Genomic DNA, 144,179 nt, shown 5'->3' with positions numbered 1-144,179 from the left:
GTCATTTATATTAGTAATTAAATGCACACAATAATGCTTGAACAGACTTCAAATAAAAATATAGGCTAATAAGGGTTTTCATGGTGCATGTTATTAAATGTGACTGTTTTCTAAAGCCCTGGGACAGACGTTTCATGTTTGACGTAATTCACAGCACAGAAACAGACACAGCTCTTGCATAATGCAGTCCAATAATCTCAAGCATTTGCCTTGTTGTTGTTTGCAGTGAACGCTCCCCTGCGTGACACCTCAACATCGCTCTGTACAAAGAGAATTTACAAACATCCATCTTTTCAAAGATTAACACTGAAACCGTACCACCACAACTGAAGTATCTACCCTCGCAAAGTCAGGCATGTCTCGGAGCATCCACACCATTGCCCCCAAAAAACTTTAGGCCAGTCTGGAGAGCAGAGCACATAAAACATGCAGTGCAGAGCTTGTGTAGAATTGTCAGATTGTCAGGCGGTGGAGCGAACCAGAGAACGCTCGGCTGTCTCTGTCGTTTTCGCTAATGCAGCTTCACCCTGACAGTGGCAGGAATGTTCCCCGGCTCACGGCCAACTCAAAGCGCAGGTATAGCACAGAGCGAAACATACATTTTTCATTGGGATGTTTTCCCAGGGAGCCAGAAGATGCTCTTTAAAAAAAAATCTTCCCCTTCCGGGAAATTGTGCAGTTTGCGAGTGGCCTGGGTGGACATAATAAAATTTGAATACAAATTGATTTTCATTTCGGACAGACAGCAGTTCTGAGGGTAGATAAAAGTGTGATAAAAGATTGGTCTCAGAGCAATTTTCAGCCAGTATAAATGCACTCGGACTAGCTTTCCGACATGCCTCATATTTAAAACATAGGTTAAAGTTGCTACAAGCTGTTAGTCTGGGTCCTCGACACCGAGACGCACTTATGGTGAATGTAAGAAGTCGCTTTCGCCGCTTTAAGCTCGTCGCTCTTGAACAACCGCTCCTGGGAGCGCCCCACGGTTTGATACATTGCTGCTTTCCAACGGCTGCCTTTGAGATACTGTTTTAGGTAAAGCTTTGGCTCTGTTAGAGCAATGCGATAAGAGATGGCTATCATGCCGTTCTCCGTGAATGATGAATACTCAGCATCAGAACCTCACATGTACTCGGTTCTCCAAGCTCTGTGCACACAAGCCAAAGCCCTAACCACACACATCAAGCCCTCCGCCAAATATTGTACATCTCAGTCCAGTATAAAGCAGATTATCAGCTTTGGAGAACTGTAAAAAAAAAAAAGGCATCTGTTGCCAGAACTACCGTAAAAACATTTTAGGTTTTACGAATTAAACTTTTTAAAAATGTATATACCGTTATTTCAATGACTGAAATAATGTTAAAATATCTTCTGAAGTACAATACTAAAATCTGTTTTGTACCTTTATAATACACTGACAAGCACCAAAAACACAGCTGGTAATGAGAACATGTTCACTTGGGTTAATCCCAAGAAAAGTCTAAAAACTCTGGTTGAACATCACAGCGTCTGGGATGGGACTATGTGCTTGTCTAACCAACAGCGGACAGGGTGAGTGATCAAGAAACCTATTTGAAAGAAAAGTTTTAATATTTAATATGTTAATATTTGTGTATTTCCATTTGGTGCTACTATACTGTAATATCAAATACTGTAATATAATATGCTATAATATAATTTGCTATAATATAATATGCTATAATATAATATAATATGCTATAATATAATATAATATAATATAATATAATATAATATAATATAATATAATATAATATAAAAATTATAATTTTGGGGCCTTACAAATTCCTCAAATAGGTCTAATAAATGGAATCTACTGTTGGGATTTTTATTTATTTTATTTTATTTTTTTACATTTTTGTATAAATGTAATATAATGTAATATAAATTATTACAATTACATTCATATTTTGGTGGCCTAACATTCTTCAAATAGGTAAAACAAATTATTTAACGTATCATTGTTGTTGTTTTTTTGCATTAGGATAATGTGATAATGTGCAGTGGAAATATTGTCACAAAGCAAATTTTTTTTTTTTTTTTTACATTTTTGTATAAAATATGTAATATAATATAAATTATTATTATTATCATTCTTCAAATAGGTAAAATAAATCTACTGTTGGGAAAAATATAATATTATATGAAGTGTCACACAGAATTCTGGGAATGGCAAATTGCATTTTTTCCACTGTAAAGTATAAGATGACATGTTCTTTTTCACTTCCAAAAACTTTACATTTAACATATCCAGTAAGATTTATTAGTTTTTCACCATATATATTAAGGGAACTTACTGTTAACAAATTAACAAGTTTTGTACCACAGCATTTTTACAGTCTTTTACCATTTAAAATTACTATAATTTTTTACAGTGTACAGAACAACCTCTCTTCTTGCAATCTGCAGGTTTCTCCTCTCTCATTTAACTTGCATTCTCCTCATTAGCTGCTCTCTGGGGAACGCGGCATCATCGGGAAGAGAAAGAAACTGTGTTTTCCACTTTTGAGAAGTGCTACCTGTACAGACTTTGGTTTCGCAATAGTGTTCGAGACACCCTTCCCCTTTGTCTGCTCACTGGGCTTGTGCTTCTTTTGTTCTGGAAAGTTCTTCCCATTCACGTCAGGCTTGTGAGTGATAGCACCTCGAGACGCCCTTGGTTGCAACAGACCTGAACATGTCCCTGGAACGACAGCAAGGAGTGATTAGCAACTACCGTGTGATGTTTCTTCTTGCGTGAGACTTTTATTCTACTGTTTTATTTTTCCTTTCCATTATTCCAAACATAACAGTCTTGAAAAAAATAAATAAATCCAAGTGCATAAGTTGCAGAGAAATGAAAAAGGAGTCTATGATCAAATCTCACCATTATCCTCCACTGACAGGGCGAATACCAGCTCACAAAATGAATAGTGTGGGGTTGCTTAGCAACGTGCAGATTTTGACGATAACCACATACTGTAACATGAAGAGAGAACCTGAAGTCTGATCACATGACTGTGACCGAGCACAAAATCATAAAGTGGTGCTATCGACTACTAAATTATGTTGACAGGAGCCTTACAACGGATTTTAAGCAGTCGTGTTTGTCAGCAAGGATTTGCTAGCTGGATGCCGCATACTGATTGGCCACTTAAAGCAGCTGGAAATTACATGGAGCAGAAACCACAAAAGGAACATTGTGTGTGGGAGAATTCAGTTCATGGTCTGTTAGGTCAGAATCAGATTATTTAAATCCTTCCTATTAATTATTTTTGGCCTATTTTGCTACTTTCATAGATAGTACAGTGAAAGATATGACAGAATTTATTTATTTTAGATTTGACTGAAAAATATAGGGAGATGAGGAGGCAAAGTTACGAGCTGGATTCAAACTCAGTGTGTTAGAGGGTGAGTATGATTTTGGTAATTGGTCCTGGTACACTGCTCCTGTCATACTGCAAAAATTGCTTTCCCACCAACCGTGAATATTTTGTGTGTATGTTTTGAGTTATATTTTTGGCAAAATGGCCCTTTTACACAAAAAGTGAAATGAATAAGCCTCAGGCTGAAGGAAATGCAAATTAATGTCTGTACAGTAGAGGGCGCAGCTCAAACAAACCTTACATTCTTACTCCCGACTTCTCTCAGGTGTCAGCCAATAAATGGGAAAAAGTAACTTGCGTTACTTATTTGAAAAAGTAACTCAGATATTTTGTGAATTTAAAAGTAATGTTACTTTACTCACTATTTGAAAAAAGTAATCCGATTACGTAACTCACCGAGTTATGTAATCGGATTACTTTTTTCAAATACTTGTAATGCGTTACCCCCAACAACCCCATTACATTCTTCAAAATACTGAGTAAATGATGACAGAATTTTCATTTTTGAGTGAATTATACCTTTAACGCATTAACACCATGAAGAACTGTAACAATATTTGGTAACACTGTGTCCCCGTTAAATGCTACATGTAGTTACTGTAGTAATAACTATAAATTATGCATAATTACATGCAACTAACTATAATTCAAACCCCAATCCTAACTCTATAGTAAGTACTTACACTGTAAAACGTAACCCACTTATTTTTGGGTAACGTAGTTACACGTTACTACAAGTACTTATTAAAAACTGTAAATTATGCAAGTAACTAACACTAAACCAAACCCTAACCATAACTCTTTAAGTACACGTAGTTAACTAATTTTACTCAGTACTTATTTGAGTAAGTAAATTATAACTACGTCACCTTAAAATAAAGGGTTACACTTTATTTTAAGGTGTTTTTGTTACACTGTAATTATACATTTAAGTAATGTAACTACATGTACTTACTATAGGGTTAGGATTAGGGTTTGGTTGATTTAGGGTTAGTTGCATGTAATTATGCATAATTTATAGTTAGTACTATAGTAACTACACGTAACATATGTAACAATGACACTGTAAAATAAAGTGTTACCGTAACCCAAAATTTTTACAGCATTTATTCATCTAGATAAAGTTAATTTCCACATGTACTAATACATTTTGACATTTAAAGTAGGACAAGTTAACATCAGTTATTGTATTCTGAGCAAACATGGAAGGTAATGTGTTAATCAGTTATCATTTCCGCCAAATGCAAAAAATTGTAGCCACTACAGATACACATATCAGTGCATTTTATGGCACTAATGCACTGAAAACTATAACCAACTGGCATGAAACACTAGAGTATCTGCAACTGTCATTAAAGATGGAAAAGGAGCACAAGCCTGAAAATAACTCTAAATAAAATGCAAGCTTTGAACTGAAAGCCTAACCTATGATTAGCGAATCTGCATCGATTTGTTGATCCAGGAACATGTACTACTTAGTGAAATCACAGTAAGTGTGTTGAGCATATCCGCTAACCACAAGGCGTAACTGAGTAAACATCAACAAAAAAATTGCACTAAGAGCCTGTTGCCTGTTCGTGCACATCTCAGGGTTTAACTCGTCGTGCATGCATGAATCATTTTGCAACTCTAGTCTCTGATTCATGTTTTTTTTTTATTCATGCGTCTAGGGTTTTGGCTACTATAAAATAGATTTATCATACAGTATTCATCCACTACCAGCTTTAGCACAGCTCACTGAAATTTGAAAGTGCAAAACTGTGCCATTAGTAAGTTGCTTTCAGAGCCTAGTATCTTCCTAGTAGGGAATCATGACTGTAAGTATCAATAAGCATCACAAAACCCACAAGCCCAAGTCAATGAGCTGGTACGACTCTCACAGTACCCAGTGACCCATTGCACAGTAAATATAATGAAGCAATAAGCTGCGAGTGGATATGCTATTATGAATATAGTCACAACTGAAAGGTGTTGCTACATATATATATATATATATATATATTTAAATGTAAGCTACTAATATAAGATCACTAAATATTAAAGATTATATATATATATATATATATATATATATATATATATATATATATATATATATATATATATATATATATATATACACACACACACTACCATTCAGAAACTCGGGGTTAATAAGATGTTTTTTGTGTCATGGTTTTCACTTTTTACAAAAAAATTAAGTAAAATAATAAACTGTTTTTAACATTGATGATAATAAGAGGTTTCTTGAGCACCAAATCATCATATTAGAATGATTTCTGAAGGATCATGTGACACTGAAGACTGGAGTAAAGATGCTGAAAATTCAGCTTTGCATCACAGGAATAAATTACATTTTAAAATATATTAAAATAGAAAAAAAATTGTTTTAAATTGTACAAATATTTCACAATAATACTATTTTTACTGCGTTTTTGATCAACTACATGCAGTCTTGGTGAGCATAAGAGACTTTTAAAACTTTTAAAATCTTACAGATCCCAAACCTTTCAACAGTATACATATATACTAATCATCAAAATGGATCTTTGTTCAGATTATAATCAACAAAATTGGATCTATATACATGCATTTTATGTACAAGTTTAGTTTTTTAGTAATCCGAATAGCAAAATTCCTTTGTCATGCAGATCCCATTCAACTGCCCAACAAAGCATTTCCATTGGCTGAGACAACTTTATGGGTACTCTCTTCAGTGATTTGAAAAAGTAATAAAAATCACTTTAGAGTGCATTTTTTGTCTTAATCATGAACACATATTAATATAATTTATATTACACATTATTTCACCTAAGCTAAAAATGGTCAGTTTCACAATCTTAAATCACAGAAGGCAGTTGTGGCCTAATGGTTAGAGTCAGATTGTAATCCCAAGGTCGCAGGTTCGAGTCTCAGTACCAGCAGGAAATGTAGGTGGGGGAGTGAATGAACAACGCTCTCTTCCACTTTAATTACCAACAACTGAGGTGCCCTTGAGCAAGATACCTAACCCCCAATCACTCCCTGGGTGCCGCAACAAAAAATAGCTGCCCTCTGCTTCTCTGTGTGTGTTCAATACTCACTGCTGTGTGTGTGCACTTGGACAGGTGAAATGCAGAGCACAAATTGGGGCACCATACTTGACTACACTTCACATCACATCAAGCAACATCTCCTTTTTCTTTGTTTGTAGTTAGACTACATTTAGCACAATTCTAACTGGTTAAAAATAGTTATTTTGATTAACTAGAACACAAACACTGCAAACTGTGGTGACACACAACCAGAGCAGAGGACAGCCATTCAATGCAGCACCTGGGGAGTGATTGCGGGTTAGGTTGAGAATTGAGAATCAAACCCGCAACCTTCGGGTTACCAGTTTGACTCTCTAGCCATGAGGCCACGACTGCCCCAACATTCAAAGTGAATTACATTAAAGGGGACCTATAATGCTCCTTTAACAAGATGTAATATAAGTCTCTGGTGTTACCTGAATGTGTCTGTGAAGTTTCAGCTCAAAATACCCCACAATACCCCAAAATAGATCATTTATTATAGCTTGCCAAATTTGCCCCTATTTGGGTGTGAGCAAAAACACGCTGTTTTTGTGTGTCCCTTTAAATGCAAATGAGCTGCTGCTCCCAGCCCCTTTCCAAAAGAGGGCGGAGCTTTAACAGCTCAACAACAACAAAGCTGGAGAATCTCACACAGCCAAAATGAGGATTGTCAGTAACGGTGTTCAGCCTTACATTGTTCAAACCGGAGTCGACACTGATGGAGAGACTCAGGAAGAAGTTACAGCTTTTAGAATGAAACTGGACGTTTCTGAATGGTTAGTGGATAAATTTTGTGTAGTTGCTGTGGAGTTGATTCAACTCGCATGTGCTGTCATGTTAATCTTTTGTGCAAATCCAGCAGAATTGACCCTCGTTTGTGAAGCAGTCCAGCGTAAAAAGGCGTCATGGCAACAACACTCTTCTACAACAACTCTTCCTCTTCTCTAAAGAAGAAGAGGAAGAGTTCCTGGGGGCGGGGTTTATGTAAATTTTATGGTTTGTGATGTCACTAACCTGGGAAGAAGCTTGTTGCAGTCCCTACCAGCCATTTGTTGTAGTCCTTAAACAGCAAATTCTTCAAAAGAAAATATCTCCCTTTGCATTGAACTTTGAGCATCGTAACTTTGCAGATGATGTTTATGCTCAAACAGAAATATTACACACTAACTAAAGTGAAATCATAATTAACCATCTCTTTAATCATTTTACTTCATGCATTATGGGGGTTTTGTGTTATATCTTGCATAGGAAACCAGAATCAGCACCTCCAAATTCCCAATTTAACTTCGTAGAGCCCAGTACCTACAAGCAAGGAGGCCAGAACACTGTGTCCCATAAGCACCTACTAATCTCTAGTACCGGCAACTGCTGTGAAACACATAATCAAGCATTTATTAGATCCCTGCTGTTATCAGTCCTGAGAGTTTGATCACAGAAAGGTCTCTGCTGTAACATTTCCAAGAAATCCTTCAAACGCAATTACTGTCTATTTTGCGCACTTCAAATAGTCAATGTTTTGATCATTAGATGCCTTCCAAAATTCAGAGCAGGAAAAAGACAGAAAAAGAAGTGAAAAAGTAGAGCAAGAGTTATGGAGAGGAAGTAAATAAGTCATATTGTTTTCTCCCTCTGACTATTTATGAATGCATCTAATGCTCTAGGTGACAGTTTTTGGTTTAACATTTAAATAATTTCCCCATCAGAATTCCATTTGTGACAGAGAAGGATGAGATGTAAATGTGCAATGAAATTTCACCGCAGAGAACGTCCCACGATCCTCCCCGGCGCACACGCGTGCTATACGTTGAGCCACGGCCGACCGACCTGAGTACGTCTCGCTGTTTTCCACGCCATAATGGAACCTTTGCTTTCTTTTCATTTACATTTGTTTGAACAGGGCACCTGGCACAGCACAGAAATCATTGCACAGCGGGGGAACTATTTGCATTGTAGCTCCATTTGCTCCGATGAATTTTTCAGAAAGATGTGACAACCTCATGCATACTGATATGATGCCTCTGTTTTGCATACGGGCTCCTGCAAAACAGGTCTTAATCTTACGTTAAGGCTAATGCACCTAAATGGACACTTTGAGAAACTGAAGAGAGGAGAGTCAATCGTTCTGAGGAAGACGTAAGACGAGGGCCGACTGAAATAAGTGTCCCCCGTCTCTCGAGGTTACAGCGCTAGCTCCTCAGCTCCAGCACTCACTAAATAATGAGACAAGACAAGAACAGTAGAACTAATCTAACTGCTTTAAAGAGTGCGAGGAACTAGATGAGTGAGAAGAGAGGGAGAGGTGAGACGATGCAGGGAGAGAAAGAGAAAGAGCAGATAAGACATAATCAGGCGTGAATACAATCTACAAAACGTACAGATATAATTTGGTATTCCTGCAAGGGCTTCTGCCTCAGCGGTGAGGCAAAGCAATCATCATTTGCAGGAGAATGTGCCGAGAGTTCCTTTAGATCACTGCTGCTCAAACGCATCAGTCATGATCTCAGACAACCTCCAGATCAGTGGCTTTGTTCAGACACACAGCAGAAATAGTTTTTTTTTTTTTTTTTTTGACCATATCTGTGTGAAAAAAAATTGGTTTCTACTATGACACTACTATGTGGAATTGTACTAATCAGACTACAAACAAGTCAACAGATGAGAGTTGGATTCGTATGTGGTTTAGATCAGGATTGCAACCGTATTTCATGTTTTTTTGTTTGTTTTTTTGTTGCTCAGGCCACAAGCAACAAAACAATAGGATGCAAAAGAATCACTCAAATCCATTTAATTGTTTGTTGTATGAACAGAATAAACCTCATATTACAAACCTGATCCAAATTACACACAAAATCAGAATCCTACAAACCACATGGATTAATTTAAACAGATCCAGATTTTTGTTGTTGTTGCTGTTCACACTAAAAACAATTCGACATATGGATCTAAATAAATGGATCTAACTCAAAATCTGTTTAGATGTTCATAGTCTATACAACACAAACAAACAAACAAACAAATATGCATAAACACGAATGAATAAATAATTAAACATGAATAAATAAATAAATCCTAACCCTAAAGAAATTAAAACAGAAATAAATAAAAAGTAAAACACAAATAAACAAATAAATGTGAATACATATGCATAAAACACAAATGAATAAACAAATAAATAAACATGAATACATATGCATAAGCACAAATGAATAAATAAACAAATAAAAACAAACACACAAATGCATAAACAAAAACAAATAAAAAACACAGATTAATAAATAAATATGAATAAATAAATAAACATGAATATATATGTATAAACAAACAAAATTGAATAAATGAACGAGTAAATTAATAAATCTAATTATAAACAGAAATTAATTAATAAATAAAATATAAAGAAATAAACACAAATGCATACAAACATGGATGAATAAACACAAATAAAATAAACATGAATAAATAAACAAATAAATAAGTAGACAAACAAACAAAAACAAACCAGGTTGGATGAATCTAGTCATATTAATGGTTTGGATCAAGTTTGTAGAAGTCAGATTCACATGTTCTTCTGCTGTTTAGATATTAAACAACTCGATGGATTTGAAATCTGACACATATTGATTAATTTGTGATTTGGATCTACATGTTAGCTAGTCTCGCGTAGCCAGACCTTCAGACTGATGGCAGAAGGTCTGGACTCTATTGCAGCTTTCATTGGCAAGTTGCAAGTTTACTGCAACAATGGAGCCGCGAACTTCACATACTTGATCCTGATAAACGCTCATTTTCACAGTTGTAAACATGACAGCGTTCTTCTTCCGCAAGGGGGTTTGGCATCACAGCATTTGTTTCCAGGAGGACCATTAAAGAACGCAACACACACGTCTCCCAGACATCCTGTAGAATTCAACCAACCAGATGATGACTTTGAAAATCCTGAAATGTTTCCAGTTCAGTGTGCCATATGCATCAGATGTTCAGCCAACGGTCCGACTGAGGCTGAGACTAGCTAGCAGTGTTAGCTAACAGTGTTAGCTAGCAGTGCTTGTGTTCCAATACTTGCGTTTTGAGCCTTAACCAAAGGTCTTTTCAAAAGATGTAATATAAGTCTAAGGTGTCCCCTGAATGTGTCTGTGAAATTTCAGCTCAAAATACCCCATAGATTTTTTTAAATAAATTTTTTTAACTGCCTATTTTGAGGCATAATTAACTATGCACCGATTCAGGCTGCGGCCCCTTTAAATCGCACGCTCTCTGCCCTCCCGAGCTCTCGACTATAAGTGCAGTTATAAACAAAGTTCACACAGCTAATATAACCCTCAAATGGATCTTTACAAGATGTTTGTCATTCATGCTGCATGCATGCATCGATTCCTGTGAGTATAGTATTTATTTGGATGTTTACATTTGATTCTGAATGAGTTTGAGGCTATATGCTCTGTGGCTAGAGCGGCACTTAATATATAGAGCCGTAGTTCGCGGACAAGCTACGCAATATCGCGTTCATAAACGCAGATGAATCGCCTTCGATTATGAACACGATATTGCGTAGCTTGTCCGCGAACTACGGCTCTGTATATTAAGTGCCGCTCCATTTGAAAGCAGGTGATGGACATTTATCGCTAATCACAGAACCGGTTTTACTGATGAGACACGCATGACAATCTCATGCGATTAATCGTGCAGCCCTAGTAATAAACGATGGTAACTTTAACCACATTTAACAGTACATTAACAACATGCTAACAAAACATTTAGACAGACAATTTACAAATATCACTAAAAATATCATGTAATCATGGATCATGTCAGTTATTATTGCTCCATCTGACATTTTTCGCTATTGTTCTTGCTTGCTTACCTTGTCTGATGATTCAGCTGTGCACAGATCCAGATGTTAATACTGGCTGCCCTTGTGTAATGCCTTGAACATGGACTGGAATATGCAAATATTGGGGCATACATATTAATGATCCCGACTGTTGCGTAACAGTCTGTGTTATGTTGAGATTCGCCTGTTCTTCAGAGGTCTTTTAAACAAATGAGATTTATATAAGGAGGAGGAAACAATGGAGTTTGAAACTCAATGCATGTCATTTCCATGTACTGAACTCTTGTTATTCAACTATGCTGAGGTAAATTCAATTTTTGATTCTAGGGCACCTTTAACCAATACACCACACCAGCTCAAAGTACTAAACAAGGCCGAGGCCATCAAAAATTCAATAGGCTGATTGTATTATTTACATATAGAGAATAAACAAAATTATGAAACTACAAAGGTGTTATAACTTTTGCTTTAACTTCCGTCATACACCCTCTCTCCAAATCCCCGCCTCTAAAGACATGTCGGCCAATCTGACGTCAGCAAACGAAAGAAAATAAATGACAGGCAGAGATGCAAGGTGTACTAAAAAACACTTAAAGCACATTTACTACACACTATCATGGCAACAGAGACATTTAATAATAATAATAATAATAATAATAATAATGCGTTGGCAGAGAGAAGGAAGTATTGATGTTTAACAAGTTCAGGTGTTCAATATAATTGACAACAACAGCTGCAATGAACCAGCCAAGCATTTCTCTGTCTATTACAAGTCCAATTGTCTTTTAAGAGCTCACTGCCTCACGGACTCACAAAAACACCCTGTCTCGACACTCCCATTAAACCGGAAAATAATGACTGAGCGCAAATGGACCGAGTTCCATTCGCAACATGAATTGCATCATACCGGTAAATAGAGTGACCCGTCCTAATTAGAGGACAGAATAACAGGATTGTTACAGTAATCTCGGCCTGTTGCTCTGTGGCGCCGCTGTCATTGACTGAGAGCTGAAAAACAGGAGCGGGAACTCGAGCTAAATCTATTCATTAGCCATAGTCTCCAATGCAATCAATAACACGCCTTTCCAATTACACCGGCCGAGATCCGCAGGAAATTCGTGCTGTATTTAAACCGGTTAGCAGCACGGACTGCTGCGAGAGTTCTCCACTAGACTTCCCTCGAGCCTAACAAACTAGAAACATGGAAACGGCTCTCACCCCTTCCTGGGTTCTTCTTATTTTAATATGTGCTCAGAAAATGTGTTTTCATCTTCCTAATTGACCGCAGATTCAATACGGCCTCAGCTGTGATTCAAACACCACTTCTTTTCCTCCCCGGAGCTATAAAAATTCTTTATACGCATTTTAATCAGTGTTTTCATAGATACATCTGTGGGAAATGATCAGGATAATGAAATATAACACAGTCTGTTTACTTCCACTTCAACAGCCCAATCTCGCCACATAGATTGCCACATTCGGCTTAAGGAGCAACAGACATAAACACCATATTCTGTTTACAAATCCGTCAATAAGTGACTATTCAAAAGTCAGCCAGCATGCTGAAAAAGAAGTGCACACTTTAGAGTGTATTTGTCACATTGCACGACTCCACAACCATTTTGCGAGAACACGAGCAATCAGAATTTGCAGATACCACTTGGATTGATAGCTAATCTTCAGTGCTGTTGTTTGTAAATAAAACTATTACAAATCTTTTCTGTAATTGAAATAAAGCAAACATAAAATATAAATATTAGATGAAAAACTTAAATGCAAATTAGAAATGTTGCCTGGGCAACAACTGAAATAAATAAGATTAAAGGATTAGTTCACTTTCAAATTAAAATTTCTTGATAATTTACTCACCCCCATGTCATCCAAGATGTTCATAATTTTTTTTCGACTGAAGAGAGAAAGACAAGGTTTTTGATGAAAACATTCCAGGATTTTTCTCCTTATAGTGGACTTCAATGGAGCCCAAACGGCTGAAGGTCAAAATTACAGTTTCAGTGCAGCTTCAAAACGTTCTACACGATCCCAGGCGAGGAAACCATCACTCATTTTCTAAAATTTTTTCAAAAATGTTATACGTTTTAACCATAAATGCTCAACTTGAACTAGCTCTCTTCTTCTTCTCTATTTGAATTCCAGCAGTGTAGACACTGCTAAGTGTATTACTGCCCTCCACAGGTCAAAGTTTGAACTAACTGTTATATACTTGCACTAGCATATTGTATATGACAATTTAGTTCAAACTTTGACCTGTGGAGGGCAGTAATACACTTCAAATAGAGAAGAAGAAGAGAGCTAGTTCAAGATGAGCATTTATGGTTAAAACGTATAAAATTTTAAATTTTAATTTGAAAGTGAACTAATCCTTTAAGTACTAAAATGACTAAGTAAAACTAGGTGAATTAGAAATAAATTAAAGCTTTGTTTGCAGATGTCACTTGGAATAATAGCCAATTATATGTTATTGTTAACTAAAACTATATATAAAAAAATTGTGTTCAGTTATTGAAATTACAGCGCACTGCACATGACATGCGGACAAAAATATATAGTACAGCCACAAATTAAAAAATTGTTCCCTCATTTTAAGTAAATTGTGCACACAAAATGATAATTCATTCCCTCAATCCAGTAAATTTTTGCCATGTCGTACTAATTCATTCCCTCGTTTTGATTTAGTAAAACAAAGGGAAAAAATTATTATATTGTGCGCATCATTTAGTAAAACGAGGGAACTAATTATTATATCGTGCGCACGATTTAGTAAAACAAGGGAACTAATTATATTGTGTGCACCAGAGTCGGCCCAGGCTCTTTTGGTGCCCCAGGTGAGATTTTAGATCCCCCCCATCCCCCCCAGTAATGTAACTGAAATTAAAACAACATTGCAGAAGCTTACATTTATTTTAAAGAAAATAAAGTAAAATTAAATAAGCAGTTAACTCAAGCAAAGAGTCGCAAGACTGCCACAAGAGGACGCTCTTCAGAGAAAAAAAAAAAAAAAACATTTGTGTGGTGCCCCCCAATCATTTTGTGCCCTAGGCAACTGCCAATGTCGCCTATGCTACGGGCCGGCCCTGGTGCAGAAGATTTAGTAAAACTAGGGAACTAATTGACCCTTCGCAAAGCCCCGCCCCCCCCCCCCCCCCCCCTTTAGTTACTGTTGCTTTGTCCGACAAGCCATGTCACTGTCAAGCCACACAGAGTGAAAAATACATCGCGGAGCAAAGAGTACACTGACAACACGTCAACAGACAAGACAGAGCAGGACACTTATGATATTCAACAAAGTCCCAGCTTTCAAATTGTGTAATTTTTAAAGAATTTTGAACAATAAAAACTATTTTGTCGCTCTTTAATGTGTCGTGACAGATTGCTGTAGCGCCTCAGCTCAAGCAGCTTGTAAACCAATCATCTCTTCCTACTAGTTCATTTATAGCATTAAACATGAATGAACATGAGAAGGAATGTTGTTTCAAATGCAAAAAGACGACAGTAGCCTACACACCACTTTTCAAGTTCAAGTCCACCGAGGTTAATCTTCTAACTCCTGACTGCTTTGTCAGACAAAATGGTGGAATCGGCGTTATGATTGGTTAGATCGCTTGTCAATCAAACTCCCGGCGAAGGGTCAATTATATTGTGCGCACGATTTAGTAAAACAAGGGAACTAATAATTATATTGTGTGCACGATTTAGTAAAATGAAGGAACTAATTATATTGTGCGCACAATTTAGCAAAATGAGGGAATTAATTATTATATTGTGTGTACTGTGCACGATTTAGTATAACGAGGGAACTAATTATATTGTGCGCCTGATTTAGTAAAACAAGGGAACTAAATATTAAAAACTTAAATCTAAATTAAAAATGTTGCCTTGGCAACTAAAGCCGTGTCCCAAATGAAGCACTACACCATGTACTTATGCACTATGTACTCAAACATGTATTGTGTGAATTTTATAAGGTTATTTTGTCAGTCAGCGTTGGAGTCTGGTAGCCCCTCCCCCTCCACTACGTAATAGACCCTTTTCACATTCTCAGAAGCGGAAGTCGTCATAGTTAAATATATTTTTTGTGTTTCCATTTGCTCAAATAGCAAAAGAAAAACTCCACAATAGCGTTTTCACAACTTTCAAAAAGAAGAAAAAAATAGAGTGATTGATAACGGTAGTCAGAAGAGAGAAGGATGTCATTTTTACTGTCACTTGTGAAAATCGTGAAATAAATCACAGCAGCGTTAACTAGATTTTTGAAATTTGATGCGAAGGTAATATAATACTAAGTATAGTGTTATAAATGTACCTACGTTAAAAAAAAAAAGAATATTAAAAACTTCGCATGATTTACAATATTGTGTGTAAAGTGCATGAAGTGTCCAACATTCCACACTTTGTTTTTTCAGTTAATTAAGTGCATCATTTAAAGTGCACTTTTTCTTTTTGAAATTTTCAGTGTGAACACACTACTCACACTAATTATACAACAAAACATCATAAAATAGTGCATACGCACATTGGGAGGCACCTCAACTGAAATAAATCGGTTTAATAAGTTCTAAAATTACTAAAACTAAAAAGAAAACCAAAATAAATTAAACTAAATAGAAATATAAAAAAACAAAAACTGATAAAAATGACATAAAAATGACTACAACTAAAAATTCAAAAAATAAAAGCGAATTCAAAATATTAATAAATACATCAATCATATTTTATCAATATAAAAATAACACTGCTAATGATAAAATACAAAACAACCGGGAAAGAAATGGAGGCACACAAAAATTTCACTTTTCACAGAACCCTCATCAGACTACGAACAGCACTCAGAATATTATTTATGTCAGCGCAATCAGTGAGATGGCCGGTCACCAGGGAAACGGACAAAAATTCTCAGAGGCATAAACTGCGAGAAGTGCCGTTTTGCATCACTCCATGACAGAGTGCCGTTTTTCTTACATGCACACACACACATTTCCTTTCCAAAACAGTGGCGATAATGCTGTTTACATCATCTCTCACCGAACGGACAGAGACAATCACAATTATCTAGATATATCTGATGCGCTCGAGAGTGCGTGCGGTGACAGCCCTATGTGTTTGTGTGTTATAAATAGCCACGTTGTAGCTGGGAGGAAAGGAGTGTGAGGGACTGAACGTGTGCCATAACAATGCTATGATGTCTTCCTGTGGAGACCTGCACCCCTGGCCCCGCCCCCCACCTGCTTTAGCTGGGTAATGAAATATGTCTGCTGTGATGTATGGCTGCTGGATAGCTCCAAATCGAAAACTGAATCACACTAACTTAATTTGCGGTCGGGGCAATCAAATTACTTGTTTTGGCCAGAGTATTTCAACCCGTGCTGGCGATGAATTCATCTTGGTGAGAGGCCTGTCAGAGAGAGGCATGTTTGCGGGTACCACCTCCAGCTGTAGAGAGGGCCGTGTGGTCCGAAGGGCAGGAGGATGCTGGTGGCCACCGTACCGAGGTTATTATCCGACAAACGGCAGCGAGGAACATCCTGAAGAACGCTATCCAAGATCTCCTAGGAATAATATAGAAAAAACACTGTTATAGATACTGCACTTCCATTTGTTGGACTGTAATTTTTCAGTGGCAACCAAAAAGTTTTTGGACACTTAAAAACATCTGAATGTCACAGCACAGCCCCAAAAAACACCATTAAAATTAAAAATAAAATAAAATAACTTTAAAAAAAAATGTAAAGCTGCAGTCCGCAACTTATTTTGTGTTAAAGATTTACAAAAATTATATATATGAGAATATACAACATGAATCCATTTTCCAAACAGTGTTTTTGTCTTACCCTGAATCATTATGGTACACCTATAATAAGTGTTTATATTCTGACTATTTCAGACCGGACTGGTAGGACTCGCCGCAGAGTATCACAGTAACTGCGTGACTCGCCATAGACATACATGGGGAAAAGTAGCTCCGGCTAGAATGTTCCTCCGCAAGACACGTGCAGTTCTGTTTATTAACCGCTAGAGGGCCAAAAATCGCGGACAGCAGCTTTAATAAAATACATTTTAAAATAATATATACCAAAACTGGTTGATTGCTAGTCAGAATTTCCAACTTCCTAATTGGAAAAGTGCAATAGTACAGCACTTGAAGACTTCCAATCCACCCAGTTTCATCAAGTTTCAGGTATATTAAGGCACAGGAACATGGCAGCAAATTTTAGTTAAAGTTAAAAGCCTTCCTGGATCAACCTATTTTGTTGATCCTGGAACAACATCATCAAAGATGTTGATCCAGGAACATGTTGTACTTTAAATAAAATGAAATGGAACAATGAGCCCAAACGTCACATGGCATTTAAAAAAAAAAAAAAAAAAAACTGATTGCAGAGGCAAGTGTGCAAAATCTAGTAAATGAGCATTTCTGATAATTATTATAATGATTTCTTGATTATTTTACACCTGCAAAACAATTGCTAGCATTGCATCATGTCAATTATCCTCTACAATTTAGTTGCTAGGAGACTTCTTAGTCAGCAGTCGAACACTGCAAAGCACTGCCACTTGTTGAACACCTGTATGGTTGTAAGTCAGAGATATCCAGTAGGAATATCCCACAATATGACATAGTAAAGAACGCTGTATTATTTCTGAGAAAAACTGTAGCACCAATTTGTTTGCAGATGCCACTTGAAACTAGTACTGTTTTCGGTAATTAAAATAAAACAAACAATTAAATGAAAAACTTAAAATCATTTTAGTTAGTTGGCAAGCATTTTAAGTTTAAGTTGAAGTAATAAATGAAAAAAAAAAACAACAACAAAAAAACTAACTAATAAAAATGACAAAAGCACAAAAAAAACCCCACTAAAAACAAACTAAAATGAAAATATAAAGTATAAAGTATAAAGTAAATATTTTATATTTTCATTATAAAAATGTTTATTATAATATATGTAAATTATATATTTTTTATATAAAATATAAAGCTAAAATAAAAAAAATTGATTAATACTATAATTTTATATAGACAATGCTAAAATAACAATGCTAATTATAAAATATTTTTAAGTGTGACTTAACGGTGCATTCACACTGGGCATTAGCATTAAAGGATTAGTCCACTTTTAAATAAACTTTTCCTGATAATTTACTCACCCCCATGTCATCCAAGATATCCATATCTTTCCTTCTTCAGTCGAAAAGAAATTAAAGTTTTTGATGAAAACATTCCAGGATTTTTCTCCCTATAGTAGACTTCAATGGGCACCAAACAGTTGAAGGTCATAATTAGTTTCAGTGCAGCTTCAAACTGTTCAACATGATCCCAGATGAGAAATAAGGGACTTATCTAGTGAAACCTTCTCTCATTTTCTGAAAAATTCTAATCTCACTTTCTAATTTTTTTTAAAAAATGTTATACGTTTTAACCCTTAAATGCTCACTTCTTCTTCTCCTCTATTAGAATTCCAGCAGTGTAGACACTGCTAAGCGTAATACTGCCCTCCACAGGCCAAAGTTTGAACTAATTGTTATATACTATTGAACTAGCATATTACATATAAAAATTAGTTCAAACTTTGACCTGTAGAGGGCAGTAATACGCTTAGCAGTGTCTACACTGCTGGAATTCTAATAGAGGAGAAGAAGAGAGCTAGTTCAAGACTTTTTTTCAGAAAATTAGAGGTTTCACTAGATAAGTCCCTTATTTCTCATCTGGGATCATGTTGAACAATTTGAAGCTGCAGTGAAACTAATTTTGACCTTCAACTGTTTGGTGCCCATTGAAGTCTACTATAGGGAGAATGTTTTCATCAAAAACTTTAATTTCTTTTCGACTGAAGAAAGAAAGACATGGACATTTTGGATGACATGGGGGTGAGTAAATTATCAGGAAAAGTTTATTTAAAAGTGAACTAATCCTTTAATGCTTCTCATTTACTTTGAATGGGTGACCTCATGCATTGCCGAACTGAATTGTGGGTTCTGTTGCGTTGCCTCACTGGCATTGCTCTTGGCAGAAGTTGAACTTTTCAAGCGCTGATGCAGGAGTCAACCAATCAGAGCATCTTATCCAAATAGACGTTAGCCAATTGTGTTCACGCAACACCGGAAAGTAATGTGATTGGCTGTTGTCACTAAGACGGTAGCATCAGCACCAAGCTTCAGAAATGCCCACCATCAAGCGTCGACACCCAAGGTGAATGCAAAGTGTGACTTAAATATTTTTGTGGGACTAGTCATGTTCACATAAAACTGAAATATATGTTATGCAAGTACATGAATATAAACAAAGTCCCTTTAAGACAAGTAAGCACACTCAGCGCCAGCAGCCATCTTGGAAACGCCTCTCAGGCAGCTATTTCGGTCATGCGGGTACAGTTCCTATCTCTTTTAATGGGGAAACATCAAATTCTACAAAGCTGTTCACCAAGCTTACTATTAAACTTCATATTTGAAATCAACAATGAAATCTGACAATATATGAAAAGTGTCTGTGCATACATAATGCAATGACTTTACCAATTGACTTTATTTAGAAGGCGGGGCTTATTCCGCCATATTGCACTTTGCACTTTCTCCCACTCATAGTAATATGACTGCACTTTCTTTGTTTATCTAAAAAGTCTCTGACGTAATAACTCATCTAGTTTAATGGCAAAGACTTTTGAAAGTAACTCTAGCACCCCCTTGAGTACTGGAGTAACATCACAACTACAGTAAAGTCAAGTATGAGCACTTGCAATGCACTGGGCCAAGAACTGGCATCTATGTTTGCATACTTGTGTAGAATGTGGCCTTAGTTCACAAAAGCGCAAGAGATCAAACTTCTAAAAACCTTTGAAAAAAGTTGTGACTTTAAAGTTTAGTCTTTAGAATTTAAAACAGAGAGATATCAGCAGCACAAACTTTCCAAACCGGTCTCCAAAGAGCGTTTGAAGAATGCTTGTGGCCGCTGAAAAGCTGTCTTCAGAGCGCAGATGGTGGAGAGTGAGATGGCCACTTGTTTGCATTCCCCATCGACGCCTGCGCTGCTCGAAGAAAGAAAATCAATCAGTGTGACAGACTCATCCACCTCTCAAACACTCCAGCACACTCTCACCCGTCACATCATTTATCCAACATAACTGACAGGGCTGGCCACACACACACACACACACACACACATACTTGTTTTTGTGAAATGTGGGGACATTCCATAGGCGTAATGGTTTTTATACTGTACAAACCGTATTTTCTATCCCCCTACACTACCCCTATCCCTAAACCTAACCCTCACAGGAAACTGTGCACACTTTTACTTTGTCACAAAAACTCATTCTGTGTGATTTATAAGCCTTTTGAAAAGTGGGGACATGCTGAATGTCCTCATATTTCACCTCTTTTTGTAATACCTATGTCATACCCATGTCATTATACACATTTGTGTCCTGATATTTCACAAAAACAAGTACACACACACACACACACACACACACACACACATATATATTTACACACCTGATACCGCACTCACTCCGTTCTGTCTCTTCTCTGGAGTTTCATGGTTTTAGTGCCTCTCTCTTCAAACCATTTATCAGCACTTTATGGGTTTGTGAAGAAGAAAAAGAGAATATTTGAATCAGGCCGCGTTTGAAACTCGAGCAAGCCTCGAAAGAACACAGGAAACAGAAATCACAGGAAGTGCCTCGACAATGAGGCTGCTAAATGAACACACACGTATGCGCAGTTGTTAAAACACATATTTAAACACAAAGACGCATTCTCTCTATATTCAATAACCTATTTAAATATGTATCCAGGCTCCTCTGCTGCCTCTCTCATGTTTTATTGAGAGATTTGGGCCATGTGGGGGTTTGGAAGGAAACCCTCCAATTTAGGATTAAGTTTAAAGCTGTAAACCCATCTAAATCCCTTCATCATGACTTCAGGCTGCATTCATAACCTCACTACACATTCATAAAGCCTGTTTGGCACCTGTCATAGACCGTCAGAGAGATAAGTATATAGCATGGGAGAATCAGATAACAGTTCTGCAGTAATATTTACTTTTATCAGTACATGAATGCAAATAAATGGGACTATGTTCAAAGAAAAATGAAAATTATGTAATTTACTCACCCACGTTGCTGCAATCCAGTGATTGTTCCCTTCATGAAATTTTAGCTTGTCAAACTACAAGCTACTCATGAATGAAAACATTTAGTGAAACCAAATACATTGAAAGCAAAGCACAAAACAAAACAAAAAATAAAACAAAGACAAATAAAAAAACAGTCATAACATAACGTAACAAAATAAAATAAAACAAAAACATTTAAACAGAACTTAGAAATTTTGCTTTGGAAACTAATTGAAATAAAAAAAAAAACAAGTTGAAGTACTAAAACTGAAATGTAAGTTAAATAGAAATACTTAAATACATAATTTTACTAAGACAAACTTAAAAAAAAAAAAACTTTAAATATAAAAAGCTATGAAAGAATCATTTATAAAATAAATACTACAATGGGATATAAATAGTACTAAAAACATTTATTCATTTTGCAGACACATTTACTCAAAGCAGCTTTAAGGATAAGGATGTTTTATAACATTTTTAGATTTTTGATATACTGTATAGCTGAGATATTCTTTTGAAAGCAATAATAAACGTTACTACTTTATGAACTGGCTCATTTAAAGGGGTGGTTGATTATGATTTCTCTGGCTCTGTAGGCATCCTACAAGTTCCCACATGAGCAATTTATAGATGCAGAATATGCTAATTAATGACTTTAGTTAACTCTACATCAGCTACATAAATTCATCAAATAACCGTTCAGAAACGTCCTGTTGCATTCTACGTGTCACTTCTTCTGGAGTCTCTCCATAGTGTCCAACTCCGATTTGAACATCAAAGGCTGGAAAGTTTCTATCATTTTCAGTGAGTCTGCGTGAGGTAACGCCGTTAATCGGAGCTGCAGTGCTGCTAACAGGAGCTCCTGTAGTGTACTTTGAACTAAAACTTTACCTACACACTCTGGGGACATCAGAGACTCATATTGTAAAACTGGCATTTTATGACCCCTTTAAATCAAAGAATGAATTCACTAAAATTATTCATATAAAAATGTGCTGTAAAGCTGCCGTACAATATTACTAAAAATAGTAATGAACAAAAAGCTATATTTATAGCTTTCATTTCTACAGTTGAGCTAAAAAAAAAAAACCCTTTTCTTACACCACAGCTCTCAAATCTCATCGATGTACACCAAAATATGGAGCATGAAAACTCAATGCCCCAAGTTTAACTTCAGTGACAATGGAAACCCAATAATATTTTACTGGTGTTAAACCTGGTGCAACACGTCTTCAGTCACCATCCATGCTAATGCAATTGAAACAATTTCATTCCATCTTTGTCTGCTATAATGTTTGGCACACTTTCACCAGTTTTTGTGTTTCTCAGAAGTTGTTTGACTCTTATGTGCAAACTAGCACGTCTTTGAAGGTGTGCACAACATATGTTGATTACAAACTCTGAGAATTGTGTAGGAGGTATAAGTGTGAAATATCTCAATCCATCTGTGGGAACAAAGAAAAGAAAAACCTGCAGAAACACATAATGCTTCAAGGATGATCCTAGATCCATAAGAACCAGCAGAAAGTAGTCAGTTTCACTGTATATTTATATAATACACAAACACCCAACTATGACCTTTCATGTGTCCTGACCCGTGAGCTTGTGAATATGAAGTTGTGTTGGTGATATTTATTCAAGCCTAATGTGTGTCTGATGTTTGTTGGTTGACTTGTGCATTATATAACACCCTCCAAATGGCACAGCCTCAGAGACTTCTGGAGATATGAGATCTGCAGAGTTAAAGGGGCAAACATTTTTTTATTTTTGATTCATAACACTTCTAATCAACACAGGACTTGCATGAGTCTCAAAGGTGACTCAAAAAGTCATTAAACGGGTGTGGGTGGAGGCATTCAGATCAATATGGAAGGTCGTTTCCACCTACATGATATGTGCAAGCAGACTTTTGACCGTATATATATACACAATACTGTACAAATGTTTGGAGTCGGTAAGATGTTTTAATATTTTTGAAAATATGATTACCAAGGCTGCATTTATTTGATCAAGAATACAGCAAAAACTAAATATTATTACCATTTAAAATAACTGTTTTCTATTTAAATATCTTTTAAAATATAATTTATTCCTGTGATGGCAAAGCTGAAGTTTCAGCATCATTACTCCCGTCTTCAGTGTCACATGATCCTTGGTGCTCAAGAAACATTTATTATTATTATCAATGTTGAAAACAGTATTTTGGTGGAAACTGTAATAGTTTTTTCTGGATTCTTTTATGACTAGAAAGTTCAAAAGAACAGCATTTATTTGAAATATAATTTTTTGCAGCAAAATTTGGCCATGGACCCGTTTACTGACTGTCTGATGCAAAGTGAACGCAACAATGGCAAGAGCTGGTGGAAATTGTCAATTTCAATAAGACTGCCTGGCTTTATGCAACGGTCAGGTTTTTAAGGGACACATTTAAGAGACACAATGAGTTGCATTTACAATTTATCAGGTTGATACTTCAAGCACTGTATTATGTAAGATCTATAAGATCTATAGAAAAGTACATACTCATTTCTAAACACACACAATTTCTGTACACTTTTTGTAAGACAATCTATGAATCAAAGGATCTCATTTCACTTCGAAATCAACTGGCAAACTGTAAAAACCCATAGGAAATTTCAGAGACATTCCATTGAGTGGAACTGCTAATTTCCTTTCACTCTTTAAGATTAAAAAGTGGACTGTGCTATTATTATATTGGGATATCATGTGCACTACAAATATTGTTGGCTCTCATAATAAATTGCTTGCTATTAGATCCCACTTTGTATTATGTGGCCTTAACTACTATACACTTACATGAAAAAATCAAGTTCATATTGTATTGCAAAACACTATTGAGGTGGGATATGGGTAAAGTTAGGGACAGGTTTGGTGCTATGGGTAGATTTAAGAGTGGGTTAAGGTGTAAGGGATGGGTCAACAGTGTAATTATAAATATAATTACAGATGTAATTTCATGTTGGTATTTTTTAAAATATAATGTAATACATACACAATAAGTGCATTGTATCAAATTATTAATTTCAATGTAAGTACATAATAGTTAAGGCCACCTAATATAAAGTGGGACCTGTTAAGCGTCACTCTTCCCAATTTGAAAGTATAATATTTTCTATTAAATCACTTATGTGCAATTACTGCATATAATTTATTCACTTAATAGTAATATTTGATATATTTGATAATATTTGATATATATATATATATGATATATATATATATATATATATATATATATATATATATATATATATATATATATGATATATATATGATATATATATATATATATATATATATATATATATATATATATATGATATATATATATATATATATATGATATATATATGATATATATATATGATATATATATATATATATATATATATATATATATATATATATATATATATATATATATATATATATATATATATATATATATATATATATATATATATATATATATATATATATATATCATATATATATCATATATATATATATATATATATATATATATATATATATATATATATATGATATATATATATATATATATATATATATATATATATATATATATATATATATATATATATATATATATATATATATATATATATATATATATATATATATATATATATATATATATATGATATATATATATATATATATGATATATATATATATATGATATATATATATATATGATATATATATATATATGATATATATATATATTATATATATATGATATATATATTATATATATATATATGATATATATGATATATATATATATGATATAGATATATATATATATGATATAGATATATATATGATATATATATATATATATATATATATATATATATATATATTATGATTATGATATAGATATATATATGATATAGATATATATATATGATATAGATATATATATATATATATATATATATATATATATATATATATATATATATATATATATATATATATATATATATATATATATATATATATATATATATATATATATATATATATGATATAGATATATATATATGATATATATATATATATAGATAGATATATATATATATATGATATATATATATATATATATATAGATATATATATATATATATATATTATGATTATGATATATATATATATGATATAGATATATATATGATATAGATATATATATATGATATATATATATATATATATATATATATATATATGATATAGATATATATATATATGATATAGATATATATATATATATATATATTATGATTATGATATATATATATGATATAGATATATATATATGATATAGATATAGATATATATATATGATATAGATATAGATATATATATATATGATATAGATATATATATATATATATATATATATATGATATAGATATAGATATATGATATAGATATATATGATATATATATCTAGATATGATATAGATATATATGATATATATATATATATATATATATATCTAGATATGATATATATATATATATATATATATATATATATATATATATATATATATATATATATATATATATATATATATATATATATATATATATATATATATATATATATATATATATATATATATATATATATATATATATATATATATGATATATATATATATATATATGATATATATATATATATATATGATATATATATATATGATATATATATATATATTATATAGATATATATATAGATATATATATATATGATATAGATATAGATATAGATATATATATATATATATTTATACACTTACAAAATCAATCATAGCACACAGCTGTTGAACTATGTATATATTACCAACTTTAACTGTCAATTCTGTTTTCACTCTGTGCACCTTTTGGTGCTATAGTCTGTATTTACTGTTACCTTTTAGACCATGTGACTGTCTACTACATGTGTCACTTAACTATGTTTCCATTCATTTTATGCAAATTCTGGAATATTGCTAAATAAATCCCTCAATGTGCAACAAAAAACTCACATGACTTTGCCTCAACAGTGGATGTGATTGGATAACTGGACTAACCAACGGACCAATTGCACAGCATCTCAAATGTCGGTTTGATCATTCTATTTATGAACAAATCCAGCAACACTTGTGGCATTGAGGGATCAGAAATAAAAAAAATAAATAAAAAGATCTATACTTTTTGCCAATGCGTTTCGGCACACAGGCCTTCGTCAGGGCTAAATCTAATCTAATTCTGAAATGCCTGAGCCAAAGTCATGAAAATTACATCACTGAAGCGTCTACATGATTGTGTTCCTATACACCAGGAATCCGCCTCCGAATGCAAGATAACATAAAAGAGTTTATGCGTTATTTATGATGTAAAAAAAAAAAAAAAAGAAAAAGCCACAGATTGCAGAAACTTCGATTTTTTATTTTGCACCAGTTTCCAAAGAAGTGACGATTTAGTTTTTTTTGAACACATGGAATGGAAATGGTGCTTTATTTGCAAATATTTTATGCAACATTCAAATTTTCAGTGTTGGGGAAGGTTACACGAAATGACACATTGATGTCCTAAGACACGAAACGATGGGTTTGTGTGAGAAACCGAACAGTATTTATATAATTTTCTACCTCTAAAACACCACTATGTCTGACTGCCCTGCACATCTGGTTAGTGAGGTCTGAACGCGCTCTGACAATGGAAGTGATGTCTCGCACTCATTGAAGCAAAGCACGAGACATCACTTCCTTCATCAGAACGCGTTTTCTGACCTCACCAACCAGATGTGCAGGGCAGCTGGACATAGTGGTGTATTAGAGGTAAAAAATGATATAAATACTGTTCGGTTTCTCGCACAAACCGATTGTTTTGTGTCTTAGGACATCAATGTGTCGTCATGAGCCGCAGGGTTTAATTTGGATTTGTCTGTGCATGTTTTTTTTACTCTTATAGACGAAGTTCCCATTGACATGCATTATACGACTGGCAGATTGCAATGGTTGGAGTTAAAAACCATCATTTGTGTTCTACTGAAGAAACAAAGTCACCTACATCATGGATGCGCTGGGAGTAAGCAGATAAACATCAAATTTTCATTTTTGGGTGAACTATCCCTTTAAGGCCTTTCACACCAAAAGTGAAAGAAATAAGCCTCAGGCTGAAGGAAATGCATATTGTACAGTAGAGGGCGCAGCTCAAACAAACCTTTCAGCTGTGCTGCCATTCTGAAGAATAGGATACAGGAGAAGGAAGTTCAACACTCTTATTTATAAATCTAACGTCATTTTTGCTCATTAGTATGGTTGATTTAGATCATTGAAGGTCAGCAGCAAAGAAATTGGTTAATAAAGTGATAATAAATTAGGGCTGCAACAACGAATCGATAAAATCGATACAATTCGATAAAATTCGATTATTAAAAGAGTTTGCAATGAATTTCATTATCGATTCGTTGTGTCGCATGACTATTACGCCTCTCAATAAGACGCGGAGATGTTGGAGTATAAAAATGTCACAGCAGTTAAATCTGTGTCTGTATTGCATGTTCAAATTTTAATATTATTCATATTAATAGGTTAATACAGTATACGTTTTCTCCAGGAGTATATAATGGGTTTGGAAAGTTTAGAGAAATTATTAATGCAATTTAACTAAACCCGTTAGATTTAGTCAACTAAAATCTTGTAATATTTAGTCAACTACTAAAACAATTCAAATGACTAAAACATGATTAAAACTGAATGGCATTTTAGTAAAAAGACTGACTAAAACTAAAAAAAAATAGAAATAAAAAACTAAAAAATTTGCTGTCAAAATTAACACTGATCTGTTGTCATGTATTTATTCTGTGCTTTGTCCCATATCGGTTATTGTTGACAAATATATTTGGGAGTGAGTGAATGTAGTGTAGAGAAGAAGTTCTACCGTTCAAACAAATCCTGTTAAGTTTTCTGATTTGTATTTTTCTTTATTAAAAAAAAAAAAAAAAAAAAAAAGATGTATTGTTCTGACAGCTCAGGTCCCTTTAAACAAAAATATACATCTTTGTGTATGTTTTTTGTGTTAGTTCAATTGTTTTTTGTTTTTTATTGCTTTAACAGCTCAGGGATGTTAAAAGAGCAACCTGTTTTTGCATGTTCTGAGGATTTTTTGCACTGTGAATTTGCACTGTCAGTTCTGTTTTTGAATAAAAGGTTGGAAATTAATGGGGTTTTTTTCCGATTCATCGATTAATCGTAAAAATAATCGACAGATTAATAGATTATTAAAATAATCGTTAGTTGCAGCCCTATATTAAATACAAAGTATATTTGTGCAATTTAATATATTTAATTATTGCAGGTTTGAGCAATATTCTGAGATTGCATTTCACTGTTTTTATTCATTTTGAGAAATGTTTTTTGTGCAAGTGAGATGAGTAAATGCATGTTCACATTTAGTCTAGAACATCATGTTCACACAGCTCAAACAACACCTCTGCGCTTACCCTATTTCTCTCAACATGGGGACAGGAGAATTGTCAGTCAATAAACAGGAAAACAAAGTAACTTGCATTACTTATTTGAAAAAGTATCTTAGATATTTTGTTGTAAATTGAAAAAGTAATGTGTTGCTTTACTAGTTACTTGAAAAAAGTAATCCGATTACGTAACTCAAGTTAGGGTTAGGTAATTAGGCCAACTCTGGTAATTTTGCAAACAAGTTAAATTCGCAACTTTGGATAGAAACATAGCTGCTGTTGTTTCCTGAAGGAACTGCATTTAGTTTTTTTATCCATTGTCATGCGATGTGCTAAAAATGTTTCTAAAGTTAACTTTGACTCATTTGTAATTTGCTTCGAATAAAAGCATCTGCAAAACAAATAAATGTAAATAAGATGCTATGAATCATTGCAATGCAACTGCTGATTTCAGCCAGCCCTTGCCATTTGAATGCGAAACCAGATCTCCACCTGTAAACCTCCCGAATGTTCCCGAGCACTAGCAAGAGAACACGGTCACGTGGAACATGACGACTCTGACTTCTTGACCTTCTGTTCAGACTGTGTAAAGAACAGGGGACATTATTCCGTTAATGGCACAGCGTCTTAATGTTCTGTTCCTTCAGACATGTTCAGTGACTACTCAAAGGCAACAATCACACCATTATCCCTCCATCTGCAGATAAGAAGCAAACACAGGTGTGTAGAGAGAGAGAGAGAGAGAGAGAGAGAGAGAGAGAGAGAGAGAGAGAGAGAGAGAGAGAGAGAGAGAGAGAGAGAGAGAGAGAGAGAGAGAGAGAGAGAGAGAGAGAGAGAGAGAGAGAGAGAGAGAGACAGAGAGAGAGAGAACGTGGGTTGAGCTGTCAGTCACATATTAGCTACTGGATGGGAACCGGGAGGAAATGAGGATAGAGAGAGAGACTAGAAGAGAAGCATCAATGACCTTTCAGCTGCAGCTTTTACTCTTCCACAGAGAAAGAGAGAGCTCACTCCATCCATTATTGAATTCCTGAATCAGCTTCCCTGAATAATGGCACTCTGGTTGAAAGGACCTAGAAGTAGATTCACTTCCTCTGTCTCTCGCTCTCTTTCTTCTCTCCGCCCCCCCCCTGGCGCTCTTCGTTTCCATCCTTTTCAGCACACTTGAGACTGGAAATGCCACAAGTGCCTATGGCTATACCTAATCACACAAAATCACTCACCTCTGTCTTTGTCACAGTGACCCGAGTGCTGTCATGGGCTTTGGGTGGCAGCTCTTCCATGAGTTGCTGTGATCAATATTTCAGCCGTGGACTGAGGCCTTCTGCATGGGAGAGCCGTTCCTGCCTCCCGCACCTCCATCAGCCCTGACGGATGGGAGCTCCGGGGGCCGTGGAGCACCGGGGACGCAGGAGAAGTAATATTTAGACAGATCACAATGGTCCACCTGCAAATAGGGTTGTGGATGAGAGCAAACCAAGCGGAAAGACAGAGAGATGGAGAGTGACAGGAAGTAGAAAGTATGCTTGAGGGGGGGAGGAAGTGTAGCTGGAATCTAAAATGAAGTCAGAGGCTGTGCTATATTGGTAATATAGTCACGAATAAAGTAAGCACAACAAAGTGCATTATTGATTTTATAAAAGATAAACTACTACATAATAAAAACATGAAAAGGACATTTTAAAACTTTATTTTTGTATGTTAATTATTGTATTAATGTAATTTTAAAGGTAACTTTAAGTTAATTTTAAGGATTTTTTTTTTACATTGATAATACTTTCTACCATCCCAGCATATAGTACAATACAGAGAAAGAGAAAATTAATATTTTATGTCAATTTTTTATTTTGCTTAGTAAGTAGTTGTGTCATAATGTAAAGTCAGCTGGTCATTATCACAAAATAAACAGGATGATCATAACAGTGTATCAGCCTAAATGGGTTTATTGGCAAAAAATACCTGGCTGACTGTACATTATCATATCCTGTGAAATAGATGGATAAATAAATAAAAGCATGAAAAACAATTGGACTAGCAACAATAAAATTACAATATTAAAGGGTTAGTTCACCAAAAAATGAAAATAATGTCATTTATTACTCACCCTCATGTCGTTACTTCCACACCCGTAATGCCTTCATTTATCTTCAGAACACAAATTAAGATATTTTTGATGAAATCCGATGGCTCAGTCAAGCCTGCATACCCAGCAATGACATTTCCTCTCTCAAGATCCATTAAGGTACTAAAAACAAATTTAAAACATTCATGCGAGTTCTACCTTAATATTATAAAGCGACAAGGATATATATTTTTTTGCGCCAAAAAAACAAAATAACGACTTTAAAGCTGCAATCCGTGATTTTTCCTCTTTGTCGCCATCTCTTGTTTAAAACCTGCAATTGCAGTCATGTGCGGAACAGTTATCTGTACGTGCGTTGTGCCTCGGCACAGCCCGTCAGCGCGGATGAATCTAATGCTTGCTGTCAGTCACCGCACCGGTGTGGATACTGAACTTCAGAATCACAGATTCAACGTCTTGATAGTATGACCAATATAAGAATTTTAACTGGAAAATATCATCTGAACAAGTAAGTAACATTTCTGCCACTTTTGTTCTGACCAACTGAGGGGAAATGCATTAGGCCTACAATAAATCACACTGCCAATGATGATTAAATCTAACGATCGCTTAGCTCGGTTCACGCCAAACCGTGCAAATTATTAGTACTGTTATATTGTTCTCAAATTGTTAATGTTAACAACATCAGCATTGCGTGACTGTGTATATTAGCATTACCTGTAGATTTCAATTTCTGTAGCCACTCCACAGTCCAAAGTCTTTTGCTTTTTGAAAACGGGTGAATCTCCAGTTGTCACTGATTGTCATTTGGATCTTTCAGGATTACAATCCGCCATCAAAATAAGTTTAATTATTTAAGCTGCTGTTTGAAAAGGCTATAAATGATCCGCTACAAGCAGCATCCTCACGTGATAAAACTGACTAGCCTGTACAGGACTCCTTCCTTTCTGCTTACGGACATGACGTAATGACGCTCAGAGGAACTGCTGCATGCTCAAATTTCCCACGGAAATCCTCCATGTCGCTCTTATTATAAAACATTATTACCGTTGTGAATCGAGACAAGAAAATTAGATAGTTTTGAACACTGGCTGGTTATGTACTTGCTCAAAATTGATTTTGGATCATTTTTTAACCAAAAAAAACAAAAAAAGTTGCGGACTGCAGCTTTAACAATATAATGATGGGCCGATTTCAAAACACTGCATCATGAAGCTTCGCGAATCGAATCAGTGACTCATGTGATTTCAGCAGTTTAGCCGTTTGATAGGAGATCCGAGTCACTGATACGATTCGTAGAGCTCTGAAGCAGTTTTGAAATCGGCCCATCACTATATTGTTGAAAAGTCGTTATTTTGGTGCACAAAAAGTAGCCTAACGTACCTGAGTTTGTGCATCTATCAGTGTTCAGAAGCAGTCTAATCGCGAAACTGTTTATCTACCTCACGAACCGCACCGTTATTAACTCGCTGGTGAGAAATGTCATGTAGCTTTTAAGTTGCTAGACTATTTTACTGATTAATTCGTCAGAGCAGCGCTGACAACATGTTTCTGTGCGCGTGTGCATCTAAATGAGAGAGAGAGAAAGTGCAAGAAAGAGTATGTATGACCTTTCAGGATATAATAAATCGTATTTTGTGGCAAAAAACATGACACTAATTTGTCGTTTTTATCCTATTGTTTGCTATACGTATTTGCTTTTGCTGTCGTAGGCTGTTTGAAAGAACTGAAATAATTTGGTGAAGTGATATGGAACTGTAATGCGGTCAAGACCTGCCTGGAACTACTTTAGCTGTGCGTCTTTAAAGGTACAATATGTAAAATTTTTGCAGTAAAATATCCAAAAACCACAAGGCTATTGTCATATATTTTGTCCAGCTTATTACAAACAATATCTCTAATGTTTTCAACTACTTGTAAATCATTAAATTCCCATTCTAAACAGTGACATGGGGCAGTGCAGTCGCCTGTCAATGACGTCAGTTACCTTTGTTACCGCCTTTACTGACGTAGAAACCACATGACAACAGTGCCGTGGACAAATGCGGAAGTAGTGTCTAGCGTCCAGCAAACCACTAGCTTGCTTCAAGCAGTTCCTTATTTACTTCTTGCACGTTTTATGGTGGATTGTGTTACTTATTTATGGAACATAATTACTGTTTACCATCTGCCGCTGGTTCTGTCCACAAGGACAGCTCCCGTAAACTCATGACCGGAAAAGTGGAAGCGGCGCCGGCGACTGTGTCATAATAAAAGTCCCGCTGCTCGTGAGGCGTGTGTTGATCAATCGCTCCAGCTCCTCGTTCAGCTCCCACAAAACTCGGTCCTGCTCTGCTTCATACTACAGTAAAGTTAATAATCTAGCGACCTCTAGCGGAAAAAAATATCACACATTGTACCTTTAACCGGCTGACCTATAATGGTACTAAATAAATTACAGCTTAATATACATCTCTCTCTTTAAAAGAATAGTTCATTACTGCATGGAGAAATTTGGCCTAGGAACAACAAAACAGTATTAATTTAGATATTATTATTAATAATCTGAAAAAAGTTACTTAAAAAACGTTACTCTCTTTTTAAAGTTCTTTCACATCCAAGTCTTTGTATCTCTTACCAGTTTCTTGTTCCTTGAGATACGAGAGAAACATAAAAAGATGGGTATGTAGGACATTGGTAGCTGGATAAGCAGTCAGAAATACATATTTCTTAATGAGAGAATGCTGCAACTGATCAACCAGAATCAGTTATTGCAGAGAGCCATTCAATTATTATTAGTAAGCCATTCATACACTGTAGGTTGACTCCCCCTAAAACCCTTAAAACCAATCTTTATGTTGCTGTAATTAGCCAGCAGTGAGGATAATGACACACATTACAAAATCATAATGTGGTTATTAATAATAAATGCAATTATTTATTGCACATTTGCATTTTTTCTTTTATTCTACCCTTTTATAAAAGCAATACGCCATTCAAGGCTGTGCATCCCAGTGCTTTTACCACAGTTAAAAGGGTTACTGCCTAAACAAAAAAAACCCTACCCCTTTAACCAAAGCTTGCGTTGCTCTGTCACTGTGCCCCGTTGGTTGCGTGCCGTTACCTTCGGTACGCTCCAACATAGATCCCCCTAAAGCAGAAAGCTGCTGACATGTAAAGGCCAAACATTTCACATAATTCAAAATGACTCATTTAAAAATCTCCCCTCGTCATTTCTCATGAGGACAGTGCACCGCAGAGGCCCCAAAACACTTTCCCTGCCAGTCCGTCAGTGTACTCTCTCTCAGTACACTCCCTCTATGGACTTACTTGTCACCCAATATCGGCGTGGCTGTGAAATCACCTTTTGTCCTTTGGTTTCTTTCCCCCGTAAGTGTCCTGATGTCTGACAAGATGGCTAAAAATAAACGCCAAACGGCTCAATTAGCTGTTATAATGTCCCATAATTCCCCCCGAAATTCGCAGCATCCTGGAATGGCCATCAACACCTTGGACGGAACGGTCAAATTGAATAATAAATGTTTAATGCCGGTTCGGTCGCAGTCAGTCAACAGTCAACAGACTGTGGCTGTGGGCAGGGAGACGACGAGGTCATTAACCCTGCCATTTGCTTAACAAGCGCTAATTACAGCTGACATTTCCACAGGGCGCTTCCGAGCGTCAGCTGCCTGGACTCATCAAGAGGACGCGGTCATTCTTCACATGCGCGCGCACACACACACAATAATGGAATTAAAACAGAGTAGCAACAGTTTAATAGAATCCAAAAATCAAACATACAGCAGAATACTCCCACGTTTCCTCTTTTCTTTAAGGCTAAAAGCAGCGTGGACTACAAAAGCACTGATTAAGCAAGAAGAACCCAGTGACTCAAGGATTTTGGCATTTTACGCAGAGGGGAAAACAACACAAATAAAAGAACAACAGAGATCTGGCATCAGGACTCACCATGAAGCTGCTACAGAGACTCATTTGCATTGCAAACTGTGAACACAATCATGATGCTATGAGCCGCATAAACCACAGTACTGTTCTTCCACATCTACATTATCATAAAACTGAGGAAAAAAGAAAAGAAAGAAAAAAAAAACTCTCTCCACAAGTAGAATAACTAATACAAGGAGAAGCACCATTTCTATTTGCAGACCGAAGGCAAATATTTGATCCTAAAATTATAGAGTACATTTTGAATAAATCAAAAAAAGAACCAAAGCATATCTTTCAAACACAGCCCCGATGGATAGAATGGATAAATGAAAGGAGGAATGATGTCAAGCAGAGTGCCCAAAATGGAGAGAAGGAAAGAGCAGGAAATCCCAGGACAAGTCACTGGAAGGAGACAAATAACTTAAGACAGAGGACATGTCTATAAATAGACATGGTGGCCGTACTGGCAGGGCGCACACCTTTTCTTTTTTTAAAAAAAGGGAACGAAATAAAACAAAGGAAAAAAACATCAAGTCTACCAACCACAGTCGACTCGCTCAAAATAAAAAGGCCAGAACAAAGTAAAAACAACAACAACAACAATAAAAAAAAACATGAAATCATGAACAACATGAGTAAGGACCTGTTTCCACCTGGTATTAAGATGCGTTTTGGTTGATCGGATCACAAGTAGACTTCTGACCTGATTTCTTTAAAGGGAGGGGCTATGGGTGGGTAAATGTATGGGCTTTTTCAGATCTTTCGATGTAATGGACAAATAAAAGATGATAACAGAAAAACAGAAAAGCATCAGCTTGGTGAGTGTGTGAATGGTGAGAGAACATTGTGCTTGGTACCTTTTTCATCTTTAAACCAAACTTGGATCTTCAGCTGACAAAGTTTAAATCCCATCTGGCTAGCTTCCCATAGCGTTTACACAGGCTAGAGAGTCTTTTGTGTCTGTTTGAACGCATTCGACCACATGAGCATCTACACTACGAAAGCAATCGAATCGAGTTTTCGACTACCTCTGGAATTGGTCGAAAAATGCTTCTTAATACCAGTGTAAACGGGGCCTAAGATTCACAATAAGAAAATACTCATCGTTTGTACCATAGGCAGATGAAATAATCAAAAACCTGTGGTTTAATGTGTATTTCCGAAAACAAAGTATGAATGCACATACAGGAAAAGGCAATAGATGTAATACAATCAAGATGTGTCTGAGAAATTCAAACTGTTTAAAACATTCACGATGAAAGATGCCCAGAAGTGTAAAAGTCAACATGAAATGGCATTTGCAACCAATTTAAGTGGAACAGAATATTCCAGAACAAAATGCAGGGTGGGACGTTAATATTTTATCTATCAGGAATTGATTATATGATGGAAAGTAATCATTACATACTGCACCAGAATGAAGCTGAATGCGAGTTTTCAGTGGATTGTGAAGGACTACTCTGCCCCTGAAACATTGTCTGCATCATCATGCGAGATGCTGAACTACTGCAGAATCATATCCTCCTTCCTCAATAAAGCCATTGTATTGGCTGGGAGCTTTATACAGTAGGTTCTCCAATTGAAATGAAAGAAAATTGCTTTTAAAGTATACACACTAGTGTTCAGAAGTGAAGGACATTAATACTTTTATGCAGCAAGGATGCATTAAATTGATCAAAAATGAAGAGATTTTTAATGTTACAACAGTTATATTTCAAATAAATGCTGTTCTTTTGAACTTTTTCTATTCATCAACGAATCCTGGAAAAAAAAGTATCATGGCTTTCACAAAAATCTTACGCAGCAAAACATTTTCAACAAAGATAATAATAAACAGGGCTTGACATTAACAACCACCAACCCGCCAAATGAGTGTGGATTTCAGCATTGGTCACTCCTACTAGCCACTTTGGCAGGTTAAATTTTATATATAATATATACATTTTTTTAATTGTAGTCTTTTAAAAAGGCATCTAAAGTACAAAACTAAGTGCAATGTAGTGTTGCTGTACTGTGCATAATTTTATTTATTCCTGTAGATTTTTTCTCACTCCCAAAGTACGCGCACATAAAGCCGCCTCTCGGTACTAAATTGAGTTCTTTTTCGCTGCTTATTGTGCTTAAACAGTCAAATACACACAAAATAATGTCAAAATGCCGGTCTTGGTGAGTATTCACGCAAACACAGTCAGTCATGTTTTAAGTGAACGTAAACAGTTGAGAAAGAAAGCGCGTGTGTAACAGTATAATGGATCCATGCGTCAGGTCTTAAAGTGACAGCAGCCTAATATACCCGATGCCAAATTTTTAAATACTATTAAAAATATCTATATGGCAGGTTTTCCTTGTGGTATCAATGTCAAAATTGTGTCCAGTGAAAATGCTGAGTGGCTAGTAATTTTCGTGAGCTAAAATGTTAATGTCAAGCCCTGAAAATAAATGTTTATTGATCACCAGATCAACATATTAGAATAATTTCTGAAGGATCATGTGACACTGAAGACTTTGCCATTACAGGAATTAATTGCATTTGAAAAATAGAAACATGTTTGTAAATTATAATAATATTTCACAATATTACTAATTTTACTATGTTTCTGATCAAATAAATGCAGCCTTTGTGAGCATAAGAGACTTCTTTCAAAAACATTAAAAACAAATCTTTCCAACCCCACACTTTTGAATTGTAGTGTACAGTACTTGGCTCAGCAATAACTGGTTAAGAAATACTTTTTTGATTAACTAGAGCAAGATAAAACATTTTGATTAGACATTGAAAAAGGGTGATAAGTCTCTGTAAAAGACCAGCACCCACATTTTAAGAGCCGGACATGGAGCCTGATGGTCAAATTCACCCTCAAGGGCATCTTTATGGTTATTGGTTAACTTGATCCATTGTCTTAAGGTGACATCAGCAGAAAAGAAAAAGTGTTTCAGAGGCAGTGATGAAGATTATGAAGGCCAAATCTCAATGTACACTAATGAACAATAAGACCAGCAATATGTATTAAGAAAGTGGTGTCCATTTTGATTTCATGTTGACTTAAACAAGTTTTAACAGAACAACAGATTCATTATTACAGTCAATTCAAACTTTCATGTCATTCAAAAGACTAAAACTGGGAACTGTAGGTTCACTCAATGCATCTCATGAATAATTACTGCCTCATCTCCTCACCAGGGTCAGCGATGTCAACCCTCGACAATAAGTCACCCTTTCATTAGCGCACTTTAAAGGGGTGACGAGCAAACTAATTATCTCTGGAGTGAATATCAGCTCATTAAACTATGCAAAGACATAAACCTAAAGAAAAAGAAATACATTCCAGTTTACTTCAAAATAAGAGTGCAGCACTGCAAATGCTTCATCAAAAATAGATTGTAACAGCAAGACCGTACGGCGCAGGTGGTTTCAAATGTCACTGACAGATGAATAAGGACAGTGAGCCGACAAAATGTACATTATTCAAGCGTTAAACATCAGCAAACTCCAAATCCTCCACAGCGCTGAGCTAGAAGTTCAACAGCATAACTTTTAACTGATTCTGACACCTTCCTCTAATCAATATCCTCCATTTGCTTCAATAATTAAAGCAGAAAGACACTTATTTAATTTATTATTCAGATTATCCATGCAGGGTTTTGGTCCAAGTTATACGAAATGATTAATGAAAATATTTGCTTCCGTTAAGTCAGAGAAAATCATTTCGCATTACACACCAATTTATAAAGATCACACATCTACTTTGGAAAGATCCAGAACTTGAACAATTAATCACCAATCAAAACGAATCAGCCGGAGGTAATAAATATACCGAGAGGTGAAACAAGGGTTCAAAGGGACAAGGGAGATAATCAGATCATCTACATCTGATTAGCATAAACATCTGCATAATTTGGTTGCCCTGGGAGATTAAATGGACGTGCGAATGGTAGATGCCTTTTCACAGTGGTTTGAGACTTCATCTACTGTTCTTCAGCAGTATTTAAGATTATGATTTGTGCTGCTTGAAGCGTGTCCGCTAGGTATTACCCATCCACGCTTCAGTACCACACAGTGAAAACCAAAACCCTTCAGTCCGTCTCTTTAAAGGGTTAGTTCACACAAAAATGAAATGAATTACTCACTCCCATGTTGTTCCAAACTTGTTAGACCTTTGTTCATCTTCAGAACACAAATTAAGATATTTTTGATCAAATCCAAGGGGTTTTTTTTTTTATTCCCAAAAGAAAGCAACATAATTGCCATCATTCAAGGTCCAGAAAAGTAGTTAAGACATTGTTAAAATAGTCAAAGTGACTACAGTGGTTCAACCTTAATGTTATGAAGTGACGAGAATACTTTAGCTAAACAAAAATAACTTTATTCAACAATTTCAGGGTAGTAGAAATGGTAATTACATTGCTTTCTATTGGGGATAAAAGATTTTTTTTTTTTTTTAAACTCTTGGATTTCGTAAAAAAAACAATATCTGAATGTGTGTTTTGAAGATGAACCAAGGTCTTACAGGTTTGGAATGACATGAGGGTGCGTAATTCATTTTCATTTTTGGGTGAACTAACCCTTTAAGTCAGTAGGTTTCTTTCAATATGACTCCAGTCCTGTGTCCTCATATCACACTGATTCATTCTTTATAAAGCAACATTAATATTTCACTGCCGTCTTGGCTGAAACGTTACCTCAGTAGTAATCGAACGCTTATACCAAAGCTCTAAAAGTACCCATTTTCTAAGAAATAATTGTGCAAGAGCTTCATATGCATACAAAGCCACTTTAAAAGATTAGATTCTCATGTTTTGATTGTTAAAATTCACAGTCTTATGATTCTAATAAACATAACCTGAAAACAAACCCAAACACATCTTCTGGAGGTTGCATATTGATTCTTCGAATCCGTAATGGTTGGCTGCGTCTCTTGAGAAATGACCCTTTACGGCTGCCATAGTTTCATGTATTGCAGGGCTTTAATAACACCGTCTCTGAGTGATTACGGACGGGAATCGACCCGTGTACCTGCGTGTGGTACAATCAATGTCGCAATGAGCAAAAGGTCCGAGGAGATCACATTATGGTCTAATAACACAAAACAAGAGAACATCGGCTGGGGGGGGGGAAAAAAGATCTGCCACAAAATAAAAACGAGAGATGGTTTCTCCACATCTGAGGTAACAAATGAAATAAGATGCAGGGAAGCCTTCAGAAAAAACAAACCGCTAGTATGTCATGTCGTTCCGTTTTATTCTGATACGCTCACATAAGCGTTTTTCTTTCCTTAGCTCTTGGCATCTCATTGTCAGTTATCTTCTGAAGTCATCTGCAGGCAAATTGAACTGTCAACCAACAAGATTGCAGGGTTTTTTTTCCAAAATATCTGTTTTTTCGTGGTTGTTTACTCCATCTCATTCTTGATTGTGAATTGTAACAGACGATGACACAAATTTGACGTCACTGGCGAATATTGGTGAGCTCCAACTTCACGGCGTCAGATTAAACTGAGTGAAGAAGTGTCGTTGTTAGGTCAGATCATCGTCTGAGTTTGCGGAGTCTCGTTGTGGTCCGGTTATGGGTTCTCATCTCTTGTAGTGGCTCGGAGCATCAGCGAACATGTATTTGAGTCTGTAGGCCTCTGCCAGTAGTAAACCCACTTCTTCATTACCCCAGTGTATTGTGGGAAGGTTCTGCAGGAGCATTAGCAGGCTCTGAAAAGACAAAAACACATTTTATAAAATGGATCATTTAGTGGCTTTTAAAGAGCTCTGCTGGTATATCAGCCTTCCACCTTTAAAAAATGACTGTTTCCTGGCTATTACCTATTCTTTGGAATGCGTTTTTACGGTTCTCAACTGGAAATGCTTGTAATCACGGCATGATTACAATGTTAGGATAATGTGATTCATGATTGGCGCTGCTCTTAGGTCACTGCTTGTGTGTTTAGCGTGTGTGTGTGTGTGTGTATGTGAGCTTTCCACCATCTACAGCTGCTGTAAGTGCACAAGAACAGATCTATCGTAATCAGCTTCACTCTGTGTAAGATCAGATCTCGGGTTCTTCGGTCAGGGAATTTTGGTGCAGTACATATATGCTGAAAAACATTGATTTTCAAGTTGCTAACTGCCTTTGAGCTTTGGGATAAAAAATAAATAAATAAAAAAAATTGAGCTCATCACAGCAGCCTATATATATTGACCGAATAGTCTGGCATTACATCACATGTGTGAGCATGAATATAAACTAAGGCTGTGTTGGAAATCGCTCCCCATACCCTCATTCGCTATTCCCTACATTATTCCACTAATGGCTCGTTTCCACTGAGCGGTACGGTTCAGTACAGTTCTGTACGGTACGCAATTTTTGCTGTTTCCATTGTCAAAAGTTGTGAATGGTTCCCTAATTCCGAACGTACTTCACCACCTTTTTGGGACCCTTCCATTGGGGTACCAAGCACAATAGTACCAACAGTACTGGTCTCAAAAGAGTGGAGCTACACTCACTGCAGAACGTTGATTGGTTGACAGAGAATCGTCATTTGTGCGTGCTACAAGGGGAATGACAACACAAGAGGCACCAGACAAATGCGGTTCAGGCAATGCATGCATTGGTCATCTTCACTTCATGTAGGCTATATAACAAAACAAAATATACAACAACCCTGCCTATTTTCATTTTCTTTAAAAAAAAAAAAGAAAAAAGAATGAAACCTATTAATGTGTGGTTCAGGCTATATGTGAATATGTACTCTGATTATCTTCACTGTATGTAGCCTACAATAAAATGAAATAAGACAAAACAACCGTCTTTTTTTTTGAAAATTCAGTTTTAATTATCAATAATAGCCATCATAAAAGTATAAAAAGCTATACAATAAGAAATAAAGACAAGCAAACAATTCAGTCAAATGTACAAAGTCAGCGCTCTAGTAACACCAGTAAAGTTAAATAAATATATAAAGTTATGAAACTTCACGTTGCCCTCAGCTAAAACAACTTGCCCGGGAACAAATTATAAATTCATGAGACCAAAGATTGCCTGATATACACAAGACAAATGGTATCTCATGTTTAACCACTACAGAGACATCTAAGTCAGAAGGACTAGCCGAGGTACAGCTGCTCTCGGCTGGGTACATTAGCACTGAGCACCCTGAAAACCCGCAACTCTGACAACATAAAATTAAATTTTCAAATAGCCCCTAACTTTATAAATAAACCACAGATTTGAGCTTTAAACAACTACATTCTCTCCTGAAAAACTTTTAAAACTACATTTCATGACACAATAAAGTAGTTTTTAAATTACGCAGGTTTTCTCCTCCGCTATGGAGGCTTGGTGATCGGTGTGAACTACCAAGGACGCAAGTATGAACTTTGCATACTTGGTATTGTGAAACACCTAATGTCTTGTGACAGACAGCCACATGCTGAGAAGCTGCTGTATCCATTGTTATTTGCTGTGTTGCTTTTCTTCTTCGTGCGAGAATGGCATCGATCATTACTTTCCGGCATACACCATGCCTATCAAGTAAAGGTACTGTTGCCGGTGGAAACGCAAGCCTTTTCAGGGTTTACCGTTCCAAATCGTACCGTACTGTACCGTACCGCTCAGTGGAAACGAGCCATAATACAGTCCACTTGAGGGAGTGAATGAAAACCAGTGAGTGAATTCTGGCAGCTCCAGCAGTAAGATGAAAAGATTTATCTTGTACTCATGGAAACTATGTATAAACCTTAATTAAACAAAGTAATAATCAATTAAAAGGGAATTTATACCAGTATGATATTACACTGTAGCCACATTGAACCAGCGGTTTGGAAAACAGATGGAAGGATGATTCAGCTGCAGACGGCATCTTCCGGTCAGACGCGGGAATTCATTCGGCATGTGACTCTCGTAGTGCATTGTGAAAGTGTAAACTGCCGTTACATCAGTTAAGTTATTTCCATAAGTTGAATAGGGAAGGAGTAGGACATAGCGTAAGCATTTTGAACTGTGAGAGTTTTACACTTTCTTCTTAAGTAGAATATGGAAGGCGGTCTGGCGGAAGCTAGATATTTTAATTTTTTTTTTTTTTACACAAAATGCATCGCTTTGCTTCAGAAGGCCTTTATTAACACCCAGGAGCCGTGTGGAGTACGTTTATGATGGATGGATGTGGATGGAGGCACTTTCTTCAGCTCATACTCATTGATCTGCCATTATAAAGCTTGGATGCGTCAGGATATTTATTAATATTTCTCTGTGTTCAATAGAAAGAAGAAAAGTCATATATACCTAGGATGACTTGAGGGTGAGTAAATCTTGGGGTAATTTTCATTTGAGTGAACTAATCCAGTGGTTCTCAAACTTTTTAGTGTGCAGTACCCCTAAAGGGATTCCCATCCTTCTGCGTACCCCCTCTCTTCCAGTTCAACTGCAGTCACACCTTTTCAATTAAGGGACAATATTTACCCCCTAAATTGACTTTCCAATGCATATTTTTACGTTTATAAAATTTTTTTTACGTTTTAAATAACTTTATAAAATAAATAATGTTTTAAATAAAAAAGTGTTTAATAAAGAAATATGCAATGATGGTAAAACGAAGTGATACTTTTAAATATTAAACTAAAACTGCCAGTAGGTGGCAGCAAGTCACTGTTTTTATGAGTGAGTCATCGAGTCATTCATTCAGTAACGAAGCAAGTGGCTGTGAATGAATCATTGACTCTCACGATTCGTTCAAAGCCGCATTCGAGTGTTGTAGTTCTGCTCTGGTTTTTGTTAGAAATATTTTTCGTTGCAAAATAAAGTAAATACTGACAGTACTGTGTTTAAAATGTACGTTTTGTTTTTTGACCTGTTGTATAATAATGCACGTTTTGTGAATATGTGGGTACAATTGCATTCTTCCTCGTTATCATCATTAAATAAAAGAACTCACACAAGGTATGTTTTTGTATCGAAGAAAGTTTGAGTCTTAAATTGATATAAATCCACTATGTGTGTCTATATTTGTTCTTCATGCAAGTGCTAAATCCCCACTTTTACAAAAGGTGCATTGTCGAGAACGATTTAAGGCAGCAGACTGCACACAATCTATCATATGCATGCTGCTTGTGTGGATACAGTCATTTTTGACTGCAAACGATAAGTTAAATTTAATTAAATGTACTGGATTTACGACATTTTGCCAGTTAGAAATGCAAGCTCGGTTTTAATATTATTTTAAGGTATGGTAGAGTTAAATTAACTACTCCGCATTTTGTTCGTGTACCTCTTTTTATCACCTCACGTACCCCAGTTTGAGAAACACTGAAATAATCCATTAAGAGACTGATTAAAGAGGTTTAACATGGTTAAATTGACTTAAAATGACACCAACAATAGATTAGTTTAGTTTTGTGTGATTTATAAACACTTTGCAAAAGCACAGGTGTCTTTGTTCAATTCTCAGGCACAACTATCCTGTAAACAGAAGTTAATTTATCTGTAAATAATGAAGAAACACCTCAGCAATTTATTAATAAATCAAATCCAGATGGGATATTTGCAGTCTTTGTATGGAGTAAATTAATAACTATCAAAGCTCAACAAGTCTGAAATATCACCTACAAGTGAAACTCACCCTCAATGTGCTCTTATGTACGGTTAAAGCACCAGAAGACTGTAGCAACATCAACATCTTTGATGTTTGGTGAGAAAAAAATATATATATTTATTGAGTGTGGTGCAAAAATCTAAGACTAATTCTAAATCTAATTCTTAAAATATTTTAGACTAAACTATTTATCTTAATAAAATATATTAACACAAATTATGATTACTATATTTAATTTTAATTAATATTAATAATTTTAGTCTTAAATATTTTTAAGAAATTTCACATGAACACTACGACAGATTTCCTCAACAACAAAAAAAATAAATAAAAGTTTTAAACAATCAAATGATTCAGTCCATAGATGATTAAATGTGATTATTTTAATCCACTGACAGCCTGAGTATGAACTCGTGCTCAAATAGCTGTTCATCAAACCCTTCACTACCCGACCTGACAATGAGGCAAATAATAAACGAGAGAATCAGAGACGGAGCTGATGCGTGGAGATACTTTGAAAAAGAGCGAGAATGGGGGCGAATAACAGAACGTTCTCGTTTTGTGGTCGCTGAGGTGTGGTGAATCCTCTGGCCTGTGAAATTCAGTTACAGCAGAGGCTGCTCCACTGGAGGGCCAATTATTCCGATAGTCTTGGGATAAGTGACGGCCGGGACGCTTTCAAGTGATGCGTGCATGTGTGGGAAGTGCTCGGCACACATGCAGACGGTCACGTTATTCAAGAAGCGGCCGTGACATGCATGAAACGTGGAAACATGACGGTACCTGAAAGTCCACCATGGAGAGGATCTCTTTACGCCATTTGATGAGGAAGGCGGCACACACGTAGAGGTGGAAATGGGAGAATCCCTCTGACTCCGCCTGAGGATTAAGAGCAGATACAGAGCAGAATGCACATGCTTCAATAAGTAAGCAGTCATTAAGCAGATGATTATCCAAAGTGACATACCGCACACTTATTAGAGAGACAACCCCTGGGGTTAAGTGGATTTCTCAAAGGGCAAAATAATGATTGCTTGAGGTTTGCTCCTTGCAGGGATTGAACCAGCAACCCTCCAGTTACCAGTCTTGAGATTTCAAGCAATCGTTCATCCAAAATTACAAATTCTGTCATCATTTATTGACCCTTGTTTTGTTCCAAACCCATACAAGTATATAAGTGTGGTTCCCTTTAAGAAGTTTTGTCTTCATGAGTTTTTTTTCGCCCTCACCACAGTCGTCTTTGGCTTGCTGGCTGTGGGCTTTATAACTTCAAAAAGCTGCTTTAAAAAACTAAATGGACTTCATTAAATCTTCACACTTTTTTTTATAAAACAACATGAAAGTGTCACAAAAGTATGTGCCATATGTGCTAAATTTAGTCTTTTGAAGTCATACAATAGCTTAGACTGAAATGACGCGCGAGAACCAATGAGTTACGCAGCACGTTTGAGCTTTTGTTCATGTTCGCAACTGAGCTTCTGTTCATGTTCGCTGATCAATGTTTATATGTGAAAAAGCCTCTCAAGTCTCTAAACTGCTCAAATCATATTGACTAGTTTTACGATCTCTTTATGAACTTTTTGAAGTTGGTAGTCGCATAGCTGTCTATAGAGGGAGAGAAAGCTCTGATTTCATCAAAAAGATCTTCATTAGTGTTTCCGAAGATGAACGAAAGTCTTTTGGGTTTGGTGTATAATTAATGACAGAATTTTGATTTTTGGGTGAACTAACCCTTTAAGTCATTGTTTACCATATTTTGAGAACCAATGATATCAAACCTGGTCATTTTTGAAGAGGAACATAAATGAGATTTTAGTGCTAATGAAGAAGAAGATTTTCAACAAATAATGATTCAAATTTCAGTCTAACTAAAACTATTATTACTATTATTAATATAAATATTAGACGTAAAACTTGAACTTAAAAAACTGAAAGAAATTAGAATATATTTAAGTTAAAAAAATATATATTAAAAGAGTTCATTCAATATAATACATTATAAATAATACTAGAGAATAGTAATATGAACCACTTTTATGATTTTATGGTGCTTTTTTGCATTTTTTGGACACCGACAGACAGGGTCAATATAAATGGTTGCTGTATAGACAAGATCTGCATGATGATTTTTCTGTCTTTATTGGTTAGAAAAGCAGAGAAAACACAAAGACATTATGCGGGAGGGTAAAAGTTACGAGGTCATGATGCAGGCCGGATTAGCTACTGCTCAGATGACTGCACATTCCTTTAGCCAAAAATAAAAAGAACTGTTTACTTCCATGATAAGTTTAAAACACCACACATTATTCGTTAAATTATTCAGCTACAGTCGAGCGCCTACACACAGAGCTCCTAATGTAGTTTTACCATCCACCTAATTTATTGTTTTGGGAATTAGGTCGTGTTAGTTATTCCCAACATATCTAAAGAAGACACCACCCATTCCCGCTCTCCGTTCCTCATTTGTCCTCTTCTCTCTCCAGCATCCCCCTCTATCTGTGTTGTGTACAGTGTGGTACATTCAGCCACTTGAGAGGCAGCGAGCGGTTATAAATAGCTTTGTTTACTTTGTTTCTGTTAGTCCCTCTTGAAGTGAGAAGAGAGGGGGGAAAGTGGAGGAGAATGAGGAAGGAGGTAAAAGTTGAATTTTATTAAGACAAAGAAATTGCAAGAACTAGAAGCGATTCTAGGAGTTGAATGTATCAGTTATCACATTCTGAGAAAAAAAGTGTTTCTTGCTTTAGGTGTGAGAAATCAATGGGTTCAAATCTTACTTGACTTATTTTTCTAAAATTTAACTCAAGTAAAACAGATGTACTCTAGATCAACAACTAAAGAGGCCTTTTGTACTGTGAAAAATACCAAGAAAACAGTAACTTTGTTTATAATAATATTTATAATAATTTAATTTGTGAACTTTCAAATTAGTCTTGTCTCTCATGATCGGTCAGAAATCATTCTAATATGATGATTTGCTGCTCAAAGAACATTTATTATTATTATCAATGTTGAAAACAGTTGTGCTGCTTAATATTTTTGTTTCTTTGATGAATAGAAAGTTGAAAAGAACAGCATTTACTTGAAATAGAATATTTAACACACAAAATGACTTTTGATCAATTTATTGTGCCCTCGCTGAATAAAACTATTTATTTATTTAAAAAAAAAACAACAACAGCAACAAAAACACTTTAGTTTAGGGTCCAATTCTCAATTTTAACTAACTATTAACTACAACTTTTGTCTCAAACTCTTAATTACTGCTTATTAATAGCTAGTAAGGTAGTTGTTAAAGGGTTAGTTCACCCAAAAATGAAAATTCTGTCATTTATTACTCACCCTCATGCCGTCCCACACCCGTAAGACCTTCATTCATCTTTGGAACGCAAATTAAGATATTTTTGTTGAATTCCGATGGCTCTGTGAGGCCTTCATAGGGAGCAATGACATTTTCTCTCTCAAGATCCATAAAGGTACTAAAAACATATTTAAATCAGTTCATGTGAGTACAGTGGTTCAATATTAATATTATAAAATTATGAGAATATTTTTGGTGCACCAAAAAAACAAAATAACGACTTATTTAGTGATGGCCGATTTCAAAACACTGCTTGAGGAAGCTTCAGAGCATAATGAATCAGCGTGTCGAATCAGCAGTGCGGATCGCCAAAGTCACGTGATTTCAGCAGTTTGACACGCGATCCGAATCAAGATTCGACACACTGATTCATCTGTGCTCCGAATCTTCCTGAAACAGTGTTTTGAAATCGGCCATCAATAAATACGTTTTTTTTTTTTTTTTTGCGCACCAAAAATATTCTTGTCGCTTTATAATATTAATATTGAACCACTGTACTCACATGAACTGATTTAAATATGTTTTTAGTACATTAATGGATCTTGAGAGAGGAAATGTCATTGCTGGTGATGGAGGCCTCATGGAGTCATCAGATTTCAACAAAAATATCTTAATTTATGTTCAGAAGATGAACGAAGGTCTTACGGGTGTGGAACGGCATGAGGCTGAGTAATAAATGACATTATTTTCATTTTTGGGTGAACTAACCCTTTGAGTTTAGGTATTGGGTAGGATTAAGGGATGTAGAATATGTTCATGTAGAATAAGGCATTAATATGTGCTTTATAAGTATTAATAAACAGACAATATCCTAGTAATATGTATGCTAATAAGCAACTAGTTAATAGGGGTGGTTAATCTGTCTGATTTCCCGATTCGATTCGATTACGATTATTGAAGTCCCGATTCGATTACAGTCGATTTTCGATTATTAACGATTCTCGATTAGCGATTATTGATTTTCCATTTCACAACAGTAAACGAAAATACACTACAAAGTGATTGCAGTATTAAAAAAAAAGTCAGCTACTGAATTACTTAACTCTTTCATTGAGTAACTACAACTCAAAGCACTTTCTGTGTCTTGTAGTTATAACTTCAGAATTATTTGTATGTACCTTATGTTCTGTAGAACACAGAAATGAATACATCACATTGTGTTGTGACTCATCAAGTTGAACTAAACAATAACAAATAAATGAAAGGCTTATTTCCTTTAGGAAGTAGATCAGAACCAACATACTGTAGAAATTGGACAATTTTCTTCTAGAAAGACAATGTGTTCAGGTGGAGGAAGACTGCAGGTTGCAGTCGAAACATGTCAAGGTAAAGAAAAAGTTTCGGTGGTTTAAATCGGCGCTTGTGACTTAAAGTCGAGTGCTTTTACTGTAATTTAGGCAGGCGCGCTCAAAATAGAAGCGATTGAGAGCGCGGCTCATGGTTGCATAGCAACGACAGACGCCACTGGAGCGAAAGCGCATTGGAAAGGAGAATGCGGCGCGGACGCGATATGTGAATGCCCCTTAGAACGGCGACTTTTTCTTTGCATATCAGACAGGTAGCAACTAGAGAATAAGAATAGGAATAATTTAGCGGGCCGGATTATGTTTTATTTTTGAGATCAGTTGCGGGCCGGCAGTTTGAGACCACTGATCTAACGTCTTTGCTGCTTACTTGGCGGCCACGGCCAGTGCAGCTGGCATCCAACTTAAAGGTGCATTGCTGCCCCCTACAGTACTGGAGTGTGAAACAGATTAGTGGGGGAAAAAAAACAGATGATGACTGCGTGCGTGGCGGTGGGTGGTGGGCCGGCCAGCCGGCCGTCCTGTGATCCTCAAGATCACACAGATGGCCAGTCCGCCCCTGGCTGGGTGGATCGGTTGGTTGCTCGTTCCTGGTTCTTCCATTTTACACACCTGCTCTGGCTGCCGTTACACGCGCTTGCTAACTGGAACTGGGCGCGTTCGTGACGTTCAACTCCCGGTATAACATTTTTTACAAAATAAAATAATGCAAAAAAAATAAAATAAATAAATAAAAAAATCGATTTTTGAAAATTTAATAATCGATTCATACTCGTCCATAACATACTCGCGATTAATCAATAATCGATTTTTTTCACCACCCCTACTAGTTAAAGAGATCATTCACCCAAAAATGAAAAATTGTCATTTACTCACCCTCAAGTTGTTCCAAACCTGTATGAATTTCCTTGTTCAGCTGAACACAAAAATAGATATTTTGAAGAATGTCCGTAACCAGACACTTGATGGTTGCCACTGACTTCCATGGTATTTATTTATTTTTTCCTATTATGGAACTCATTGGCTACCATCAACTGTGTTTCTTTAAATTCTTTAAAATATCCTTTCTGTTCAACAGAAGAAAAACTCCTTAAGGTTTGGAACAACTTCAGTGTAAGTAAATGATGAAAAAAAAATCATTTTTTAGTGAAATATCCCTTTACTAGTGAGAATTGGACCCTAAACTAAAGTGTTACCAAAAAAAAAAAAAATCTTACTGACCCCAATCTTTATAACAGTAATTTGCCAATTAAAATATATTGTTTCTCTATTTTCACTCTGATTAGTGGACCAAAACTAGGTGTACTAAAAGTATTACCAGCTGACACAATCACTTCACTATAGCACTGACAGTACTTGTTTGTTACAAAAGCAAAAGAAAGAAGTATTCATGATTAAGTCTCTTTTCTAGGAACACATCCGACATGGGTTCTGTTGAGAGGTGGAGGGAGGAACACTTGGCTTTGAATAACCCCATCTCACTAATGGAGGGGATGTGAGATGCAGATGCTTCAGAACATCAGTCAGACATTAGCACGACTTTCCTTTTTGTCTTCACAGCTCTTTTTCTCTCCTTCATTTCGTTCACCCACATCTCTTTCTTTCTGGCCTGAGCTCTTTGTGCACCTCTAATTGATCTTGAGGAGTGAGTCTTTGTGCCAAACGTGCAATTACAGGAAGGGCCTGATAAAGGAGCACAGGAGAAGTTGAGACTCTTTTCTCAGCCTTTAGCCTCGTATGAGTGGACAAACCCCCTCATCTAATCAACTTGCTTTGGTCCGCCGAACATGCAACACGTGTCTGTTCACTGGATAATGTCAATGAATGTATTCATTAACAATTAATCAGGAACATATTATTCAGTCTTATCGGAAAAGCCCAAAGTGTCATTTTAACAATGGAAGTTTAATGCAAAATGACAATGTAATTAACGCTAGATGGCAACAAGAAATCAAAATGTACCCAATCTGCTTCCCTTAGTGTGCACGCTTCATCAATCCATGTTATCCAAAAAAAAAAAAAAAAAATAGCAGGACGTTGCATTGTGATGTCACGATAAATGATGGCTGAGCTCATGAATATTAATTGAATCTTGCAGATGCTGCTACATAACCTGGAATACCCTTTTATGTAATCTCATTAATATTCATGAGCCGGTTCTGTAAAGTTGCGCTTAAGTTTGCTTTATAGGCACCCCCTGTCGATGTGGCATCGAGCTACTTTATATTTTACATGACCTTTTATCATTTTGTTCAACATTTTAAAACAGATCTATTCTAACACACATTTCCAGGATATATTGATATGGAGATCATTTCTGTAGTATTTGTTCTTCTTAGGAGATGTCAAAACTTTAGAGTCAAAAATTTAACATCAAAAATAAAAATTAAACAGGGTTAACAGTAATCAGGTCTGGTCATGTCCAGTCCAGCTGAATCCCATTATAAAAGCAGTTTTATAGATTTGAGAACTAAGCCACATTTCCACCGCATGAACTGTCCCCAGGATCTAGGGACTTTGGGGTGGTACTCGGTGTGTTTTGACCACAGGACCAGGGTCTAAATGAAATTCTGGGTAAAAATTTCCCCCTCAGAAAGTCCCTGCTCACGAGGTAGTTATTTTTCAAAATTCAGGAGCTTTTGGGGGTGGGACTTGGGTGCCGAACATGCTGGTTTGTTGAGTTCATGCAGTATTTTGATTGGTTGACTCCACGCAGCATTTATTTCATCCACCATTTTTAAAAGTCTGTTGTGAGAGTGCAGTAAGAGTTGTTTGCTATTCGGATCAACAATGAAGTTTAAAAAATATGACCGATAGACTGACAAGAAGGTTCAGGCTTTATTAAAGCTTATATGTGGAGGACAAAATCCAGCCGTCGCGCGCAGTCCTACGTCCCTGGATTTAATCTTCACAGTACTTTAGACTGCAATAAAAAAAGCAGGCAGTACAGGTCAAAAGTTCCTGGGACAAATTTTTCCGGGTAATTTCGGAGAAAAATGGCTTTAGTAACTACAGGGACAAATACATTTTCACACAGGCCCAGTTGTTATTGGCTTTTTTACTTCAATAAATAACATTATCATTTAAAAAATGTATTTTGTGTTTACTCTGGTTGCCTTTGTTTTATGTTAGATTTTGTTTTCACATTACAAAAGTTAGATGCATTGTAAATGTGGTTTCATGTCCAGCATGTTTCTAAGGATTTGTTCTGAGAATAAACAAATGATCTGCATGTCTGTGTTTGATTTATCATTAAATTTGAAGGAGGCAGGGCAGCTTACATGTGATGGTTTAAGCATATTTAACCTTGAAAACACATGCAACATGCCTCGGTTTCTCTCTGCGATTCAAGCTGGCCTCATTGATATACTTCCCTCCTCTACCTCAGCGAGGTGGTTCAATGCCACCTTTACTGCTCGCCTCAACCCTGACCCCACTGTATAAACGCCTGAGGAAATAAAGGAGAAAAAAAAAAGCAGGAATTGAGAGTGAACAGATGGAGAATAACTGGAGGAAACCGTGCTTGTCAAGCAGAGCTTAAAGGCAAACTCAGTAATTTTTCCCTTAAGATTTTACACATGCAGTTAAGAAAAATGTGTCAAAATATTTTAAAGCGAACCAATTATGCTTTTTTACATTTTCAACTTTCAACAGTTTGAACATGAAAAATGTCTGCAAAGTTACAAAGCACAATGTCCCTGCAAACAGAATTATTCTCTATATCAGTGCGCACCGTTTCTGAACTCCCTGAAATGCCTCAATTGTAGTCTTGAGTTTTCTTCCGGGAATGAACACGTCACAATATTCCTCTTTTAAATAATTCCCAATCAAGGCATATGCACAAAAAAGTGGGACAAGGGCTGGTTGAGTTGTGTTAGTAGTGTGTTGACACACTAATCACAACACACTGGTCCAGCCGACCAATCAGAGCACATTGCCCTTTTCAGAAGGAGGGGCTTCATATCTTTTTCGTCAACACTTGACCTAGTAATATTAGCACTTACTTTTTCTTTTTTCTATTTCTATTCTCTCTCTCCATCTATTTAATAATAAAAAAGCCTTGCTATGAGCACTTTGCTGGAATAACTGGGACTTGACATACTGTTGCACTCATGTTGATTTGATTGCTTCTACTGTTCTCATTTGTAAGTCGCTTTGGAGAAAAGCATTTGCTAAATGACTAATTGTAATAGAGACCGGAACTAAACAGTGCATTACTGACAGACTGGGAAAAGAGGTCCTGCAACAATGGAAAATATATGAAAAATATGTTTTTTGAACATTCAAGCATGAAAACCTATTCTAGCAGACCCCAAAAACAAAACCAAGACTTTGTAAAAGGGCATAATAGGTCCTCTTTAAAAGCATATGTTGTCTTTAAGGTTTCTTAAACGGGCTGATGATCCAACATGGCCTTCAACAACGTTTGCCAACAACGCTGATTCAAAACGTACGGAAGCAAATGACATGCAAGTGTGCATAATGGTTCACCACTCACCATTTCCTCTCATGGACTGTACTTGTCACCTTACAACTATTCCCCCTTTATCCAATAAAACCCACCTTGTGGGAATGGATCTACGTCAAAACGCCATGCATGAGAGATGGAGCGGCAGATAGACGAGGCAGATGTAAAGGACAAAGAAATTAGCAAGGAGATATATCAAAAGGAAGTCTCAGAGAGGACATGCAGACAGGACACGAAAGGAAATCACTGGAAGGAAACTCTTCAAAGGAATATTAATGAATGACAGGAATATGAGCAGTTCACACCTTTCTTTGTGCCATTATAACAAGAAAAAAAAAAAGTAAGAGCAGCATATGGTCTTCAAGGACGTGTCACCCATAACCTCTGAAGCGTTTAAAAAAAAATTATTTGAAGATCCGCTATCATTCATGGGAGTCTGCATTCTTCCTGTAAACCCCATACGGGAGGTGACATAGAGGTGACTAGGAATGTAAAAGGACAATGAATGCATAAATTATGGAATATAATAATAAAAAATAAATTAAACAAATAAATACAAATGGACATTAACTTACTGAAAATCATCTTCTGAAATGGCCAGTTTTTAGTGTTTGTTAAATGGTTGATAAATAAATTAAAATTTTAAAAATAAAATTGTGCTCATTTTAAACCCATAACTACAACTCATATTTGACAATAGTACTGTACAAAAATAATGCAGTTTCTGTCAATATTCTACTTCTGTCCCTGCAGTTTAAGGAAGTAGGAACTTGAATAATAATATTAATCATTAATATTTAACAAATATAAATCATAATAGTAATAATACACATTTCTATGCCCTATATTTGCATGAAGTATGTTGTAACTTGAATATTAATTTTATTTAATATTATTTAATAAATAGGAATTAAAATTAAATAATAATAATAATAATAATTCACATTTCTATGCCTACACTGGAGTACGTATTGTAATTAGGGTTGCAAAATTCCGGGAATTTTCAAAGCTGGAAACTTTCCATGGGAATTAACGGGAATATATGGGAATTAACGGAAATTAATGAGAATAAACAGGGAATTTGCAAAATTGCAGGTTAGCCTATAAAAGAAGTACTTAAATGTAGATGAAAAAAAAAAAAAAAACATTTTGCAACATAATTTTGGTTAAAACAACCATATTTAATGCAATTTTAGTTAAATTTTTACCCTGCACATTCCTCACACAGCACACTACTTACTGCAGGGCTATTCAGGCCACACCCCCTGCATGCACTGTGCATTCCCCCAGTCCATAACATGCACGTTTGATCAAAAAAAAAACAAACAAAAAAAACAAAAACCAACTGTATTATTGTGAAACATAACTACAATTTAAAATAATGGTATAATAATTGATATTTTATAAAAATATAAATTTACTCCTGTGATCAAAGCTGAATTTTCAGCATCATTTCTCGAGTCTTCAGTCACATGATCCTTCAGATAACATTCTAACACGCTAACACAACTGTTTCCAACAATGATAAATGATTAGACTGATTTCTGAAGGATCATGTGACACTGAAATAAATAACACATAACAATTGCTGCAATAAAAATATATTTAATTTACATATTTACTAAATTAGAATTAATTGAATGTGAAAAATAAATAACTGTTATTTCATGTTATGACCAAACAAAATGTTTATATTTGTTTTATATGATACATTTTATATAAATATTATAAATCTGTATAAATTTCGCAAAATTTCCAATTAATTCCCATAAATTCCCGTAAATTCCCATAAATTCCTGTTAAGTTTCCAAATTTGAAGATTTCCAAAATTACCCAGGTTAAGTTCCCGTGGAAACTTTCCGCCCCTTTGCATCCCTAATTGTAATATTAATAAATATTAATTAAGTGATATGATTCTTTTCCTAAAAGTTGGGGCAAATTATACATTTCTACAAGAAGCAAAAACGGTACTATACACCTGCTCCACCTGTTAGGTGTGTTGTCAGCATATATTTGAAAGTTATTATGAAATGCACTAAAGGAACCGAACTGAAAAACTAATTCTCACCACAAATTTGTACACCCCTAGGAGTTCAAGTGCTGGTCTGTTAACAAAAAGGTAGGTTTAAACATATCCATAAACGATAACCATTGTTCTTAATCACAGACACTTAACCCCAGGCCACTCCAAGTCACTTTGGATAAAATTATCAGATGAAAGGCAAAATTGACACAGAAGCACATGTAAAGGATTTTCTGACATGTTCTCATTCTAATTCATGGGCGTCGGAACCATTGTACATGGTACTTTTCAGAGCGCCGTCAATCAAATCCATTCCACTTGAGGAATGTCCTAGTAAATTAAACTGCCTTGACTTCCACACTGCTGCTTCCTCAAATCCATTCTACTTGGCTCATTCAGAGCCAGGTTTTGCACCTCAGTGTTGTTATACATTAAACGGAAAGTAATAATAACAGTTTAAATGATTATATTTATTAAAATTATTAAATGGATGCTGCATTATTGGGATAATAAAGGCCTCCCTGCACCTACACCTACCCCGAACCATAACCGATATACACTTTATTATTTATCATGCTTTAGACACTTTATTTCCACTTTTTGAGAAAATGTTCTTAATTTTTATTGAAAATAAGTGCCTTTCCGATCTGATATGTGATGGGAAAAGGGAGTAGAGAGAATTTGGCAAAAGGCAGACTCGAACCTCAGGACGATTTGCTTTCTGCTATGTGCCTTACACCCTACACTATTGCTGCTGTAATCAATCCAGTGTCTTCCGTAATTTTGTCTGCTCCAACCAGACCACAGTTAGAGTAAATAACATATGCCAACAAGGCGGGCAAATAGGCACTCTGTTCATTAAAAGGCACCCCAATAAAAGAAATGGCATCTATTTCAGTAAAATTTTTCTGGTGGAGGACCCATCCATATTTTTTTGCTTCCGACACCCATGTTCTAATTCACTGGCTGGTTTCGGTGCAGCAGTACCTGGTATGTGTCCCACAGGCGAATGGTACAGCGCAGCGGCAGCTCCCTCATCAGCAGATTATTCATCCAGCGAAAAGCAAACTGCAGATACTCCACCTCACACCTCTGAAAGTGCACGTGAACATCCTCTGTGGGCATAGAAAATACAGCACAGGGGGTTTATATCCATTTGCTGGTAGTTTCTGCAAAGTGCTGCACTGGGAGTAGCTTTTGTAACCCATGTATGGAGCCCCAATTGTTTAAAGAAGCACTCTGGCCCTGAACTAAGATCACTGGCTATTGTTCAATTCTCCACACACCTGTTTCACTGAATTAACATTATAGACCCCTAGCGTGTGTGTAATTATATTTGATTGAATTGCGAGAGAATGAAAGAGAGAGAGAATGTTGGGGTGAAAAGGAAAAGAAGGCCTTGTGCTTAGCTCATTGAGAGAGGTTTTTTCTGATAAGCCTTTGAACAGAATAAGAATGGCTTTCTAAAGCGGACATATTGACTCAAGTCCTGATAGATATTGATGAAGAAAATGTGACAGCTCTCTGAAAGTGCAGAGAACTGAAGTCGGACCTCTCAGAACGAAAATGAAAACCCTTTCTGCCATGAATAAAAGCAAAAATATTATTAAAAAAAAGGTTTTAATAATGAATGATCGTCGCAATGTTACATAACGGTTGCATCATAATGGATTCAGCTAATGGAGTGAGTCATTGGTGTGAGGTTTGAACATTATCTTGCATTCTCTTCTCTTGCAATCCCAACAAAAGGTTTGTTCATAATGATTTCCATTCCAGTAAACAAAATGAAAGTATAAAGTATTTGCAACCGATTTCTTGCATCAGAAACATTGAAACCATTTGATTTTATCATTTTTTGAAAAACACTTTCATACGTCATACTTTTCCAGAAACCCATTATAAAACCCTGTAACAGACTGAAGCTGCATTGAAACTGAAATTTGGACCTTCCACCCAGTGAAGTCCACTATATGGAGAAAAATCCTGGAATGTTTTCCTCAAAAACCTTAATTTCTTTTTGACTGAAGAAAGAAAGACATGAACATCTTGGATGACATGGGGGTAAGTAAATTATCAGGAAATTTTAATTCAGAAGTGAACTAATCCTTTAATGACAGAATTAAAGGATTATTTTTGGGTGAACTAACACTTTAAAGCAACAGTTTTTCAGTAACGGAAGAATATGTAAAAGTATGGTATTTGGGGTAAAAGGCACCCAAATTATACTAATTCCTGCATTATTAAAATAACTAATAGCTGTCAAGGATGCTCAATACCAGCCTTAGGGACTGCTAAATGTACTCAATAACGTGATAAATCATATGTTGCATAACATGTTAGAATGAAGGCGAATGGTTACCATCGATTCAGAACTTGCGTGTTATTATTCACACGACTAGTTATGAGCAGCATCTATGCTTATTTTTCATTTTCCTCATTCCAATGTAACAAAACAACAACTTGGGAACATCTACAAGATGCTTGCTAGTGTATTTTCATCACTCTCTAGCCCTGTGAAAGTGCTATTTGTTTTCCCTTCGCTCAGTCCACTCCATTCGTCTCTCCTCTCAGCTCACTTCCATTTGCCTTCACACCCTAATCGCAGGGGCTTATGGGGAATTGATTTTTCTTCTGTGCTCCCCGGCGAGACTGTGGGGTCTGCTATTGCTCACGGTGCTCGTGGATGCTGATGGATGGGAAAGAGGCGCGCGGCGGCTCTCACCATGAGTTTCAGTGTGGGCTGTTCAGCTTATCACACCAAACACTCTGAACAGGGGAGGCGGCGTCCAGATGGTATAAACACTCTGACAGAAAAAAAACAGAGGCGGACTGGTGGCAAAACGGAAACGTGCGATTCCAAGAAACAGAAACGACCAACACCTTGGGAAAACAAGTCTTTTTCAAGGCGATGAACAAGATCGCACCCTGGCAGAAAAACAACTCCTTGTTGTTTTGAACATTTCGCACTGCTATTTATGGCTCGAAACATGTAGTTCACCTCGTTCTGGAGGGCAAAGGGCAAAATAGATAGGATCATTTAAGGGACTCTAGACACTGCCATTTTGTTCAGGCAGTCATGACATGTTATTTGTGCTGTAGCTTCTGGGGGCGGATTTGTCTCAAAAACCACAAAAAGTGGCACACGATTGGGCCCGAAGTAGCTTTGACGACTGCAAATTTAATGCTCCAACAGAACAGCCACTACAACAACACTGACATAAAATAAATCTTTGAGTACAGCTTTCTTAAAATGTCAAAGACAAAGCACAAAAAGTGTAATTTCTATCTTTCAAGGAGCTTCAAAAGGTAACCCTGCTTGTAACCTTTTGTAGTTCTGAGCTTTTGTTTAAAAAAAAAAAACATGAGGTTGAGTGTCACAATTTTCATGTTTTCATGAACTATACCTTTAATTCTATGCAGAGTGAAAGGATATGTTTGTGAACATGATCTTACCATCTATTCTACTGACAAGCTCTTCCAGCGCCTTCACTTTAATCTGAATGCCAGGCTGGGCGAACGTGTAGTTGTCCTGATCGAGAAAAACAAAGATAGTGTTTAGAACATGATGGATTATGGATTATGGATAGTGTTATGGAAAGGCGATTTTTATTCAGTGTGGTATTTTTTAAATAAAAACTTGTAAAAATAAAGTACATTTTATGCTTTTAAAAGCCCTTCAATTTAAATAAATTAAAATGAATCATAATAGAAATAAATAAAATAAAAACAAAATAATCACAATTAAAAAATAAATCTACTATAATGAAATATTTAGGATTTATAAACAGCTTTTCAGAAAACATTTGATAATGTCATCATCAGATTATGAAAATATAATATAAAATTATAATATAATATAATAGATAATAATAGATAAATAAAAAAATAATTAGATTTTTCTGTAATTTATCACAATTAATCGCAAATAACCATTTTAAATATTAAATGTTAAATCATTACAATATAAATATATATTAAAAACTTGGAAACACTTTACAATAAGGTTCATTAGTTAACATTAGTCAACTACTTTAAGTAACATTAAGAATGTGCAATACTTCTAGAGTGTTTATTAATCTAAATTAATGCTAATTTCAACATTTACTAATACATAATTAAAATCAAAACTTGTATTTGTTATCATTAGTTAATGCACTGTGAACTGACATGAACAATGAGCAACTGTATTTTAATTAACATTAGCAAAGATTAATAAGTAACATATTGTAACAAATGCTTTGTTCAATGTTAGTTCATGTTAGGTAATACATAAACTAATGTTAATTAAAGAAACCTTATTGTAAAGTGTTACCAAAAACTTTAATGTAGAAACATTAAGACAGTATATTTTACATATTTGATCTAACCGGTAGGAAAATACAGAAATTGAATACATTTATCAAACACTTCATAGCCTTCACTGCATAAATTATAAATGAAATATAGATTAATCCTTTTTAAAGGATATATATATTATATATAATGCAATATATATATATTTTGAGTGATTCAGTGAGCGATTTTCTCTGACTTTTGTGCTTTGATTAACATTAATGAAAGACCGCAGCAGGTTTATTAGGCTGCTGTCACTTTAACGTTTGCCGCACATGACATGGATCAAATCCAATGTTGTCACATCTGTTAATGGTCATTTAATATTGTGCTTACCAGGATACTTGACAAAGAGAGCATTTTGGCATACTTTTGTGTTTTTGAACTCAGTGCGGCCGGTGCACTGCCTGAAGCGGCTTACTGTGTGCATGAGTTGTGTGTGTCTGTCACACAGTCAGGAGATTCACAGACAGCACACAGGTACAGATTTGAGTTCTTTTATGTTGCCTCTTATTGAGTGATAAATGAACGATAGCATGAGGATGTATATATTATATTATACAAAGGGTCTGAAATCTGTGGCTTGGTACCAGCTGATTAACTGAGGTAAAGGGGGGGCACTACAGCATCATAGTTGTTGTTATTTTGTAACTAATGTTAGTTTCCAGCTCTCTTTCTTTGTTCCTCTTCCCTTGTGGGTCATTAAGGGCCAGTGGCCGTCTGCTGTGCTGCGGCTCGTGTTTTAGCCCAGGGGGGATGACTGCATAGGAAGACACATTCTGTGTTCTGATCCGTGCGCGTGTTCTGCCCTTCAGCTCGGCTCCACTCAGCCAATGAGCACAACACAAAGCGGCCCACGGGACAACCTGACTGTGGCCTGCATCTGACCCTTGCTCCCGCCTGCAGATGAGTGCCCTGACACGCTCGTCTCAAACTAACAGAGGGCCTTTCTCAAGGGAACGCCAGCCAAGGATCTGAATCCCCCTAGCTTAAACGTCCTAGCTTCAACTTCCTCTCCAAGTTTTTTATGTCTCTCTCCCCTTGGCGGGCAAGTATCTTATCCTCTTGGGCTTAAGCACAACAAAGTCTTTGCCTTTTTTTCGGGCTGTCAGAGTGTCTTTTTTTATTGCATTATATTCAACTTGTATCTGGCTTTTGGAAAAAAAGAGCAAAAGGACAGGATGACCAGTACAGGGTTTAGTTTTAATAAAAATACAGGCTTGATACTGTCCTAAGGGAACTGCAGATGGACCAAGAAAGCCCAGAGAAAGAAATTCTCACGGGACTCTTAATTGCTCGGCTGGCGCATGATGGAAGTATGTGGTTTGATTTTTGCTTTTTAAAATAAAATAAAAAAACCCCAAAAATAATAATAAAAAAACAGTATAAAATAAAATAGCTAATATAATAATTGTAATACTAACAACAATTATTATTATTATTATAAGAAATGTTATTTAGACATATAAAGGAATAACAATTAGAATAAGAAAATGAATAAGACAGACAATAGCAATACAAATTATTTGAAATGTATATATAAAATTTATTTAAAAAAAAAAAAAATTATATATATATATATATATATAAAATATTAATTGTAACAACAACAAAAAATATTCAATTTATGAAGAAGATTGTTGCCTCCTTTTAATAAAATGATATAATAAAAAGCCTCTTATTATAAAGTAATATGACTTATTAGAAATTTTATTAAGAAATAAAGAGGAATAAGAACATAGAATAAGAAAGATGACAGCATGGATGAAAAAGACATTGATATATAAATTTATTATACAAGTTTATATAAAAACTAGAAAATATTCACAGTAACAATGCTAAAAATGTTATTAGATTATTATTATTATTAAGAAGAAGAAGAGGAGGAGGAAGAAGGAAGAAGAGGAGGAGGAAGAAGGAAGAAGAGGAGGGAGGAAGAAGAGGAGGAAGTGGAAAAGGAGGAAGGGGAAGAAGAGGAAGAAGAAGAGGAGGAAGAAGAAAGAAGAGGTAGAAAAAGAGGAAGTGGAAGAATAAGGAGAGGCAGAAGAGGAAGAGAAAGAAGGTAGAGACAGGAAGGGAAGAGAAAGAAGAAGAGGAGGAGCAGGAAGAGGAGGAAGGAAAAAAGAAGAAGAAGAAGAGGAAGAAGAAGAAGAAGAAGACGAAGACGAAGAGGAGGAAGTGGAAAAGGAGGAAGGGGAAGAAGAAGAGGAGGAAGAAAGGCAAAAAAGGAAGTGGAAGAATAAGGAGAGGCAGAAGAGGAAGAGAAAGAAGGGAGAGACAGGAAGGGAAGAGAAAGAAGAAGAGGAGGAGCAGGAAGAGGAGGAAGGAAAAAAAAGAAGAAGAAGAAGAAGAGGAAGAAGAAGAAGAAGAAGACGAAGACGAAGAGGAGGAAGTGGAAAAGGAGGAAGGGGAAGAAGAAGAGGAGGAAGAAAGGCAAAAAAGGAAGTGGAAGAGGAACAAGAAAAAGAAGAGGAGGAGAAAGAAGAAAGAAGAGGTAGAAAAAGAGGAAGTGGAAGAATAAGGAGAGGCAGAAGAGGAAGAGAAAGAAGGGAGAGACAGGAAGAGAAAGAAGAAGAGGAGGAGCAAGAAGAGGAGGAGCAGGAAGAGGAGGAAGGAAACAAGAAGAAGAAGAGGAGGAAGAGGAAAAAGAAGAAGAAGAAGAAATAGAAGAAGAAGAAGAAGAGGAAGAGGAAGAGGAAGAGGATGAAGAGGAAGAGGAAGAGGAAGAAAAAGAAGAAGAAGAGGAAGAGGAAGAAGAGGAAGAGGAAGAAGAGGAAGAGGAAGAAGAGGAAGAAGAAGAAGAAGAAGAAGAGGAAGAGGAAGAAGAGGAGGAAGAAGAGGAAGAAGAAGAAGAAGAACTACCATGAACCTTGAGTGATTGAAATACCTGTATCCCATCCAGCAATTTGCTCATGCACCAAAAGCTGTCGGCTTCGATGTTTCGTTGTGTATCCAGTGGTAAGCTTGCCATTTCAAAATTTTCCACATCTTCCTCTATGGAAAAGAATACACACAAAACACACACACATTCATGTTGGGTCACCAGCAGATCAAACCAGCACACATGCTGCAAGTGTTCTCAGCAGTCTTTGTTTTCTTGCGGGCGACAGCAGTTTTGATGTGTCGTGCATCGTATGCACAGACACCACGAAGCCATTAGATCATTAGCCGGCAAACTGCATTCTTTATTCAACACATTCATCAACTCGGCCCTCTCCCTCCCCCCTCCGCAGGCTTCCCCTCGCAGCCATGACCTTTCCCCAACTCTTTAAACAGTATGTGCTAAATGATGCTGATACACACATTATGCCCCAGAGAGCCAGACCTGGCTGGAAAAGACTTCTGTGTGCCACTCCACTCAGCCACCGCACAACTAATGTAGTCCTCCATCTCTTGATCTCTCTCTCTCTCTCTCTCTTCCTCTTTTCTTAATAAGGATGGAGGGATTGGGGAGGGGAAGTAAAGACAAGGAGCTATTTTGATGAAGCACTGAGTAAAGAGAAAGAGAGAGAGCGAGCTCTTAAGGCATGTTTGCATGCAGCTTGCGCATCACCAAAGCAATTCAGTCAATCACGCGACTTTTATTGTGGTACATGAGAGCTGAAATATAGATAAGAAGGTGGTCAGATCCAAGGTCGAAGACGCAATGAAGAATACATGCTCTCCAACGACCGAAGATACTCAACTGAAGCTGCAAATCAGCACGTGCTGAAGACCATGTGGACAACCGCTGCTGAGGTCTGTTGTTAGAGACAAAAACTGACTGTAAACAGCATCAGGATAAACCCCTATTTGCATACTTCTACTATACAATAAAACAGTACACTACTGTTCAAAAGTTTGGGGTCAGTAAGATTTTTTTAAAGAAATGAATACTCTTATTCAGCAAGGATGCATTAAACTGACCTGGAGGGACAGTGAAGATATTTACAATGTTACAAAAGATTTCTATTTCAAACAAATGAAATTTCTATTCATCAAAGCATCCTGAAAAAAAACATCAAGGTTTTCACAAAAATATTAAACAGCACAATGGTTTTCAACATTGATAATAATAAGCAAAAAAATCCAAATCAAAGTCGCCAATGGGTCCATTTTTTATTATGCTCATACATATACATATATATATATATATATATACATACATATATACACATATATATATATATATATATACATATATATATATATATATATATATATACATATATATATATGAGTCAAATTTGGTGAAAATATCTGATTCCCTTTCGAGAACGGTCTCTCGACATGGCGTCAGAAGCTGACGCTTTGGGGACTCCCTTTTCTCCTAATTCTCCTGAAATCCTATTGCACAACGCCAGTGAAGTTGCAACTCTCACTGGCCAATGCCAGCCAAGACGGCGAAAGGGGCGGTACCCGCCTCTATATAATGCGCCGACCTGGCGGCATAAGCTCAGAATCTTCCTTTTCACTTCAACAATTTATAACTTCGACATTACTACGAGACAGCTGTGGAGAAGACGCGAAGTAGACGGATTACCCTCTCGGCGTTCCAGCATGTCTACCTTCTGCACGCTGTGTTCGGGGCCTATCGAGGCTCCGGACACCCACGAGTACTGCATTCTGTGCCTGGGACTCGCCCATGCAGAAGCAGCACTCACCGGGTCGGGCTGCCCGCACTGCGAGGATCTCCCAGTGCGGGTGCTGAGGGCTCGGAGGAGCATCGCCCTTGGTGACTGTCCTAGGCAACGTCCCACTGCCGCTGACGAGCCGCTGGTGGGACAGCCGCATAGGGGCGATGATGCGGGAATGAGGTGTGACTCACCACCCCGCCCTCCTGTTTACTTCACCGAGGAGGGTCTTCGACCCGCCCCCGGCGCGTCGGAGATGGTTTCGTTCGGCGCGGCGAGGGATGACGAACCCGAAGAGGCCATGTCCCTAACGGCGTCCGAGAAGGACTGGGCGGACAACCTCTTGGAGGAGCGCTCTGAGCCGGAGGGGCAGGTGGCGTTTCAAGACGAGCTTGTTAGGGTTCTTACTAGGGCCGTGAATGATCTCGGTCTTGAATGGGATTCTCCCGACGAGCCAGCGAAGAGCAAACTGGATTCGTGGTTCCTTCACTTGGGCCGCCGAGCCGCCGCTCCAAGGAAGCGAGCCCCTTTCTTTCCAGACCTGCACGAGGAGGTCGCTAGCACCTGGGCCGCGCCCCACTCGGCTCGCGCCCACGCCAGCGGCTCGGAAATATTCACAAAAGTTGATGGCGCTGAAGCCCGTGGTTATACGCGCATTCCGCCAGTCGAGGAATCTATCGCGGCGCACCTCTGCCCCTCGTCAGCTTCCCTGAAGGCAGGCGCTATGTTGCCGTCAAGACCCTGCCGTGTGACCGCGCATATCGCTGATAAGGCATACGCCGCCTCAGGTGAAGCAGTTTCAGCACTTCACACGATGGCGGTACTTCAGGTTTTCCAGGCTCAGCTCCTGAAATCCCTGGACGAGGGGGAGGCGGACCCCGAGGCCTTTAAAGATCTGCGCGCTGCGACTGATTTTGCCCTGAAGGCAACGAAGAAAACGGCCCAGGCGATCGGACGAAGCATGGGCTTTATGGTTGTGCTCCACCGTCATTTGTGGCTGACTCTTACAGAGTTAAAAGATGCAGATAGGAAGGCGCTGCTCAACGCTCCTTTATCTCCCTCCGGCCTTTTTGGGGATGCCGTGGAAGCGATTGCAGAGCGCTTCTCTGAAGCACAGAAGCGTTCCAGGGCGATGAGTCATTTCCTTCCGCGCCGGGCGCCCGCGCCGCCTCCAGCGCGCAGTAGATCTTCTTCGGCTTCAAACAGGCCGCCGAAGCGAGCTCCCTCTGCTCCCGCCCCTTCGGCGCCAGACCCGGAGCCTTCTGCACGTACCAGAGCACCCTGGCAGAGACCGCCGAAGTCGCGTCACGGCTTTAAGAAAGGCGGCCGCCCCGGCACTGCTCCTAGTTCTTCGGAACAGAAGCCTCGTTCCTGACGGGAGAGTGCAGAGGAGGAGGACGCTGAGCGAAGGACCCGCTGCGAAGCGTCCGAGGTGTTCTCGAGAAGTCCCCTTGGCGGTTGCAGGCGACTACGAGAATGTTTCTGTTGTAAATGTAATAAAGAATGTTACAACCTCACAAAAAGAGCTTTTTTCTCCTCCTCTAGCAGCGGCAGCTTCTCGCACTCTATACGCAGGCGAATTGCTGCAGATACAATCGGGCTCGCAGCTCTCCCGTGTAATCGGCGGCGCTCGCGCTCCGAATGTAGGTCCTCCGCCGCAGCGGAACACCCGTGTCAGTTCTTACATACACGACTCGCCGCCTCTCAACGCGCCCGTTCGTCAAGAGAGCTGTCAGCGCGCTACCCCAGTATACAGCGACGTTGTCCTGAATACAGAAGGCGGGGTGCCCCGTCCTCTGTGCCAATTTGCGAGCGCTTGGCGGGCTGTTCCGGGTATTTCGGATTGGGTGCGGAACGTAATAGAGAACGGCTACACTTTGCAGTTTCGGCGCAGACCGCCCCGTTTCAATGGCGTGGTTATGTCGACAGTGCCGGCTCACAACGAGTCGGTGCTGAGGCAAGAAGTTCTCAATCTACTCGCAAAGCGCGCGATAGAAGTGGTCCCGCCAAGCGAGAGGGAGAGCGGGTTCTACAGCCGCTATTTTGTCGTTCCAAAGAAAGGCGGTGGCCTCCGTCCGATATTAGACCTGAGACCCATCAACCGGGCTTTATTCAAGCGCCCTTTCAAAATGACGACATTGAAACAGATCCTCGCGCAAATTCGGCCCGAAGATTGGTTTATTTCAGTAGACCTGAAAGACGCATATTTTCATATTCGGATCGCCCCTCGTCACAGGCGCTTTCTGAGATTTGCGTTCGACGGCACAGCATATCAGTTCACAGTTCTGCCGTTCGGATTAGCCCTGGCTCCTCGCACGTTTTCAAAATGTGTGGATGCAGCGCTTTCCCCCCTGAGAGCGAACGGAATACGCATACTCAATTATTTGGACGATTGGCTAGTTTTAGCCCATTCGAAGGATGTGCTCAACGGCCACAAACGCACTCTATTGCTTCATTTGGAGAACCTGGGTCTATGCGTGAATACACAAAAGAGTATGTTATGCCCCAGCCAGTCAATCTCGTATCTGGGGGTGGAGTTGGACTCGGTCGCGATGAGAGCGCGTCTAGGTCAGGAGCGCGTTCGCGATTTGATGTCCGCCCTGAGTGCTTTCAGTCTGGGCCGTCCTGTAGCGCTGAAGGAATATCAGAGGCTCTTGGGACGGATGGCGGCGGCCGCGGCGGTATGCCACCACGGGTTGCTTTATATGCGCCCCCTCCAGTTATGGCTGAAAACTCAGGTACCAAGGAGGGCTTGGAGAATGGGCTATGCCCGCGTTGTGGTCACTCGCAGGTGCCTGAGCACGCTCGCGCCGTGGCGGAATCCCGACCTGTACCGACGCGGCGCCCAGCTGGGTGTGGTTACGCGGCGGAAAGTGGTCACGACGGACGCGTCGACGACGGGCTGGGGAGCTCATTGCGATGGCGTTCCAGCGTCGGGCTACTGGACGGAATCGGAGAAGACGTGGCATATAAATCGCCTCGAATTGAGGGCGGTCTTTCTGGCTCTTCGAAGCTTCCTCACACAAGTCCGGGGCCATCATGTATTGGTTCGTACGGACAATGTTTCGGTGGTATCGTACATAAATCGCCAGGGCGGAGTGCACTCGCGAGCCCTTTACGAGCAGGCTGCGCAGCTTCTACTGTGGGCCGACCACCATCTGCTCTCCATCCGAGCGGCGCATGTTCCGGGCCACCTGAACAGCGGCGCGGACATGCTGTCGAGGGACGGGATCCCTCAAGGAGAATGGAGATTGAACCCCGGGACAGTGAGAATGATCTGGGAACAGTTCGGGAAGGCGGAAGTGGACCTATTCGCGACGGAGGAGAACACGCATTGTCCTCTGTTCTTTTCTCTGTCGCGCTCTCCCCTGGGAGGGGACGCACTGACGATGCCATGGCCGAATGTTCGCCTTTATGCATTTCCTCCGCTGAAGATATTGTCACAAGTGCTGCACAAGATCAGGGAGGAGAGAGCGTCGGTGCTTCTAATCGCCCCGTACTGGCCGAACAGGCCGTGGTTTCCCGATCTGCTGGAACTGTTAACGGCTCCCCCGTGGATGATTCCACTGAGACGAGACCTTCTGTCCCAAGCGGGCGGGTCGATTTGGCACCCCAACCCCGAATGGTGGAAACTTCATGTGTGGGTAGTGCAAGGGAGCCGGTAGATCCGAGCGTTCTGTCTTGCCGTGTTATGGACACGATTACGGAGGCGCGAGCCCCTTCTACAAGGCGCCTGTACGCTTCTAAATGGGCAGTATTTGTGAAATGGTGCGAACTGAATGGTCTCGAACCGGGAAGCTGCCCCGTCTCAGGCATTCTAGATTTCTTGCAGCAGCGATTGGACGGCGGCAGTATGCCTTCCACTCTTAAAGTCTATGTGGCAGCTATTTCAGTTTTTCATGTCCTTATCGATGGGCGCTCGGTGGGCAGACACGACCTAGTGGTAAAATTTTTGAGGGGTGCAAGGCGACTAAGACCCTCTCGCCCCCACGGTGCCGTCATGGGATTTAGCTCTTGTGCTCGAAGCGTTGACTCGGCCGCCTTTTGAGCCGCTCATGTCAGTCGGCTTAAAGGAGCTCTCACTTAAAACCGCGCTGCTACTCGCCCTCGCTTCAGTGAAACGCGTGGGGGATTTGCAAGCGCTTTCTATTAACGCTGATTGCTTGCAGTTTGGGCCAGATGATTGTAACGTCACACTCAGGCCGAGGCTGGGTTACGTGCCTAAATCACTGTCAACGCCGTTCAGAGCTCAAGTGATAACTCTTTCGGCTTTCACCCAGGAGTCAGTGGATAACGCGCCTCATCAGGAGTTATGCCCAGTGCGAGCTTTGCGAATTTACATTGACCGCACGGCTCAGTTCAGGCTCTCTGAGCAGCTGTTTGTGTGTTTCAGCAGCAGTACCAAAGGACGTTCCGTCTCTAAGCAGCGGCTATCGCATTGGGTGGTTGATGCGATCACTTTGGCCTATTCTAACCAAGGAATGGAATGCCCTATCGGCGTCAGAGCGCATTCAACGAGGGCGATTGCATCCTCGTGGGCATGGACTAAAGGCGTCACCATCAAAGACATTTGTATGGCGGCGGGCTGGTCGTCGCAGAACACCTTCGCCAGGTTTTACAATTTGGACGTGTGTTCTCTAGCCTCACAAGTCCTGGCGTTGAATACAACTCATATTCTACCTGCAGTTCCCGCCCATTAGCTGAGGCTGGTGGTTTCAACTAGGTCGTATAAGTGAATCTGGGGGCGGAGCCAGCGCCACACCCAGTCTGTGGCGCTCTCCCCTTCATGTTGGCAGAGCGAGCTGTATGAGGCGCGTTGTTGTCGCGTACGTTATGCCACCATAAGCGACCTGGAATATGGGACACAGTTCCAGTAGTTCGTCTATGTCCTCGCAATGAGCAAGGGCTCACTATGAATTCTCTCATGTTACACCTACGCCAGCAACAGCTGCTCGTTAAGTGTATGTTCTTTTTGCTGTGCCCGGCCTGGCCGCCCACATGCTTCAATACCCCGTATGTAGCCTGTATATTATTCTTGAATGCATACAGTGTTAGATGAGTAACCACGTTATAAGCATTTCGTAGGCGTGTACTCATTGGGGATTATGTTTTATTACTGTTCATAGTAGCTCCGCAGTGGCTGAGCTTTCCTTCTTCGCTGTTCCCACGGCGTTGTTCTATACAGTCCCCAAAGCGTCAGCTTCTGACGCCATGTCGAGAGACCGTTCTCGAAAGGGAACGTCTCCGGTTACTATGGTAACCTCGGTTCCCTGAGAGACGGGAACGAGACATGGCGTAGACTGCCGTGTTCACCGCTCAGGTCTGCTGTACTCTCGTTCAGTCGGAAGATTCTGAGCTTATGCCGCCAGGTCGGCGCATTATATAGAGGCGGGTACCGCCCCTTTCGCCGTCTTGGCTGGCATTGGCCAGTGAGAGTTGCAACTTCACTGGCGTTGTGCAATAGGATTTCAGGAGAATTAGGAGAAAAGGGAGTCCCCAAAGCGTCAGCTTCTGACGCCATGTCTCGTTCCCGTCTCTCAGGGAACCGAGGTTACCATAGTAACCGGAGACGTTTCGTTTTGAAGTTAAAGACATACACATATACATATACATATACATATACGTATACACATATACATATACGTAATATATATATATATATATATATATATAATCTCTTTAACTTCAAAACGAAATCAGATATTTTCACCAAATTTGACTCTGAGGACACCTAAAGTGGTGGAGATCAAGCAATAGGTGGCGCTATAACTGTCAAAAAAAAAAAAAAAAAACTTTAAAAACCATATTTTTCCTTGGTAAATTGCATGTATTGACAGTAAATGGTCTTTTCCATCTATAAGTACTTACATGCTTGCTAAATAATTTATAATACCTTTTTATGTGCTTAAAGCCTTAAAGTGCTTGAACCCTGATAATTGCTGCTCGCAGGTATATTTAGAAATGTTTCTTGCGCAGCAAAGCAGCATATTAGAATGATCTCCGAAGGATCATGTGACGATGAAGAGTGGAGTAATGATCCTGAAAATTCAGCTTTTTACAGTATTTTTTTTAAATCAAATAAATTAAGCAAATAAATGAATAAAAACATTTTACCCCCAATAATTGAATGGCCGTGTATTTCTGTGCTTTTTCAGTATAAACAAAAGGTCATACAGGTTTAGAACGACATGAGGGTGAGTAAATGATGACAGAATTTTCATTTTTGGGTGAACTATTCCTTTAAATATTCATTATTTAAGTTGAAGTGTGTAATTCTGTAAAAGTGCAAAAATAACAGACTTATTAAACTTATAAAACCTTATGTTTGTTGATCAAATACATGTTTTATGCCTTGCAAACTTCAAAATATCTTCTTTTGTGTTCAGCAGAAGAATGAAATTCATACAGGTTTGGAACAACTTGAGGGTGAGAAAATGACATTTGGGTGAACTATCCCTTTGAGCATGTTGATTTCTGTGAAAAACTTTGCTGTTGAAAATGTGTCTGATTTAATTGTCAACAAGACAACATCATCTAGCTGGATAACAAAGATGAGGTTGCAAATGAAAAATAAACTGTTGCAACTTTTTTAGTATCCAAAGAAAACTTTTATTATTAAAATTATTATTATACAAATTAAATATATTATTTGACATTAAATATATTATTTACATATATTAATAATAATAATAATAATAATAATAATAATTATTATTATTATTATTACCCATTTTTTTTACATTGACAATTAGAATCAGTTAATCATGGAGTCTGTTAATAATTAAAAAGATTAAATTCACATAGGAACAGTTTTACAATTTACACAGAAATTTGTGTTTCATGAATGTGGCCCATAGATGTGAAGCAGAAGGGTAGCAGGTAGAAAAATGGCAAAAACCTTTCTGCTCAAACTCTCCGAGAGGAAACTGTCAGTAAACCTCTGCATTGCAGCAGGAAGAACAGCTGATGGGGGCCGAGTGAGAGCCCGGATGGGATTCAAGTAAAAAAAGACGGATGGAGAACGACAGGAAAGAGCTGGCAGGGGGGAAAAAAGCTGGAAAAGCAAAGTAAATAGCCCTCTTTGACCACAAATGAAGCATGGAGTGCCCTGCCGGTCATGGGCCGAGCCATATGTCACTGGCCACAACACTGGAGAGATTCCTGATCCATTTAGCTCTCCACATTTCCACATCACTCCAAAGCTTCGGACACACACACACACACATAGCGCTGCTGCATAAAGCGGCTTTACAGAATGCAGGAGAAATCCTGTTTGTGGCACAAAGAGAGGCTTTGCCACCCTGTTCTCTGACCCTGTGGGGAAAAACAGGGTTATTGTGCCATGTATGTGTATGTGTATGAATGACCTAAGAGATCATTCAATAATCATGAGTGAAGTCTGCAACTCATGAAACAAATCACAGCTCATTCAGGTCATTGCTCCATGTCTCAGGTTGAGCATTAAATGATCCATGCTATATAGCTCAGACTCTAAAAGCGGATTGGCTGAGCCACGTTCAAAGCCGTTTATAAAATATGCCGAAAGATGCACACCTGGTGACCGCACATCAATTGAATTCTTTATGAAAGGAATATTTCACCCAAAACACATCATTTTCACATTCCAAACCCGTATGACTGTCTTTCTTCAGTGGAAAACGACAGGAGAAATTTTGAAGAGATTTATTGGTTGCTTTTTTTTTCTCAACACAATTAAAATTAAAGGACTGGAGCTCTAAGCTTAAAAAAAAAGATGCAAAAATCAATATAAAAGTCTAATAAATGTGGTTAATATGACTCATGCACCATATTTAAAGCTTTTGAACCCATATTAATTTTTTTTTTGTTGTTTAACAAAGAGAGCAAAATACTAGGGATGTAACGATACCCTAATGTCACTATACGATACATATCATGATACTGAACTCACAATACAATATTAAGGCGATACTGTACTTCAAGACATATGGTAAAAGGTTAACAAAAAAATGTACTGTTGATTAAAATTCTAAATTTGGGATTACATTGAAGGTGTAAATGAATAGGCTTGGACTTGATGCTGGTAACCCAATGCACAGGACAATGGTGACACCAGAATAAAAACATTCATGATTCTTGTCACTGACCAGGATATATTAAAAATAACATAGGCCACTTTTTTCTGGTAAAATAAGACATTTGGCATTATCAGGACCCACAAATATTCCCCCCATTACAATATTATGCATTAATCACCATTATATATAGTAGTTTAATGCAGTACTGACACTACAACTCGAAATTTGAACTGAATTTTTTAATTGAATTTGTGTGAACAATATAAAGTACAGATTGTCACTATCTACGATACATATTGTTGCATTTTTATATTGCGATATTGTGACACTATATATTGTTACAGCCCTAATATATACTGAACTGAATCTTAACATCCACCCTAGTTCTACTTGCCATGTTCATGAGAGAAGTAGCCATGTCTAATTCATAACCAATCAGATCAATGACTCTTTAAAAAAAAAAAAAATTATATATTATATATTATATATATATATATATATATATATATATATATATATATATATATTATATTATATTATATTATATTATATATATATATATATATATATATATATATATATATATATATATATATATATATATATATATATAAAATGGTCTGAATGATCCATATCAAAATTTCATATCTCAATTCACTGATTTAATGATCCGGTCGCAACCGGATGGAGGAGAATATAATGGAATATTTACTTGGAATATAATGTCCAAGTCATGAAATACTTTTATAGTGGTATTTCCCAAGCTTAAAAAGCTCCAGGTGCAAATTGCATGGAAAGAAGCGACCGATTCATTATTCACTGACTCACTCAGTGACTGGTTCATTCATCTTCCACAGAAGAAAGCAAGTCATACCGATTTGGAAAAACAGAATTTTCATTTTTGTGCAAACAATTCCTTTAAGAGTAATTTTGCTTGACATCTATAAACAGCCTACAGTTTATAAATTATACTACTATAATACTTTTATTAATAAATTCCATTTTTGATGTACATTCTCAAACCACAAAAGCTGTGCATTAGTAATTTTTACCCTCTTGTGGCTTCTTGCTGAGATTCAGCAACACCACCACCAAAACAAAAACTTCTCTCACCCAGACCATACATCTAATCTGAAATATGCAAAGCGACGGCACAAATAACAGTCCATAAAACCAGGAAGGCAATAAATAATAAAAGGTGAGAATATCACACACCCTCTTCAGTAATAAAAAACGCATGTGTGTGTGTGAGGGAGAGTGAGAGAGAGAGACGGAGACAGGGCATTGATGCTTTACAGAGGAGATTTCCCCGCTGTCCTCTTTGTCTGTCAGGGTAAATGTGATGATTTACCCTTTGAGAATATTCCCTCTCTCTCTGCCTCGTCTCTCTCCACTTCAAATTCTTCGGTGCATCAATACCAACACTTTAAACCGAAGGGCGCCGTGACTCTCCTTCCTGCCGGCTACTCTTTAAAACGCTACTCGCTGATATTGAGCTAAATGTGAAGCGCCAATATTCTCCTATGCAGTCTCTCTCTCTTGCTTTCTCAGAGGACGGCCTCAGCAGAAAGCTAAAAAGCTCGCAAAGGAGCCCTAGAAAGCCACTGAGGCGTGCCGGCCAAGAGAAACAGTGCAGCGAAAGTTGGCAAAACGCGGCGTTTGAGAGCAGGCGAAGCAGTTAGCGCCTACGAACCCAGACGCCACGTTTACCCCGCGGTCTCGACGGCGGGGGTGAAACCCACGGCTGAGGGAGGGTGCTAACCTCACTCTTTTATCTCCCGCTGGCAGCATGTTGGGATCATGAAGTTCGTTCAGAGGCATCGATCGGCGGGTCAAGCCCCCCACCGTGTGCACGGCACCCTTGCAAGCCTCTGTAAACACTTAAATCCAGCCGATCAATGCGGCTCATTCAACCTGCGGCACTGAGACGCTCGCTCACACACGTGATGAATCCCAAACGCACACACATATTCACATGGCCCGCAAACAAATTAGAGATAGAAAGGCCCTGCAGAATGACACGAAAGCGCCGGTATGAAAAATCTGCTTTTCGTTAAATGAGCTTTGTGGAGAAACAGAGGGATGAGAAAAAGACAGAGAGAGCGGTGGGCGAGGTAGACGGCCAAAGAGAGAGAGACAGACAGGGGAGAAAAAGAGAAATCGATTGGTGATCCAGGTAATCTGTGGGTATGTCCCGGTGTTTGCACTGGTGACATTGCAGCAGCGGCACACCGGAGAGATCAATGAGCCTCCTATTGTTCTTCTGTAATCCTTAACTATCCATAAGTAATTAACCTTCACATGAGAGGACAGGAAATAAATAAGGAAGGGAGGGGAAGGCTGCCGGGTGGAGGGAGAATAGCAATGAGGACAAGAGCTGGAGTGTCTATTTCCCTCCCTGTCTCTCTGACTTTATCTGTCTTTCTTTTCTGTCCCTTTGTCTGTCTGTCTGTCTGTCTATATATCTAATGAATATCTCTGAATATCTCTACAAATCGACTGCTCTAAGACAACAGATTGAGCAATAGATAGAGCGATAGATAGAGTGATAGAGCAATAGAGAGACAGAGCGATAGATGGACAGAGTGATCAATAGATAGAGCGACAGACAGACACATACAGAGACAGACAGATGGATAGAGCGATAGATAGATAGATGATAGACAGACAGATAGATAGAGAAGCGACAGACATACAAACAGACCAATCGACCGTCAGACAGACAGACAGATAGATAGAGAGAGTGCGACAGAGATAGAGCGACAGAGAGACAGACAGACGGATAAAGCGATAGACAGATAGAGCGATAGATGGACAGAGTGATCAATAGATGGAGCGATAGACATACAGACAGACAGATGGATAGAGCAATAGATAGAGCGACAGATAGATAGATAGATAGAAAGAGGGATAGATAGAGCGACAGAGCGACAGACAGACACATACAGAGACAGACAGATGGATAGAGTGATAGATGATAGACAGACAGACAGACAGACAGACACATGGATAGAGCGATAGACAGAGAGATGATAGACAGACAGACACAGACAGACAGAGCGACAGACAGACAGATGGATAGACAGAGAGATGATAGACAGACAGACAGACAGACAGATGGATAGAGCGATAGACAGATAGAGAGATGATAGACAGACAGACAGAGCGACAGACAGACAGAGCGATAGACAGATAGAGAGATGATAGACAGACAGACACAGACAGACAGAAAGACAGAGCGACAGACAGACAGAGAGATAGATAGAGCGACAGACAGACACATACAGAGACAGACAGATGGATAGAGCGATAGACAGATAGATAGATGATATAGAGCGGCAGACACAAACACAGACTGACAGACAGATAGAGCGATAGATAGAGCGACAGACAGACAGATAGATGATAGAGCGATAGATGGACAGAGTGACAGACAGACAGAACAGCCGAACAATATATAGATAGATGGAATCCAGATAGATAGAATGATAGATCAATGTAATGATTGTTCTGTTTATCCATCTCTCCTGTGTCTCTCTCCCCCATCTGCCTCTTCCTGTGTTTTTTCTGTCAATCTTTCCTTCTGTCCATCAGACTGTCTCTCTCTGTCTTCCCATCTCCCTTTCTTTCTGTCTGTCACTCTTTCCATCTGTCTCCTCCTTTCAGCATTTGTATCTCTCTCTCTCTCATATATCCACTGTCTATCTTTCATAGTTTCTTTCAAAGATAATTGATATTCTGTATTTTTGCGTCTGACATTTTCACCGGATATTGTCAGTTTGTTTACATTTATACCACCATTTTCCACCATCATCTGTCAGATAGCATCCTGTCTGCCTCTCTCTGACTCTGGCATATCATACACGTCAACGCGACATTAGTGGAGCAAACAAAACTGATGTGCTCAACCAAAAGGACACATTTACAAAGGTGAAGAATCAGTCAAGCGGACTGACTGATCCATGTGGAAGGTTATTAGATGCTTACCTACGAATTCAGAGAGGAATACCACAAAAAAAGGTGTGACCAGGTCATTAATGCCCTGCACGTATCCACTAGCGGGGTGACGGATGGCCCAGATGAACAGAATCCGCTCAAACACCTGAAAAACAAGACAATCGCTTTTAATGATTCACAAAAATCATTTCTCATAAAGAAGTGTGATTGTTGTGTAGGCTTTTGGCAATTACTGTTGCTTAATTCCCTCTTGACAGACCAACAGGTAAACTCATTTGGATGCATGTATTTCCAAAAGCAGCTGCATTCAAGTGCTCTGCACCTTCTTTATGGGTTACAAGTGTTGTTCATTCACATCTAACAAGTTAAAAACACCACAGCACCCCCTGCTGGTAAGCATTCAAAGGAACAGATTTAATATCATCAGCGGATTTACTGAAGTGTTTTTTTAAATTCTCTTTTTGATCAACTATTATGCATCAGGATAATATCAGGATCAGGATAATATTTTGGATTGCCAAAATAAATAAATAAATAAAAAGAGCTGAAAACCGGTACACTGAACCGCCTCAACAGCATAAAATAAAATAAAATATAATATGTTTACATATTTATGTGAAAAATTTTTGAATATAATAAAATGTTAATTTTGTTTAGTAAAAATATATGGTATTTTATTACGTAAATTGGAATAAAAGAATGATTAAATCATGATTAAAAATTGACATTTTTCTTTTGACAAAAATAAATTGGAATAAATGTAATTCATTTCATATTTTATATATATTTTATATACATACATGTATACACATACATACATACATACATACACACACACACACACACACTAGTGCTCAAAAGTTTTTTATGTTTTTAAAAGAAGTTTTGTCTGCTCACCAAGGCTTAATTTATTTAATTAAAAATACAGTAAAAACGGTAATAATGGTGAAATATTATTACAATTTAAAATAACTATTTACTATTTGAATATTTTTTACAAAGTAATTTATTCTTGTGTTGGCAAAGCAGAATTTTCAGCATCATTACTCCAGTCTTCAGTGTCACATGATCCTTCAGAAATCATTCTAATATGATGATTAATTCCTCAAGAAATATTTGTTATTATTATCAATGTTGAAAACAGTTGTGTAATTTTTTTCAGGATTCCTTGATGAATAGAAAGTTCAGAAGAACAGCATTTATCTAAAATACAAAGCTTCTGTAACATTTTACACTACCGTTCAAAAGTTTGGGGTCAGTAAGAATTTTTATTTTTATTTATTTTGAAAAGAAATTAAAGAAATTAACACTTTTATTCAGCAAGGATGCATTAAATCAATCAAAAGTGGCAGTAAAGACATTTATAATGTTACAAAGATTAGATTTCAGATAAACACTGTTCTTTTGAACTTTCTATTCATCAAAGAATCCTGAAAAAAATAAATAAAAATTGTACACAAATATTTTGTACAATTGTAAACAATAAATGTTTCTTGAGCAGCAAATTGACATTAGAATGTTTTCTGAAGGATCATGTGACACTGAAGACTGGAGAAATTATGCTGAAAATTCAGCTTTGCCAACACAAGAATAAATTACTTTTTAAAATATTTTCAAATATTTTTACTGTATTTTTAATTAAGTAAATGCACCCTTGGTGAGCATATTATATATATATATATATATATATATATATATATATATATATATATATATATATATATATATATATATATATATATATATATATATATATATATATTAGTTGCAATGCATTTACACATTGATGTATTGTTATTTATGCCAATTTAAGAAGAACTTGTCATATTACAGTAATTAGAATCTATTGAGAATCACCACTGAGAAAAATGTGAATTAGGAACAAAATAATAATAATAATAAAAAATGCTCTGATGCATTATGATAATGGTAATTTGGGGGAAATGTGCTTTGTCTTGCAAATAATTGTCACAATGAAAAAAAAAATTAATAGTCTTAAATTTAAAAGGTTAAATGTGACATGGACATGACTGTGTGTGACTCAATATTTTAACTTTGTGATTACATTAAGAGTGTAGTGCCTGTTGTGTGACATCAGGCCGTCTGTATGACCCTGGAGAGTCTGACACAGGTGTGGTGTGCAACAAGACTCAGGTGTTGGCGCCACAGAATATCACATACCTCCTGCACCAGCGGCTGCTGGAACAAAGGAATCAAAGGGTTTGTCCTCGGGATATCGATGTGAATCTATGGAAAGACACACACAGGTATATTCAGGTAAACTTGAATGCACACCCACACAAGTTAACGACTTGGAGTGTCAGAAGCACAGGTGACCTGGGAAAAAAAATAAGAGATTAAATCAATATGCCCCAAAAGCACTAAATTGAGTTACATGTGCCTTTTCCCTTCCAGTAAATGGAGGGAAACCATCAGGGTCCAAACTACACATGCTATCGATTTGGTTTCGTAACAAGCTACACACAAAACCTGCATGAATTCACTTTGAAAATGGACAGCGCCACGTCCAGTCGCACATACAGGTGGCGACCCTTCTCTTTCATCTGGTTCTCTCCTATTTTCTTCCCTCTCTCCATTTCTACCTCCATCATATGTTTGACGAAATGGCTTTGTAGTAATGCAGGTCACTCAAAGGCCACCGAAGTCCAGTTTGCTTGTATTCACCGCCATTCCTCGCCCTCTCAGACTGTGACCACACTAAAAGGTCATTTAGTGTTTCTGCCCAGACAGCCAGGGGCCAGTCCAACGGTTCTGTACGACCACATAAATCCTTTTAAAGGTCTGTGTCCGATTTGTATTGCAGTAGATGAAATGAGGGGCTGGGAGCCAGTGAGCCCTGAGGAACCGGACAAGAGAAGAGAGAAGGCAGCGCATAACAATCGACTACCAGTCCTGCACCATTAACCTGAGTTTTACAGCCCATAAGAATATTGATCTCGGACCCCTCCCCCATTAATAACACGCAGTACAAAATCTGGGTGTATTACTACTATAGCTTTCTGGAGGCAGGTGTAACCTTGACTGCAGAGATGATGGGGTTCCTCAACGCTGTGGCGTCTGGTGTAGCCTAGTGGTTAAAAGGACCGTTTACCCAAAAATCATCCTTAAATCAAATTAATATGTTTAAGCTTCAAAGAAAAGATGCAAAAAAGTCTCTTAAATATAGTTTATATGACTTGTGTACTACATTATGAGTCTTCTAAAGTCATATGATATCATAACGAATCAGTGAGTTGAGCTAGAACCGATTCAGTTTGATTCATTGGTGCCTCATTCAGACTTCTCAGATGAAATCTATGCAAGTATTATATGCAAAACCCATGGGCTTGTAGGTTTAAAGGTTGTTTGTTCAAACTAAGCAAGGATTGATCTGTGAATTATGACCGTCGCGCCTCTGAGTAAGACACTTAACCCCAGGTTGCTACAGAGGGATTGTTCTTGTAATGGATTGAAGCATCTGTTAAATCACAAATTAAAAATAATTATGTGCCAATCTACATTTCTGTCTAAAAGAAATACTTTTATTTACCAAGTATGCATTAATCAAAAGTGACAGTTAAGACATTTATAACGTTACAAAAGATTTTTATTTAAAATAAATGCTGTTCTTTTGAATTTTCTATTCATCAACGAATCCTGAAAAAAAAAGAAAAAAAAACTATCACAGTTTCCACAAAAAAATATTAAACAGCACAACTATTTTGAACATTTATAATAATAGGAAATGTTTCATGAGAAGCAAATCAACATATAATGATTTCTGAAGGATCATGCGACACTGAAGACTGGAGTAATTATGCTGGAAGTTCAGCTTTGCCATCACAGCAATAAATATATTATAATAGAAAATGCCTATTTAAAATGTTATTAATTAAACTATCATATTTCACAATATTACTGTTTTTACTGCATTTTAATTAAATTAATGCATCCTTGGTGAGCACAATAGACTTCTTTCAAAAACAAAAAAAAAAAATTCTAACCATTCTAAACTTTTTTTGAGGGATGTATGGAAACTAAAAGCTGCCCTTTAATAGCAAAATGTACTGATATTTAACAGATAAACTTTGGAAATTAAAGACATACAGTAATTTATGTTAATTTTACAAAATGTTGCATTCTACAAGATCCTTTTCCACTCAAATTGACATCTTGGGAAATGGTGACAGTCAGCATACACCTGTGTATTATGTTGTCCCAATCAACTCAACCTGGATTTAAACTAGTATTCTGGGTTGCTTTCAACGTAATGTCTGAGGATGGCATATCTGACATGCTGTCTATTAGCACAGACAATGCATTTCCTGTTTAAATGCACCAGGGGATGAGTAAAAATACTCTGTAGTGACTGACACAATGATGTGGTACAATAAAATTAGACATAATAATGTACACAATGAACTTTTATATATAAAAGTTCTGCTGAATATTTCAGCAGAACTTTTCCCAAAACACTCTTAAACATCTCCATTACCTAGCGTGAAGATCTCAAAACAGAACATTTAAATGTTTGAATACTAAATGTACTTCTGAATAATAACAGAATTAAGTTACATTTTTGTATCTTAATTGTGTAACACTGTTTCATGTATACTGTTAATCATGTATACTGTTAATTCATGTATTACTGTTAAGCCTGCTTTGTAAGCAACACTGTGTATTCCAGTGGCCTGATAAAAGTGTTACTCATGAACATTATGCACAAGTCAGAATGGTCAATTTCATCCAACACTTCCCATTTTTTCATGTATTGAGTTTTACCTGTCTGTATGTGTCTCTGTGGTTATCATCTGTTCTGGAGTGGTAATACTGCTCGATGAAGCCGAAATACTCCTCCCTCTTCCTCTGGAGAACCAGATCCCTGCGTTCCCTATTGGCTGGAAGATAACCCTGAGAGAATCACAGGGAGAGAGGAAATGCAAATTTAATAGTATTTAGAAAACAACTGCTATATACTCACATCCTCCATGTCTTCCAAGTGCATATTGCCTTGTAACTAAAATATAACCTATAAATAATGCAAAAATAAAGATATTAAAAACAGCAAGATGTAACTTCAGTTCAATGCAAGAAAATAAAAGTGTTGGATTGAAAAAGCTTTTAATCTTTTTCAGATCTACAGATTGGATCATTTCAATAAGATGACCTTCTTTATTGTGCTGAAGTCAGATGATTAATAAATGCCTTTCAGAATATGATCTCATTTTACTGATTTAATGCAACCGGCTTTTTTGACACTTGTTAAAAATCTACTAATGAGCGAAGCAAATCAGGCAAGTTACATTTCATTAAGTTCTTAGCAGATGCTTTCTTATTAAAGTGCCTTACTAAACAAATTGCATGAACCACATTATCATATATATGCTAGGGCAGTTGTGAAGGTGTTGCTAGGATGCTCCAAGTACTTGCTAGTTCATTGCTTACTGATTACAAGTCAAAATATACAAATGTCACGGGGTCTTTTTTTTTTTTTTTTTGGAACAAGGTTCTTATGATTGCCAAAGCTGCATTTATTTGATCAGAAATACAGTAAAAACAGTAATATTGTGAAATTTTATTACAAAATTTAACTTTTCTATTTGAATATATTTTAAAATCTAATTTATTCCTGTGATGCAAAGCTTTTTCAGCATCATTACTTTAGTCTTCAGCATCAATGATCCTTCAGAAATCATTCTAATATGCTGATTTGTAATAATATTAATATTATAATATTATTGTAATAATATAGCTTTATGAATCTTGTTTCAAATCAGTGGTTCAGAGCATTAAGTATTAAGTATTATTAAGTATTAAACTGCCATAGTTACGCCCCTCCAGAGGTGAACCACTGAAATTTCAAAACACTTATGACGTGACGAATCCTCATTTGCTGAAATCACGTGACTTTGGCAGTTTGATATGCGCTCTGAACCACTGATTCGAAACAAAAGATTCGTGAAGCGAAATTGCCCATCACTAGATATTGTTGAATAAAGTCGTTATTTCGTTTTTTTGGCGCACAAAAAGTATTCTTGTTGCTTCATAACATTAAGGTTGAACCACTGTAGTCACATGAACTGTTTTAAATATGACTTTATTAGCTTTCTGGGCATCTTGCTGGCAATGGAGTCCTCACTGAGCCATCGGATTTTTATCAAAAATATCTTAATTTGTGTACCGAAGATGAACGAAGGTCTTACGTGTGTGGAACAACAACATGAGGGTGAGTAATTAATGACAGAATATTGGGGTGAACTAACCCTTTAAAAGTCTTTGTCACTTTTGATCAATTTAATGCATCCTTGCTGAATAAAAGTATTCTAAATAAATAAATATTTAACATTTTATTAAATATATAACTTTTGAACGGTAGTGTATGACTCGGGTCTCTCCTTCAATGTAAGTCTATATGTTTTGTTTTTTGTCCATTTTATTGTCCATGGGGGCGAAATTTTGCCTGTTATACTGTACACAGTGAAAACTTTGTAATTCACATTGCATGAAGTAATTGCTTCATTTTAATACTTTGGGTTAGGGATTTGAACAAACCACTAACTCCAAGTATGAGCAATAATAATAATGATGCTTGCCTTAGCAAACACAACTAACTAAGAAACGCATTTGAGAATACAGAAAACAGACCTCAGACCTCAAAAAGTCAAGAAAAAAATCCACAACTCAGGGAGAAACTTCTAATCATGTAGCTACTAAACTAACACACAGGCAGGATGCAATTGTGTTAGTACATACTTGGTAGCTACAGACGAGTCCCTAAAGAGCAGACAACAAGTGCAGGCTATTTGTAGAGCAGACGTGGAGGCGTGGAACTGTCAGTTAGATTGTTGTCACGACTCTCCATCATGTTTCTGAAAATGGTGTTTTTAAAGTGTCTTCCCCTCCCATTGTTTCTCAACTCTTGTTTTAATGAGCACACACAGAGTTGCCGAGTGCTTGAACACAAATGATAATGTACATTCAGAATCTGACTCTCAATTCAGCTCACGCCTGTAGCTTCAGGCGGATAATAAGTGCACAAACTCAGCTCGTTTGGATTTGCCCCATCATTGGCCTTTCAAAACTGTATTAACGACTATTAAATTCTATGACAGAAATCTAAATGATCTTAAAATGGCTTTCCAATGCAATTCTGAGAAGGTTTTGCTGAGGTTTGTGTGCTGTAAAACCAGGATCAAAGTTGGAAACATTCACATTCACTGACATAAACATGATATAGTCTTACAAAAACAAAACGCAAGTGTTACTCTTTATAATTACAATTTGAACATGAAAAGTGAAGACAAAACGCTTCTATTTGGCACTCTACCATTTCTTTCAGCAAGCATCCACCACTATCTTTATACATATGGAATTCTTTCGTCTAATCCCCAAACAAACATTGCATGAAGCAGTAAAAGCTTGGAGGAGCTGGGCCGGGGTGGGGATTTGCTTGTACAGCTTAGCCTGGAGGTGTGTGTTATTGACGGTGTAAGTATTCACCAGAAACGCAAATAAGGCTTGTAAAGCATTCTCCAAACATCAGCACACATAGAGCCATAACACAGCAGCCCACTCTACCCCTCCTATGATGGCAATCACATTTCTGCTGACATTAATTGCTCAGCAAGTCCAATATTGCAAAACAAATCAATAACACACATTGAGCTGAAAGTGACATGGATGTTTTATACCCTCTAAAAAAGTGTAAAAAATGACTGCCCACCATATGCAGAACTAAACCACAAAGTTTGTGATGTTGGATTACCGTAGGTAAAAAAGATTTTTACTTGCTGTAATTAAACAGTAATTTATCGTTTTTTACTATTCATTAAAATGAATATCCATTTGGATTTTTAAAACATATTTAACAAAATTATTTTCCCTAGGAAAAAAACAGATATATTCTCAATCACAGATGTAAAAAGAACATTTACAGCCAATACAGGCAATTTACCTTTTAAAGATTTATAACGGTTATTAATAGGGGTGTGACGAGACGAGACTCGAGACTGAGTTCACGAGATGAGACAAGATTTTTACATAATATTTTTAAGAAATTCTCAATGGCAAAATACATGACTAGAAAAAATATTCTGCAGGTGTATTTGAAATGTTTTAACTAATCATCTTGTAATGAATGTCATTTCAGTTCTACTTGCTGAGTATGGATTATCATATGCAGTAAAAGACAACAATACTCAAGCACTGTAAAAGGTTTTGCCACTAACTCAACTGACTGACTTCTCTTCTGTATGATTTCAGTCTCTTCAGACCTCACTGTACATGATTTATGAGCTTCTACAACTTTTGACCTCCTAACTGAACTCCTTTCCACAAACTGATCATAGAAATAAAAACAGTATGAATAAAAATGGTAACACTTTACAATAAGGGCTCATTTATTAACATTAATTAATCAACATCAACTAACAATGAGCAATATATGTGCTACAGCAGTGGTTCCCAAACTTTTTAGCTTGGAGTACCCCCTGAAGGGATTACCATCCTTCTGCGTACCCCCTCTTCCACTTCGACTGCAGTCACACCTTTATCATTAAGGGTCAATATTTGCCCCCTAAATTGATTTTCCAGTTCATATTTTTACCTTTATGAATAACTATAAAATAAATAATGTTTTAAATAAAAATGTTCAATAAAGAAATATGCAATGATGGTAACACTAAATAAAACTTTTAAACTAAACCCACCAGTAGGTGGCAGCAAGTCATTGTTTTTATGAGTGAGTCATCGAGTCATTCATTCAGTATTGAAGCAAGTGGCTGTGAATGAATCATTGAATCACTGACTCTCACAATTCGTTCAAAGCCGCAGAATTGTTCGCAAAACACAGACGTGTGTTGTAGTTCTGCTGTGGTTTTCGTTAGAGCTATTATTTAATTGCAAAATAGAGCAAATACTGACAGTACTGTGTTTAAAATGTATGTTTTGGTTTTTTGGCCTGTTGTTTTATGGCCTGTTGTATAATAATGTCACATTTGCAGTCATGTGGATATTTGGAAACAATTCTTGCTCGTTATCATCATTAAATACAAGAACTCGCACAACAAGGTATGTTTTTGTATCGGAGAAAGTTTGAGTCTTAAATCGAAATTAATCCACTATATGTGTCTATTTGTTCTTCATGTGAGTAAGTGCTAAGTCTCCACTTTTACAAAGGTGCATTGTCGAGAACGGCAGTAAAGTTAATTTAGCGCGATTTAAGGCAGCAGACTGCACACAATCTATCATATGTGGATAGAGTCATTTTTGACTGCAAATGATGAGGTAATTTGATTAAATGTACTGGATTTACGGCATTTTGGCAGATAGAAAAACATGCTCGGTTTTAATATTATTTTAAGGTAGAATTAAATGAACTACTTAGCATTTTTTTTTTTTTTCACGTACCCCCTTTTGTCACCTCACGCGTACCCCAGTTTGGGAACCACTGTGCTACAGTATTAATTCATCTTTGTTTATGTTAGTTAATAAAAATAGTCATTCATTGTTAGTTCATGATAGTTCACAGTGCATTAACTAATGTTAACAAATTAAACCTTATTGTTTGTGCTTAATACGATTAAGAGAAAACTGTTTTTCACACTTTACAATATTAACACTTTACAATACTGTTATTAACACTTTACAATAAGTGCAACCATAATCGCACTCTCAATATTCAAAGTGCAAATAAGACCAAATTTTTCTTTGATACAGAGCTAAGAGATGGTTACAACTACATTGCCCGGCCTAAAAAAGCTTTCATATTGAGATATATTTGCATTCATCAGGGAGCAGCTTTCAAAATGCGGGGTACTGAAACCGCGTTTGAATGTGCCCTCGCGTTTACTTTCACTTTCACGATCACGCGTAAAGGGGCGGTCACACTGCATTTTTCGTTCCATTGACTTCCATTCAAACGCACACGAATGCGTCAGACCGGAAACGCAAGCTCGTGTGAAAAATTTCGCATTTCGCTGCGTTCCAAAGTTCAAGTTTGGTGAACTCTGACCTGCGAATTCGCATCACGTGAAGACGTGCGACCAGTAGAAGATCGATTCGTCACGGCATGACCTCTTGGCTGAATTAAAAGAATTATATTTTTGCAGTAAAGTCGAGTAGGTTCTATATTTTTACATTTTAAATGTATTACCTTAAGTTATGTGTTAAATTCATGTTTATAAAAAAGACGCTGTAGACCGTGACATCATATCACGACCGTTACAGCATCCGAAAAAATTTCGCACGTTCAAAGTCTAGTATGACCGCGGCTTAACTCTGTAAATATGGAGCGGCGGCGACCGTTATCCAACTGAATTAAATGTTTTTTATTTAAATACAAAGCAAAACAACAGTGGAGGCGTAATGTAAACGTAGCGGTGGCATATTCTTTCCTAATCATCCTAACGCTCTGTCATGGCAACATCACGAGACTACTTTTCGCCTCAACGAGAAATCTCGTCACATTTCAGTCCTTAATAACTAGGGGTGTGACGAGATCTTGTGTCACGAGATCTCGTCACACCCCTAGTTATTAAGGTTGAGACAAAAACCTAGGACTAGTTTGCAAAAGTTGGTTTTAAAATAATTTCCAATATTTAACAAACGATTCGATTGACAGCGGCGGTCCTAGAGGCAAAACTGCTCAGAATGAGGAGTTCTACCATTTGGTATGAATGTCATGGGCGTGTGCGAAAAATCACATAATATACAATCCTTTACACACATGAAAAATTCAAAGATGCCACCCGGTGGTTGATTTCTTTCAAATTTGCGTCAAACAAGGCCCAGCAAGTTTCGTTCCGACTGGCTTCCATTAACTTTATCTGATAGCTGCTCAAACGCCATTTGCCGCTGCCGGCTAAATTTTTCGAGATACACAAATGTCCTTAAAGGCAGTCTTGTCGCCTTGGACAAAGATACCGGGTGCCAATTTTCAATTTTTACGTTTTTTTCCATGTTGTAGCACCAAGTGATCAGTCGCTGCATCCTTTTTCACGCAATCACAGAATGTGTGCCGAGTTCGGTGAAAATATCTCATTCCGTTCACGAGCTATAGCCATCTTAGTAAATGTGGCTCTACCCACTTAAGTTTTGGCTGCCCTTAGAGCCTGTGAATCGAATTTTCAACTTTTTTTTTTAATAATTATTGACAATCAGACTCCAGAGAATCTTGCTAGTTCGCAAAAGTAGGTTTACGAATAAACGAATATGAGGAATGTTTTCACTGTAGTGCCCCTGTCAGGCCAATTTGGGCGACCCTTGGTGACCTTGTAGGCGGTGTGAGTACTACCAACCCTCAAAGTTTCAAGTCTCTATGACTTACAGTTGTTCTGCCCGATCACTTATGTGAGCAGAATGAGTTCAAATATGCCTAACAGCATATTTCAGTACAATTCTTCCCTCTTTTCCACAACTTTTCTTTCAACTTTTTTTTTTTATAAGAATTGCGAAATGGAACTGATAAAGTACTAGTAAATACTTACTGATAAAAGTCTCCAGGTGACTGGCCGAACCTCACGAGGGATTCCTGACCAACTATGCTTCCGTAACTCCTCTGTATGAACAAAAAGTGTAAAGTTAATCCAAAATGACAAATACTTCAATAGCACAATAAAACTGTTGAGTTATTCTGTAGCTATAGCAGTAAATAGCTGCTGATAATACTCAAGCTGATGACACAATCATACTGTAGTTTAAACCTGAAAGTACACTGTGTAAAAAGAGACCTGCAGGGGCAAGAGGAGGGGATTGGAATCAAATTAAGTGGACCAAACAACTGAACACAGCCTTAATCAACAGTTAAAAGCATGCATCAAGAGTTTGTTCATAAATATGTGATAGAAAATTATGCAAGACATACTTTAAATCTGCCTTCACAGGCCAGGTGTCACTTAACTTACAGTTCCATCAACATAATCGATAAACAATTATTTTTAATTAGCAAACACATTCACAGTTTTCACTGCCATGCCACCTTGATCTATGGTAACTCCAATAAGACTTAACTGCACATTGATTTTAAAAGTAATGGCTGTGATGTTCAGGATTCACAGGTGATCAAGCAATGGCTTGGGATGTTGGCATGATGTTTGAAGAGCACCTTTAAGTCAGGTAAAGTCAACTTTATTTATATTGCGCTTTATGCAATCCAGATAGTTTCAAAGCAACTTAACATGATAACATGAAATTATTCAATGATGCAAACGGTGTTCATTTGAAGTTAGTTCAGTGTTGATTCAGTTCCATTGCAAAGATAATCAATTATTAAATTAGTTCATTTCATTTATAAAGAAGTTCTGCAGAAAATGTCATCATCCAGATAAGAAACATCTGTGCCGTGGTGTGGCCAGCACCGATGTTTATCTGTGGTGCACATGTGAACACAGCAAGATTGAGCTTGGTTTTCAGTATTTCACAACCCCTTTTTTCCTATCACACAGGAAAACCTTTTCTTAATCTGTTTTTGTCTAGTTTTCCAGTAAAACATCTAAACATCTTTACAAGATGACGCATTTACTTGAGAAGGACACTGATATAAAGATATTAACCCTAGCATTCAGAGAACATATCTTGAAATAAGTTTATTTCTTATAACATCAGCTGTTTCTTGTTTAAAGTATAATTCTCAAATCATAATAAATTTATTCAATGGCTAAGTAAAATAAACTTAATTCAAGACCAATTATTAAACAAATTATCTGCCAATGGGTAAGAAAAATAAACTTAATTTAAGATCCATTATTAAACAAGTATTTAAAAATATTTGTGTTAATTAATATATCTTAAATTAGGTTTACATCTTAAACAATTTTGCTTCTCAAGTGATTTGCTTTGTTTTAAGGATGTTTGACTGGGAAAAAAAAAAAAAAACATACAAATAGTATTAAGAAAATTATTTTGGCAGTGTATTTGCTGTTGCTTCTCTTCTATGTCTCTGAAGAAAAATATTCTTTACTTTAGAGATTTAGGAGCTACTGAAGAATTACTCTGGATAAAGAAAACCAGTTTAAAATTAGTAAAAAATTTCTTCAGAAAATTTGTCATCGCAAAACTCGTATATTTCATATACTATATTTGTATGCGAATGCTAGGGTATTCTGTGTGGTTGCTAGATGGCTTCTTACCGGCACCAAGCCAAAATAGCATGGAAAGGGGGCCGAGAGCAGCAGCTCATTTGCATTTAAAGGGACACACACAAAAACGGTGGCTTGTTTTTGCTCGTACCCAAATAGGGGCAAATTTGACAAGCTATAATAAATGATCTGTGGGGTATTTTGAGCTGAAACTTCAAAGACACATTCAGGGAACACCACAGACTTCTATTACATCTTGTAAAAAGGGGCACTTTACTAAAGCAGATGCCTCTTTAACATTACAAAAAGTATCTATAAACAATTCAGGGCAAGCTACATGCTAAAGTGTGACTGATAGTAATTATAATCCTTGCCTTTGCAAGCACCACGATCAAAGAAAGAAAAATCGATGGTATTGTACTTTTGAATCTTACAATAAAGAGCAAAGATAATTGTTGTCATGACAACCAGATGAATAACAGTGAATTTCAGCCATTCTCTCTGTCTGTTCCTTTTTTATTATCATTGAGTGGAGCTTTTCAACTCCACAATTCTCAATTACTTATTTTGTCATTGTTATAGAGACAACATTACATTGCAGGTGGATGCCATTAGACCAAATATCATCGATCTGTCCAGGTGCTGAAGCCTACACTACTTTTGTGAACTCCCGCCAAGCCCTCTGGTTCATTGTGATCAGCGAATATAAAACTGCTTTTCACAACGCCTATGAAAACTTAAAGACTTGCTGAGCAACATCTGGTGAGATCGCTCCTGGGTCGTTTTTGAGTTAGAACAAACATGAAACCGATATTCAAGCGCTCCTAAAATACTAATGGTATTGGACACCTGCCAACCGTCCCATGATAGCAGAATGATGAAAGATCTCAGAAGCCATTATGAACAGAATACTGTGCAGGGAAGCCCCTCCAACTATATCACAAGCACATTTTTCATAAGGTGCTGTGAAAGAAGTGCACAAGCATTATTTTCCCCTCCAATGACTGATGGTTCTCGTTCCCCTGTGATTTCAGTCTGTCACTCAGAAAGCTCAGAGCCTGCGGAGGCTGAAACTATAAAGCAAAGAAGAGTGAATCTCTTTGATAGCATCATTATAGCATCAGCGGCACAAATGAGAGAAGGCACACGCAGAACTTGTTTTTGTTCCACCAGCTCGCAGGTGCACTCAAAGAGACGATTTGTTGGAGAACGTGGGGAGAACAGAAGGGCCTCTCAGCATGAACTCAGGAAGAGTAGGATAACATCATGGATGGGTTTTATCCATTCTGCCATCCCACACCGTCTCACCTGGCAAAGAGATTTAGCTAGAGGCTGAAAAGCAGGCGAGAGAACGAGGTGCGAACACATGTGAGGGTTTTTGTGGCTTTCTGTTTTGAGATGGTCCGGATGGATGAACATAATTATCTTATAAAAGTAAACAAGTAAGCCCCACAAGTGACCAGTTTTTTTTTTCCCCACTGAAAACAGTCCTTTTTTTTACATTTAATCCTAGCAAAATTCACTAATTGTTTGCTTTAAAGCTTACCCAGGTCTGTGTTGGGGCTGGCAAGTAGCTGCTTGAATTTATCCAACCGAGTCTTCTCTCTCACAGTCATGGGCGGAGCTCCTGAGGCATTTTGGTCTGAAATGCGGGCAACTAATGGAATGACGGGACGCACAGGAAGTGACTGCTGTTTCTGCAGGGTATTGCGAGCTAAACAGGACAGAAAGATACAAATATTAAGCATTGTAAAAAATAATAAAATATATTAATATATCATATATATAAATCCATTAAAATATCAATGTTATTTTTTATAGTAGGGCTATTTTTCAATTATGATGAATTTACTACCCGTTTTTCTAACCCTTATCGAGTTTAGCCATTAAATTTAGTTGAAAGTATATAGCAGTCAAAAAGTCATTTATACTGCCGTACCAGCTGTATAACAAACAACAATTAGGTAATATTGATACTTTTCAGAATACAGGCAGCCAAAAATGAAAATTCTGTCATTAATTACTCACCCTCATGTCGTTCCAAACCCGATAATTTCATATGATGATCAGATTTAATTTAGGCTTTTATTCACATATAAACATTGATCAGCAAGCATATACAGAAGCTCAGCCGAATCTCATTGGTTCTCTCACGTCAAGCAAACATGCTTGAGCAACTGATGTGTGCGATGATGAATATTTATGTGAATTTCAACCTGTTCATCAAATAAAGCGATCATGTCTCTTCTGAAAAATTGGACAAAAATCACTCAATTCATATGGTTTAGTTTTACGATCTCTTCATGAACTTTTGAAGTGTCAGTGTCAGTTGCTTATCTGTCTATGGAGGAACAGAAAGCTCTCAGATTTCATTGTGTTCCGAAGATGAACGAAAGTCTTACGGGTTTGGAACGACATTTTAAATGCATTTTACAGCTTCTTACAATGGTGTAGCTGAAAAACAACAGCTACCAGCATACCTGCATTAACATTCAGCTGGGCGTCGCTACAGGACTTTACCACCCTGCCATTGGTTGGACCACTTTCAACATCCAGTCGATCTTGATCGTGGTTTGTGTTGATTGGTTCCTGCCTGTCTGATGGGCGGGGAAGTGGCTCTGTGTCCTCTGGGGATTTGAAAAGTTTGAGGCGGGGCGTCTGAGGCGTAGAACGTGATTGGACCGGGGAAGAGGAGTACTGTTTGAGACTAAACATACCGTCATCCTCTTCATCATCAATGTCCCATGCATCATTGGTGCTCCGGGCAAATTCGTGGAAAGTTGCGGGTTTTTTGGATTTGGTGTTCAAACTGCTGGCCTTCGGAGTGTCTTTTAATCTGTAGCAAAACAAATAAAGCGCTTTTTAAAGCACACATTCTATAATACATAGATTGGTTACAGTAAGAAAGGAAAATGCATGACAAATAAACAATCAAAAGTTGCAAAAGGTTTATGCAAATCTTGCACTCAAACATGTTCAGATGGATTTGGACCACAACTGAAATCCCAAAAAAAAATAAAAAAATTAAACAAATAACTGAAAAAGAAATGGCTGATTTGCATGCAGACAGGCGACAGCTATCAGCACTTACGGACGGTGTCTCCGTGGGTCCAGAGGAGGGTGCTGTGCTCCATATACTGGCTGTAAACTAAGAGAAAGAAAAGCTGACATGTACTATAAAGAGTCAGAAAAAGGGCTGGGTGACCCTGAATACTTTCAGCCTTTTGACAATATCTGATATAAAATTTAAATATTTACAATCTCATGTTGTTCCAAACCCTTATGATTTTCCTTCTTCCATGGCATGAAAAAAGCAAACTTCTGAGGAATATCTTGGCCAATCCACTATTTTATGTAATGAAAGAAAATGAGGACTGGGAATGTCAAGCTCCAAAATGACATACAAAACACTATACAATAATAATAAACGTTTAAATCAGAGATGCCATTAAAACATTAAAACGCCCTCATACTCATATTTCTGAGTCACAAGATATGGAAGGATAGTAAAACTAGGTTAAAGACACACGGCTATGTTCATAACGAACGAGTGACGAGTGAAATGACTTGCCTTTACGGTACTTTGGCAAAATACATATTACATACTGCAAAAACAGTAAGAATAGTATTGCAATATGCTATTCCGAACACAGCCTTAAAAAAAAAAAGTAACAACCAAATAAAAATTGCACTTAAATCATTTCTGTTTTGACATTCACAATGCTGCTTAACTGTATATTGCAAATATATCCAAATATAACTTTTTTGTTCATCCCCCAGCTCTAGTTGAAAATCACAATCTGGAGATGCAGAAGTAGGTTAAAACAACTCCTGACCAGGAGGATAGATATGCTAGTGCTTGGTGACAGGAAAAAATACATCTCAAATTAAAAAAGTCAAGCACACTGCTGGGCCCTCCATATTACAACGATATATAAATACAAATCTCTACAATATTAGAGGCTATAGTGAGTTACTGAGCAATATCCTGCACAATGGTGAGATAAGTCCAAACTCTGCAGTGCTAAGCAGAATTTTTACGGGCAGCACAGGGCCATAGGCGTGGTCATATTGTTGAAAGGAATATTAACAGTATGGTTGTTACAAGGCCCTTTTCTGTTGAAATCAACACAATTCTAAATGCATTATGTGCAAATGGGACCACAGAATAATTGGCAAAAACACAATGTTGTTGAAATATGGCTCATCAATTTTTATGAGTACAAAATAAAAGGTAAATTACTTCCAGATATGTAAGCAAGCCGCTTGCATTTGCATTAAATATTAGGCTGTGTGAGCAAGGAGTGTGTTTGAATAAACGAGCGGCTTGCCGGAGGGCAGCATTATCTTAGACTCATGGTGTTCCTTCTGCTATACACACACAGATGCCTTTTCCACACTATAATCTACATACAAAAGCTAACGTAGTGGGAGAACTGTCAATATAATTATTCATTTCCCTTAATAGGAATTTCATTAAAGTGAATTAAACAAGTCCATAATTTAGCTATCAACAGACAGACCTTTTTTGTGTACCACTATTATGATGCTTTTCCACTGTGTTTTACGACTCGGCTCGGTTTGCATTTCCATTGCGGTTAGTACCGCTTCAAAGTGGGTGGGATTATAGACTGATCATTATAGTTTTGCCGCCTCTACTGCCAATGATGCTGACGGTTCTCTCAGAACAATCAGTGATCTGCAGTGTTTATACGTCACATTTTAGTATCGGTACGGCTCGCTTGGAACCTCAACCGAGGTGGAACTATTTAAGCGAGCCATACCAAGCAGTGGAAAAGCTCCATTAGGGTTGTCAAACGTACTGGTGGTACCAGTTTTGCCAACTGTCACAAGACAAATAAGCAACAGCAGCTTCAAAAACAAGCCCAATATTATTATATTATTTCAGTCAGGACCAACTAACAAAATCCCCCTACTGAGAACAGAGCAAGCATCAATGGCAACAGAATGACACTGATTAAGTTAAACACAAGTTTAAGGAGGAGCTGGGGAGGAGGTGGGTTGCAAGCAGAGTGCAGTGGAAGCAGCAAAGCAAGCAGAGAGACGGAAGCTGTGTTTAAAGGGTTAGTTCACCCAAAAATGAAAATTCTGTCATTTATTACTTACCCTCATGTCGTTCCACACCCATAAGACCTTCGTTAATCTTCGGAACACAAATTAAGATATTTTAGTTGAAATCCGATGGCTCTGTGAGGCCTCCATAGGGAACAATAACATTTCCTCTCTCAAGATCCATTAATGTAGTAAAAACATATTTAAATCGGTTCATGTGAGTACAGTGGTTCAATATTAATATTATAAAGCGACGAGAATATTTTTGAAGCGCCAAAAAAAACAAAATAACGACTTATTTAGTGATGGCCGATTTCAAAACACTGCTTCAGGAAGATTTGGAGCATAAATGAATCAGTGTATCGAATCTGCTGATTCACACTGATTCATTATGCTCCAAATCTTCCTAAAGCATGTTTTGAAATCGGCAATTAATATTGAACCACTGTACTCACATCGATTTAAATATGTTTTTAGTACTTTTATGGATCCTGAGAGAGGAAATGTTATTGTTCCCTATGGAGGCCTAACTGAGCCATCGGATTTCAACTAAAATATCTTAATTTGTGTTCCGAAGATTAACGAAAGTTTTACAGGTGTGGAGCTGTAATATTGCCACATATTTGTAATAAATTCTAACCATATGTTAGCATTAGCATACTTGATTTTTTTTTTTATTATAGCCTGTAACGACTAATACATTATAAAAATATTTTTAAAAATAAATTAGGCACAGTCCATCATCTCCCATATTTGCTTTGAACATCTGTTTGTGCCATTGTTTGTGAAAATGTACATACGTCTAGGGCTGCAACGATTAATCGCGATTAATCGTTTGCAAAATAAAAGTCTGTGTTTACGTAATATATATGTGTGTGTTCTGTGTATAATAATTATGTATATATAAATACACACACATACAGGTATAAAGTTTAGAAATATATGCATGTATTATAAATATATATATTTATATATATTTTATATTACATATAAACATAAATATTTTATATATATAAATATAACATTTTTCTTAAATATATACATGAATGTGTGTGTATTTATATATACATAATTATTATACACAGAACACACACATATATATTACGTAAACACAGACTCTTATTTTGCAAACGATTAATCGCGATTAATCGTTGCAGCCCTACATACGTCTACTAACTATCTTCGCTTGGACTACAACGTCACATGCCTGCATGTTGCATGCAATTTTTCTCCAATGAGGTGGTGGAGGAGGCGGGATGTGGGAGGACGAATTATGTTACAGCACTTTTATTATTGCACTGATTGGCTATTAGTTGTGAGCAGACAGTGTCAATGTACTGGAGAGAACAGCGACCATAAATGTAAAAGAAACGAAGCTGCTTGCCAGATATTTTTCTAACAAGCAACCATATTTTTTTTTTAAATAAGCCCAGAAAAAAAGCAACCCATGATATTTTAAGGTGACTTACCAAAAAAAAAAAAGAAGCCCAAAGACGCGTATTATACACGGACTTGGCTGTGTTCAAACACTCTCCTTCATGTTTGTTTGAAAGCTTTCTGAGCGTCAAAGTTTTCTATTTACAGCATGTTTGTACAAGTGTTGAGCACTGTTACCAATCATATCTGTTGAGCACGTGAACTAGGGATGTGCAACGATTAATCATGATTAATCGTTTGCAAAATAAAAGTCTGTGTTTACGTAATATATGTGTGTGTTCTGTGTATAACAATTATGTATATATAAATACACACACATACATGTATAAATTTGAGAAATATATGCATGTTTAAATAAATATATATCTTTATATATATTTTATATTACATATAAATATAAATTTTGTATATATAAATCTAACATTTTTCTTTAATATATACATGTACGTGTCTGTATTTATATATACATAATTATTTTACACAGAACACACACATATATTACGTAAACACAGACTTTTATTTTGCAAATGATTAATCGTGATTAATTGTTGCACATCCTAACGTGAACACAATGGCTTATCATACTATCTTACTATTTAAGACCAAGATATACTGTATATATTTTGGTATTTTCAACTTTTTTCTATTTGGATAAAAAAAAATAATCTGTATTTATTAAAAAAACCAAAAAAAAAAAAAAAGAAAAAAGTTATTTCCCTTCCTGTCCAATTTTGTCCTACAAACAATGTTCATATTGAAGGCTATGAAAACAAATCTACATTACAATCTAAAAACAAAAATTAATTAAATTTTAAAGTTAAAAGTTAAATTTTTTTATGTGAATATTTAACTGGTATTGGTACAGACTGCTGTAATGTTGGATCTGTAACAACCCTAGCCTCTATACAAACGAGGCTCATATTATTTGACTGAGAAGACAGGCACCAAGGTTGTCTGGAGGCATCTAGTATCAGTTTTGCATGCTCTGTCCCTTCTGTTGAATGAGATAAATGGTGAGAAAGTGGCCACACCTCTCATCCACTCATGTTACAGCAGGACCACACCCACTGTACATCCTCCAAATGCTGCGGATTCACCTGAACAAGCAACTCAAAGAGTCTGGAATCACAACCACGCCCAATAACAGCCGGTTCAGCAGTGCCTGATCATCTTTCCCATCACAGAGGGGAATTCCATCTGTTTCGAACATCACCTTCATTGTGCTCTGCTAAACGTAAACTTAAGTTATGAGGTCCTGAAAACATTTATGTACCCATTTTTTGGAAAACAGCTTGACGATTCTCAGTAAAAGTTTAGGAATTTTTACTTTATTTTAAATAAATAATAATAAAAAAAAAAAAACTGTATACTGATTGTAAGACCATCACTAACATATAAATAACTTAATTTAAAAAAAAATAATCAAAAGTTTGGGCTCAGTATGATTTTTTTTTTTTTTTTTCCCAGAAATTGATACTTTTATTCAGACGCATTAAACTGATAAAAAAGACAGCAATAATAATGTCAATGTTACAGAAGATTTTCATGCTATTCTTTTGAACTTTCTATTTATCAAAGAATCCTGAAAAAAAACTGCATCCCACAAAAATATTAAGCAGCACAACTGTATTCACCATTGATAATAATAATAAATGCTTCTTGAGCAACACATCAGTATATTTGAATGATTTCTGAAGGATCATGTGACGTTAAAGACTGGAGTAATGGCTGTTGTGTTTTAAAATAAATTAAATAGAAAACTATAATTTTAAATTAATAATACTTCTCAATTCTGTTTGTTCATGACTGTATTTTTGATCAAACAAATGCAGCCTGGTGAACATAAGAATCTTCTTTTAAAGAACATAAATCTTGCTGATCCCAAACTTTAAAACAGTAGTGCAAGAATTATCGCCTTTCTAAAACAAAAATAATACAAATTATTAAAATATCAGTTACATTATCTGGAGACATTTTGAATATCTTGTTTAACATGCCCCTGAATAAAATGTTAACCTAAAATAGGATGCTAAGATGCACTCAGTCCACATACAGGAACTATAAAATAGGGAAGAATCATTTAAAGTCATCACGAAATCGAAATTGACCATTCTTATTTTTTTTTAATGGAATATTGCAGTATTTATTATAAATTATTTATCCAAGCACATCTGTTTTTTTTAACTCATGTGCCCTCGTGATCTTTAATCAAAATATCATCCTCACCCTCTTGCAGTGACATCTCTTCTCTTCTCTGATGATGCGTTTACTGGTGCAAGGGCGGGGCAACCTGTCACTCACATGAGATCGACCAATAGCAAACCACAACCATCCAATCAATTCCCCATGGACAAAATCAAGTCTCGCCATACATTTTTTTCTTGCTGTTTCATGGTGACTTTAATAAAAAAAAAAAAAGATTCACTTTGATCATAGCATAAATGTTGTGCATAAAAATACACTTCAATACTTTAAGAAAGACTGGGATCTGAAGTTCTGAACAAGAACAAAATCTAGGACTAAAGTCAATGTCAAGTACTTAATCAAAACCTACTGACAATAACTTCCAAATACGGACAAAATATTTAGATAATAGCAAATGATCAGTGACAACATACAACTCATGCTGTCTTAAAGACAAATGAACTTATATCTAAATATAAATGTTTAAATATTTTCAAGATTGAAACTATTGGACTTTGTTTTAACACGGTTAGAAACAATTATACTCCCGTAAAGGCCAAACAGACTGCTGACCACCAGAGTAGCAGCACTAACAGCAGCGAATCTTCTGCATGACAGTTCCTCTTTAGGAAGATTACGCAACGGCCCAATATAAAATCTGATCTCCAGTAAACTGTCCAGTCATCACAAGCTCACATTCACGCAGAGTCAGATGAACTGATTCTGTCTGTGACCATGAAATCCAAACAACCTGCTAACGAAGCACACTCAGCAAACTCAGTCCAGACTAAACAACAGGCCCAGCGAAGACAAACATGCCTGCTTTAAGAGCTTTCAATTAAATAGTGTTCAGAAAACAACCAAAACTGCACTGCACTGGCAGGAAGTTGTGTTTCACTTCAATAAATTACCAAGGCAACCACTGTATAGTACATATATAGCATTGTATACTTAGTTAGTAAAATGTTATTAACATCACAACAAATTATTTGGACATCATATAGTGCAAGGATCGTTTTGTTTTTGATGACGATGGCAGCTAAAACCATAGTTACCATGATTCCATAGTAGCAAAAATAAGGTATTTGGTGGTAACTATGTTTACCACGGTGAACTTTATGTAAACCAGGGTTAACATTAACTTCGCTACCATAAGTGGTTTCGTAATATGTCAAAACAATCTATAGTAATTTAAATAAATAATTTAGATCTTTACAACTTCTTTGATGACCAAATACGCAGCACACTACTAGGATGCCAAGAATGTTGTCAAAATATGTCATCAGCCATAGTGGCCAGTAAACAAACCAGCTGGTCAAAGCCGATGCATTATTATAAAATGACTTCTGACAATAAAGGAACACACTTAAAAACTACTTTAAAACAGGGAAATTAATGATTAAATTCACCTCCCGGGAACCTTTTGGTTTCTCCTCCAGAAATGAATCCTGTTGTCGGTGGCCATGGCGAGAGGACGCCCAATTTCACTCTAAAACAGCCATGAAACCGAACAGCACGCATGTGCAGATATCCAACGGCGAAAACTATATGTTTAGTTATATTGCCGCGTGTGTCTTACTTTGTTTTGATTAGTTATTGCGAGTATTTTGACAACACAAAATGTGCCTACAACGGTTCTGGATGGACGTCGCCATCTTGGAGGTGAGTGAGGTCGCGCTGTGATTGGCTGAAATGAAGAACAGGTGCAGAGGGGCGGACCAATGGGATTCGCGTATTTTAGTTATAGCTGTATATATTTTGTTATTTACAACGCCTATGTTCTCTGTAATAATGTTTGCTTGTAATAATGATGTTTGTAAAAATGTGCACTCCTTGTAATGTACAAAACAATGCAATATATAACATAAAGAGGATATAATAAAGATAAATATTATCTTTATTATAATATATATATATATATATATATATATATATATATATATATATATATATATATATATATATATATATATATATATATGCTATTTTTCACTGTTAGTTAATGTTTTTTTAACATATTGTATTTAATTAGTGTTAATAATGTTTGCTCTGTAATAATGTTTGCTTGTAATAATGATGTTTGTAAAAATGTGCACGCCTTGTAATGTACAAAACAATGCAATATGTAACATAAAGAGGATATAATAAAGATAAATATTATCTTTATTATATATATATATATATATATATATATATATATATATATATATATATATATATATATATATATATTATAATAAAGATAATAATATGCATTACAAATAAATAAAATAAAATACAATAATATGCATTACAAAGCATTGATGAAATTGTTATTTCGCAGTTCCCCAATCTGAACACTAGATGGAAGTAATCACCTATAAATGGTTAGGTCTGTGTGAAGTTCTTCTACTTCAGCATGTAAATAATTGCTGTAATTATCTTGGTGTTTTGCTGTATCAACTCATAATTATCTGATAAAACTGATAGCTTTATCCCTCTGTTAAACCACAAAATTGGCATGCATTTACTAAAAAAGTTGATTGATAATGCAGTTTTTAAAATAAGTTTTGTGGTAACATTACAATATGGTCACGTTATTTAATGCATTGACTAACATTAATAACGAGCTATGAATTTGATACAGTATTTATTAATCTTTGTATTAAAATACAGTTAGTTCATATTAGCTCAGATCCATTAAATAATATTAAAAGATAATACTTGATTTTAATAACTAATATTAACTAAGACCAATAAATGCTATTTTTCACTGTTAGTTAATGTTTTTTTAACATATTGTATTTAATTAGTGTTAATAAATGGAATCTTATTGTAAAATGTTAGCAATTTTGTTTTCTTGATTATGAAAAAATAATAAAATAGCCGTATTTATTTTATCAGTCAAAACATAATGGTTAAATTATGTGTGTGCGTTAAAGTATGTATGTTATGAATGATGATATATTGTACAGTACTACAGTATATTAAAAATAGATTGTGAGTCACATGCAATGTTAACAAGTGTTTCTATTATTAGAATGATTAATAATAAAAAAGGTTAAAAATAACAACAGCTGCAGATGCGTGAACAAAAAAGTAAATATGCCCAAGAAAAAAACAATTATACAAACATCCTTAATGGAAAGTTGGAAATGATACTTCCTGTGATGGAAAATAAAGTGCTGCTTGTGATTCCTAGAACCTGTGGACTCAAATAGCTTTTGCTTTTGCTATTGTTATTCTACAAGGGCCTTTAAAAGAAAAGAACTTCCTTAACATTCATACAGTAACATTACTGTCCTCACACTGAGTTCATCAGGGTTCATTTACAATGTCTTAAGGCTCCGATAAGTATGTTTGTGTCCATGATGGATGTGGTAATGAGTGTTAAATGCTGTGAATGAGTTCACTCCGCTCCTGTGTTTGTGTTTGAGACCCTCCCTGGTGAAAAGTTGCCCCCTCATTAAAGTGTTTCCTTTGAGTTCATTCAGACTCGGACACACACACACACACACACACACACACACGCGCGCGCGCACGACACATGAAACAAACAGATGAAAGGTCACGCTACCCGCGTCCTTCAGGAAGCCATGGCATCTGTGGAATGCTGCTTTATTTTCCTCTTAATTCCCTTGTGTTTGTGTTTTTTTTTGTGAAGTGAGCTTAAATGCATGCATGCGTGTGTGTGTGTTTTTGGTTCCTCAGCGCCACACACTCCCTGATTCGGGTTATCAAGTGCACACAGTCGGTTCTGTCTCATTGGTCAGCAGACTGAGACAGGAAGACTTGAAAGACAATATCCTGCTTCAGCAGAATGTATGCCAGTCTTCTCCGAAGGGAAATTACAAGGAAAAACTCCACATAAGCACTTCAAAGCCCACCCAGAGCAGAATGCTATTGCTCAGATGCTGCTCTTTCATAACTCAGGAGACTTAACTGAGATATAAAGATGCAATTGTTGACATATAGTAAGATTATTGAGCTACATTGCCATATAAAGGAAAAATTTAGTTTTATACATGAGTTGTGACTCATAAGCATAATATGTAATTCTCATATGCAATAGTCTGTCATACTCTGCTCCGATTCAGAGAAAAGCTTAGTTAAATCTGATGTCAAATCGAAAACTAGCCATTTTCCTTAGTTCCAGTAATGAGGTTTCGTTTTGCCAGTGGACATTTGTTGAGAAATCTTTGAAATCTCTGACTTTTTTTTTTTTTTCAGACTCTGAGACAGTGTTATTTTAGTATTATTTATGTACTTTTAAAGTTTTTATTAATATTTTGAATAAGCGTTCATGTTCATATTTTCACTTTTCATTTTAGCTTAGTTTTGGTAATTTTGTTATGTTCTTTTGTCATTTTTATTATTTTTTACATTTCTATATAGCTTTAATTAATATACATGATTTAGTCTTTTAAGTTTAACATGATATATATACACACACACATACACATACACACACACACACATATATATATATATATATATATATAGCTATATACACACACACACACACACACACACACACACACATACATAAACTAAAAGACTTTTAAAAACTGTTTTTGGTCATTGAAAAAAAGTTTTATAGTATTAATTAATATTTTTAATTAGCTTTCATTTTCATATTTTCAGTATTTATTTTAGATTAAGTTTTAGTAGTTTTGTTATGTGCTTTTGTCGTTTTTATTATTTTTTAAATTTCTATATAGCTTTAATTAATATTAATTAATTTAGTTTTTTAAGTTTAACATGATGTAATATATATATATATATATATATATATATATATATATATATATATATATATATATATATATATATATATAGACTTAAAAATATATTATATATATATATATTCCCACCAATTACCAAAAACAAAATGTTGCAAATGATTTTTGTCAGGATATTTGCAAAAGTCTCAAATTGCTATCCAGGAGAAATAAAACCCTCAGCTCAAATAGAGTGTGCTGTTAGTGAAAATCAAATACTGATGGTTTATTTGTAATAATTATTTGCCAATAAAAAACGACAACATCCCTACCGATAAAATGTAAATGGCAAATATGGATAAATGCATCTGTCAAATGCATAAATGTTAATGTAACAACTCTTAAAGAGATTTCATTTATGATATTTCTTCCCTATGGGCATTTAGAGTCCAAATAATAAATGCAAACTAATCTTGGTGTGTTCTTTCATCCAGCCCTTGCAATTAATTCAGAACTGTGGAACAAAGTATAAAATGCAACTAGAACATGTCTGGAATCGCTAAAAAAACTTCACTGTGCTCATTTCATCTGCTCAATGAAATTATCTAAACTAAAGCAGATTCTTTCTCCTCAATGAGTACCATGTTGTTCCACCCCAAGGCCTGACACATTGATATCGCCCTCCATAAGGAGTGTGAACACAAAAGCTCCCTGCCAAGGACATGTAGTCTCTGTCTGCGCCACCCACAGACTGAGGAGAGACAATTAGTCACTGACTCCATCCGGCTCAAAAGGGTGTGTGTGTGTGTGTGTATGTGTGTGTGTCTCAGTTTAAGACTGAATGGTGCTCACAGGCAGCAAGTTATACAAGAGGCCTGGTTGAGACTGGCACTGCCGGCGGATGAAAGTGGTAGGTCAGAGTGGAAGTGCAGGAAGTGGGTCAGGGAAGAGAGGAAGTAGGTCACAACGGCAGAGCACTAACTGGAAGAGTAGAGGAACTGAGGAAAACCAAGGCACCCTCCACCTCCTCTTCTGAGATGTTCTATATTTAAAAGCAATCATATGTGTGAATGGATTTCACTAGAGCAGAAAACTGGGGTCGTTGCATCCCATCGGATGCAAAACACAAATGAGATCTCTTTAATATATCAGCTGTTTCTACTAAAGCAGCAATGAGATTAAATGCAGAGCAAATGGAGACTATTGCTGCGTCCGAAATCGCATATTGTCTGAGGAGGTACTTGAATTTGAATTTACATTGTGACCGTTTAAATAGTATGTTCTATGTAGTATGAAAATGGATTGTATGAATTTTCGGACCTACCAGTGTCACTTGCCTCATGGATAATAAAGTGTTCATCGAATGAGCACTTCAGAATCTCACCAGTAGGTCATCAGGTACTTTCCCTCTACTATAGGGAAGTATTCGATTTCGGATGCAGGTGTTGTGCTCCTGGGGACCTACTGTCCTGCAATGTGTATTCTCAACCTGCTTCAGTACACCTGCCTGTGTATTTTCAAGCCATTCTGGAGAGCTTGATTAGCTGCTTCAGGTGTGTTTGAACTAAAGTCTGCAGGACAGTGGGTCAGGAGCAGGGCTGAACACCTCTGGCATATCCTTCCTCTCAGATTTTTCTCTCCCACAATGTGTTAACGTGGTCCAGTTTGACCCTGGTAAATGTAAATACACCATTAATGGGGGAAAAAAGGATCTTTCTTCGTTGACGGGAAAGCAGCCGTGTATTCCGACAAAATACATTTATTCCAAGCAACATATAAATCACAGATATTTGATTATATTATAGTAGGCCCTACAGTTTTTAGATGAGAACACAAAAAACTGTGCTTAGATTTAAAAATATTTACTATGTCAACAATTGTCTCATTTGTGTGATTTTATGTAAAGAATTATTTTACATTTTATATATACTACCGTACCACCTACTTTTATTCAAATTAGGGTGATGCAAAAATGAGTACTCCCCACTGAAAGTCTCTGGAGCAAAGCTACATTTTAGACTACAGGTGTCTAATTTAACAAGAATTCAACCACAGGTGAGTCTAATTATTCATTACACAGGTGTCCAGCAGACAGTAGACTATAAAAGGGTGTTAAAACCCCATTTCTTACTGTCAGCAATGGCACCACATGGAAGAGAAATGTCACAAGACCTGAGAAAGAAAATAATTTCTTTACACCAGAAAGGTAAAGGCTACAAGAAGATCAGCAAAGCTTCACTTATCAGTCAGAATACTGTAGCAAAAGTGGTACAAAAATGTAAAAAAGATGGAACTGCAACCATCTCACAGAGACGTCCAGGTCGTCCACAGAAGTTAACACCTTGACAGGAGCATCTTCTGATGAGAAGGGTTGAAGAAAATCGGCATGCGAGTTCACTGCAGTTATCTAAAGAAGTAGAAAGCCAAACTGTAGTGACTATTTCCTGTGACACAATGCGGCGTACACTGCAGAGGAATGGCATGCATGGGTGCTGTCCATGAAAGAAGCCTCTCCTAAAGCCCAGGCACAAAAAAGCCCACCTAGAGTTTGCCAGGGCCCATGCTGACAAAGATGCAGAGTACTGGGACTCTATACTCTGGAGTGACGAGACCAAGATAAATGTTTTTTGAACTGATGGCTTCAAAACTGTATGGTGTCACAAAGGTGAGGAATACAAAGAAAAATGCATGTTGCCTACAGTGAAACAGTGTCCTTATGTGGGGCTGCATGAGTGCTGCTGGTGTAGGGGAGCTGCATTTCATTGATGGCATCATGAATTCACAGATGTACTACTCTATACTGAAAGAGAAGATGCTACCATCACTCCGTGCCATTGGTCGTCGTGCACTTTTCCAACATGACAATAATCCTAAATCCACATCTAAGGCCACTGTTGGATTTCTGAAGAAGAACAGGGTGAAAGTGATTCAGTGGCTCCTGATCTGAACCCAATCGAACATCTATGGGGAATTCTGAAGAGACAAGTTGAGCATCTCTCTCCATCCAGCATCCAGTCTCTAAATAAGGTCATTCTTGAAGAATGGAAAAAGATAAATATTGCAAAATGTTGCCAACTTGTTCGTTCCATGCCTACAAGACTTGGTGCTGTCATTAAAAATCATGGAGGCCATGCAAAGTACTAGATGTAGTAGTTTTTGTTGTGGGGTGTACTCATTTTTGCATCACCCTAATTTGAGTAAAACTGAGTTATATTATTAACCTTACTTTCATGTTATAAGTTAAACAGATGTTATATTAAACTTAGTCTTGTCAATATTTTGGAAATTGTTTCTTTGTGTTCATCGAGATATTGTTTAAAATGTTACTTTTCAATGCGGGTGTACTCATTTATGCTGAGCACTGTATTAACAAAAAATCTCAACCCCAAACTTTTGAATGGTAGTGTAAATTCTATACTTTATTTTAATAATAATAATAATACATTTATTTTATTATATTAATTTATTTTTTAAATTTACTATGTATTTCTATATATTTAATATCTAGTAGACAAAATAATTCAATACAATAAATTAGTCATTATTATTATTATTATTATTAAAATATTAAATTGTTTAAATATAAAATGTATACATTTATCTTTAATTTAAATATATAATTTTAGACTGTAATAACTACATTAGCCTATATAATTTCATAATTTAATAACTTTAAATATAAAATGTATATTTATAAAATTTATATACTTAAATATATCCACTTTTGCACTTTGATGTATATTTGGCCTCTGTATAATAAATTGATACAAGCTTTTTAGCTGTTTTTGGATGAGTGAAAATCTTTTTTCATTCTTGGATTGTTTGGATCTACGCACCTAAAGACGTTTCGTATATGGTCTTTTCAATGAATGTTTGGCGCTATGACCTTCTCTGTTTGTCGTATATTTAAATATATAAATGTATGTATATATGTCTGTACACACACACACACATTGGGTGTACATGTTTAACTGGGATATTCCATAGTGATTTTTATACTGTAAAAATTGTATATTCTATCCTCTAACACTGTACCCCCTAAACCTACCCATCACAGAAAAATGCATTTTTACATCTTCAAAAAACATCACTTTTTATATATTGCCAAATTTGTGGGGACATTTTGTCCCCATTATGTAGGGTATACCTGACCCAACCCCCATCCCACACACAGACACACACACACACACATACATTTATATGTGCGTGTGTGTGGTTTATGTATAAATACATTGCCCTCTGGGCATTCCAGTGTAAAAATCCCATTGTATTGCTAAAGAGGTAGGTCAAAAGAGTACAGTTACCTCAAACGTTACAGTCAACAGTTTTCTAAAGATGTTGACTAAACTGATTCTCGGCAGAGCGATTTCTGTTGTGCCTTATGGTGTAATATACTCCTCAGATGTAAATTTGGATGAGAAAATTGCGCAAGTATATAAATTCTTCATGCACCATGTTGAAACACACCCACCCATCACACAAAAAGAACATGCTGATCTGATGGCTTAATAGTGTGCACGGTTTAGTCATGTCTTCTGCACCGTTTGCTCAAGGACCTGTGCAGTCTAAAGTCCAGAACTCGTGTGGAAGTGGCCTATCAGTGTTGCCAAACATCAAACAATTAAAAAAAAAGGATGTAAACATGCCATTTATTGCAACTGCATGATCACAACCACTGCCTCTTGACACTGTTCCTGTGTTTTATCACCATTGGTCCTAAAATATTATGATGTTCTGGTTAAAGAGTGACCATGATTCAGTGTCACACACCCTCCTCGTGCAGATTCAGATGTTCTAGTGTTGTAATGCAACAGGAAGTAGAAATTGTGCCCCAATGCCCTTTGCCTCATAATGCCAGTAAGGGAAGTACGGCCTCATTATGGCCTCCTGAGAGCATTTTCATTGCAAAGACTTCATTGACAAAGAGTTCATGACATCTCATCTCGTGCCGCTCAGACTCGAGTGTTTACATAAGCACTTTGTTATCCACAAACCTGCATGTCCTACAATCTAAAAATTTATTCAGGGGACCTGTTACCACAACTTAAATAAATGCATGGTTGCAAGTTTAAAATTCTAATTTATTGTTTTAATTAAAACTTTTAAGTTGCAAACATTATTTTGTAGAGTTCTGTTGACATAATAATGTTGATCATTACATCAACTTAATATTGTGTGTAATTTAAACTCATATTTCTGCATTAATTGGCTTTTTAAAATTAGGTTGTAGTAACTTAATGAAACCGTCCTAATGAAACTGTCTTAACTTCAGAAATTAGGCAGTGGATTTCTAGTTCCCAGCATGCTTTGCATAGAACTAGATAAGGAGAATAAATGTTGAAATTAAGTGATAATTTATTTATTTTTTTAGTGAAGGGAAATACCTGTTAGTGTTTAATGCTGTTATGTTTGACATTTTAAGGAGTTTTAAAGTTTTTGTGGTAACCATTGAGTAGATACATGAAGGTAAACACTACATTGACTCTATAAGCAATGACTGCGCTTATGCCAGTGACAAGTATTATCTTTCTTGTTCATTAAATATACATGTCAAATAAGTTATGTTAGCATGTGCTATGATAGCTGTTGATTTGTTTCCAGGGCTACAACTCTGCTAGTTGGAATGACTTAATTTTTTGAGTAATCAACTTAAAAATTTGTGTTTATGCTACAAAGTTCCTCTAACTCAATATGGGCTTTCGCACTGGAGGGACCTTTTCATAGTTCCTAGAACTATTGGCTGAAGTACCTGGATTTTTCCGTGTTCGCACTGCAGGAACTAGTAACTATTTTAGTTCTAGGAACTTTTTTTCGGGATCTAAATTAGCTCCTACTTCAGAGTAGGGTCTAAACCAGCACTATAGGAACTATCAGTGACGTTTGTGTACATTGATTGGTCAAAAGCATGTCAAACACCGGCACCTGGCATCTTTAAAAAGCTGTGTAAACATATTTACTTCACGAACGTGGAAAACAGCGATAGCAGCATTTACCTGTTGTATGCGTGGTTGTGTTCTTTTCTCCGCCTCGATAATATGTTGTCATAGAATATTTAGTCTCTTAGCCCCACTTTTTGCTCTTTAAGTCGCATCAATTATGCGTTTACATTCCATGTCCGTTATCGAAACTCACGACACACAACAAACACAACTCCGATCACGGCATCCTCCATCCACCGTTTTTTAGCATTTGTAAATGCTGCACTTAAAGACACCGCTGTCGGCCACATCAGAGTTCATATTCCTGGTGCAAATGCAACCCGGGGGAGAAATTAGTTCTCGGGGAACTATCCAAGTGGTTAGCTCCTATAACAGAGTTCCTACAATTATTCAGTGTGAAAGTCCCTAATGTAGCTTGTTGGTTGAACGTAAATTCACTCAAACTTGTCATAACTCAAAAAAATTGATGCAAACTGCTGACTTGTTACGCCAATACATTATTTTTTAGAGTGTACATGGAATACTATTTGGATACTTAATTCATGCAAATATCTAAATGTCACTGCAATATATACACTGTAAAATGTGATTTCAAAGATTATTGGAGTATATTTTACAAGAAATCTATCTATCTCTCTATCTTCTAGACATACATTAAATATGACTATCACATGAACTCACTCAACTGCAGCATTCACACATCTGCAGTATATTCACACATCAGTAGGTGAGATGTTTAACACACAAACAAAGAGCCACATTTCCTAGAAACATTTGTATCATCATGTACCCACAACAGTGAAGAACTGCTGATGTGTCACAGAGCTGCTATTAATTCGTTCTTTGGTGAAAATGTAAAGTGCAGCATTTAAATCCTATCGCATTAAAGCACTTAGTGTGTAATTTGTTTAAAGAAGCCACCTATGATGTGGGAGGGGGACATGAAACAGAGCTGAGAAAAGAGGAAGAAGGTGCAAGTGTTCACTTGTCCATATCTGACTGATCATAGGTTGAGGAATGAGGAAGTGATGCGAGGCTTTACGGGAAACCTGCTAGGAGGGGCTGATGGGAAGGCTTGGTATGTAGGAGGTCTTACGACAGATGTGCAAAGGGAAACTGTTTGTGTTTGTAAACTCTAGTTGTGTTTTTTTTTCTGTTGCATTATGAACTCTGTTATGAAACCTCTAGAACATTTCTGATATTTGAAATTCTAAAAAGCTTTGCAATATTTGTGTCGTTGTTGGATAAGTCTAAGTTTCAGGATGTAAACCTAGTGGTTGCTTACTGGCCCATGAAAATATATAATATTTATTTTTTTATTGTTTAGGTTTCTATGGTTAAGCATTAGCGCCAGGGTGTTTGTCCTTTTATTTTTTGATATTGCTGTGTTAAAAATGTATTATTATAGCATTTTGAAAATATATTTTGTAAATATATAGTTGTAATAATGTTGTGGGAAATTACTTCAGAGGTCAAAGTTCAGTGTGAGAGAGTGTGTTTGATTGTGCACACTGTCATTTCCCACGTTCCTGAAAAAAATATTTAATAATGTTAATAATTTATTACTTTTTACATATTAAACACATCATTGGTATCACATTGTGTTATGTTCATGTAAAAGATTTTTGTTAAGACTTCATTAGATTTCATTTTTCAAAATGATTTGATGTTTTAATTTTTGAGAATTTGTCACAGGTGTTTCATTAGTGAGATAAAATAAAATAAAAAGAACACAAGTTGCCCTTCATGACTGTGAGGTATTATTCATGTCTGCAGCAGAAATGTTGCAGGACGAGTTATGCATTACACTTTAACGTAGGTTAAGGGTTTCTTCTCATTTCAACCCCCAAGTATGAGAAATGCCACTAATAATTGTCATAAATAGACAAGAACTTAAAAAATAATACTCCCAATACTCAAACTCCCATTCGTTCCAATGCATTTCTCCAGTTTGCACGGATCCCACCCACTACAAATCATTCTCCACCATGGGAACTGATTCCAGTGGAGTTCTCAAGTCACTCAAACTCCAGTGAGTAATTTCTGTTGGGGAGGAGGACACACACGGAACCGTCCTCATAACTGCACAAGCTCGTCCCGGCCCTCATATTTGTCCAAACTTGACTGCTGCGACACAGCTATTTACCAAAGGATGAATCACAAGGGGTTTGTCAACAACCGTGTGTTTGCAGTTGCAGTCGGGATATCGATTCCTGTGCCCTCCCAGTGTAGATGGACAGGAATGTTGCTGAGGTTTGTTCTTGGCTGATGACCTTTAGCTCAAAAGAGCTGAGAGTCGAGTGAGTCACAGAGAAAGGAATGCTGGGTAGCCAAAGGAACCCGCTCGCAAAGGCTTGGGAGAAAGAACTTTAACAGGTAGAAACAGACTCTGATGAGAAAAAGAGTCTGGGTCGTTCTCAGAGGCGCATTCCTATCCGAGCAGCTCCGAAGAGTCCTGGAAACACAGGAAGCAAACTCTCGCTCCCACAGTTCTTTAAAACACACACACACACACTTACTTTTTTAGAGGCTCATTTGCATGCTTATGTGATGTACAATATTTATCACCACAATTAAAAATACAAAAGCCTTTTAAAATAGACTTGGGTTTTTCACTGTAATATAGAACAGGTGCCTGCCTGTGTAATCATTGTTTTAGCAACGCTAAGGTCTTCTGAGTGGTTGCTAGGGTGTTGCTATGCAGTTACTAGGATGTCCACTGGGTGGTTTCTAGCAGTGTTATTATTGATAAATGATAACTAAATAAAAAAAATATATCAATTAATGTAAACATAACTATAAAATAAAAACTAATATAAACTGTGAAATTAAACTTAACTACATTTTCATAACTATAAATAAATAAATAAATAAATAAATAAATAAAATGTTGTAGGTTTTGATAGTCAGCAATTTAGCAAGACAAAATTTACAGAGAACATATATATTAGATTTATAGGCCTATATTTAAAGTTTAATTATAATGATATGATAGAACGATAACTATAACCATAGTCCTCCACACCAGTGGACAATATCGTTCTGTCAGTCGTGTCAGTTTAGTTGTCTGCCGCATGCTCGAGCTCTTTAAAGTCTGATTCTGATCAGCTGTCATTGTTTTTATCATTCATCAGCTGGAGAAAAGGGTTCTGAAAGTGATTCCGCCGCGGAATGATGTCGCCGGAGAAACAAGTGCGCAGCCATCTTTAGAATTTTGTCTTTGAACTTCCATTCTTGCGGTAACTCTTTATATTTCTATGGCAGCGCTTTCCATTGAAACAAATGGAGCTACGATCAACTTAGGCTTACGATGCTTTTGGGAAACGCTGCCCAGGAAGATTTAAAAGAGCGGTTCGTTCATAAAAAAAAGGTGCATGTTTTTGAAAACGGTCTCCGTGTAAACAACAAAAACGCAAATCTGTTAAAACGATTACGTCATGCATATGCATATTAAATGTTCAGTCTATCCACAAGTTTCCTACGCCCCATGAGGCCTTGCGTCAAACGTGGGAGCGTCTTCCGGTTCGAAGTAAACAAGCTGGACGGGACACTCATTCATTCAACAGTTGACAGTCATTCAAGATTTAACGATCCAAACTTGCGAACGTTTGTTTTTGTACTTAAAGATTTAAGATTCCGGTATCAATATTTCAACAATGTTTTACAATAAAAAAAGTTACAGTAATAGTAATGTATTAATTTATGTCAGGAGTGCACATCAATCATGCTAAATCTAACTGATATTTATATTGACATAAAAAGAAAACACAGACCTATTCAGTTGCGCATGCTTCCATTTATTTGCGATCACAAGAACGCAAAAAACAACTCCACTAAAGCTTTTAAATCCAAAGGCTTACACATTTAGAAATATATTGATAACATGCCCTATGTTTACGTCACTTTTCTGAGCATTTCTATTTATTTTCCTCTAAATTATGCAATGATTGCTATCCGAGGATGTTTGCGGGATCTCTCTATCCTGATCCTGATCCTTTCAGCCAGAGCAACAGAGGGAACTCATGAGAAGACAACAGGAGTTATGAGTTATACAAGTTAACCGGAGTGTGTGAATCTGTGAAAGATATGCATTTGTCAGGAATCAACAGGCATGGAAGAGACAGATAAAACATTAAACCAAATAAATACACGATTATAATAACATAAGAATTGTCTTCATTCCTCAAGCAGTCTCTGATATTTTCCATAAACGTGTGTATTTATTATCGCAGTGGTTAACAGAAGTAGCCTTTAGCATCGCATATATGACAGTGGAAACGCGACTGACTCTGGCACGCACGACACATTAGGAGTAAAATATCACATCGCTTTGGTGCATCAGTGACGGGTGAAGTACAGACAGCGGGTTGTTCATGTATTGCAGGGTCAGGATGCTCTAGTCATGCAGCAGCACTTTTGTGGAAGGTCAGTAATGTAAAGAGCAATTAAGGACACGAAAACTGTTTATTGTATTGTGATATTATTAACTAAGAATGTAGTAAACTGAGATGTTGTCCCTGAACATCTCTCATAAAGATTTGCAACTTTACAAAGTAAACAATGATCCAAAAACACTTAGCCTCTTCGCTAATTAGCACACAAAATACCATTGGTATGCTACTTCCGCCACCTTACCGGAAGTTGTACCCACGTTCTCTTTTAGTAGCGCCCCGCGGAAACAGGTGGGTCTATAGAGGGTATGCATCGACGTCACTTTCCCGCCGAAAACGCGCTCCCTCAGCTGGACTGAGTGGCAAAAGAACCTGCTGCATGACTGGATTTAATAGGAGAAACTGCGAAAGCGCGAGTAAAACTAACAATTACACTAAAGGTTGGAATTGAATGTGTTCCTTACAACTTGTCAAATAAACCTAATCCATGGATAGCCTACTGCATGCAGCCAGGAGTCGTGTTTCCTGACAGTTATTATATGTGCCTGATTTCGCCGCCGGGGAACGCCATACTAAAGCAAATCTGCCTGTGCACATTTTAAATAACTACAATATAGGTAGGTTTAAATCCGCCTAATCACTTATATCAATGTTATATCGTCAAATTGTAAAGCCCTAAAACATGTGTTTTATAGTTTTTATCAGTGTTGTTTATTGAAAAACACCCAATTATGCAGAATATAAGATGGAAAATATTTAATTGATGATTTGTCAGCATAATATATGCTGTATTCGGTATGACTTTACCTCAAAATCCAACAATTTGACACAAAATGATAACTGCAAAACATGTTTCTCTGCCGTGAGTCCAGCTGTTTCTGTTTTGAATTGCAGTGATCCATTTGCTTCTTTTTTTAAATATATACCTCAGGTTTTGTGTCAAAGCTATTTGTATAGTCAGCCGCAAAGCTCTTTCCCGTTTTGGATGTGTTTTGTGTGTCTTTCTCGACATTGATGCTGAAAACCAATGCTGCCGCTCAATCTTTTGCCACTCAGTGGGCGTGACCGCAGTCGTAACGGTCGACGGTGACGTCACGTGCATACCCTCTATAGTGTTTCTTCGCCAGAATACAGCGTTTTTAGTCGTTTTCATGGATTCGTATGAATGGTGTCCCCTGTACGCGGAAAACTCAAAGGAAAAATTTCTCTTTTGTAAGTTTATCGTCGTGTAAACATACCCTTGTTTTTTAGAACTAGCATATATCGTTATCGTCCTTGGTGTGAACGGGCCACGTCTTTGGATTGGGCCAGAACCATCCGTGCAAACCGTGTCTTAACAATTCTAAGGTAATGTGTGGTTGCCAGGGGGTTGCTCTATATATAATATATATATATATATATATATATATATATATATATATATATATATATATATATATATAATATTTCTAAATATGGCTTATGGTTTGTCACATCCCTCTATCAAAGCAAGTTTATATGTTTTTTTACTAAGTTTAATACTTCAGGGTTAGGGGTTTTGTGTAAATACCCTAAAGAATAGCTAAATGAATGCTCGCCTTAACAAGACCCACCAATGATACAAAGAATATCATGTTTCTTTAGTAGCGCAGCTTTTGTGCAGACAATTGTGCATGATTATTGCTCAGTTTAATATGGGATTATGGATCCAGCTGGGCACGCGAGTAAACACACACGCGCACACACACATATGCGTGTGAAGCAAATAGAGTTTAATCAGATGGAGGACACAATGACCTTGCCCAAATCATTGTGCCCATATGTGGCAGAAACTCTGACTCAATGGGACTAATTATCCAGGTGTACCATGTGTGAGCCAAACACAGACACACCTGCAGGTGCGGGAGAGATCTGAAACCGTCGGGGTCATTTCTGAACACGTGCAACAACACTGTCTTCTTATTAATATTCTCACTCTCAATTTCCTCTGGCCCGAGTGTTTCAGTGTTGTTCGAACTGTGTGTGTTTGTGTGTGTGGGAAGATTACTCAACAGATCCGGTTCTTTGAGAGGGAGGAAAGTGTGTTTTGAGCCAGCTGGGTTTTTCTTTCCATTTCCCAGCAGTGTGAAAGAGCGCAATGAGAAAGAGAGGGAGTGAACAGAATAGCAACTAGAACTCTTAACCCAAGCAAAAGAAAGTTCAGGGTCAGCTCAGCTGAGATAATGTGTTTGATTATTACGATAATGCATGCTTCCATTCGCTCAGCTTCAAAAGACTGGAAAATGCTGACTGATATTTTGTTGGAAGAAATTGTAAACATTTTATTTAAACACATTTGCATTTCCCACACACACTTCAAGAAGTGCTGTTGTGACCTGAAATTGTTATTTATACCGGATCTGACCCTTAAAACAATTTTTGTCAGTGCAGCTTAATTTATTTAGGTTAATATGAAAATGTGTTTGACTAATATTCCCATATATATATATATATATATATATATATATATATATTAGTCAAACACATGGCCAAAAGTGATGTCCGGAGGGGATATTTGTTTTTAATGACCATACAAGTTTGATTAAACCATCAAAATAGAAGGAATATATTTTATATTTTGCATATACCACACAATTTGGCATATTTTATCACGTTATCACAAACAAAACAATAGCACAACCATATGCTTACAAAATCTTTAACAATTTTTTAATAATATTTGAATAATAGACACTTTTAGCCACTACTATATATATTACTTGACACATTTTTACATTGTATTAAAGATATTACAAAGAAAATCTCTCTTTATATCTCAAATGTCTATCCTAGTCTGTAATTAGATTAAACGAAGAGCAAAATTCCCAGTAATCTCATTGTGTCTCCAAGAGTTTCAGAAAAGATAAAGTGAAAAGAACAGTTAAGTCTTTAACGTCAACAACTGTCTGATTTGAAATCCCAACAATGTCTCACACTGCTCAGCTTCAAAGTCTACTAGTCAGAATGAACAAAACATCTCTCATCAAATTCTTCCAAGAACAAATCATCTGAGCTATGCTCTCCGCATTAATTTTACACCTCTATACTCTTACTGTACGTCATTTGTGTCTATATTTAGTTCTCGTTTGAAATCTTAGGAGAAACATCTGAAACAAAGTTCATACATTACACATCTCAGCAATGAAAGAGCATCTTCTGAGCAGTCAGATATTCCTCTGGGTGTATTGTAGAAAGAAATGATAAAAATATAATTGTGATTATAAATTCTGTCGTATTTAAAAATAGGACAGATGTCGCATATAGATGCTATAAATAATACACCACAAGCATTAAACACATTGACGGTGACACAACATGCTTCTTTGTTGATTTGTCAACAGAGGAGATTTTCAGCATGGATTTGTAAATATTCAGATATTGTACGGAGCATTTTCTCAGAAACTTGTTTGTACTGTTTTGCAGTGATTATGCAACAGCAGCAGGGATGATTCAGCAGTCAAATGTTCACTCATAGATTCCAACTATGCAAATTCTCGTCAGCTATTTGACTCTCATTTTAAAACCAGTTTGCATGCGAGTCACTCGCCTCCATCCTTTGACTGCCTTTCATCAAACCAAACTGAGGAACTGAGCTTCTCCACAGTTTCACTCTCACACGCAGGTTCCTATTAGCACCAAAAAAGGTTTTGCTGCCTGATGCCATAGAAGAATCTTCTTTGAAGATAACATGAAATTATGAAAGAAAAAAAAAGAACCCATTCATAATAAGCTTAAGAACTTGCGTGACTCTGAAATGAATTTCCTTATCGCCTGGGCCACAAAGGTACAGAGCGCATAGGGGACATGCTGATGGAAAAAAATTAGAGATGGGAGGTAAAATTATATTTGAATGCTTTTGCATTCGCTCGCAAAAGTATTGCACTCCCTTGAGAAACTTTGTGGTCGCTTGTAAAAGCACTGAAATCTATAAGTTTCTTGTGGAACGCAAAAGTTTTGCAAATGAATGCAACAATTTTGTGATCAAACTCAAATTTTCTTGGTGAAACGCCAACGTTTTTTAAGCCAAATCAAAGTTTCTTGGGGGAACGCAAAAGTTTTGTGAGAGAACACAAATGTAAACATTCTTAGGGGGAAATGCAAACATTTTGTGAGAAAACTACTAATAATTCTTTATTATGACATTTGGCAATTTGACTTTGTAAAAAAGACGTCTGTGCACATACACATTCAAACGCACATACCTATAGACTAAACACGTAAATGAATGGCAAGAACAAACTTTTTTGAACAAACCCAAAATTTCTTAGTGAGGGGGAACGCAAAAGTTTTGTGAACGAACGCAAAGTTTCTTGGTGGAACGCAAAAGTTTTGTGAACGAACGCAAAATTTCAAGGTGGAATGCAAAAGTTTTGGAAACGAACGCAAAATTTCTTGGTGGAACGCAAAGGTTTTGTGAACGAACGCAAAATTTCTTGGTAGAATGCAAAAGTTTTGTGAACGAACGCAAAATTTCAAGGTGGAATGCAAAAGTTTTGGAAACGAACGCAAAATTTCTTGGTGGAACGCAAAAGTTTTGTGAACGAACGCAAAATTTCTTGGTGGAACGCAAACGTTTTGTGAACGAACGCAAAATTTCTTGGTGGAACGCAAAAGTTTTGTGAAGGAACGCAAAATTTCTTGGTGGAACGCAAACTTTTTGTGAACGAACGCAAAGTTTCTTGGTGGAATGCAAAAGTTTTGTGAACGAACGCAAAGTTTCTTGGTGGAATGCAAAAGTTTTGTGAATGAACGCAAAATTTCTTGGTGGAACGCAAAAGTTTTGTGAACGAACGCAAAATTTCTTGGTGGAATGCAAAAGTTTTGTGAACGAATGCAAAGTTTCTTGGTGGAATGCAAAAGTTTTGTGAACGAACGCAAAGTTTCTTGGTGGAATGCAAACGTTTTGTGAACGAACGCAAAGTTTCTTGGTGGAATGCAAACGTTTTGTGAACGAACGCAAAGTTTCTTGGTGGAATGCAAACGTTTTGTGAACGAACGCAAAATTTCAAGGTGGAATGCAAAAGTTTTGGAAACAAACGCAAAATTTCTTGGTGGAACGCAAACTTTTTGTGAACGAACGCAAAGTTTCTTGGTGGAATGCAAAAGTTTTGTGAACGAACGCAAAGTTTCTTGGTGGAATGCAAAAGTTTTGTGAACGAACGCAAAGTTTCTTGGTGGAATGCAAAAGTTTTGTGAACGAACGCAAAATTTCTTGGTGGAACGCAAAAGTTTTGTGAACGAACGCAGTTTCTTGGTGGAATGCAAAAGTTTTGTGAACGAACGCAAAATTTCTTGGTGGAACGCAAAAGTTTTGTGAACGAACGCAAAATTTCTTGGTGGAATGCAAAAGTTTTGTGAACGAACAAACTTTCTTGGGAGGAAAGCAAAGGTTTTGTGAGAGAATGCAAAAGTTCTTGGTAGAACAAAAGTTTTGTGAAAGAACACAAACTTATTTTTTACCTTTTAGGGGCTTTGTACAAAGTCAAACTTTTTAATTCGGCAAGTGTTTATTCACCATCTTGTTTTTTCCGACTGATATGCTGTTCGTTTTTTCTGTGGAACACAAAAGAAGAATTTTTGATGAATCTTCAAGCAGATCTTTTCAACATTTCATAGAGCATTTCAAAAAGCAAACATTTCAAAAAGAAAAAACATCAAAGATAAAATAAAAGAACAAGAAAAAAGTGCTCCACATGACGCTACATCCATGGCCTCTGAATCCATAATATCTTTGTGTTAAGAACAGACCCAAAATTTAAGATCTCCAAGTCTTGTTATGGATGTAGAAGATGGAAGATTTGAATGCTTCAGCAGAGAAGACTATACAGATAAATTATTCTTGATAAGAAGAAGGTTACATGTTAAACCTGATGTGCTTTTGAACAACCTTTATTTTGAAAAGTGTACATAATCTGTGTGCTAGCGTTCACATGTTGAAGAATATTGAACTTGGTATCCAATAAGTGGCTTTTTGGCTCTGCTTTGGTCATTTGTCAAAGCTTGAGAATGGATGTGTGAATGAATCAGGCGCTGTTTCCCTCTTAAATCGGCCCACGTCAGGTTTATTCACATACCCCTTCGGATGCCGGCTGATCAGGTGCGCCTCGGGTCATATGCACCGCATTGTAACTCATTTAGAGCTGCGGTGTAAACACTTGAGAAGGTTTTTGTGAGAGGATTAATGAAAGGCTTAACAAGAACGTTCCCTGCTTGGCTGTGTGTTTCCTCATAGGGAGGGCAGCAGCATTTATGGGCACACGATGGGATCAGGTCAGGACGCCCCATACTGGGGGCCATGCTGTCCTGGGTTGTATGGTACCTAAGAGAAAAACAGCAATCAACAAATCAGGCTTATTTCTTTCATGAGATTTACCTTAAATGTTCTGAATCCGAGCACAATCTGAAACTGATCACTAGCAGAGAATTTATTATTATATTTAACCTTGATGCGGCATGACAGTAGGGTTCCAGAAGTATAATTTAATTGGATTTTTAATGACATGCACAGTTTTCTTTCCTGATATACAGTTTTATATATATATATATATATATATATATATATATATATATATATATATATATATATATAAAGTCTGGGTGGGCCATACTGAAGGTCTTTTTCCATTTTTTTTTTTTTGCTATTGCTAAATGGAATCTGGTGGTTTGAGAGAGCATTTTATTGGGTAAATATTTGTATACGCCCCCAAGTGCAAGATAAGTTGTCAATATTTTTGGTCTGTTTTCCCAGAAGACTGTAAATATTTAAACCGTTTATCAGCTTTTAAGAGTACACAAGCTTATAAATGACCTTAAAGCTAATAAACAAGGATTAAAAACTACAAAGGTCTAATATTGATTTAATGGTGATGATAAATGCATGGTTACTTCATTTTGAAAATAGTGTTTAAACACCCAGAAATGTAATTTCTACCATTAAGTACTCACCCTAGTGTTGTTCCAAACCCGAAAGATCTTAGTTCATCTTCAGAACAAAAATTAAGATATTTTTGATGAAATCCCCCATAGTAAGCAACATAATTACTGTCATTCAAGGTCCAGAAAAGTAGCAGAAACAAAACAAAAATAAGGACTTTATTTAACAGTTTCTTCGCAACCTTGTCAGTCTCGTACGCAGTTCAGCGCTTCCATGTTTACGTCCGAATGCCAGCTCAGCATTGGCCAACGCTGTTCACGTGAGCAGAACGACTCATGCGTGTGATGCTGACAATGAACAATGCAAAGAAGAAATTGTTGAATAAAGTATTTATTTATTTTTGTTTTGTTTTTATTTTATTTTTAGAAAATAAGAGATGAAAAACTTCTGTTTTCATCAAAAATATCTTAATTTGTGTTCCAAAGATGAACGAAGGTCTTACATATTTAGAACGACACTTAAATATCGAAACACTTATGACGTAACGAAGCCTCGTTTACTGAAATCACGTGACTTTGGCAGTTTGATAATCACTCCGAACCACTGATTCAAACAAAAGATTCGTAAAGCTTCATGAAGCAGTGTTTTAAAATCACCCATCACTGGATATTGTTGAATAAAGGCTGGTTCACACTGTGCGATTTTGGCCAAGATTTGGTCGTCTGAGACAAATTTTGCAAATCCTAAAAGATTCCTATAATCCTAGCCTAAAAGGTTAATGACCGTTGCGATCAAATTTTACCTCCGATTAATTTCTGGCAGTGTCAGATGATTTGAGGCACAATCCTCCAGTGTGACTTCTCCTACGACGAACGTCAAATTGTCTTCGTTTTTCAAGACAAGCCGTGATCAAAATTAATGATAGAGATGTCGTTGTTAGCCACCATTTCAGTCCTGTGTGTAACGCAACTCACTGTCAAGGAATGTGTATGTTTTGATGATGTAAAACTCCGGACAAGTTTTCATGTGCGCGTCCGTTTTTAACGCGTTTTGACTGTCGTGCAATCTGACATTAATGACAGCTGAGATCCCACAGTGTGCCTTGAGGATCATGTTCGTACAGTCTGGCAAGTAACCATCGCAAAGGACTATTATAAATCGCACAGTGTGAACCCAGCTTAAGTTATGTTGTTTTTGTTTTTGGCACACAAAAAGTATTCTCGTCGCTTCATAACATTAAGGTTGAACCACTGTAGCCACATGAACTGTTTTAAATATGTTTTTAGTAGCTTTCTGGGCATTTATAGAGGCCTCACTGAGCCATCGGATTTCATCAAAAATATCTTAATTTGTGTTCCGAAGATGAACGAAGGTCTTACGGGTTTGGAACGACATGATGGTGAGTATTTAATGATAAAATTCTCATTTTTGGGTGAACTAACCCTTTAATTACATCAATTGCAGTGAGTCCTGTTTTATTTTTATTATTTAAAGATTTTCGAATCAAAGTTTCACATTTATAATGGTTCATGGCTCAGATGCTTAAGAACAATTTCTTTGAAATGCCTATGGAAAAAATGAATGGGAAAAATACTTCTGGAACCAAGGCCACAGAGCAAGTGGGCACTCATAGTCAGGCTTTATGTATAGCTCTCTATCTTTATATGTTCTAAAAAGAACAGTATCTTTTGAATGCTATTTAAAGCATACTTTGCACTATCTACAAAAACACAGATAAAGTACATGCTGTAAGCTATCGCGTGTATCCAGTTCAGGAGTCGGTCTTTAAGAAATATGGACCCCTGTGGTTATAATCACCCCAGATTAAAGATACACTATCAATATAAAACGATAAGAGCGTTATTAAAGTTAGCTAAATGGATTTACAACTAATACCACTGCAATCTGTCCATCTCTGCTTCTCAAATGGCATCTGCTGATTGTCCGTTTAAAGCAGTTTATAAGACCACCAACTGATATTGCTGTAATCACAGGCAGAATCTAAAGAAGCAAGTCATACCAGGGAAACCAGAATGAATGTTAAAAAAATATTTATTGACAACTGTGTAAAAAAATAGCTTTCTAAAACAATTTACATTGCTAAATCAAAAAAACAAAATCCAACTTGCAATCATGCCTACTAAAAGTGAAAAAGAAACCATGTAAAATCACTCGTTCCTCAAACATTCACGAGGTCATTTTCTCTAACATAAGCACAGCAGACAGTTTAAATTAGGTGACAAACAGGACTTCAGACTGGTATGGTTTACCATCAGCAGTTCTCCATGCATCGAGAAACAGAAGTGCTTTTGAGGATTATTTACAACACATGTACACATATCGTTCTCAAAAAAGGCTTTAAATATGGTAAAAATACATTTAAATAATTTGTGGGCCCTTCGGTGGTGGAATGAGAAAAACTTTGCTTTTCTATAAATAAATAAATAAATACTTCCACTTCGATCTCGTTTTTTAAGACACTCCAATAAATATAATTTACACATAAGCCTCGTCATGGAATTGAGTCATCTGACCGAGCTATTTACAATATAAACAAAAATAATATGCAGAAAATGTAGTCTTTCACGTTGTAGTTGCATTGCTTTGTGCATCTGTGACAACGAGTGGTAGTTGAGGGTTACTCAGTACAAAGGAAGAGGAAAAAAGAGTGAGGTAAGACTTTTCATTCTGTAGAGGTTTTGTGAGGTCGATTTGGTTACTCTCTCTCTCTCTCTGACGTATTAGAGTAAGACCGACAGTTACCTGCCTGAAGCAGGTAAAGTGGAAGCAAGAAGGTAAAAAAAGACATCTGGTTAAGGAGTAGAGTGTTACAGTGGCTATTACTCAATTCAAGTTTTTCCACAAAAAAAACAAAAAACAAAACAAACCCTTGATCTTTCACAGAAGGCACTAAAATTATTAAGCTCGGCTGATCTGCTTCTTAAAGGAACAGCCCTGACAGCGCACCAAAGCCTCCCATCGTAGCAGATCGACTAGCCGTCATCACAGCACGACTTCTCCCCACCGCTTCGGGTGTTCCCGAGCTCCTCCCTACACTGGCTGCGAAGATCTAGCCGCGTCCGACAGCAGTTTTGACAGTCATTTGGTTCCTACGAGCCAGACTTTCGGGACCCTGAGCCATAGGGGAGCAGGAGACGAGAGAGATAACAGATCTCACTAAAAAGTGGACCTCTCCCGTTTTTGGCCTGGCCTAGAACTCCCACCTAGCAGCAATGCTCAAAACAAAAGAATAACATGTTTGTTTTTTTCATTTGCACTGCTCAGCCCACAGGTCCCCTGGGGGGGGGTTGCTCTATGTCTCTATGTATGCATTCAGATAGAGTCATTTGCACACAGTGACTGCTGGGAAAGCAGCAGGCTGATGCTCGTGGCTGATGCTGTGAAGCCTGATCTCAGTGTTGTCTGTAGAGGGCGCCGTGCTCTGCATCCAAGGGTGGTTAATGATGTCCTCGAAAGATGGGCGATCAGCAGGGCGGAGGGCTAAGCACCACTTGATAAGCTGCTGACATTCTGCAAAAGAACAGGATGTGATTATAGCACGGCAATAAACCCATAAAACTCCTCGAAGGTGCGTCATATGAAAAGGTCTTACCTGTGGAGATTCTCCGCCTGAACAGCACCTGTCCTCGTACGATCTCTTCGTCCTGCTCGAATGGGATGTCCCCACAGACCATGTCGTATAGCAGAATGCCCAGAGACCACACGGTGGCGGATCTACCGTGGTAGCGGTGAAATTTGATCCACTCTGGTGGACTGTAAACACGTGTACCTGAGAACAAAAAAACAGAAAAATGCATTTAAATACATTATTCTGCAACACTTAAGCACATAAAGATCATACAAAACTGCAAATAATCCTTCATTTTATTAGGTGTGGCTGGAAAACGAGGCACTAAACCAAACACTGTAGTAAAAGGTGTGGCAGGAAAGGGTGTGGAGTGTTTGAACTTTATTGCTATGGCACAACATTAATGTGCACAGTCATGTGCCACGATAGCGTGACAGTAGGCTTGCGCATGTGGGGAAACTGGTTGCCATGTGACTTGTGTTTACAAACTTTGAGTTGTAATAATTCCAATTCCCACCGGCGGGGGCGCCAAAATCACAACCCAGCGCACTGCTTTTCCCCAAAGCAACATTATACAAAAAAATAAACAAATCATCACGCTGGCCGATTAATTTATCTTAGCATCGGGTGTCAACGATGAAAGGCAGTCATAATACACATTTATCAAGCGAGCAATGTCAAATTTGTTTGATACGCGTTTTAAAACGCCTCCATATATAAACACACACCCTTTCCAGATCTTGACAGGGTTCCCAAATCCTATAAACATCAAATATCCATGTTTAAATATATTTAAAAACATACTGAGCAATTTCTACCCTAATTCCTGTTATATTTATATACATTTAGAAGTCATTTAGGCCAATTTTAAAATTTTTAGATTTTAATTTTTTTGTTTATATAAACATTTATATTCACAGTAGAAATGTCCACGAGGCCGTATTTTGAAATTTCCTTGGTTGTGCCACGTTTTCCGTGACCGTGGGAACCTTGGCTTGAAGGTCATGCAAATGTCTCTTACCGTCGAAATCGGTGTAAACGGTGTCTTTGAGTAATGCCCCTGATCCGAAGTCGATGAGCTTCAGATCGCCGGTTCGCAGATCGATGAGAATGTTCTCGTCTTTAATGTCACGGTGAACGACGCCACTGTTGTGGCAGTGACGCACCGCTTCCAGAACCTGGCGGAAAAAGTTCTTGGCCAGCTCCTCTGGTAACGCGCCCTTCTCCGTGATGAAATCAAACAGGTCCTTGACTGCCTCCGGTCTTTCCATGACGATAATGAAGCTGTCCGGTCGCTCGTACCAGTCCAGCATCTTGATCACGCCACGGAATCCAGTCCCGACCTTCTTTAACAGGACGATCTCCATAGGGACGCGCGCGCCATTGGGCTGGAAACGGAGGACATGTTCGTTTTAGCGACGCATGTCGCATTTAAAAACACATTTTCTACACAAATAGTATGAAAACCATCTATGTAATTGAATACTCACCAACTCTCCCCATTCAGTCACACGATCTTTTGCAACATGCTTGATGGCAACCTAGAAATGATAAACAAATGCATCATTAAACAGTGAATACATTATATTTATATTTCTCTCTATATATATATATATTATAGACGTGTTTGCTATACACGTTATATACATTATAAACGTTCACACGGATGTAAACAAGAATCATCCATTCAGGAAACCTACCGGTGCGCCATCAGCGATCCTTAAACCTGCGTACACCGTCCCGAAACCACCGCTTCCCAGCACAGAGCCGACCTGATACACCTTGTCGAACGGCTCTTTCTCCTTAACTGTCGATAAAAGATACGATAGATTCATAAGAATGGATAAAAGTCATATAATTACATAAAAATGCGAAAGCTGACGCACGCGCTATTCCCAGCACTCAGTCTGCTGACGTGAACGAGCCCAAGACCACAACACACACACACACACACACACAAGCGCGCACGAGAATAACCGTCCACTAACCTTGAAGCTGGATTTTCGCCGGCATGTCCACGGTGGAAATGTGAGCAAATGTGTTGAATTTTGATAGAAGCATTTTATATTCCGAAATGAGAGTTCTTCTTAAAGGTTATTCCAATGTTGAGGTCGAAATCCGTCGTGTAGAGATGGATGTAGGGAAGGTCTAAGTGAAGGATCCGGTCTATAAACCTGTAGAAATCCCTTCTCATCGAGGCTCGATGGGTTTTGATTCTCAAGACGACCCTTTAAACGACCGCACGACGTCTATTCCAGTTTGGAATATAAAATAAACGATTAATATTTCGAAGATAAATATTATTGTCTGAGGCGCGCGACGGACACAAATACCCGGCTTTCTAAATCGTGAAGGAGGGGCAAGAGTCGTTATATACCAGTAGTAAAAGGGAGGGGTAGCTCCGAGTACGTCAACAGTGGCCACGCCCACAAACACGATTCAGCCAATGAGTAATACGCCTGCCTCTGCAAAAAAAGGTCAATCAAATATGAAAATCGAGGAAAACGTAGACGTGGCGGGAATCAAAACGCGCCAAATTTTTTTCTGATGGCGTTGAACCGGCGTGGGGTAGACATGGAGAATGATTCACATGGCTGTGTATATAACAAAGCCCCCGTTGCAAATTCGGAACATTATTTCATATACGTATGAAGTGTATTACAAAAATAGATGCATGCCTTATACATACAATCTTTTAAAACGATAGAGAGCTTTTCAGTTTAAAAGTCAATGTGCAACAAATTTTTCCCTGCATGCAATCATTTCACATGATCTGGGATGAAGAGACAATAAAGTTAAAAAATAAACAATACATTTTAAAAAGTTCTGCAGTTTTAATGCAACCCACAGTTTCCTTCTCTATACATGAGCATCATCATCCCACTGGACAACTCTTTTGTTTGTTTTGTTTCAGTCATGTGAAGTAGGTCTACAAAGTGTATATAAAGACCATGTGCACCACATTACCTCATTAATCTCAAATTAGTGCGCAAAGTTTTTTCTCCTATTGGCGGTGAACAGGCTTTATTTAAGTTGAGAACAATACCGGTTGCTATATGGAAATGAGGCGCATACCAGGCATTCTTTCAAATTGGGTGGCCGGTTTTAAACTCGGCGGCAGGATGTGGGAAACTTGAGATAAAAGACTTGCAGACCCATCCCCCACGTCTCTTGTCCTCTTTTCCCGCGCAGATTATTGTTTGAATGGCACTTGCTCTCCCAGTTTTCTGTATTTTCCCTGCCCTTTGTTTATACGCCTAAACATAAACAAAACAACTGATGTAAACCTATATTTGGGAGGTTTTACACCTGGTCAACTTATCTTCTTTATAGAATGTAAACAGAACTACTGGCAAATAGTTAAGTAGTAAGACCAAGTGTAAATGCCCTCAATGACCCATTTGAGATGGAGAGTAATCCGATCACTCAAACGCATACAAAGACACAACCAAGTGTAATCGCATCTGGTTGTTCAGGCTACATATGTAAACTTTACTCCTCCCAAACAAAACAACATCAGTATACGGAAGTTTGGAAGTCCTGCAAATGACATGTGGATGAGACACATGGATGGAGAAACTAAAAAACTCTAAATAAGAATTGCCATATGGGCTGAAGAGGGCATTTAACAGAGAATTTTGCTGCCCAGCATTAGCATCATCACGGAAGTGAACTCTGTTATATTTGCATAGCGTGGGAAGATTGTATTTATATCCGTTCTGCGGAGACACATTTTGTGGCCAAGTGTAAATTTAATGTGCATATACAATTAGATAGCAACTAATAAAAACATATGAAGTGACGATAGCAGCCCCAAATAGCCTACATATTCAAACACTTGAGTCACATTTAAGATATATGAATGTCATTGCATTAGACCAGTGTTTCCCGACCTTTTTTTCAGTCACGCACATTCAGAAAATGTTCAAAAATTTGTGGCACCCTACACTAGTGTAGTCACAATACTGGAATTTCTAACTACAATACCTTGAGAATTATCGATATTCGATACCACAGTGAAGAACTGCCATATCGTATAGATATTTTTAATATCAAATTTGTTTGTCCATCCATAGGCAATCAATAATTTCTTCTGAACACTGTAAACCCTAATGCTCAAAATAATTAATTGGTTTGAGTAGGGCAAACTCAAATTAAACAAATGTGTTCAATCAAATTAACTTTTATGAGTATTTAGAACTTTCTTTTTCTTTTGAGTTCATGAAACTGATACATTTGAAGTAATCTGAATCGTTTCATTGTTTTGAGCACTAACTTGTTTCTTTTAATTTAAACAAACTTAAATTTACCTACATAATAACTAAAAGAGTTTTTTTTTTTTTTTTTTTTTTTGCTGAATTGGCTATAGCTAGTGAAATTTCCACTACTACAAATATTTGAATTGAGATTACATGATAAATTTAAGTTAAATGTATGAATTTTCAAGTTAAGAGCAATTAAAATGTATGAGTAATCTTCCAGTTCTGCTTAAACTTTTAATTTTTTTAACTTAAAAACTAGCTTAAAAACTATGTCACGTGTGACCTTTCCAACATGATTATGTGATGCGTGGCAATCGCAGAGCTAGAGCAAGATGAGCATTTGTGGTTAAAAAGTATATACATTTTTATTTTTTACAATGACCGATCGTTTCTCTAGATAAGACCCTTATTCCTCGCCTGGGATCGGGTAGAGCGCTTTGAAGCTGCACTGAAACTGCAGTTTGGACCTTCAACCCGTTAAAACCTTGGTGAAGTCCCCTATATGGAGAAAAATCCCGGAATGTTTTCCTCAAAAACCTTAAATTCTTTTTGACTGAAGAAACAAAAAACCATCTTGAACTTCTTGGATGACATGGGAGTGAGTAAATTATTAGGAAATATTTTAAACCTATACTGTATTTTTGTTCAAATAAATGCAGCCTCAGTGAACATAAGAGTATTATAAGTTATAACATTCACTCTGTCTATTCCATAAAACTTCACTCACGTTTTTCCTTCCGTTACCATTGTGACAAGCTTCTCAAAAAAGCCAGTGAGTCATAAATTTGCAGATTAATGTGTGTGAATCATAAGTTGGCTTTTGTGCTTGTGTGGTGTTTCTTTTTTTACCCAGAATCCTGTTTTTGTTCCGTTCAATCACAATTCTGGCGCTCAGTTTGATGACTCAGAGATCTTAACTCTCTTAGATGAAGATATGCTCGACTTCCCTGGTGAGCCGAAATGAAGAATACCCAGAAATGCCTTGCTTCAGGAAGCAAAAACCATAGAAATAAAATCGAATGCATAAATAAATAGCACTTCAAGGAACGACAGATAACCAAACGGCGTTTGATTACTACCATTCAGGCAGCTGTCTGTTAAAGATCAGCACAGGCATAAATTAAAGTGCTTTGTGCATGTCAGAATAGTGCTCTTTCTTCACATGCACATTAAGTCTTGTACATCATCATCTTACAGTGCACCCATGGCCCCCAGTGGGACTCGCTCAGGATGATTTAATAGCGCTGGTTTAACGGCTGCGTCCCGCTATAATGAGTCATCTTCTCTGTGTACTTCAGCGCTGATTATGGGCAGCGCTTAGGTAAAAGCGAGAGGCGCTCTGAAATGGAGATGCAGTGGGGGTCTATGTAATATTAAGCTGCATGAAGGTATGACAGAACTGACGTCTGTGGCTGCCTGCTCAGCAGAGGAGAGAGTGACAGCCGCCCGCTGGCTTGGCTCATCTGACACGAACAGTGCTCGCTCTTTTATTAGCCCACGATGATAAAGACGACTCAAGTGCTAGTTTGAAACTTCAGACCCCATTCCTCTTGTATCTTTAAGTGTGCAAATCCCTCTCTCCACCTCCCAGATCCTAATTGGAGGGAGGGACATGAGTGGACTTCAAAGCCTGTGAGAACGGCTACTGGAGAGCAGGGGTTTACACGGGGTCAACTTTCATGTCAGTAAAAACATGAGGTCAGAGGTCACTGACATACCTGTTCGGCATTCCACGGCCCTCCATCAGGAAATAACCCTCACTGTCTCAATTTGGGGGGTCGCCTGAAAGCATAGCCTGGTTTAGGAGAACTCACAGCATGTCCCAGGATAAATCATTGTCTCTGGACAGGAGTGCCAGAGATGGGTAACTAAATGAGATGCTTTTGCTCCTGAAATATTTGTTCAGTTTGTTTGGTTTGGGTTTGATCCTATATGCAAATAACACAGAAGAGATAGCGGAAGATAAAGGATATGACTCATTTCATGTCAAAATAAATATGTTGAATCATTCGAAGGATTTGAATATATGCAGCAAAAATTGAAACCACAGCTGTCAGTCTTCTGCATAAGAAAGAAAAATGACAAATTAATCACTTTAATAATTAAAGTTAAAGTTCTAGACAGCAAAAGGACTAAATTGAGTTTTGATTTAAAGTGGCCATGAACTACGTTGTTTTATTGTTTTAGAATGTTTCCTGGGGTGCACTTATAATGTTAGTATGCTTTTTACATCAAAAGTTGTCATCATTTAGAAATTAAAGGCATTTTTCCTTCCCTGATTTTAGCCCTCTTATTTGAATGCTCTGTTTTAAGGGGCGTGTCTGCTGTGAGACTTCAGTGTAAACGCCCACTGCTGTGATTGGCTAACGTCTTTGCTTATGAAAAAGTATTACTCTCTCGAAAACTTTTAGCACATTTTTACTGTTACAGCTCTCAACTAATTGTGAAAAGTATTAATTATAGCATTATATTTAGAATTATGGCATTATATTTAGATTGTGGCATGGAAGGTTGCAGTGATGAACATTGTAGACGATCACACTCTAAAAAATGCTGGGTTGTTTCAACCCAAGTTTGGGTCAAAAATGGACAAACCCAACCTTTGGGTTAAATTTTTAAATGCATTTTTTAACCCAACGGTTGGTTTTGTCCATATTTGACCCAAATTTGGGTTAAAACAACCCAGCATTTTTTAGAGTGCACAGACATGTTGAGCGTATGAAAGCAGTGATCTCGTCATTGCAACTCAATTTCGGCACACTAACAAATGCTTTCATCATAACAGTGCAAATTCGATGTAACTAAGAGATTCGTTGAATAAAACGGGAGTTTTGGTGCGAGTCCAGTACTCAGTCACTGTTTGATTGACAGCTCCAGCGATTGTAAAGTAAGCGTTCTTTGATCGCTTTCTATATATAATTTAATCACCATTTAAATAACAGATTATTTTCATCCTACTAAGAGAAACAATGTGCAGTTGACTGTTTAGTCACTGGTTTGATATACTGACACATAGACAAAGAACATTTAACTGTACATGAATCATTATATATCAGAAATCACTGGTCACAGATCAGGCATTAGAATTACCACAGTTACTTACATGTTGTTGCATTACTGTCGAGTCCATATCATAAAAGTATGTCTGCAAAGCCTTTGGTGAAATGCGATTGATTTTCCAAAGAATCCACAGTGAAATGTACCGAATACAAATAAAGCTCAACTGAAACATTCACATTGTTGAAAATAAATAACCATATTCCTAGCATTAGGATCATTTGAAAAGTAATGCTATTTTTAGTCCTGTATCGCTCTTCTCTCATCCTCATATCACTAACACGCCAGTGGGCGGGGCTAACGTTGCAATGATGAAGTAGCCATTGATTTCTTCTGCGGAGGCGGCGTTTCACCTATAGATTGGCACATTCTGGGACGATTCGTTTGCTGTGCTTGGTGTCAATAAAAACTTTTATTGGACTAACAAGGAAGGTTTCAGTTTTGAAACAGGATATTCTTATAGACCCCTTAATTGCCTACGTCACTGTGATGTCACCGCTCTAGCTGGAGGCAAAACATAAATAAGAACTAATAGCGGGCGCGCTAAAAGTTTGAGGTTTTGACTTTAAAATGTCGTCTTGTTGTGTTTTTGGCTGCCAGAATAGAAGGAACAGGACTTTTGGTACAAAACTAAAGTTTTACCAGATCCCGGCAGACATTCCTTCACAGAAATCAAAAAGATAATTGTGGCTGAATGCAATACGGCGTACAGACTGGACGGAGACGATCATAAATAATACTCGTGTTTGCAGTGCACACTTCATATCAGGTAAAATAATCGATGCATATATAATGGTGTGTTGGTTTTATCTAGTACAAATCAGCAAGTTTCTGTTTTATAGGTGAAAAGTCGCCAACTTTCAGCGCACTAGCTAGCTTAAATGTTAAACAAACATACAGCGATAGATGTGTGTGCCATCCTTTGAATGGTCTCTTAAAATAATCCACATTGCTAGCCATAATCATATTTAGCCCAGCGTTAGGTTAAATTAGACAATAAGCCTTGACAAAATTCCCCGAACCACCCGAAAGTAATTCATATGTTGTCTAGGAAATATCCAAAACTTAAGTTAATTTACAAAAATAGCTGTCACGGTCCTACAGAGTCAGTGACCGTACATATTCGGACAGTTCTGAACCTTCTTCTGCATCTATGTTTAATAAATCCCTCCTAAAACATGCTAGCTTACGCTTGTCAACGTTGAGTCCAGCGTCTCTTTTTGCCTCCAGCTAAGCCCCGCCCACCAGGAAATGTTGCAATGTTTACAAACTTTTAAGGGGTCTATAGTATGATGACCAAATGTCAAAAGCTCAAGGAAAGGTTGATTTCTCAATTAATGACCCCTTTAACTCTCCTGCTTCTCATAATTTTAATTTAGTTTATTTTTAAAGCGAACACAAAGTCTCAAACTGTGCTCAGATTTGCCAAAAAAACAACAAAAAAACAACAACAACAACAACAAAAAAAAAAAAAAACAAAGTCAATAGGAACTCAAATATTTCCACATTAATTCTCCAAATTATCTGGTCTATGTTAAGTAGTATGTGACACTGAAGATTGGAGGAATGGCTGCTAAAAATTCAACTTTGCCATTACAGGAATACATTTTATTTTTTAATTTTTTAAATAGAATTTGAAATTGCAATAATGTTTCACAATATGAAAACATTTATGGAACCCAAACTTTTAGTTTATTATGCTTATTGTACTCTTACTGAACTATTTTAAGTCTTTTTGTAAGAAAATAATGACTATTTTAAAAAGGTTTCCCCCTTTCTGCCAACTGTCAGTCAAACTGATAGTCCCGCCCCAAACTCACGCCATTGGTTGAGTCAAAGTTGCTGTGCCAGGCTGGTCTCAAACAGACTAATGTTTTGATAGTGCCACAGAGACACAATGTTTACATTTTACAGGGAAGTCCCCTTTGCGAATGGCTTACTTGTATTTCCTGATCAATAAGTGAAAGTATTTTGACAAATAAATTACATAAACCACCCAAGTCTCCATATCTATGAAAGTGCGACAAAATATTCCTCTGGGTCTAAAAATTCACATTATATGACTTTTATTTTAAGATCACAAGGTTAAGGTCAGGAATGTCACTCTGCTTTGTGTCCCTGACAGTGTCCTGTCGGTTAAGCACTCGTACACAAGCACTGGATGGCAAGCTTTCCTGGCCTCCCTCCCGTTTCAGCAGATCTGATGATAGCCCCTCACTACTGTAATGCTTTTAGAGGTCGCAGAGCGGCAAATTACCGTCTGCAATGCAATTCACATTGGGATGGCCAGGAATTTGCTGAAGCAGTACTAGCGTATGTCACTTCTATGCTTGGGCAGAAAGGGCATTCTTCTGCATGTATGAATACAGCGGTCACGTTTGTCTGCTCACCATAAACAGGTTACCATAATTATCCTTTAGCAAAACAGATCATAAAGTACCCGTCTGATGTATCATCATCACATGGATATCTACACGTGTTTTTCGGCTTTGTATTCCATCTGACCCATTCCCTCTGTTTGTGTTTGTGCTCATCTTATTTTTAGTCAAGGGGATTTTTCCGAGTCATTTCCTCGTGATAATAGCGGCCCAGCTGAAGCAAAACACAGACGCTGATCCGTCACCCATTACTCAACATAACCTCGTGGTAAAACCCCACATGAGCTGAGGGAGAGCTGTACACTTCCTTTTGATTTGCATCATGAATGAATCCAACTGTCTAACTGCCTTGCCAAGCAACGGCCAATCACATTGTTTGGCAAAATGAAGCTTTGTGACCTCACCATATACAATCACAGTTTCAGCTCCCAAATGGAAAAACAGATGTAGAGTCTGAACTATATTCATGCACGGTGATTTTTCCCTTTGCCTTGATTAAGTGATGTAATTTCGGACTGCTTTGACAAAGAGCAAAGCAGAACAATGATCTATTATTTTCCGTTCAGACCGTCAGAGTCTTTGTCTGAAATTTAAAGCTTTTTCATTAAAGCCCCCTGGAACTGATTTTCAGGGATATTTTCTTTCTTTTTAATGTTTAATGGGCATTTTATGTTCTAAACATAAAAAGAAAAAAATAGTATTTGACAATCAATTAACTGAAATAAATTCTCAGTCTGAACAATTGTGGCTGTTTTTAGAAACACTACTGTTATAATACAGTAAAACAGTAATATTGTGAAATATTATTACAATTTAAAATAATTGTTTTCTATTTGCGTATATTTTATAGTGTAATTTATGACAAAGCTGAATTCGGAGCTGTTCACGACCTCTGACTGGAAATGATGTGTTTTTATGGCAACACTATCAATGCCTAAATTAATCTGCAGCAGTCAGGTTGTACAGCGGTCACTTGATACAAGTAGGAGCTGTCAGAAAATTCCCAGTTTACAAATTGTAATTAAGAGTTCTATGAGGACATGGAAGCTTTTTTACAAGTTGGAATCTCATCATTATGTTAATTAAGGGTAAGTTTACATGACAATGGTGTAAAAAAATGTAAACGTTTTTTCTTTGTATAGATGACAACAGTGTCAAAACATTTTGCTGTTCACACGGATCCATGAAAATGACTAAAAGCGCTGTATTATGCATGCCAGGTCAGTAGTTGCCGATGTCACTTTGTAAAGAAAGACTACGGGCCTGCGTACACACGCAATCTTGTACAGAACGCTCGCGCCAATCGCGCAATACACATGTTCATGCCGTCATCGTATTCACAGATTAGCGTTTTTGCAGTTTAAAGTCCAAAGACGGTATCGTTTTCAAAAACTTTCACTTTGAAAGCCATTTTCAAAAGTTTGCGTTTTAAGGCCACCAAAAACCATGATGCATTTTTTCAGGATTCTTTGATGAATAGAAAGTTCAAAAGAACAGCATTTATTTGAATAGGAATCTTTTGTAACATTATACATGTCTTTACTGTCACTTTTGATCAATTTACCCCAAACTTTTCTATAATTACTACAAAATAAATTACACAAACACTCTGAATACATTTTAATTGGCTAGTTGCTATGTTAGATTCTGGTCATCATGATTTTGCCAAGTAAGTTCCCGGATCAACATATTTTGTTGATCCTGGAACAACATTCCTGTCCAGAAATTTAGTCCTAACCCTACCCATAGCTAATCCCTAAAATCAGATGAAATTATAGGTGAGTAACATTGAAACACCTAACCCTGGTTTGTAAGCCTAAACTTGACATAAACTGTGAACTTTAAATCTGATTGGTTGATTGGAATGTCTTCATTTTGTTCATAGTCCTGTGTGTTCAAGCAACAGCTCTGACTAAACCTAAAACTAAACTAAACATTCCTTGAATAGATTATTATGTAATATTTCCACTCTTAGGTAACAGACAAATTCTCTACGAGGGAAATTTGTGCCACTTTTGGTGACAACAAATGTTCATTTCTGACTCTGGTTTATGTGTAAAAGAAATCATATCATTTTAGGCTGACATTTACACTAATTCTAAAATGATTAAACTAAGTCTTCAGGGTTGCATTTATTAATGTAAAATTCAAGTTGCTCTTCTCCTTCTGACTCAACATGCCGCCCACTGTACACATTCACAGCCGCGTGCCTACAGGACTCGCTCGACTATAGGCACAAGAGAATTCCCTGCATGAATGTTTACAGTTTGCCACACTTTACGCCCAACGGAGCAAGTCCTTACGTGTTACCTTTAAGGAGGGTGTGAGACATGTATATAAGCAAACAAGCATGTATCAAACAAAGGGTGTTCCCCTAACATATCAGAAGTTCCTTGTAGTAAAATCCAACTGTTGACTGGTGCTTCTCCAGGACAGAAGTTACACCCAGCAGTCAAATATACATCAGAGCAGCAGACGTCAGTGAAAGTCGTGTGCTCAAGGTTTAAAGGGATAGTTCACCCTAAAATAAAGTAATGATAAATGACTTAACCTGGTGTTTTTATAATGCCATATGCTCCTCTTTCTTTTATGGATGTCCCGCTTGTGATCGTCCTGTAAATGGCAGTGAATAGCATCAAGCATTTTAAAAAAGGCGCAAAAATATCACAGAATGATCACGTGTCATATGGTGCTTTCCACTGCATGGTACGGCTCGGCTCGGCTTGCTTTACTTTGGGTTTGCTTTTTCACTGCGGTTTAGTACCGCTTGCTTCAAAGTGGGTGGGATTATAGACTGATCATGTAGTTGCGCTGCCTCTACTGCCGTGGATCCTCTCCTGAGTCTGCACCTCGTCTAATGACCACGATACAGCCATTTCTTTTTTCAAGTTGAAAATAAATCAAGATTAACAAATGCGTGACATAAAATACAACGCCTAGAAATCCTAAAAAAAGTATCCATGTAGTTTCTTCAGTGAATTAAATATCTTCAGACCGAAACTCCATTTGTCTGATGAAAGTTACGACAAAACCAACGGATTTAATAACCTCGGAGAAGAAGATACATGGATTGAATTTCATGTTGCATTTTTGTTGATCTTGATTTCTATCAATGCGTGTTTTTTTCTTCAGGGTGAGGTGGAGTGAACTGTGGTGCTAACGAGTGCGAGTGAGAAATTTTTTAAAAATTCTCATTTTGTGGTCCATAAAAGAAAGAAGGGCATAATGCATTACCATGGTCAGTAATTTATGACTTAAAGGGTTAGTTTACCCAAATATTTAAATTTTGTCATCATTCACTCACCCTCAAGTTGTTCCAAATCTGTTTTAAGGTTCTTTCTTCTGTTGAACACAAGATATTTTGAAGAATGTTGGTAACCAGAAAGTTGACGGTAGCTATTGACTTCCATAGAAAAAAAAATAAAAAATACCATGGAAGTCAATGGGGACCATCAACTGTCTGCTTACCAACATTCTTAAAAATATCTTCTTTTGTGTTCAGCAGAAAAAAGAACCTCATACAGATTTGGAACAACTTGAGGGTGATTAAATGATGACAAAATATTAATTTATGGGTGAACTATCCCTTTAAGAAAACTCTTATTGATCTGGGAGGGAAGATGCAGCTATAGGTGCTGGAGAAGTAAATGATACAAATCTTTTATTCGAAGATACAAGCCTTCACGATGTGTGATTGATTGGGGTGGTGTGCTGCATTGAACATATTGATTTGCACCAGCGGGAGCCATATGCCTCAGCTTCTCCTTCCTTTGGGAATTTCATTTTCCTCAGGGCCGTATTGACCTTGCTTTCTCTGTTGTATATGAGTGAATAAGGAAACACATACTGGGGGTAATGAAGCATAGAAACCTAAATACTGGTGCAGGGTCAAAAGACTAAAGGCCTGTTCACACTAAGAGCGGAAAAGCAAAATTAATCACACACAAAAGGCCTGTTCACACCAAGAGTGAAATGAAAAACCACTGCATTTATCCACAAGCTTTAAAACAAAATTTGACAATACAAATACCACTCGCTTTTATGCAAAGTAAAACTCACTTAATGCAAAACAGGGATATTTGTTCTTGGTGTGAGTAGGCCTTAAATGGTTAGTTCACCCAAAAATGGAAATTCTGTCATTATTTACTCACCCTCATGTCTTTCCAAACCTGTCTGACCTTCTTCCTTCTGTGGAACATAAAAGAATATATTTTGAAATATGTCTCAGTGAAAGTCAGTGGGGTCTAATTTTGTTTGGAGTCAGTCAAACAGGTTTGGAACAACAAGAGGGTAAGTAAATGACTGAATTTTCACTTTTGGGTGAACTATCCATTTAAAATGAGAAAATTTAGCAAAATAAACAGTGGCTTTGGCCAATTTATTCTAACAGTCCAAGAACTGCATGTGTGCATCTGCACTTACAGTTCAGAACTTGTCATCTGATTAATGGTGCAAGACGAAATGTGGTGTGACACAGATGCTAACACTCTCAGTGTCAGAGTAGCAGCTAAAGTTTCTGACAGGGTCACTGAAATGAGACAGCACGGGCACTGGCACGGGCCCACATGTGCCAGGCTCACATCACATGGCAGCCTGACACACTGGGCATGTCACTGGAGAGCTCAACTTCCAGCTATGCGTCTCCGTTCCAAGCTCACAGAGAGTTTCTGCACATTAGCATAATGCACAATTTGCTCTTAATTGAGGTTCTCAGTTATGTTTCACTGAACTATTAACTTTTTCCTCAGATGTTTCTCCAAAATGATATATGAGAAATACAGGCAGAAACAGAAAACTAAACTCAAATGTAAGCACAGTTTGAGACTTTTTTTGTGCATCTTTTAGCTCTGAAAATATCATAGAAATTAAAATAATACATTTTTTAAACTTTATTTAAAATAATAAAATTGGTAAAAGTCTCAGAATTTTAAAATCATATAAAAAAAAAAAAAAAATAATGGAATGTAAAATGAATAAAATCTCCAAGAATCATGGAAATAAAATCATGCAATATATATATATATATATATATATATATATATATATATATATATATATATATATATATATATATATATATATATATATATATATATATATATATGGGTGGGGGAGAGAGAGAGAGAGAGAGAGAGAGAGAAATATTTTATATAAAATTAATAAAATCTGTAAAAGTCTTGACAATTAAATTCATGAAAATAAACAAATTCATTTAAAATTAATACTGATAATTAAAATAATACATAAATTTAAATCTCAAAGAATCATGGTAATTTAAATAAAAAAATACAATAAAAATACAAATAAAAAATGATTTCAAATGAATAAAATCTTGAAAAATCAGAGATTTACACATTATAAACAGAAATTATAAATTGACTGCTCCATATTTCACTGACTATAAATGGTGTTTTTCTCAGAGCAACCTCTTTAAAATAATTAAAAATGTATAAAATAAATAAATAATTAAATAATAAAAAAAATGACGCAATCATAAACACATAAAAACGCTAAGGATCAATCACGGAAAAGTCAGGAAAATTCATTAAAGGTGTGAGGAAGAAAAAGACCCTATAGAAGCAGGAGACTGATTTGCTTTCCGTTCAATCTCACTGGTGTCCAGCAGGAAAAACTGAGATCTCATAAATAGATCTCATTTGTGATTTTTCTTTTCCTTGTTCTCTCTTAACATCGTCTCCAAGTGTCTGTCTATTCAAATGGGATATAAACACAGCAAGCACGTTGTTCTAACAATAGCAGGTCTAATTACATACACAAACACGGATTTAGAAGTTCCCCTTCTTCCTGTTATCCACCAATCTCCTTTTCCTCCCGCCCACTCGCTGTCCTACGTAACCGTGCAACCTTTTGGAAAACAGAAGCGCTTACAACGGAACAAAGACGTAGGAGCGCTGGAAATTAAGCCCTGTCCGTGTTTACATTCATGACTGTGGACGTCAGCACGAGGAAAAGCCACACAGAACGTGATGCATCAACACAGACGAGAGGTTCTGTTGACTTATTAGTCGCATGGAGGATGCACATTAATGGAAGGTGGGGGGGTTAACTGTACTGGAAACAAACACATTGTTTACAGGACCTTGGCATTGACTAGGATGGAGATAGAGAAATCTGATCTGTTAGCACACGTCATGGGTGATCTCTGCTGGTTCTGTCTTTTCTCATCTAATCCAGCCGGAACATCTCCGTCACCTTTGTTCTGCCACTGACCTCACTGCTAAACATCACAGAGAGCAAACACACAGCAGCTGATTCAAAATCACTGCCTTTTGTGACGTCCGGTTAATTTGAGGAAACAACCATTTACAACACCTTGGCAACCAATTCCCAACCTAGCAACACCCTACAAACCATTCAGAACACCCTAGCAACACACTACAAACCGTTCAGAACACCTTGGCAACCACCTCACACCCTAGCAATGACCTCACCTCACACCCTAGCAATGACATTCAGAACACCATAGCAACACCTGACATATCATTCAGAACACATTGGCAACTACCTCTAACTCTAACAACATCCTACAAACAATTCAGAACACCTTAGCAACACCCTGCAAAGCATTCAGAACACCTTGGCAACCACCTCACAACCTAGCAATGCCCTACAAACCATTCAGAACACCCTAGCAACACCTGACATATCATTCAGAACACCTTGGCAACCACCTCGCACCCTAGCAACACCCTGCAAACCACTCAGAACACCTTAGCAACACACTCCAAACCATTCAGAACACCTTGGCAACCACCTCACAACCTAGCAATGCCCTACAAACCATTCAGAACACCCTAGCAACACCTGACATATCATTCAGAACACCTTGGCAACTACCTCAAACCCTAACAACACCCTACAAACCATTCAGAACACCTTAACAACACCCTTCAAACCATTCAGAACACCTTAACAACACCCTTCAAACCATTCAGAACACCTTAACAACACCCTTCAAACCATTCAGAACACCTTAACAACACCCTTCAAACCATTCAGACCACAGTAACAATCCCCTCATACCCTGGGAACACCTTACAAATCATTAGGAACACCTTAGCAACACCCTACAAACCATTCAGAACACACTGACAATCACCACACACCCTAGCAAAGCCATATATGCCATTCAAAACGTCTTGGCAGCTACTTCTAAAAATCTAGCAATCATTCAGAACATCCTAGCAACACCTTACATACCATTCAGAACACATCAGAAACCACACAGAACACCCAAATATGGCAACATCCTACATACAATTCAGAACACCTTAGCAACACTATACAAAGCATTCAGAACACCATGGCAACCTCACACCCTAGCAACACCCTACAGACCATTCAGAACACCTTAGCAACACTATACAAAGCATTCAGAACACCATGGCAACACCTGACATATCATTCAGAACACCTTGGCAACTACCTCAAACCCTAACAACACCCTACAAACCATTCAGAACACCTTAACAACACCCTTCAAACCATTCAGAACACCTTAACAACACCCTTCAAACCATTCGGAACACATTAACAACACCCTACAAACCACTCAGAACACCTTAACAACACCCTTCAAACCATTCAGACCACAGTAACAATCCCCTCATACCCTGGGAACACCTTACAAATCATTAGGAACACCTTAGCAGCTACCTCACAAAATCTAGAAATTATTCAGAACACCTTAGCAATGCCTTGCATACCACTCAAAACACCCTAGCAACATGCTACAAACCATTCAGAACACCCTAGCAACACCCTACAAACCATTCAGAACACCTTGGCAACCACCTCACACCCTAGCAATGCCCTAAAAACCAGTCAGAATACCTTAGCAACACTATACAAAGCATTCAGAACACCATGGCAACCTCACACCCTAGCAACACCCTACAGACCATCCAGAACACCTTAGCAACACTATACAAAGCATTCAGAACACCATGGCAACCTCACACCCTAGCAACACCCTACAGACCATTCAGAACACCTTAGCAACACCCTACAAACCATTCAGAACACACTGACAATCACCACACACCCTAGCAAAGCCATATATGCCATTCAAAACGTCTTGGCAGCTTCTTCTAAAAATCTAGCAATCATTCAGAACATCCTAGCAACACCTTACATACCATTCAGAACACATCAGAAACCACACAGAACACCCAAATATGGCAACATCCTACATACAATTCAGAACACCTTAGCAACACCCTACAAACCATTCAAAACACCTTGGAAACCACCTCACACCCTAGCAACATCCTACATACCATTCAGAACACCCTAGAAACCATGCAGAACACTTAAGCAACATCCAAAATACAATTCAGAACACCTTAGTAACCATCTCACACCCTAGCAACACCCAACAAACCATTCAGAGCACGTTAGCAGCTACCTCACAATATCTAGCAATCATTCAGAACACCCTAGCAACACCTGACATGCCATTCAGAACACCTTAGAAACCATGCAAAACACTCTTATCAATATTCAACATACAATTCAGAACATCTTAGCAACACCTAACAAAGCATTTAGAACACCTTGGCAACCACCTCACACCCTAGCAACGCCATACAAACCATTCAGAACACCTTAGCAACACCCTACAAAGCATTCAGAACATCTTGGCAACCACCTCACACCCTAGCAACGCCCTACATACCATTCAGAACACCTTAGAAATCATGCAGAACACTCTATTATCAACATTCTACATACAATTCAGAACACCTTAGCAACAAGAACAAAGCCTTCAGAACAACCTGACACCATAGTGATGCCCCACAAACCATTTAGAACACCTTAGCAACACCCTGCAAAGCATTCAGAACATCTTGGCAACCACCTCACACCCTAGCAATTTCCTACATACCATTCAGAACAACCTAGAAACCATGCAGAACACTCTAGCAACATCCAAAATACAATTCAGAACACCTTAGTAACCACCTCACACCCGAGCAACACACAACAAACCATTCAGAGCATGTTAGCAGCTACCTCACAAAATCTAGCAATTATTCAGAACACCCTAGCAACACCTAACACTCCATTCAGAACACCTTAGAAACCATGCAAACACTCTATTACAGGGGTCTCAAACTCAAATTGGCGGGGGGCCGTTTCTGTGATTGACACCTCATAGGAGGGCCATATTAACATTCAAGCGCAAGAAAGCGCAACATTTCAGAAAATTTACTTTGCATTATTTCTCATTTACATCAAATTTGCCTACTAAAATATATTTATACCTATACTATAAATATTCTATTTATCATACTAAACAGCAGTGTCTCTCTCATTGTTACAGAGTGTAATATAATTATATAATACTATTACTAATATAATACTACTAGGCCTAATATAGTCTGGTGCAACTTCTCACATCCAACAAGGTGCATGGAATAAAAAAAATATAGTAATTTAGGAACAAAACCAGCAACACTTGTGGCGTGGACGGGTCAGAAATAACAAAAAACTGGAGCTAAATATCAACTTTATTTGGCCAAAAAATGAAAATCTCTCATTGTTACATACATTATAAGTTTTTAATATTTAGTGGAAGTATTTTCCCTTACTTCATGTTAGCTTAAATAACATTAAAATCTTGCACTGAACAACACTGTAATGAACAAATACAATCCCTGAATACATTTGTACACTCTTCTGTTTCTTGACAGACACCTGGCAGCGCATTTGTGGTTTAAATCGACGCTCGTGACTCAAAGTCGAGTGCTTTTACTGTAATTTGGGCAAGCGCGCTCATAATAGAAGCGACGCGGTTGAGAGCACGGCTCATGGTTGCATAGTAACGACAGACGCCACTGGAGCGAAAGCGCATTGGAAAGAAGGAGAATGCGGCTCGGCTGCTTATGTGACGCGATATGTGAATGATCCTTAGAACGGCGACTTTTTCTTTGCATATCAGACAAGTAGCAACTAGAGAATAATAATAATAATAATAATAATAATCAGTTGCGGGACGGGTAGAGGGGGAGGCGGGCCGTAAATGGCCAGCGGGCCGGCAGTTTGAGACCACTGCTCTATTATCAACATTCAACATACAATTCAGAATATCTTAGCAACACCCAACAAAGCATTCAGAACACCTTGGCGACCACCTTACACCTAGCAACGCCTTACAAACCATTCAGAACACCTTAGAAAGACACTGCAGCTGCACAAAAATATTAGAAGTATAGTTGACATTAACTGTTGTAGGAGTGCAGTTTGGATGTGTGCAAGACCTTTGATACAATCACATTTCAAAAATTACCTTTGGAAATTCTTTTAAATAAATTGATCTCCCTAAAAGACACTATAATTCCTAAACTGCTTTCTGAAATCAGAAGGGGTTTTTCAGATGACTGTGGGACGTTTTTTTGTCCTAGTTTCATGGCAGGTTCTTGCGTGTTATGTAATGCGCTTCTGTGAAACAGCTGCTCGAGAGCAAGGGGGGAGTCTGGCCTTTGCTCTGGGGCAAGTTCTTATCGTGTATGACCTTTCTGCCTCTTCCACGCTCGCAGCAAGTTTGATCAGATTCCACA

General features: G+C 37.1%; 2 protein-coding genes across 8 annotated transcripts; both read right to left on the bottom strand.

The window, feature by feature from the left end:
• Window positions 1-34,748: 34,748 nt before the first annotated feature.
• tbc1d22b (TBC1 domain family, member 22B) lies at window positions 34,749-116,726 on the bottom strand. 7 transcript variants are annotated; one of them, XM_067394469.1, is made up of 14 exons: window positions 99,809-100,059; window positions 92,786-92,842; window positions 92,412-92,530; window positions 92,175-92,321; window positions 91,241-91,408; window positions 88,105-88,175; window positions 81,401-81,529; window positions 78,800-78,865; window positions 76,649-76,763; window positions 62,879-62,985; window positions 59,113-59,188; window positions 56,647-56,774; window positions 45,290-45,385; window positions 34,749-40,631 (listed from the first exon to the last, which is right to left on the bottom strand). In XM_067394469.1, the coding sequence occupies exons 1-14, from the start codon at window positions 99,907-99,909 to the stop codon at window positions 40,503-40,505; spliced, it is 1,509 nt and encodes a 502-aa protein (XP_067250570.1). In that variant the 5' UTR covers window positions 99,910-100,059; the 3' UTR covers window positions 34,749-40,502. The 7 variants fall into 7 exon arrangements, with proteins under 7 accessions (XP_067250570.1, XP_067250567.1, XP_067250568.1 ...); XM_067394466.1 differs by having other exon boundaries at window positions 92,175-92,530; XM_067394467.1 differs by having other exon boundaries at window positions 92,175-92,530; window positions 99,798-99,992.
• A 5,632-nt stretch (window positions 116,727-122,358) lies between these two features.
• Window positions 122,359-128,168, bottom strand: pim1 (Pim-1 proto-oncogene, serine/threonine kinase). Its single transcript, XM_067394465.1, has 6 exons — window positions 125,888-128,168; window positions 125,600-125,706; window positions 125,390-125,440; window positions 124,921-125,287; window positions 123,924-124,100; window positions 122,359-123,841 (listed from the first exon to the last, which is right to left on the bottom strand). Exons 1-6 carry the CDS (start codon window positions 125,958-125,960, stop codon window positions 123,654-123,656), a joined length of 963 nt encoding a protein of 320 aa, XP_067250566.1. The 5' UTR covers window positions 125,961-128,168; the 3' UTR covers window positions 122,359-123,653.
• Window positions 128,169-144,179: the final 16,011 nt, after the last annotated feature.

This window comes from Chanodichthys erythropterus, chromosome 9 (assembly GCF_024489055.1).
Source record: "Chanodichthys erythropterus isolate Z2021 chromosome 9, ASM2448905v1, whole genome shotgun sequence".
In the NCBI taxonomy this organism is placed as follows: domain Eukaryota; kingdom Metazoa; phylum Chordata; class Actinopteri; order Cypriniformes; family Xenocyprididae; genus Chanodichthys; species Chanodichthys erythropterus.
The sequence above is the reverse complement of the archived record's forward strand: the minus strand, read 5'-3'. Positions and strand labels throughout refer to the sequence as shown.

Excerpts from the sequence above, each read along its gene's own strand:
- pim1 (XM_067394465.1), bottom strand. The coding sequence starts at position 125,960 with ATGCTTCTATCAAAATTCAACACATTTGCTCACATTTCCACCGTGGAC. Across the intron at positions 125,707-125,887 it reads GGCGAAAATCCAGCTTCAAG|TTAAGGAGAAAGAGCCGTTC; the intron begins GTTAGTGGACGG and ends TTTTATCGACAG. Across the intron at positions 123,842-123,923 it reads CAGGCGGAGAATCTCCACAG|AATGTCAGCAGCTTATCAAG; the intron begins GTAAGACCTTTT and ends GTTCTTTTGCAG.
- tbc1d22b (XM_067394466.1), bottom strand. The coding sequence starts at position 99,909 with ATGCGTGCTGTTCGGTTTCATGGCTGTTTTAGAGTGAAATTGGGCGTC. Across the intron at positions 92,843-99,808 it reads TCTGGAGGAGAAACCAAAAG|TTTACAGCCAGTATATGGAG; the intron begins GTTCCCGGGAGG and ends TCTTTCTCTTAG. Across the intron at positions 40,632-45,289 it reads TCTCCATGGTGGACTTTCAG|AGCCTGCTAATGCTCCTGCA; the intron begins GTACCGTCATGT and ends TTGTCTTTTCAG.